Source organism: Falco peregrinus, chromosome 5, assembly GCF_023634155.1.
Source record: "Falco peregrinus isolate bFalPer1 chromosome 5, bFalPer1.pri, whole genome shotgun sequence".
In the NCBI taxonomy this organism is placed as follows: domain Eukaryota; kingdom Metazoa; phylum Chordata; class Aves; order Falconiformes; family Falconidae; genus Falco; species Falco peregrinus.
The window spans coordinates 27,791,069-27,935,247 of NC_073725.1; the positions used below are offsets into that span (position 1 = coordinate 27,791,069).

The 144,179-nt window shown below is 41.4% G+C and overlaps 2 protein-coding genes across 3 annotated transcripts in view; both read right to left on the minus strand.

Annotated features, from left to right (window-relative positions):
• Positions 1–681: 681 nt before the first annotated feature.
• Positions 682–55,493, minus strand: CUL1 (cullin 1). Its single transcript, XM_055804922.1, has 22 exons — positions 55,382–55,493; positions 38,428–38,720; positions 27,212–27,386; positions 26,048–26,215; positions 24,968–25,018; positions 23,842–23,932; positions 22,982–23,145; positions 18,767–18,929; positions 15,258–15,388; positions 12,206–12,313; positions 12,009–12,115; positions 10,799–10,847; positions 10,131–10,262; positions 9,476–9,593; positions 8,402–8,478; positions 7,512–7,643; positions 6,034–6,126; positions 4,700–4,747; positions 4,531–4,613; positions 2,999–3,104; positions 2,122–2,235; positions 682–1,233 (listed from the first exon to the last, which is right to left on the minus strand). The coding sequence occupies exons 2-22, from the start codon at positions 38,565–38,567 to the stop codon at positions 1,153–1,155; spliced, it is 2,331 nt and encodes a 776-aa protein (XP_055660897.1). The 5' UTR covers positions 38,568–38,720; positions 55,382–55,493; the 3' UTR covers positions 682–1,152.
• A 37,865-nt stretch (positions 55,494–93,358) lies between these two features.
• The window catches only part of CNTNAP2 (contactin associated protein 2), a 1,162,992-nt gene continuing 1,112,171 nt past the window's right edge, over positions 93,359–144,179 (minus strand). For both annotated transcript variants that reach the window (XM_055806132.1, XM_055806133.1), the window contains 3 exons: positions 121,156–121,386; positions 106,011–106,082; positions 93,359–104,256 (listed from right to left, as the gene is read on the minus strand). In XM_055806132.1, coding sequence (XP_055662107.1) covers positions 104,057–104,256; positions 106,011–106,082; positions 121,156–121,386 — 503 coding nt within the window. In that variant the 3' untranslated portion in view covers positions 93,359–104,056. The remainder of the gene's footprint in view (positions 104,257–106,010; positions 106,083–121,155; positions 121,387–144,179) is intronic.

Sequence of the window (144,179 nt, forward strand, 5' to 3'; positions counted from 1 at the left end):
AAAAAGGGTTTGGCTGCAGAAATTAAGTTCTTTTCACCATCAAGAATAGAAAAAATAAATTACCAAATCTCAGACCTGTAGGGACAGTAGCGTTTTGCTTGTAGCACGTGGAAAGCTCATAGTCATCACATGTATATAACGAACACAAAACATTGTGAGAAGAATGGAATGAAGCCTGGTTGATCAATATACATGTAGGAGCACTCCAAAATATTTTAATTCCCAGCACAGGTTGCATTTAAAGGGAATTAATCTTTAGGAACACACTCAATTTTCTGTTCCAGTCAAAGAAACGGGCAGCCTAAACCTTATTTATTCAGGGCAGCATTCAGGCAAGCGTGATGCATTTTGCAGCACACCAAACAGTATCAGAAAGTGCTAAGACTTAGATGACCAAGCATTGCCACATCCATTCTAAGTAGTTTCTGTCCTGCGTATCTTGTGAAATCATCACAACTTTTCAAAGCACAGACATTTCCTCTTAAAAAAAGAAGTAACGTGCACATTTAATGATAGAGGACAATTCATTTCTTCAGAGAACAAAATGTGCTTAAATCACCAGAAAACAGGGAAAAGGAGGAAAAGCAAAACGAATTTCTATAGCTTTCATAACCATTATACCTTTTATTTACATTTAGAAAGATAAGTCATGAAACTTAAAACAATAAAACCAAATGCAACTTGTACAGAAATCTTTTAATTTTTTTTTTATTTATCACACATTAAAAAATGAAACACACTATACAAATGGTTTTTCATAGCAGATTACACATGGGTCCATTCAGACTCGCTCTCAAAGTGCTGCCAACATTTATAAGTGCTGCCTGTGACAGCAGCTGTTTATCATATAGCCAATGTATTGATTTAAATGCAGTAGCATGCAACCCTTAAAGGAGAAGGGTTTGATTCCTTTCTGTTCTTAAATTAGGTTAAATGGCATTGGTGTCCATATTTACATACTTGAAATGTATCAATCCTGAGCAGTTCTGATGTAAATCTGAGACTGGCTGATGGGAGTCCTGGTCTCAGTTATTAAAAAGGGAGGTCCAAATGGCAGCAGGGTGGCTGCTATGAAGTTCCGTTGCTTTCATTCTTTCCATCACATACCTATTTGCTGAGTGTCACACAGTCAAGTAATTGCTAATAAAAATGTTAAGCCAAGTAACTGTAGGTGTCCTTCTCACCATCCACGCGTTCCAAGTACTCTTTCTCAATCAGAATGTCGATGCATTTCTGTGGGGGAAACAAACAGAAGCGGTGGGACGCTGGCAGAAAAGCCCTCTCTGCTTGCTACAAGATTTGCACAATTTTGGCCACCGCGTTTCCTGCCAAGCAGAGCACAGGAGTAGGCGATGGGCACAAACCACGGCACTTTGCTCTCCCGTTTCTGACCACATCCCAAGCAGATGACGTTGCTGAGTCACTACGGGGAATTACTTGGTGCCATTCCAGGGTAGCGACTGGGAGAGCTGAGTGACTGCAGAGTCAGGCAGCAAGTAAAGAGTTGAGCTAAGATGCAGAGTGCTTACTGTCATGTTACTAACACTAGCAGCCGCAGTAACTTGCTCCCCGTTTCATGGCCTACCTGCCCCTCCCCCCACCCCCCCCCCCACCCCCCCAGCCAGCACTGGTCAGTACTGCAGCTGCTCTCCGCTGCCTGGTTTTTGCCATGCCTGTCCCCCTTGGTTGTGGATTAAGAAGTATCCGTGGGACACCACACAACTGATAAGGAAACCATAATTAAATGCAATGCCCCCCTCCCCACTGTCTTTATTTTAGAAGAGATCCGGCAATTGTCACATTAAGCTGTGGCGCTCCCACAGCTGGCAGAGCAGGAACAAGAGGTAAGCCTGGAGCAAAGAGTGCCATAAGCCAGTACTGATGTGAAAAGATGCAATCAAGCTACTATTTTACCACTGCCAACAACCTGAAACATGCACATTACCATAAAAGAAATAAAGTATTTCTTGTTAGAATGCGTCCTTCTTATTTACAACTCCAAAAACCTATCCTTACCCACCCCATCTCCTTAGCTTTCCTTTCTAATTAAGCGTGTATTGTGCCTGTACATATCTTCCCCACCTCCTGGAATACAGGTTCAGAGACTTGGTTCTCACATACCTTAATTACTGGAACTCGTGGCTTAAACCTTGAAGACAGCTGTGTTAGCACTTCTCCAAGCAGTTGCTGGTGTTTTAGAACCTTCCTCATTTTCATGATTCTCACGATAGCAGCCTGCACAGCAAAGTCGGAAAGGTGTCCTTAGGAGCAAACTACTTGTCCTTCTGGATAAACCAATTTACTTCCCTAGCAGATCGCGGCTGCTAGCGCGGAAGCACCATCACAGCAAACTCGAGTACCAGATGAGGAGAAGCATGCCTACAAATGTCAGCCACTCACTCAGGCTTCCGAGAACCCAAGATTCTGCACAGCCTACAGCCATCAGAAGTGGGTTTGACACACGGATCTTAAGAACCGCTCTGCTTACAGTAAGTCAAAGTGATCGTACCAACTGGTACCAAGAACACCACAAAACTACTTCTGTAACAGAAGAACGCCTTTATGTATTTAACCCCACTGTGCTGCTCTCTCATTAATACATCTGTATTTCCTTCCCCTGCCCCTTTGCTTCTCAAGTGGATTCCAAACAAACTGACAGAAAACCACTCCGAAGTTGCTATTTCCTAGGTGTCACTAGTGTTCACCCAGGACAGAGGTCTGGCGAGTGTGTGCGTCCATGGAACCCAAACACAAATCAACGTAATGTTAGAACAAACGTGAAGAACAGAGTCCTGACATGCCCTCCTACATTTTCTATTACAGGCTCCAGTTGCCTTTAAGAGTATTGTAAACACATTTTTAGCTCCACCACAGTGCACCACAATGGCATGTTGTCGTTTAATAAAAATTAAGAAACCCCCACAGTGAGCTTCAATAAAGGATTACAAAGCTGTAAATCTAAGTTCATAGCACGGCAGCATTCCGCAATACAAGTCACCTGAATCAATAGTTTCCTATCTTCTTCTATATTTTTGTGTGTAGTCTCTTGCTCCTGCTTCTGTTCAGTCTTCATTGGCACATTGATGTTAACCCTTAATTTTTTGCTGTAAAGAAAACCAGAAGTTAAAAACCACCAATTCCCCTGTCTAAAAACCAAATCAAACAAGCAAAAACCCCCCTTGAACAAAACCCAGATCCAAAATAAAAGCCACACCACCACAACGACCTTACAACAAAAGGGGACTTTGGCACTTCTGAAAATCTTAAGGCAATCTTGTTCAAGCTTAAAAATAAATACAAAACGCAACCAACCAAAAAAACAAAATACCTTTTTGGTGGTTGTTCGTAAATCCAACCTAGGGATCTGTTAGGTCAAGTCAGTGCTGTACAATTAACACTGTGCTTGAAACATTCGTATGTTTAGTAAAAAGCATCCAGTCAGTGAAGGGGACAAAGCAGGTGGAAATGGAATGACCTTTCTGATTTACAGATCTGTTTCTGACCCTAATGTGCAGGAATCAAGTCTGTAGAAATGAATCCTGCCCTTGGTGCGCTCCCCAGCACCCACGGTTGCGACTGCTCTCAAGATAAGGTGCTGTGTCACAAGCAGGGAGCAAGCCTCGGCACTGGGGAGCACGGGGAGTGCTCAGCCTGGCAGCTGCACTGGAGAGAGCATCTATTGGTTATTTAGCGTAGTCTCGCGCATCGTCAATCGGGAACCACTGAGCCGCACAATGGCTGTTTCCATCACTGCATTAATGTAACTGATGATGAATTAAACCTTTAATTATTGGTCAAAGAGGGAAGAAAGCAGATAAAGAGTGAGGTACAGGGAAAGATTTTTAAATGTTTCCTTCACTTGAGATCTTATCTTCAGGAAGTACTGAACTCCCAACTGAATTTATGTGGGTTTACATCTATGCTCTGGTAAGCGTGAGAAAAAGTCCCTGCAGTACTGCGAACAGCTTAAAATACAGAAACGTTGAAAGCAACAGTGGTTAAAGTAGGTAATAAAAACTACTGAAAATCACGTTGATTAAGCGTTCAAATCACTGTACACTCTGAAGTTCTAAAATGAACCTGCTGATCTTCTCATGTTCTCTCTAGTCAGCTATTTCAGACTCTGACCTACACTAGTGACTGCACACTACTGTAACCTTACAGAATATAACGTATTTTACTGAGCACGTACAAGTCATGCACCTCAGTACAAAAGAGCTCAATTTCTTACCAGAAATACATCATGAAAGAATTCCACAAGACTCAAGAAACAAAGAAAGGACTTGTGAAAGGCTGTCCAGGCCTTGACAAGACTTTATGACCAAGTCAAAGTCAGCTGGAATTTACCCATCCCCTCTACTTGCCAGCCCTCTCCTTTAAAGCTGTTACACATTGGATCTATATTTGAATTGGCACTGGAACCCTGGAGCTTTCATCCCAGGTATATTAGGTTTTACCCAGATTTTGAAAGTGGAGGAGGATGCTACCCATTATACACAAGTGATGTATGCTCCTGAAGTTTTTCCTTACTTTTTATAACCGAGATACAGTTTTATTAAGGTATCTGGTTTTAACTCCACCTCATCAACATTTGCATTTTCATCTTCCAAAACCTGCAAGAAATAAATAAAATAAATAAATATTCATTAATACATTTTGCTGAATGTTAAGCAGGTCATAAAAAACCAAGAGTACTTACAAGCAATTTCGATTTCAACAGTATCTGTAGAACTTGTGCCAAGATATCCTACAAAATTACAGAAAATATTATCAGTGCAGAGAGATAGCACCTTTCTCCAACTTAAAACACTTCAACAAGAACACACATATTTAGACTAAGAAGTAGTGAGTGCAGAACACTGCCAAGTGGGTAAAAAGAACAGTAAAAATTTAAGTTTGCCAAAATAAAATGTAATAAGGTCCTTTTGGGGCATTAGGACATACTCTCCTTGTGGTCAGTCAAAAAACATCTAATTCTTTAGAAAGACTAATTCCAAACAACAGATCTTTCCATTTACTGTTTTAGTAGATTTGTAAGTGTAAGAAATATTTTTTCCCAAACCATGCCAATACAGATACCGTGGCAAGCTTAAACCTCAGAAAGCAAGCACCCTTTGCTTCCTGATCAACATGTTTTTCTGTCCTTGCTCACACCATGGATCTGTCTTGGTTACTCTCGCTGGTCGGTCACCCAGTGGCTACATTACTCTCAGTGTCCGTGCAGGCTTGCAAAGCTGCTGTTTCACCACAGTGGAAATCACCTGGGTTTCATGCCCTTAGTTTTCCGCTGTCTGAAGGGTTTTATTCTGGTCCACTCATAATTTGGGCCAAATATTTATTTTGCATAAATAAATGAATATCTGAAATAAGTACTTATGATAAATGGCAACCCAGTAAGACTTCTGAGTTTGCTGCAAACCATCATAATCAGTAACTTGCTAGATACGCATTTTGAAAAGTAAATATTTCATTGACTAGGAATTGCCTAACTTTCCAGAAGTCGCTGCAGACTCTATTCAAACCTCCTAGTAAAGGGCACAGATGCCAAAAACTGTGGGCTGTAAAGTGTACTTGCAAAGAGAAGAAGGGAACCCCTTCCACAGAAGGAGCAAGCCAATGGAACTACAGATTTCACTATGTTTGTGCTTTGAGATGTAAAGAAGAATGGGTGCATAGATCAATTGTTTAGGGAAAACACTTTTTCCTAGAATGTTGTCTTTTAATATTAAAATGTACATAGCGAAACACTGAAAACTTACTACCAGAGCTGAGCAGGAAGCTAGACAATTCACTCCAGTCATGGACAGGAGTACCTACACACCAAGATTCATCAGACAACTAGGCAGTTAGGGTTACAGGGCAGTAAACCAGGAAAGTAATTTGACCAAGAACAGAGCACATCTGTCTCCTTCAGGACAGAAACTGACTCTGACTTCAACCATGTCTAATCCCCATTTCTTACGACAGCAGGAAGAGCCCTGGAGACCGACAGACTTGTTCACAAAAGTGTGGTAAAATGTGCAAAGTCACTACCATTTTTATTTGGGTACTGTCTGTCAGCTGCTGCACGGTATAGGCATCTTCTGTGTTGTACTGCAGTAAAATCGCCATCTGGAATGTGGATGCCTAACGGATCCAAAAAAAAAAAAAAAAGAAAATGAAGGGGAGAAGGGGGGGGGGCAGGGAAATCAGAAAATGGAAACGAACAAACACACTTTCTGAATTTGAACAGCCTCAGATTCACTAGTTAAACACGTACATTGGAATATACGGACAACAGAGAATAGCCAACTAGTGCTCATTACACAATCCAGAAAAATGTTACTTATACATCCAGAACTCCACCTTCCAGCATTATCTAAAGATAAACCCTAAGATTACAACCATTTAACTGGCTGTGGACACTTCATCAAATCCCCTATTATGGTGTCAAAGCCTCTTCCTTCTCCTAGCTAATATAATTTTAAATTATTTTCCTCTGTCACTCCCTGACTCTTACCCATTTAATCTTCATTAAAACCTACAGAGACTACTGAATTCACTCTCACAGCCCTCCCACCTCCAGCAGAATAATGAAACCAAATTTATAAACAAGGCAGCTATCAGTGGCTTATTCGGCTCTGTCACCACAGGGTTAACATATGTTGATGACAACTTCAAAGTCTGAGATTATCTTGTTTCTTCTCACGGTCATGAACTCCCCTCCTCTGTCTACTTTTTGAGAGAAAGCAGACAGGAACGTGTAAGAAGCATGAGATCTTGCACAAAGAGGTTGCAGTTGTCTTACATAACGCAGTTCAACACCTGTTTAAACCACAAGTAACATATTCCCTTTTCTAAGTCAATTTTCTTGCAAACACAGACCTTAAGAATCAGTACAGTAAATAAACCAAATATATAATAAAGGTCCTATTAATCTTAACACCAACACCATCTGGGGAAGGGTAACATTTATGTTCGCTTCAGTAATACAAAGATCTGTAGCCATCAGGTCTTGCATCTGTGCTTTGCTTTATTTAAAGACAGTAGCGTTATTCACAAGGGATAAAGCTAATGAATGCACGTGAGCGTCAGAAATAGTAGCTAAGCATGTATGTGTGTACATACATATGAACATACACACCCCACCACCAATTAAGGAACTGAATGATTTAAAATACTTAACTGTGAGACATCATTACATACTGTTAATGAGTATTTTGACATACAAATAAACTACCGCTCAATTCACGGTATGACCTATGAAAAGTAGTTTGTGTGCAGGCACAGGCATTCACATGAGCTCCACTACTTCAACATCTACACACCTCACCATTTTAAAACTCATTCATCTGCACAACGGGAAAAGTAATTATCTCCAAATGAGGAGTAAAGAGGCTGAGCTGCTCATCCAGCTAACGCAGGAGCAGCGGAGCAGAGCCTGAACGCATGGCTTTGAAATGACCAGTGGCACCCAGCCCTCCGAAGGCAATCTGCAGCGAGGGTTTCTACTGGGGCGACATTATCCTTACCTGTAACGTGTATCTGTTCTTGAAACAGTTGGTAACCAGTTCCCCTTTGGACAGCTGATACAACCATGTTAATTTTCTTCCACTATGACGACTGGCATAAAATGCAGTAAATCTCTGATAGCTCCGTTCTAACTGTAAAAAACCAACGACAATAAATGAAGAAGATTATTTACCTTCATTTACCATTACTAGAACACGCTCTGGAAACAACAAAGAAAAATCAAATCCTATCACCTTTGACTGCCATGTTATTGAATAAGACAAACAGAAATCAAATGTATTCAAATTCTTCAGACTGGATAAAAGTTCCCTTTGCTATGGGTTCCCCCTTTGAAGTGTCATTAACAATACAAACCTAAACAAGCATTTAAGTTCCACTCTTCCTTCTATGACACATTAAGCAAGCCTAGAAAGGTAATTTTTTGACCACCTTCACCCTCCAGGTAACAGCAGTTAAAACTTACTTCTCACGTTAAGTATCTGTGTCTCGTCTATTCAGGGTAACCACTCAACAGAAAACCCATGATTATAATACTTCCAAGATTTTACTGGCCAGAGCCAAAACAATGGCAAGAAAGTTTTTAAAATAAAAGTATACATAGAAAAGTACACCGACAAAGCTTTGCCTCAGTTGCTGTTGAACGTTTTGAAGAAAGATTCGTTAACCTGGGCCTTTTCACAGGAGCCAACACTTGGGTATCTCACACAGTTCCCTCCCACGACCTTTCTCAATTAACTTGTTCCAAAACACCCTCCAGCTGCACAGGCAAAGATCAGACACTTCCAGTCCTCCCCGACACACAACAAAACAGGAAGAGACACCAGCTTTGTAAACCAAATTTCTCCCATGAGTGTTCCACGTTCGGATGAGCCAAGTGCAAGCGCCTCACCTCAGACGGCAGAGCAAACGTGCAGGACTGCTGGAACGGCCACGATCCAGAGCTCAGCACCTGGATGCTGAAATCCACTGGAAGAGAGGGGAAGAGGCTGAGCTGTATCATCCTACCCCCTCTTCAAACACACTGTCCCAGTTCTTCCACAAACAAGAAATGGTTCTGCCTTTTGCTCAAACTAACATGATGAAAAAAATCATTCAGCAATATATATATATATATATATATATATATATATTATGCAGACCATAAACCAAAGGAATTCATGTAAGATCTCACTGCAATCGGAGAGCTTTACATTTACTGAGACACTCACTCAATTTTCTCTCATTTGTAGAAGTTATTACCCTGTTTCTATCCCCACAACATACTTCCCTTCTAACACACAAGTGTAAAAATTGTAAGCGTTCATTTTTATGTGTAACAAACTCATCACTCCACAGTACACAACTGCAAGAATAAACATTTCACGTTTATACTTGTAAGGCATTTTGGGCAAGTCACTAAGAATAATACAAAAACTAAGTAAAATTTAAGCCTGACAAGATACAACTCTAAATGTAATCCAACAAATAATTATCAAATCTTTAAAGAATTTGTTTCAACGTGCCTTAATGAAAAAAATATAAATTCTTTAGTGATAGGGCTCTCTAACAACCTAAAATACATCACTTTTTCCTTAATACTTTTACACAAGTATGAACTTAAGCCATGTTGTGCTCAAAATCAGAACTGTTTAAAGAAAAGCATCTTTCAAATTAAAAAAAAGGGGAAAAAAAAAAAAAAGAAAGAAAAGACAGGATTCAACTTAATTTAGTTACATACCTAAACATGAGCTGCAAAATCAGGAGGAGGCTACCCATAACAGAAAATATAAAGTGCTATTAGAAGACAAAGTACAGACCTAAAAAGACTAATTTAAAAATCGTAGCTACCTTGGTCAAAATAATATTAACTCTGATTTCTGGGGGTATGACGTCTAAATCAAATATGACCCTCATACAGTTAGCTCTGTAGAAGTAAGAGGAAGCTAAACTACTCAACAGTAACTTAAGTAAATGTATTACTTACAATCTAACGGTTCTGAATTGGTCAGGTGCTTTTTAAATTGCTCATTCAAGTCCTTGCTTACACCAATATCTTGGAACATCCGCTGCAGCTTGGAGGTATACTCAAAACCACAAGCTTGCTGTATTTTAAAAGCACAGATATGTCAGCAGACACATTTTTGACATCGGAGAATGAGAAGAACAAAGTATCTGAGCCTATTTTCTTACAAGAAGATGTACAAAGTTCAGTATTTCTGTTACCCAAAGTACTGATTCCAACCAGACATGCTCTGTCATCAAAAGCTAAAGAATTTTTTTTTTTTTAAATGAAGCAAAATACAAAATGAAACAGACTGCTACACGATTATTAGATCTTATTTTGTTTGACCCTGAATGAGCAAAGGTTAATGAAATTAAGCAACTTTTCAGCAGTCATTCCCTTGGATAATTATATCCACGTCATTCATTTGGCTAAGAATAATTAAGCTTAACTACATCAGGGAGACATACACTGTGAGGTCCTAGGAGGTTTAAAAAAACAAAAGCGGGGGGGGGGGGGGGGGGGGGGGGAGCCGCGGGGAAAGACCTAGGTTGTGTATTTTTCTATTGTACGTAAAATAATGGCAGCCTGAAGACCTGCAACACAGTGGATCATGGGACAGTCATGGAATACTCACTTTCAGTTTAGAGATCATGCTGGCCTCAGCATCATCACTAGCGCTGTTCTGATGTACAAGTCTTTTTGCCAGCATTTTGGCATAGAATTTTTGAAACACATCTTTGTCTTCAATGTACTTGAAGACAACCATCTGGAAAAGCCAAGATAATGCGTAAGGAAAAAAACCCATATTAAAGCATTTGTCTTGAAAAAAGCTGTAGCAGTAGCTACTTCATTTCCAGTTAAATTTTTAAGGTCAGGGGGTTTTGTTCAGGTTTTTTGGGCAGTTGTTTGTTTCTTTTAAACACAGTAACTATATATTTCACACGTACGGCCTTCTATATTAATATGTAGTGAGTATATGTAATTATATAAAAATATACTGTAGATATTATATAAAATATATTGTAGATATTACATATTAGATGTGTATATAAACATGAAGCAAAAGCATAAATTCCATTTAGCCAATTTAAATCTGCTGCAAAGGGCTTCTTTTTTTTAATGAATAAAAATACAACCAACATGCCACACAGGGCTGAAGATTATTAGTGAAAAGCTGAAATATTAAGTAATTAAATCAAAGTATACAAATAAAAGGTTTTCTCTCATCTGATTTGTGACAACTGCGTATTACTAATTTGTCAGTGCTTACACTGAAGAGAACTGTATTTACAGACATCTTACCACTTGATTGAGTGTATCTTCCAATTCTGCTTCTTCGGGATTCTTTGAGCTGCAGTTGAAGAAGTAAATTTTTATTGAGTCCCAAAAATGCTGATTTAAACCAACATATGGATATATATGGAAATTTCATAAAGGAACAGATTGAGTAGTTCTGGGATCAAAAACTCTTTAGAGAGGAAAGAGCGTAAGGAACACTTCTCTTCAGTACTCCACACATAAGCAATTCTGAAGTACACAGTTTTTAAACAGCAGGTTGAAGTCCTGGACCACGGGTTGCTCAGGACTTCCTGACAGCCTGATACTTCTCAGGATTTATGGGCTTAAACTTCCTGCATTTTTCTGCTGCCAAGTTCTATTTTCATTTCTTATCTTACACAGTACAGTGAAAAAAAAACAGCCGAGAGTGCAGAGTCCTGGCTGGGGGAGAGCTCAGGTGGCACAGTGTTGTTTTCCTCCATATCATGCTTCTCCATCAGGCATATCCCAAACCTACCCTGCAGAAAGCTAGTATTTATAAAAGGGGAAATAAATCCTTTGCTGAAGGAAGGAGGGGATGGGGAAAACTAAACAAGTTGTTCTGGTTTTTGTACTGTTTGGTAGTGGGTTTTTTCCTCCCCCAAAACAGCCAGAAAAGTTGCCAGTGACAAAATTGACACCAAACCAGTATGAACTGAACCAATATCAACTCCACGTATGAGCTGCTGAATCATTTAAAGCCAAATACCTTAATTAAATTATGAACCATGACAGGCTAGAAAGCAGGTTTTATCCCCCTCAATTTCTGCCCAGATGGAAGAAGATATAAGAGAAAACAACAGGAGGAAAACAATGGTTTTAATGGAAAAAGGGAACGTGCGTCTTCTTTACAACATACAATACAACTTAAATTTTTTTGGGGAAGAAAACCAACTTAAAAAACTCCTGTTTCATTAAAAAAAAAACCAACAAAAATTAGTTTCCTATAAGGAAATAAAAGATCTAAGACCTTTCTTTCCCTTTCATTTCCACCCTCTTCTTTAAAAAAGAAAAGTAAATTCCATGTAATCTTTAGGAAAGGTCCTATTGACATTTTTGTATTCAGAATTTGATATAATTAATTTTTCTTGAAGCGTTAAGTTCTGTTTCTGAAGACACAATATAAAATTTTGTATGTTAAAACCTTTTAAAACAAAAGCCAACCTGAAATAATGATTTGTCTTTGAAGACGTACCTTTTCTTTAGTAAAGAGTCACAGTATCGTGCCAGTAGCTCTGGTGATTTACTGGATGATTGAGCCATTTTTGTCACTGCATTATTATTTATAAATCGACCACAAGCCTGTAAATCACAAAAGACAGTGAAATTTTGAGAGAGAAAACACTGAATAGGAAAAAACCCCCATCACCATATGCCACTATGTATACATACTTTGTCTAGCGCAGCCACAAAGCCAGCATCATTGTTGAATGCAGACATGACTAAAGCGTTGTACTTCTTATGGACATCCAACACTGTCTGTACATACATTTTGGGATCCTGCAATAAAGAGATTGGGTTTTTCAACCTGTTGACTTTCTGCTTTCCACTTTTTCCAAAATGGAGCTACTCACTGGCCTAAGCAAATTTTTATGTGAAGGTCTACAGAGTATTAGAAATATTTTATAGCTTAAATAGTATCCAGACTAGTTTAGGTCCTATGTCCCCGACTGACTTACATTAGCACAAGCTCTCATTTACGGCAACCAGAGTGCAGTGTGCTACATTATACAGTACAAAAGACAACAAAACCACCTACTCGATCACTGCAAAAAATTTCAAGAAGGACATTTTCAAAGATAGCAGCTTAATTCGAATTATACCTGAGAAAGATGGACAACCATAAAATGGCAGTTCTATAGAAGAAACCCTTGAAATAAATCTCTGTAGTAAGAACATTAACAGGTATTCCCCAAAGGTACAATTCAGCACAGAGACCTCAGTCATTGTTGACAGTTCTTAAAAACTATAGCCGCTTACCCCTCGGTGGCAGCCAAATGCCAATAAGCATCAGGTTTACAGCACCCACAGACCGAGTCCTGTGTGCAACTCCTGATCCTGCATCTCAGTACAGACGGAGTCAGAGCAGGAACAGTGAACGGCAACTAAACCAGCAGGCAGGCAGCGTAGCTACTAGACAACAGACTAAAAAGGCTGGAAGTCTTCAAGTTGGAGATCAGAGATTTGAAAGGGCGTAAGAGACCAAGGTTTACAAAATCAGGAGGACGACTGAGAAGTTGAACAATCATGAAAAGCCACGTTTTATAACTAGGGGGCACTTGATGAAAGGGATAGGAAACAAGTTATTAAGACAGATAAAGAACATCTTTACACACAACCTAGCGGACTTCTGGAACTTGCTGCCACCAGAGGTTGCTGGAACCAGATAAGATCAGCAGGTTCAAGAATGGAATAGACAAACCCACAGATAACAGCAGACAACAGGTTCATAAATAAAAACCGAACAGACTGGGCATGGGGGCACTCCTGTAGCATCCCTATCATAGGAATTCTGGATGCTGGCAACAAATGGTAGAAGATTGGCAGGGTTGTATCAAGATCCCAAAAACCATTTCCTGTTGCCACTGAAGACAGACAATAGACTACAAGGACCACTGACCTAATGCCATGCTGGAGATAAAGAACTGGGATTACTGAGAACCTCCCAGACAAGAAATTCAAGTAAAGGACATTCAGGAAGGCATATCTACTGATTACAAAGACTCCAAAATAAAATAAGCAAAGGCACAAAATGCAGTAATCTTCTGACTGAAGAGCAGTCACATTAATATAGTTAATGGAGTCTACAGCACAACTCACTCTGCACTAAAGACTTAAAATAGGTCAGATGAGTCAAGCTGGTGTGACTATTTCTCTCCACTGACTACAGAGTAACTGAAAAGCATTTGCTCAGCTGATTATCTGTTTAGACACAGTACAGATCTATGAAATTAGGCAGAATCAAGCCTACTCAAGTGTGATAGAGAGCTAACAAGGCAATAACAATATACAGTGGTGTGAAAGATATTGAAAGAAGAGGCAAGATGGCTCCCAAGGCAAACAGCCAGAGATACTGTTATGAAAACAAAGAACAAATGTGGAAAAAAAAGAAAAGGAACAAAAGAGAAAGATGAAGAAACAAGAAAGAGTATCATGATCAGGAAGAGTTTTGTAAAACAGAGTCAAAAGAACTAATACATACAAACCTCAGGCTTCCCCTCTCTCAGTGATGAACTAATTCCTGGAGAAAGCAGAATTTCCCATTTTTCTGGGAAATTTTTCAACACTTAAGTACAAAGAAGCATCCCCCAGTGATCTCCACACTTGAGCGTCAACCACGGAGCACATGGGATTCCAACCCCCAGGGTGGCATTTAAAATGCAGCTACAGACTCCTGAACTTCATGATTCGTAAAAGATCAACACTGTCAAAGTGCTACACTACACACTTAAAACTACAGAAGTGAACAAGACACTACACACACGTAAAACAAATTTATCTGTGCTAGAACCTGAAGTTTTTACTGTCTCCATGCAGTCATTACAAGTTACTGCTTTACTGATTGCTAGTATACAGCTATTTCAAGAATATCTGAGGCCAGTAACAGGTTAAAATGAACTCTATCAAAAATCAACGTTAAATCCCATTTTAAATAAAATTTACCAGAATCTATATTCTATTCTAATTTTGCTTTGTGCAATGTTTCATTCTATTTTTTTCCAAGAAAAGTCATATTGCCTACAGACAAAAAGGTTAGCAAAGGGTTTAAACAACTTCATGGTGCTGAGACTCAACCCTCATCAATACAAAATTAAGTCTGAAATTACAATTATGGGAAAAAATCAAGAAAGCCAATTATATGGCTAAACACAGTGTTGCAGAAGACCCGACCTGCTCCTTATATTGTGACCTCTCTAAACATTTCAGTTACATCTTCCTCTTAAATTTCTCATGCTTCTCCAAACAGAATAAAGCCATTCACCAAAAAACTAACACCAACAGAAACGTTCTTCATACAGTCCCATCCAAGTCAGAAGTCTGTACGATGACGAAACATAATACAGTCCACTGGAGATAATGCTTCTTGGAACAGTGGACTTTCAGGTGTACTTGGAAGTGTAGGATGTTGCCAGCTTTCCAAGCAGCATGACATCCTGACAAAGAGCAAAAACTCAGAAGGAAAAAACCCCAAACAAAAACCCAGCAACAACAACAACGAAACCCCACCACCAGAAAACCCCCAACCAAAGCTCAAGGAGCAGTAACACAGTGATGTGACTGCTGTTTTAAGCCTACTATCAACATCTGAGAATTGCCTAGTCCTCACTAATTATATCAGAGGGAAAACACACGCAAACTGGAAATTCTATCAGGAAGCATTCACGCTCCTGTAATGTAAAACTGGCAGCAACCACACACAGACTTATTTTGATGGGATACTTGCATTTAGAGCAGCTTCTCCACATTTCTCAATTGCAGCTAGACCCTGATTATGAATGTGGGTTTCCAAAAGTTTTTTCAGCTCTCCAAGGCCATCCTGGATTCGAGATACGAGGTTATACATGCGTCCCAAGTCTGGGGAAAAAAAAAAAAAAAGAAAAAAAAAGAATTAATTAATTAAATTACATAAATATATTTACTTCTGAGTTCTAGTTTTTATAAATGTAAAGAGGTGCAATGATTTAAAAAATGGAGTTAAAACCCTCTTGTCCAGATTAAGTTTTGAAGTGTTACCATGAATTAGGACTGTGGTTAGTGTAACTGCTGGCCATGCTAAGAGCACAACACTCTCCGGTTGACCACTGTCTGTTAAATCTTATTCTGAACAGGACAGTTCTCAGAGATCTAACAGCCCCCTGCAGCCTTTTGTATATTAACACTTCTACTTGTGGCAGCATCAGCAGCAATGGTTGGAAATTTAAGACAAAATTTTATGTTATTGATACAACCTTAGCAGATAAAAAAACATTATAAATGAAATTTCCTCCAATAAAGCAGTCAATAAAGCCATCTCTTAAAGAAAAAACCCACAACATTTAAGTAACCAATTCCCAGTAGAAATAATTGTATCTCAAGGGAACAAAAGGTTCTGAAAATCATTACCATGGAACAAAACTAAGAAAGGTAAAAACAAATCGGACATAATTTCATGTATGTTAAAGCTTCATATTAACACCTTACCAGTTTTCAGCCAAGACTTTCAAAAATCAATTAGTCTAATATTGAAGAGGGTTTTGGTTTTATTATTCATTTTCAACAGGGCAGGTACCTTCTGAAGTAAAAACTTGAATATGGCCATAAATCAGGTACACAAACCCACTAATCACCTCTTGTAATCTTGCCCTCACTGAACAGGCACTCAAGTGAAACAGTAAACAATCACATTAGTTACTGTAAACTAAAGAGGATATTTCACCTTATTGAATCCATCTTAAGGCTGTCACCTGCATCTAGCTCTTCTAAAGTGTAACGACTTCTCTGAAGGGCTTATGGGCAATTTATTACCACCTGAGGATTATCAGATTAATTAGAACAGCACAATCAAGCAGCTGTATCACTACCTAACTCTGAAATACATCACACAGAGCCTGATGCCTTTAATATCAAAGCAATGACATGTCTACTCAGACCCATTTCCATATAATGCCTTCCATTCACTTAGAACATTGGGAAGCTTAAACTTCTGGATTTGGAAAGCAAACATTTTTTCTCTCTGCAAGCCACAATTTGCCACCTGATGTTAAACTGTAATAGCAATATACAAATGCTGGAGTTTGTACCTAAAGAAAATTTCAAATAAGTTAGGAGAATAGTGCCATGCATAGAGATAATAAGCTGCTACTAGACCTACCCAAAAATAAAGGTGGCACAGGTTGGTCTATCAGGATGCCAGTATTTGATGAAATATGGAAGAGATGCTACAAAGCCTCAAGGAAGATTTACATGGTAACTCCACCTAAATCATTACAGCCTGCTTCTAATAAACATAATTATTTTCTACAGGTATCATACTGACGTGAATAGGTAACACATGACATATGTGCCCCACAACCTTTATAACTAGTTGCACAATGCAATTAAAGAGTTACAGAACACCACCAGGAGTGGCTGTAATGTGATACGGGTAACATACCTCACATGGGAGGACCTCAGACCCAGTGTACTTTCCAGAGCAAAGCAATAAAGATTTTAATAGACAGCAAGATTTTATTCTAAGTTTAGGATAGCCTAATACAGGCTATTTTAGTACATTACAAATTTGAGAGTGAACTGACTCAAGTGATTAAAGAATAAATTATTGGAAAGTCTTTAAAAGAAAAAAAATATGTTTCTAACCTTGAGTCTTCACGAAACTTAAAAAGGGCCAGGGAGCTACTGTAATTTGCACAAGTGAAGCCCAATAAGAGAAAAGCAAATATTTTGGAAAAGAAAAAAAAATATCAGGCATTTTAAAATGCCTAATTAATCTCAGAAATAACCAAATGAAAGTAAAACCAAAGACATACAACAAGATTGTACCCAAGGCAGAAGTGGTACTTTCCCTTTTTTACCCCAGCAAACTTCTGGAGTTGCATCGCTACGGTAAGTGACTGTATTAAAGACTCACATAACCCATGAGCTTGATAAAGTAAGGGGAAAAAAAGAAAAGCCTAGCAAGGCCTCCTGAGTCCAGAAGAATTTTGTTTCCATTACTACCATTTCTATTGTCAGAAGGCTTTTATATAGCCATTTCACTAGTCAACACTCACCTGTATCAAACTTCCTTCCAATTACAGAGTAAATACATTTATTTACAAACATAAACAACATCTGACTTAAAAACCAGTATAGGATAAAAATCTTAAATTTGAAATGGGTAACTTCTGACCTACTAATCATGTTGAATTGTCCTTTTCCATTTGAAGCATCTCTTAGTTATGAAGATCATGATTATTGTAATTACTCATAGTTGCTCTTTTAAGGCTGATATATAAATAGTCATAGTTGCAATTCACCATTCTCAAATGAACAGTATCATCAATAGTCACTTAATCATAGTATCTCTTAAATTCTGACACTTTCTTAAATGCAGTACTTCAGCTACAGAGCCTTACCTTGAGTTCCTATATAGATTTAATTAATTCCCTAACTGGAAAAATAAAAAATACCATTCATCCTTATCTTCGGCACGATGCACAAGAATTATTTGGCCCTAGTTCTGACTGTTATTTTGTGCTAAGCATTAACTCCTGAAGAAACTCATAAAAAACAATGCAATTGACAACTCCTTAAAGATACCTAAAGTCTTTAATAATCTTTACTTATTTTAGAGGAACCGCTGAAGAAGTCATTATCCATGTGTTCACTAAGAAGGTACAAACTTGATCCTAGTACAAACTAGTGGCACTTAGGATTCATTTTTCACAGCTAAAATTATCTCATCAATTCATAATGTCCACTCTTTCCTTGTGCTCTGTATGCAGTTTTATGTATTTTATACACTGTATTTTAGAAGCTCCTTATTTGCTTCTATCCCTCTTTTAACATTTCCTATACATACTTCTAGATAACTCGGGTTTTAAAATTCTCACTGTGGACTCGGAAAGATCCATGTATTAAACTGAAACAGCTGGTAAGTGTACTGGGCTGGTTTTTGTCTCGCAACTCTCATGCAAGCTTCAGCTCCTGCTGGAAGGATGGCTCAAGCACTCTCAAAACTCTTCCAGCCAGGTTAAAGAGGAATCAAAATTATGCTGTTTTGCCTTAATATTTGGTATTGGAATAGGCTTCTTGAGGCAATATCCTCAGCCATCCCAATTTAATCAAAAGCTGCTTGTCAGTCAATTTAATGTCTATATTCTCTTTTAATCTAATTCCTGAAGAAACTGCATTGAGCTATCACCAGAATTCACATTATTCACAAATCATCAGGGAGGAGCTACAAGCCTAAACCCAATGTTTGAATCTCCTTACCTTCATTTTTGTCAGCATCCAACAAATTCTGAAATTCTGTATGAAATATCTCCAGGTGTTTTTCAATAAGTACTTGCTCACATTTTCGTGCTAACTCATCTTGTGTGCTCTCATGGAGATATACCTGAACTCTGCGCTGTTCCTCCAGAAGGCGAGCTTCAGCCTACAGAACAGAGAGATAAATATGAAACCTATATGGAAGGCAGAACAGAAATCCAACAACAGAAGTCAGATGGCTACTTAGTAAATCCATCTAGAAAACAACAATGACAACAAAGTTCAAGACTCTTACTAACGTGGTGCTATGGTTCACCTACTTAAGCAGTTATTTTCCTGGGAAATATAATACACACATGGAATGGATGTTAATGTTGATGCTAATATTATATACTGTTTCAATGGGGGGGGAGAATCACAGCAAGATTGTTCTCCCGTTACTTCTGAATAAGAAGTTTACTGATGGAACTCTGCTGTCAAAAAAAGAGAAAGCTGCTGACGTGAGGTGCTGGCAGTTCTAGCATCAGCAAGCTTTCCAGCTACAGAGGTAGTTTTAAGACAAACATGAATGTATCTCATGCTTCCACAAAACTAAAGGGCAGAAAACTACAATTTAACAGTATCCCCATGACAAATTTATTTTAATGTTCTCATCTACATTCTTACACAGAAAAACTTCCCAGTAATATACAATCATTTAAATTATACTAGCATTTAATTTGGCATATGAAATGCTACATATGCGTATCTTCCCAGCAAACCAAAATTCTAAATGTCACTCCAGGAACAGTACTTAAGCCAAAATGTAAAACTGAAGCTGTTTACATAACAATTACCTCTATTTTGTTTGCAAAAGTGTTAAAAGATTCACTTTACAAGCCATCTGTAATTGCAGTACGTTATTACGGATAAAGTGCGTATGTCCTCTTTTCAGTCCAAAGTATTTAAATTAATGTCACCAAGAGAAGGAAATTAAGTTAATGCATTTTCCTAGTATTTCAGAATACTGGCTAAGCATGAAAGATCATATTATGGACAACACCACCACCACCTCCCAACCCAACCCAATTTCACTGCAAGTGCACTGTATCATACACAGATGGCTTTAAATAATCTCTGCCGCTGTTAGCATCACTGATTTCTGTAATAATTCTGCACTCAGCTCTTTTGAAATGGTCGTGGATTACGGTCTCCTACAGTTAAACCACTACAGGGTCACAATATGGGAAACAAAATCAACAGTTTGGGAATGTATATATGTTCATGCTTCAGAGTACTGTCCGATTTCTTACCAGTAAGGAATAACAACTGACTGCCTTAATGACAGCAAACGGCAGCAAATCTTCCTGATGAATGCTGGAAACTGGGATCAGACCAGTAAGATTCCTTATCTCTCATTTAACCAGTTCTGTATTTCTGTAGCCCAGGAAATTCTGCCACTTCTAATGCTGCGTCTTAAAATATCCTTAGACCTTCACTTTTAATGTTAGCAGTTAGCTCTCACTTTGAGCTCCTTTATGAAAAAAACCATCAACTCTGACTTCAAATTTGTTTAGATTCTCCCATTTTTTGTGTTCTTATAATGCCGTTCTCCTTTTACAGGCACATTTCAGAAACAAGGGAAGAATAACTGGTTCACACAACAGTATCTTTGGCTGTTTTAACTATAAAGATCAAAAGTTCAATTTGAGACTTTATTTCAAGGGACAGTCTTAAGAAATACTGACCTTTTTCCCTACAGCACATCAGGCCATGCCAGCTTTACTCATGCGTTCTGGCCTGAGAAGAAAAATTCACAATCCTTCTAAACTCAGTACATCTGCCTGTAGAACTACATACACATATCGTAATTCTAACTCAGATTTCATAGAGTATTCCACATGAAACAAATACAATTTTACTACGCCACAGTAATGCTGATGTCATGCTGGTGCACACTAAGGTACTCCAACATTTTTTTTTGTTTTAATTTGCAATGCTGTTTATCCCCAATTAGAATTCAGCGCTTCAGTGAGAAAGTCAAGTAAGCGTACTAACAGCAGATTACTTAGTTCATAGTTCATACTTCTAAAAGATGACTTTTAAGACCTTCTTACTGCTAGTATGCCATGTGACTGCTGGACAGCTGGCAGCTTTTCAAATTGGTCTCATTTAAGGTGTTTCATACCAGAAAAGAACCCTAATTCTAGCAATATGTGAGCAATAATTATGGGGAGATGCCTGCCCATTTCCAGGCATTTCAGTAGCATGCAAGATTACAATACCCAAACTGAAAAAAATAATTAAGTTTACAAAACTGCCTTGTCGTGTTTAAGTAAAAAATGTTAAGAATTCCTTGTGTATAACAAAGTAAGATAAAACTGAAGGACAAACCTTTCTCAATTTTAATTAACAGTTCTGAAAACTTGCACGACCTCTCTTGACCTCTCCAGCAGAGCATGCAGTCTAGAGATCAATTTATCCCAGCAAACTGTCTTGTAGCTTCAGTTCATGTTTCCCCTTTCTGTTAAGTCATATCCCTTAATTTGTATCATTTTGCAAGCTTTGATCATATTTACTGTAGAGTCTAACACACATCCTTTACAGTTTCATCAGTTAAATCCCAGGAAATGTGTAGTAAAAACAAATGTCTTGTTCAGTTTGATTTCAGTGTATGCACATTATCTGTAAGGAGATGCCAAGCCAGCCCGAATAGCTTGTATACATCTCTAGTGTATTAATTTGAGCAGAGACTTAAGGCTGCACACTTTCTTGCTGAAAATTTTCCCTGCCTTATGCTAGCTTTATATGTGTTTTCAGCTTCAACACCAGTTTCAAGCAAAGTGAGTTGCTCTTTTGTGGATTTTTGAAACCTTGGAGATTGTTTGGGATACTAATAAGTTCTTTCTACTTGCCACTAATCTCTAGTTCTTGAAATAGCAATGACCTTCAGAGAGCTCTTTACTGACCTGTACCGAGAAAGGCTAGATCAGGCAGTCATTCAAGTTATGAATGACTAAAATTCCCTTATTCTGTTTTTATATATATATATTAGGGTGAAAGTAAAGAAAAGAAATTGGAAGGGAAGTAGCAAAAATCATGAATTCAACAACAGAAAAGTAAACATAGAACGGTGTGGGAACTGCTGGGCTATCCCAATGCACTAAAAGCAGGATTTGTTTTACTCTGTTATTTCTAGGACTTACACACACACACACTTTCTGGGGTGGGGGGTGGAGGTGGAGGGTAAATCATTGACTTTAATGCCAAGACTCAGACAGGAGGTGTTCTGTGGCAAAACTGTGTTTATTTTACTGCAAAAATCTTTACCGGACATCCAGGGAGGTGGGATGCTATTTATGGGCTCTGATAGGGGATATACATTTATTTTTGAGAGAGTAACAAAACCTTAAACAAATCTCATTTACCATAAGGTTGTACAACTCCACTGATTAGTTACACAAAAGAAACACAAAGATACTGCAGGGAGGGATGTATATCTGCATATCACATACTCAAAAAGCAATTTAAAAAAAAAAAAAAAAAAAAAGAAACTGAAAATGAAAAAACAACCAGCAATTCAGGAACAGTCAGGAAATGTGCTGAGAAAAATATACAAAGCAGCACTTGTCCAAGATGGAAGATGACCTATCTATTTCACATTCAGTAAGACTGACCCAATAACTAGGCTAGAAATAGTCAATGTTTATCCAGCTTGCTCTTAATTGCCCTTTCTGGAATCCCCCAAACCAGAGACTATTTAAGAATTTAAATCTTGCCTCTGCCGATCTGAAGTATTGTGTAGGGTTCTTTACATTAAAATATTCTGAGAGAATTAAAGCTAATTAATGATCTACTTCCTTGGCCAGGAAGGTATTTCAGTAAATGTGTCAACACACAATTCCTTGTATAGGAACAACAAACCTGTAGGTCTAAAGCAGAATGACTATTTTGGTGTCTTGAAGTAAAAAAAAAAAATTATCTGAATTTTATTTCTCCTCCATTTTGCCCATTAAGAAAGTTCCAAACTTTCACTGTACTTACTGATATACATGAAAGAGACAAACTTCAGATCAGATAAACATAAAAGTACATTACCACAGGGAAAAAGAGCTAACTGTTTCTGTAAAATTCTCAGCAATTTAAGTAATTGATAACAAAACCCAAGAATTTGTATTACTTTACCGCTACAAAAATCTGTATCCAGAAAATACTCACAAAGCTTGTTAAATAACTTACCTTCTTCATGTACTCCGTGACTGGGTTCTGTTGCAAAAATTCAGTACTTTCTCGTGTATAAAATCTCTCTGTGTCAGCAAGAAACTGAGATTCAAAGGATTCTTTATAGACAGTTAGTGTAGGTCCTTTTGCAAATGCATCATCTTCATTCAGCCCCAGCTCCACTACAAAAAAAAGAGCAAGTAATGACAAAATTGTCTTTTATGAAGTGGTCACTTGCAAATGAACAGGTACCCTTCATAGTCTTAACTTACATGAAGTTAATCAATTGGGACAGTATCGGCACCGCTTTTTAAAAGTTTTTAAAAGTATACATTTACTTTGCATTTAAAAAATAAGCAGCATAAGACATTACTCACGTAAACTGCACTTTCTGATACTTCACTAAATGGGTGACAGGATTCAGAAAACTTCACTATTCCAAAGGCTAGTTTAAATTCCCCTTCTATCTTTTGCTCTTAAGAGTTCCAAAATACATGCAATTACCTTTTTATTAATGACACTGGTCATTAATCTGCATGACAAAACTCTCAATTTCATGCAAATAGGAAAAAACAATCCCCCTACACTTTGTCAACTCCTATGCTTCCCCCTTCCAGATTTGCTCCTAAATAACTGATTTGTAAACAATAAACACTTGTCTATCAGTTGCTCTTTCAAGCTTTACAAAGATGATATAATCAACTGTAATTGTGTCCAGTGTCTCTACAAATATGAAGTTAAACAATATATAACTATTTATTTTACTGTAAAAATCTTTACTGGACATCCAAGGAGGTGGGATGCTACCTCTGGGCTCTGATAGGGGATATATATTTATTTTTAAGAGAGTAATAAAACCTTAAACAAATCTCATTTACCATAAGATTGTACAACTCCACTGATCAGCCTTGTATTGATAGTTTCACCATTTCTTTCCTTTTCAATCAACTTCAACACAGCATTTGTTACCTTAGGAAACAGGGATTAAAAGTCAAGCACAGAGAAAACGGTAGCTCAAGCACAGTATTTAATCAGAAATATATTCTTATGTTCCAGACAAGTCAAGCCCCTTGAGAACAAAACTTAAGGACACCTCAACATATAAAATTCCTACAGACATCACAGACTATGCTACACCTTGAAGTTCTACAACGTAATTACAGTCTGCTTACTGGTGAGCTGTAAAAAGGTATGAAAGTGCTTGGTTGTTTGGGATTTTTTTGTTTTGTTTTTGATTTTAAATTCAAAAAGCACCTTCTAAACCAAGTTTCTGTTTGTTTTATAACTGAAATACAAGAAAACTGTGCAGTAAGAGCTGAACTAACTGCCTGTACTTTACACAAACAAAGCTATCAGCTTATGCTGATAAATAATGTGTTGCAACTATTGTCCCTCTAAACTGAAATCTAGCTAGTATTTTCATAATATGATACAGTCTTTTCATCATGAAGTACTGGTAAGTAAGAGTTAAATCCACATACATAAATATAATTTTGTCTTGTGATGGAACGTCTTGTTTTTCATCATGTTGATTCACTAATTAAAAGTATTTGGTTGACGTGAATCTCCCAGGCGTTGGTGTAAATGTAACAACTCACAGTAATGCTACAAGAGACCAAACCCCAGGCCTGTGACTACCTGTGCTCACCCAACCTGACTCTGAAACCTGCGGACCTGGCTGTTGGCCTGTACTCCTGCCTAGCCTGCGAACAGCTGAAGTTGTTACTTGTTTTAAGATGAGCCCCCTTAGCTTTTTTTTTTAAAAAAAAGAGCCACGGGTCCTCTCAGCAAAGAGGTAACAGAGCAGTCTTGGTATCAAGGTTCAACCACACCCAGAGACAAAGTACTTATCTTTTCACATCACAAAGGAGAAGCCGAAGGCTCCCTTTTATTTTCTGGGTCTGTCCCTGCCCCCATCCTCCAAATTCTCCTTGGAACAGTTACTAACAATATAGAAAATCAACCTTATAAAATAACACTATAGTTTAACATATATATATATACCTGCTTATTTAATGGCCTGAATAAGCAGTCTCTCCAGGTCACCAAGGCAAGCTAGAAGCAAAGGAAGGGAAATAAAAGACGGAATAAAGAAAAGATATACATATATACACACACACACACACACACACATGCAGGATAACCCCTTCAGGAAAGCTGATAAAAGTATACTAAATAGCCAGATTTTTTTAAATTACTGTATTTTGGCAGACACATTTCTCATGCAACAAGACTGTTTCACAGTAAAATTACCATTTGCTTTACTGCTATCTCTGCCCCTTCCTGACAGTGATCCACAGCCAACTCTGAAAACTGACAAACTCTGCAACTTTGACAACACACAACCTTTTTAGTGATTTTCAGGCTGACACAATCCCTTAGGATTAGGCTAGTGAAGTTAAGCAGGAGGGAAGTAAGGATACCAACTGCTTTTCTACCATATGCAAAGTTATTTTAATGAAGCAGTAAAATAACACACCACAGCCAGGACAATGATCATCCTTTAAAAAAGAAGTGCTTTTAGTTATCTGAGATACAGATCTTCTGCTATGTTCTTCCCTTGTTTACATAATTTCACATTACAAAAAAATTATCAAGATCACATATCAATCTTCCAGAACGGTACCAAAATAACTTCTATTACAAACCAAATGTTGACTGAATCTTAGCAGCTTGGATGCTAAAAAAATTGTAGAGCTGTATTGAAGTCAACAGAAAAAAAATGCAATTTACTGCTCCATTCTGTATTTGAAATGACTGAATTCTAAGTGAAACAACAAGGCCACCCTGATGCACACAGATAACGGTATAAGCAGCAAATATTCAGAACCAGCCAACCCCTGACAATCTAATACCGGTAGTCCCAGTATGTACAAGGCAGACTGAACATCTCACAGGTTCAGACCCGTGGAATTTTTACAAATATACTGGGATGGGAGTGGGGAAAGAGGGTAGCTTTCCACTTTGCCCATTTCTTCAAAACTTCTGTGAACTTCCTACAAGTTTCAAGGAGCAATCTGCAGGATGATAATGCAAATGTGACAGATGGAACGGATAAATCACTCACTTCAAAAAGCTACTTACTGAATAAATTTCATATATTCCTTTACGACCTTCATCGCACTCACGACGAACCCAATGTCGATTGAGGTAGGCACATATCCCATTCAATACTTTGCTTGAAAACCTATAATCTTCCCACTGTTGAGTGTAGAATTTCAGCACACTCTCATCCATCAAATCCTCACCATCCTGAAATAATAAGTTTGTCAGTACTGTTGGGTAATTTTAAGGTACCACCAAGATACGTAAGGTTGTACAAATAGTGTAATAAATCTATACTATGAATATATATATAGGAAACATAGGGCTAAGACATTTCCTTCTGCATTAATGAAGTCCAAGGCCAGTATGAGATTTAGAAATTAAGACACTGGTAAAAAAAGTGCATAGCACAGACAAAGCTCCAGAAGACATTCTGGTCCCTCCTGCGGGAGGGAGCAAGATGGCACCACATTAGAAACACCGACACTGAAAAGCACGCTAGGTGAAACATACCAGTACAATAGTAAAGCATTCAAAGTGACAAATCTTTCCAAACTGGAACACTACAGCCTGAATGGACGAGGGAATAAAAACAGGCATGCATTCCAGGTAAGACCTCAGCTACTTCTAAGCAGCTTCAGAAATTAATTACACAATAGACTTGGAAAGACACCAAAAATTCTTTTATTATTGCTCAGAACTAAAATCCCAAAAGCTCCCAGCATGATTCCTTTCAAAAAATAACTAGGAGCCACTCTCCTACAAAGCAGCCCAACATCAAGCTGTAGTAGTAGTTTATTTATTAAATTAAATTAACGGCTGCCGCCACCAGGCATTTTCAACATTACCAGCGACCATTTTATTTTCAGCATTACTAATACGCTGGCCAATGGGTTAGAAATTTCAGCTGTTCTTGTTCAAGATACAGAACAGCTTAAGATGGCATATAACATTACTGCTATAAAACACAGGACTGCCATTTTGCCTTGAAGAGGAAAAGCAGCTCACAGGTACACTTAGCACCTGACCGATGCCCAAGGTAAAGCCTACAACACATTTTAATGGCTAATAGAGACCAAAGCAAATTTTAGCGTCATTCAGTTTACTTCCAGTGGCTGCATACACCTCTAGGTTTGCTGATACAAGCTCTTCTCAACCCACATTACTGCTACAAATGCAGACTGATCTGATGTGCCATCTTACCTTAAGGAGATTTGTCAAGTAGTTCTTCAGAAATTCTTTTAGCCGTTTGTACAATTCCAAGCCAACAAACTGAGCACCTCCGGGTGTCTGGCCCTTTTTCGATTTAGAAGGAGGTACTCCAGCTCCCCGTGCTTGATTAGACTGGTGTACACTAGTACAGTAGTTATAAACATGACTGACGGGAAAGTTAAGGAATACGTATGTGCCAGCATGAGACGTTAAAAAATACAATGAAAACCAATGTTAATTTCAATAAGCTCTTTTTATATGACTGTAAATTACTTAAACATAATACATTACAAGATGCATTAGCCCACATAAAATCAAACCAAAGCTCAGAAAATTAAGTAATTTTCAGCAGAATTATCTGCAACAGAAATGCATCTGACTGCTGAGTGCACTGCAAATACTGAGACCAACATTTACTTAACACAACGACCAAGAAAACAAAGCAATGGAACTTGCTAATAAATGTTTTTTTCAAGGTTTAAATGTTATTTATTTGTTGTATTATATTGGCCTTCTGCAAATACATAAGCTTTCATTCAAACAGGAAGAAATTTCAACACTAGCCTCAAGCAACGTTCAGTAGTTGAAAACACAGAGGATAACATTTTTGCATTCTTTTGAAGACAATCCTTTGTAAAGATCTGGCCATTTAACACTGGCAGATGGGACAAACCTAGAAAGCAGTAACGGCGAGAGACACACACACACACACTCAAACGCACACTGTAAGATGAGATTCACCAAAACCCAGTTTTCAGCTATAAGTACAAACCCAACATTTAAGCATGTCGTAGTAATGATTTTTCCTCTCATACTAATACAGCCTGGAAGACTTGCTGCAACTGTTAACATTTCAAGAAAACATTCTGTCTTCTGATCTAAAACATTCATATATATTCAGAATTCTTCCAAACTAATAAGTGGAAGTCACATTGCTCAAAACACTTCAAATAAGAAAGCATCCTGAAAGAAACTGCACTCCACAAACAAAGAAAAACTAGCTTGGCAGCACTCAAATTCAACTTGATGAGGACTCAGATTGACAACAAAAATTACCCTAATTACACAACAAATGATCAGCCAACAAGAGTGAAGCTTCTGAGCACTCACCTTTCTACTGATAGTAGAGGGCAAGCTTTTCAGTCACATCCCTTGTTAGAGAACATCACATTAAGCAATCCAGAAGGTCTAATTTGGTTTTAACTAATAGGCAAAGCTTTAACTACTAGACAGGCTTCCTCCACAGTATGCCATGTATTAGGAAATTAATATGTTGCTGAGATTTGCCTTTTATCTTTCCCTTCAGAAAGGCCAGCACAATATAATGGAAGACATCAGCACAATTAAATACCAAGGGAATTATAAACCCCAAATGTATGATGCATTACAGTCGTCATGAACAGACTTGCTTCTAGTATTTAAACATTACAGCTCAAGCAGAAAAATCTCTTAAAATATCCAGTTAACTCCCTTGCAATTACTTTAAAAAGATCTTCACAGACAAATCATATCCTTAAACCCAGTTTAAGGGCCAGAGCATCTTGCAAGCCACCAGGAACAAAACTCGGATCTTTGCATCAAACTGAAAGGAAAGCCTGCTTACGGTCTGTACTCTTGTACTTCTTCAGAAAGTCACTGTGTTCAGTCCAAGAGAGTCATACTCGTTGCCTGAGATTAACCCTTTTTGAAAACATAGAGCACATGTTTATTTCTTACTTGTTACCTCATCCAGGTGCCAAATAACTGGATTTCCCATGGTATCAACCAATAACATAAAACCTTCATTTGAGCTTAGCAACTGACCTTCTATCAGCCTCTTATCTCTATCAGCCACTTATTTCCTGGACATTAATGATTTCTTCCAGCTCCTAGTCAATTGTTTGTTCAACTTTCCTGGCACTGTTGCTACTTCTACCATCTATGCTTTGATTTCAGAATTCCCTGTTCAAGTGAGGAATGCCACACAGCATTAACACTTTTTCTCTAGATATGCAACTTACTTCCCTTTCACATACAAGAAAGGCAGGGTTTATGTCACTGTTTAACTTTACAATAGTTAATATAAGGTCCTCTGAATTGTGTATGGGAAGTCTCTCCATCACGATTCAAGGACTTTAGGGCTGATTCAGAAATACCCAGTTGACAGTCTTGCCTCCTTCCCCTAACTCCTATCCCAAGTGGCTTTAAGCAAGCCTAAAAATACAAGGACTGCCCAGATGATGGGTAATTCTTGCAGTTTTTGTGAATACTGCTTGATGAAAATATTCTTTCTGTTCTTCTCCAAGAATAATCACAACAGCCTTCAGAAAAATAGAAGACCAAGGTTAGAAGACACAAGCCTTTTTCTAACCCCATACATTTTACTATTAAACCCAGAATTCCTTGTAAAGTAAACACTGAAAGAAACAGAGACCTTTTGCCCCTGCCTGACAGCAGTCAGCTCAGAGCTGGAAGAAAAATATACCAGTAATACCCATATAACTGTTACTTTGGCTGGAGTCTTGCTAGCCAAAGTGTGTAAGACAGCATTTTTTAAAGGCTCTAGTTTAGTTGTTCTATGCAAAACAAGTTTGCCTATGCAGAAGGCAGCTTGCAAGTGCAAATAACTCTTTGACATATTATACATGAAAGAATGCTCTCTCACACTTTGTTTACAATCTGTGTCCCCATCTGCTAAAGCCAACCACTGACAGAAAGACTGACATATTCAAAACAAAATCAGTCTCATGCTGCTTGCAACGAACTACATGACAGTCCATCTCAGAATCACAAGGGGAACGCTATGAAAAGAATTCTTGGTTGCAGAAAGCAAACAAATCCTCTCCACTGCTTTGTATGCTGGAAGTCATATACATATCCAAACAGCTATTAGGGAACGTTTCTGTGGGTGTTTGCACAATTGTGCATAGCAATTCGCATACTATAACAAGCAGTGAAGTTAATTCCTCAATAGAATAGTTTGCACTGCAGTGAAGCTGTGCTGCTCCCCAAGCTTCTGGCTGCTGAACTTCAGATTTAGCCCAGCGAACAGACAAGCCATCTACAGGAGGCACATATCAACATCAATCTCCTCTAACTTCTACACCTTCCTTACCGTAAAGGAGAAATTACATTTACGTATTCAAATTAAAATTTGAGGTATAAAGCTTATATATTGATTCAGCATTGTGCTGTTTAAGATGAATTAAAAAAAAAAAATCTTTCTTGAAACTTTATTCTCTGAAACTCTTCAAAAAGGGATACAAGAAGCAGCCGAAGACTAATTACTTTGACCACCTTTGTCTTCAACATAATTTACACTATGTGACAACCTTGACTCAGTTTCTACAGTGCAAAGGGAAAAAAACAGTAATTCCCATTTTGCCACACCGTAATGAATCCATGGCCTTGGAGGAGATCCTGACACACAACTGGTTTTCCAGTATAATGGGAGTTCATGCAGGCAACTGGTGATGTGACTAGGGAAGTGACGGCCACCACAACTAAGTGTTGTCACTGTTCCCAGGTCCTTTGCTAAGGATATCTGAATTTCTCTGTCCACAAGGCAGAAGTGAAACAGGCTTTCAGAGTGCTGCATATACTTTTTCAGCAAGTACGCCCTCAAAATACAAGCTTGAGCACACCAGTCACCTCTAATCTACTCTCCACCCCAGAAAGTACCAAAATACTCCATACAGCATTTTTTTTCCCCTCCAAAAGCAACTGCAAACAGAAATTAAGCGAGACAAGTATCAGTTCTGCAATTCAACACACAACAGGAAAACACTCAGATTTTACACTGACGGGTACAAATTACTCAGTTTCACATGAGTCTCCTGATCTTAAATTTTTTAATAAAGAAAACAGTTCTGCTGAGGTATTAACTGATTCCCCTTTCAGCAGCACAGCTAGGTGCCCACAGTTTTTCCATTTTGCTACAAAAAATTAACATACTACACCAAGTCTGTATGAGGAACAGGTATGTAAAATTAAAAGGAACTGAAAGAGAAGCAGAATTTAATACAATGTAGCACAAAACCATAGGGCAGAGAGAAATGACAACAAAACTTTTGAGAAGCAGGAAGCACATCAAAACAGCTGAACAACTCCCTAACCAGATCTTTTCTCTCATTACTTCTAGTCTCTTTATAATAAAGATCCGTTTTAGGCATAAATTTGCTATTGCAGATCTTACTCAGTAATTAACTCTCTCTTAAGTGCTCTGTCACTTCAACAGCTGGCCTACAGGAACAAAGTGAGATTAGTTCCACTTTTGTCAAAAATCTGTATTTCCTAGATTACACCAAAGCATGCAAGAACAACATATAGAAATTTACTGAAAATACTGACAGGAAAACTGCTAGGAAGGATCATGGAAGTTTTGTACTCTTGTAAAACCACTTCTAATACAAACAATACAGCCTTACCATATTTACTAAAGAACAGCTTTACATATTTTCTTCAAAATTATTAAAAACACTTCAACTCCTGTTGAAATTCAGAAGATTAGGCTGTGCAAACCTCACAAAACCTCAGGCACGCCGCTATAGAAGTGGACATGCCTATGTGACTTTAACATTTCATAAGCTAAACAGATGAAGGAATTTTGCACAAGTTTTTGAAATTATAAGGTTGCCAAAGAGAAGTAACAAGTGGTTTAAACACCCACTTCAGCTTTGCTAGGAGCAGCAGTAAAACAAAAACCCCTGAACCCTTCACTCCTTTCAGGGAGGTATCAGCAAGAGCCTATTTTAAGTATATTCAGTTTGTCATCCAGTAAGGAAGGGTTACCTCGACAAAGCAATTCAGAGAAAATGAAAAACCCAAAATTAAGACCTTGTCCCCAGCCCCACACACTCTCCATTTGTCTTTCAATACACTTTATCCTAAGATCAATTACACATGTAAGTCTTTAGATTAGATAAAATTGCATGGTTAACCCATCACCATTTTAGTGGGGGAAGGACTGAGGCAGAGACTGAAGGAGCTATTGCAGCAGCAGCCACACAGCTGCTATGAAAATCCAGCCATAACTGAGCTCAGACACGTTTCTACAAGTCTGAGATGGGAGAAACTTCCAGCAAAAGCTATCTGAAGACCAACAGGTAACTTCTTGTTTTCCTCTTCCTAGCATAAACTCCAAAGAACCACAGAGAAGCACTGAGTTACAAGGAAAAAAACAAATTTTCAAAGCCAAACACATATACACAGCATACAGTCTTTATGCTGGGAAGTATAAGAACTACTATAACTAAGGTTGCTTTAAAGTTTAAATTTCTTTGCATTGACAGAGGTTGGTTTTGTATAGAATACTCTTGGTTACTATAAAAAGCAAGTAGAACAGCAAGCAATCACGGTGGCAAAGAACATTAAAAAAGGAACCAATCATACTAATATAAACATTCTGCACTTCTTTCAAACGGAAGCAATGATTTTTATAAATATACACCAAACCATACAATTATATCTACCTTTCCACACAAGGAAAAGTGTATTACGTACCCTTCGAAGACGTAAACAAATACATTTACTTCTACCTTTGCACTCCACACAAACACTACATGGCACATGGGAAACACTATGAAATACATTGAATATAAGCAGGATTAATACTAGCAGACAGCGGAGGCTACTTTCATGTGTTCAGAGCAACCTTAAACAACTGGACTTGAAAGTGAAAGATGGCTTAGAGTGACAGAACCTCAAGAGAAAGTGGAACAGTTTCTGAGGTTTAAAAAATGCATGCCCTAACACCCCATTATCTTTTCTGTACAGGAAAAGCATAATAATCTGTTCGGGGGCTGTGTGTGTAAAAAGACCAAAAAGCCAAAAAAACCACACCATGCTGCCTAGTAACAACAGATTCATGGGATTGGAAAATAGAAGATTCTCAGAGTTTTAATATACATCTGCTAAGCTAAAATCCTACTAAAAAACAGGAATTCCAGTGAAAGCCACTAGGACAAGGACTGCAGTAGAAGCAACTTTTACAACTACAGAAGACCGTGGCAAATGGATGCCAAGAGAAAGGCTTCATGGTTTCCCTTGAGTAACATATACTACTGGTGCTGAATCTACCCACGGGCAGAAAAATGTTCAATGTATTTATACATTCTATTTTATGAACAGAAAAATTATCCCGAGTCATCTGGTATTTTTAAATGTAAGCATACTACTCTTAATTATTTAATGTTTAACACAGTCTTTCCTTTACCACTTGCTAATACCTGAGGAAAAAAAATCCCAGATTATAAAACTGATTACAGTAACCTTTTGTGATTTATACTTACTTATATTTATCAATGGATAATCAGTAATTATCACTTCATTAAAATCAGTTAACAAAATTTAATCACAATAAGAAAATTCAAAAACAAAGGAAAGATTTTTCATAAAACAATGAAATGTGACAGAACAACCTAACCTTACTTTAAAATACTTTAAACAATTGAAAATAATTACTGTGGCTAATAAGGGAACAATAATATAAGAAACATTTGCAGAATCCAATTTACAGGTGTAAGATGAACAAATTTTAAGTCATAGCAAATTCGGTCATTTGACTTCAAAGTTTCACATAATAGCTATAGAATAGCTAATGTCAAACACAACTACTGAAATGTACTCTAGGAACTGTTGACATTTATGTACACAACATTAGAAAGATTTCGAAAGCCAATCTGGACGTTGCAGATGCACTTTTTAGTAAAACCACCACAACTTCCATAGTACTGTATAATCTTTTTATCAATTAAAAGATCTTCATGTAGATAAAAACCTTATTTGTTATAAATTAACGGTACTTGGAACCTTTAAACAGTCTTATTTTTCCCAATTTAATTTTCATTAAATATCAGAACTGTACAAAAAGGTTCCTCTGTTCAGTATGAGCACAAGAGAACTACGCTGTCTAAAAAAATTCCTTAAGAATGCTTCTCATATTATGTTTTGTAAATCAAGACAGTGAAAGCCTGAGATTATGCTGTAAAAAAGTCATTTTGACATTTCAAATAAAAAAGTACACACGTATGAAATAAAAGTCCACCACTAAGCCTTCCACTGACCCATCATATCTGGAAACTGAGAAGTTGATGTGTGCTTGGAGGAAGAGTAACAATTTCAGAAATTAATTCAGCTTTTTGTGTAAGCCACTATTATGCTAGTTTAATATAGCGCAGGGAAGTTTACCTGTAGTCTAGTAGCTGATCTGAGAACCTGCTTAAGATACATAAAACAAGAGTAACAAAATCCTTTAATTCTTTCCACTGCAGAGTTTAAATCCAAATGTATGTAAATCCCAATTCAACCTCTCACACCACGAGGCCTGAGGAAAATAAACTGCAGACTCACCATACAATTACTCTGAAAACCAGGCATCACCTTCTGCCAAAACCAGAAAACCAGCACAAGATGCACAAATATTTTATCATTGCCAAATGGAGTGTAAGTAGAGGTGGCCGTAAAGACAAGTGACTTACAGCAATATGAATATGTTGAGTAAAAATAATTCTAGTAAAGGAAGTTATAGATCTTCCACCAACAATTCAAAACAGAAGCCCACAACTTCAGTTTAATGGAAGCACAGTTCTCTCAGACAGATTAACTAGCAGTTTCCTTCAAGCAGACTAAATGCCACATAGAGATATTTTGCATACATTGATACTACAATTTCATTAGTCCTTGACTAATTGCAACCAACAGGGTTCCTTTTTTGTTGCTGCAGAACAGTGGCTTGAACTTTTTTCCCTTTGCATAAAGCAGAAAGAATTACTTCTGAGTGACCCCCCCCTCAGATGCAATGTACCCAAACTTGCTGTGGTCCTCCCGAGTTCCAGGAGTGACTCTTGGGTGACTTTATCACTGCTGTAACGCTGACTTTTACAACCTAGTCCTGTGGCTAACAGTCTCCAAACTAATTGCTATCAAAGGAAAAACAGAGTAAAAAGGCCTTTGCCTCACGATATTAGTAATGCTGTTAGGTCTGCTGTTCCTAAAAATCTAGTTAATCTTACCATTTCTCTTTTCTGCATGAGGTCAATTCTTGGCATGTAATTCTATGCTAACTTGCAATACGGCCTGTCACAAGATGTTAGTTACTATTGCAGGAGCTACTAAGCTCTCTCCAGTACTATAAATTACTTAATATCTGGGTAAGGGACAGAAAAGCATCCAGATTTCATTTTCAATAATCTCACACGTGGGAAAAACAAAACCAAACAAAAACCCACCAAACCACACAACAACACCAAAACAGTGTCACCATCCACAACAAACAACTAAAGCAATTCTGTTTCTACATGGAAGTTGTAAATTCTCAACAGGAAGCACAAAGAACATACCTCAGAAAGCAATTAAATTACATTAGTACAGCGATCTTCATAATCATGCAAGGAGTGGTAAATAAAAGTAACAACTTCCATAAAGACTGCTTTTTTTGGTTAGGTGCTTTGGCATATCTGGCAGGCAAAAGGAATCACAAAAGTATATGCAGTACTGAAAAACACCTGGTGATCATCTGATCTGACAGAAAAATATACCCTGCAATCAGAAGCACAATTGAATCTAAAATAGAAAAAGCAGGGATAAGAATCTTGATAACCACCTTTAAGAAACAAGATTTCTTGGTTCATATCTTCAGTATTCTAAGATCTACAAAGCCCCTGGTATAATCAACCTCCTTCTCCTGCTGGAATGAAGGAAAATAAATAAATAAATAAATAAATCACTTAAGTACAAGCTCTGGCCTGTACTCAGAGACTGCATCTAGTGTCTCACAAAGACAGACACTAAACAAAGAAAATGAGTGGAGGCAGGATGGAGATCCAAACTGTCTGAATTGCATAACTCCTCCAATTCTTTCCCAGATTCCCTTGAAAAATGCACAACAAAAACCTCCACATCTCCAATCGACTTTGACTGAGATACAGAACTAAAAGTAGGTTTGCTTCTATGCATGGTTCTCCTCCTCTTACAAATTACAGGGATGAAATGGAATCCATTTTAGGAGCAACACCCTGACAAAAACAAAAAAGGATGGGGCAGGTGTGGGTGTGTGTGTGACAGGACATGGGACAAAAGAGGATGAGGAAATGCCTAAACTGTCCACTGTGCAAGATTCCCAAACGGCTATCACATCCAGCATCCTTGTAAGTAGGGCTGATCTTCAGGCCACTTACAGCTGCAGCTGAAACTCATTTGCATGTTTGGCTTTCCAAGCCAAGCTGTTTGATAGGCAGAGCTTCCAGAAATAAAAGTCCATCCATTTACTAGTTATTGTATGCAAAGACTGAGCAAAGGTGTTACAGATACTGAAAGGGGAGTAATCTTTTAAGCCTAACTGCTGAACGTGTGCACTTAGTATAGGATGCAAAGTGCGCTGTTTTCTTCATAGTAGATTAAAAACTCTTAGCCTAACCAGTGCCAAATATTCTGAGTTATCAGACTATTAAATTAATCCACAAATAAGTCACCCACTAAAACTATCCACTAAATCAATTCACTTGTAAAAGTAACAAAAACCACCCTTAGTTTCAGATCAAACAACTCTGTGAAGCAGCAACAAGAAGCAAATGAGCAGTTAATAGACAATATATCCCTTTACAGCTTCATTCCAAGAATATTTGAGAACATCAGGAAAAGAAAAAAAGTGTTTTAACATTACCATTACAAGTGGTACTTAGTCCTCAGCTGCCCTGCTTGACAGATCTCACAAACCTGAATATTTTAAAGGCACTCAAGGAAAAAGTCTCCCAAAGGTTCTACTACATGTTAGATTTCTAGCAGACATTCAACATTTGCAGACTGTTTCATTTAGTCAAGAACAATGCTGAACCTAGTGCTGCAAGAAATCAGTCATTTTAAGAAAAGTTAGGACCCTCAACCAAATGTTATTTCATTTTCCCATCACTATTAAAGAAGTAACCCAGAAACACTCAGCAGACTGCCCAGGGTTTTTCCCAGCCCCACCAGAAGCATGGATTCTGCAGGCACAGATAAGGTTACACATTGACTGAGATTACATGTACAGAAAACAATCTTTTCCATCTCCTTAGAAAGTACAGAGAGCTACAGAATTAACTGCTTTATAGCCTTCAAGCTCCTCTTTCTGTTATAAAAGCTCTGCCCTTTCAAAAACATTAACACAGACTAAAATTTGATACGCAATTCCAAATCAGTGCCAACAACAGCTTTAGATGTTAACTTATGTATCAGAACAAAAAAACCTCTAAAATTTGATAAAGAAAACAGCAGAACTACTTAGTCAGATAGGAAATGTATTCAGTCATCATCTCTTCTACCATATGTCTACAAACTTCGCTGTACCACCATCTTCTTAAGCAGTGCTTACTCTACTGAGCAATACAAGGTTACGAGAGTGAACACAGAACAACAGATGCAAAACAGAGGTGGCTCCTCACCAAATCCATTTATGTGCAACTTTACAGGTGGAACATAACAGAAGGATTTCTCACTTTCCAAACAAACTCTTGAAGTCAAACACTGAAGCTATAATACAGCAAGAGGCACATTCCTCCTTCAAATTAGTTATAGAAGATCCTTACGCACTACCTGATAAAAACAAGCTTCCTACAATCTTGCAAACAGTACTTCAGTACACACATACAAGGATGAACACAACTCCCTTTCAGCATCTTATAACAACTCCCAGAATGGGGAGATGCTGGATGCTGGGAAATTTCAATAGCTCTCTGATGCAAGCTAGGAATTCAAGAGAAATCCACTGGGTGCATTCTCACTCCAGCTGGAAAATTATAAAAACAACTCAAGAGTAAAGTCCTACTCTGAGATTGACAAGAGAAAATTTTTCCAGATAACTGGCCATTATGACCAAGTAAGACCTGCAGCATAATGCCAGACTAACATATGAAGGAAAAAGAACTTCAGTTTTCTTTTGGTGTACTGTGGACTCAAAATTAGACCTATTAATGAAATCACTTTAAACATCTGCTCTGTCAAAGATAACAGTAATCAAACCTGAAATTCAGAAGTAGCCATAATTATGAAGACAATTTTCCAGACAACAGAATGTTCCTGCTTATTCGCCAGGAAGATTAAATAGAAAAGGCTAATCTTCAAAATAAAAATATATTCTTAAAAGCCACTAAGTCAAATTTGCACTTATGAAGCCATTTTGAATTTAGAAAAGTAAAAAGCTATCTCTAATCTACTAACAGTGCAAGTATTAACTGGCTTAGGCATTAGGATACGTGTAGAGTTCCATGTATCTGGATTTTGCCATACTTTGTCTGGTATAAACCTGTTGAATTCCAGCTCTTAGGTCATCCCATATCTGGTCAAGACCAATCTGTTTAAGTCCATGTGGGTTCTGACTCCTATTTGATGACATTTTGTATTTCCTGTAAAGTCTTCCAGTGCAGCAGCCTGAGATCTGCTTATTCCTCCATCAGAATCACAAGTCAAGTAACATTCTAAACTCAGTTGCAGCAACTCGGTGAGATATTCTTTACATACAAAGAGTGATGTTTCCCAGGAGGACAATCTGCAAAAGGAAAAGAAAACATGCACGTTACATGACAGTCCAAACTCATTTACATTGGAGAAAAAGATACAAAATTAATTATTTCACTGAAACATCTTCATTTACACAGATAAGAAATCCATGATGAGATCTGAAATACCAGAACCAAGGAAAATAATTCTGCAATTCAGCAATCAACTACAAAATGTGACTGTCAGTGCCCAGATCAGTCCAAAGCCTGTAGGCACTTAGGCCTGTGCTGCTGACAACAAAACCCTAACGCCAATAAGAAAACCTAACAGTAAAAATCTTTCCAAGCAGCAGACACCTTGTGCAAAAAGCCTCCCTACACAACAGTAAAACTCCAGTATTTCCAAACAACTCGGGGTTCTGTGGTAACTCGTTGTTTAACATGCATCCTGATAGATATCCAAGATTAACAAGATACTAAACCCAACCATTTTTCTTCAATTATCAATAATTCTTCCAGACTTGAGATTCTATTACAGGTAACCTGAAAATCCAAGATATTTTGGAAGCAGGGAATTCTTCTGTCTGGTAAATGCATGCTTACATAATTTTTTTTTGCTAAGTAAATGAACACTACTTCCTTCAATGTCATCCTACCAGCAAGAAAATATGCAGCCAATAATGGTGGGAAGAACGAACAGCTAATAGAGTGCACAAAATAAAGACTGCATGAATTGTGAATAAAAGAATAAGATACTAAGAAAATGCAGAACTCCCATGAGTGCTTAAGCGTGTCTTTGTGTGACAAACACAAGGTTTGGGAGGTAGTGAAAGGACAGTTATCAATTCATCAGCCACGTGAAATGACAGGGTAGGAAAACAGTCACCTGGAAAGGATTACTGAGAATATCAAGCAGCCAAGAGCCTTTTTTAAACAAGTCCTTAAAAATATTTTTCGATTTTAATGTGTCTCATCCACCATAACAACAAAATTAGACAACACCCAAAAACAACAAAGGTAACAGGATTTAAAAAACTAACCCACAAGTAACAGTTGTAGCGAGTCAGGATCAACTTACTCTTACTGCAGCCTTTCTATATATAAAGGGGGCTTACAAGAAAGATGGAGAAACACTTTACCAGCAACTGTAGTGACAGGACAAGGGTCAATGGTTTTAAATTGAAAGAGGGTAGATTTAGATTAGATATAAGAAAGTGTTTTATACAATGAGGGTGGTGAGGCACTGGCACAGGTTGCCCAGAAAAGCTGTGGATGCCCCATCCCTGGGAGGGCTCAAGGTCAGGTTGATGGGGCTTGGAGCAGCCTGGGTTGGTGGAAGGTGTCTGTGCCCGTGGCAGGGGGGTGGAACTAGCTGATCTTGAAAGGTCCTTTCCAACCCAAACCATCCTGTGATTCTGTACCCTACAGCCCATTCACTGAAATACTCAAAACACAGTGAAACATGATGACGGTTTTGCTATGCTTCTGTAGACAAGAATACAGCTTTATGCTAAACCTGTAATGGAGCCTGCTGGCCAAGACATGTATGAACCCTTCCATAATTTCAAGGGTAGTATAGGCTGAGACCTGATAAATCCTATTATTTGGTTTTGACCTTTCAGGAGCCGAAAATAAAGATATTCCTTCAGGATCTACAGTATGTGATAGGTGCTTTGTCACAGCCACTTCTAGTCTATTGTATATTCTACTCCAGTTTCACAGATTAAGTATTCTGTTATACCCTCCCTGATATCTGCCCAATTATTTGTAGGACTTCTTTTCTGCGTTTTCTCCCTGACCCTAAAAAGACCAGATAAGATTGAGACAGTTCTTCAGGATTCTTAGTCAATGACTGCCTTACTGCAGTAACACCTAAGTTACCACTCTTCATAGTCCTTTACTATACATCACCCATAAGGACTTAAATCTCACGCTCTTAAGTAAAATCACTGAGAACTATTTTCATTATGTCAATCTGAGCAACAAGTACTGTCTCGTTTCAATCAAACATAAACTGCTTCTGTAGATAATTTTTCTTTTTACATGAGCAATGATTACATAAAAGATTAGGTGGAAAACCAAGAATTCAATTAATATATATCTTATAAAACATACACTTAAAATCCAACCTTGCCATTCTGTTTCTAAAATTACAGCAAACTGGTTGTTAAAGACACGTCGGAATAATGCTGCATCATGCTTTAGTGTAATACAGATCATACCTTGTTTGTATTGAACTTCTTTAATTTCTGGAAATCGAACCTGCTGCAGTACTAATAACGACAGACTTTCACAACCAAGCAATGAAAGCCAGAAAGAACAAAGGTCCACAAGTGGCCACTTGCCTCTACTGCAGGAAATGCTCTGTGCATGTTACACACCCACAGTCTTGGACTATGACCCTAAGTCAGCATCGCAATACAAAGCAAGAAAATTCAATGTCTACCATCCAGGAGAGAAGAAACTTTTCAGTTCCTGAAATTGGGTACTATTTGAACTCTCCACAGAAGCAAGAGAAGACACGGTTACAAATCTACTTATGACTACAGTATGTGTAAAAAGTAACTGACCGTTATTGTCTTACTAATCTGCAAAAAGCAAGCAGCCTAGAATGAGAGTGCATTATAGTAAAAATACTTCGGCATACCAAGGCAAAATCCTTCACTGCTGTCTAAAAGTTCACAACAAAAAGCTAACCCCTTGCTAGCTAGCAGAAATTGTAACAGGTAAAACAGCTCATAACTGAGCCCAGGTCCCTCCCCAGGCAGCCTGCAGAGAGAAGCTACAGCCAGGGCTCTTACTCAGACATCTCTCCGAGTGCCTGTCAGAGGCAGCCACCCTTCCATTGCAAGCCTGCCTGTCACTCAGCAGATGTGGATCTTCCCCCTCTATAACAATGGAAATAAACTTTCTTCCCCAACTAAGCATCTCCTAGTTTTTATGTACCCTGGTGCATCTACAAATCCTATCTTTTCCCAGAATCTTTTAAACTCAAGGTATTCACACTGTACTAATTTTCCCTCCCCTCCCCTGAAAGTAACCCTTGGTATTTAAATCAAGATGTAGCCATTAAAAAACAAAACAAAACAAAACATTAAAAACAATGTCATGAGAAAGAAGTTAACTTTGATTATTATTTTCTCATGTAGTCCACTACATAGACATACTCTTTATAAGCAATAAATTCACTGCATTTGACATCACCTTGCTATCCCTCGGCTGGCTTCCAATTTGAATTCTGCAATTAAAGACACAAATACACAATGACAGCATCACATCACTAACTTCCTAGACTCAAATAATTTACTGCTTCCAGTCACTAACTAGTTAACACAGTTGGGAAATAAAGCAATAGAGGAACAATGCTACAAACTACTAGTTTTTTTGCAGATTTAGTCATGTGCAGAAAAACAGAAAGGTAATTATTAATATAATATCTTAATAGGAGTAAAGTTTCACTACATAAGAATACTTTAACTACTATAGCATATTTATGAAGCAACCATTTAAACTTGGTGGCTAAACTAAGCTATGGTCTTACATGTACAGAAAAAGGAGGGGTAAAACAAGGCTTTGTTACTCAGTACAGTTGTTACTATACACAAACACAGTAAAAATGTGATCTAAAATATGAAGTCTATTTCATGTGAAAAATCTAAGTGTAGTTTTCAAAGGTATTTATGGGATTCACGCACAGAAAAACTCTCCTAAGCAAAAAGTTCTGGAAGGTCAAATCTGGCCCACAGTACGGACAGTTATCTCTTTACCCAACATCCCATTTGCTAAACCTACAAAGAGGGAGAAAAGAGAGGTTAGAAGTCTATGACTTCCCAGTGCCCAGGCTGTCAGCAACTGCCAAGAGCAAGGCGCCCCCCCACCCAAGAACCATGCATTGCTACAGGTGAATTAAAACATTCACATTGTCATAACTTTGTATCAGTGAGATCTCTCACTTTCCTGTGGGCTGTACTGTTGGCAGGACTACACGCACATCAGGCTTGAACCGTACTTGTCACCATACTTTCTTGCCCAAACAGCTCAAACTCGCTGGTGACCTGCTTTGTGGACAGGATCACTTGCCTGACTTGCAACATCCACTCTGTAGCTCCAGACCAGAGAACACAGACTTCATCATATCTTCAGGACCAGCTATTATTACATGGAAAAAAACCCCATCCCTGTAGTTTCCAGCTGATAGATACACAATTTGAAGCTGAAGTATGACAGTGCTCAGCGCCACCCCGTCTTTCAACCCTGCATTCAACTGTAATTAAAACACTGTCAAACAAAACTGTAATTTCTGCCCATGCTAATCATCAAAAGGAGGTAATATTTCTGCCAAAACTTCAGAACAGCCTTGAACGACAGCAGGAAACATTAAACCCTCCTTTTCATTACTGGGGGACACAAAGCATGGCACACCTCATATGCAAGGAAACACATCACATTTTGTTTGACCGATCATCGAGTAACAAACAGTATTTTTTTGTAGATATCCCACCTGAGTAAAATTATGTGTATGCCAAATGAGGCCTACAGGGAAATCTGAAAGCTAACCCTACTTTTATCCAAAAATCCTAATAAAAAGAACTAGATGTACAGCATCTCAAGCCATCTTCTGGAATGACTACCTCATTTTTACTTCCTAATACAACATAACTTTCAGCTTCACGGCTCCAAGACTTATGCATGACCTGTTGTCCTCCCACAACCATTTATTTTAGATAGCTAGCTTCAGTAATTACAGATAGAATTTGAAGCTGTCAGCTTCTAAGCCTAGTAAAAACTTAGAGGTCCAGAGCAATGTTTTCCAGCTAACACGAGAGCCCGGATAGCATTTTTTTAATGACATAGTAGAGGCACAGGACCTAGACTTAGTCATTTCCAAGTATTTAATCCCTTGTCTAATTTCAAACACGAGGAGAACATTCTTGTCACGCCTAATAGCATGAGCTGGGTGACCAGATTTAATCATACTAAAACCAAACACATTAGGGAAGAGAAGTAAGTTTCACTAATAAGCTATGGTGGAATGAATGCCATTAAAAGTAAGCTTAAAGACCTTCAGTGTTATGAGGTTTCCAAAGTTTACAAGTGTGTATTAAAAGTCAGAATCTCACCTTTGCCTCAGATCCATTTTCTAAAACGGAACGCAATTTTCCCAGCAACAAAAATACAGTACAAGTTCATTTGGACACTGGCTGTCGTTTAACGACTTTTGTAAAAAGTGGTGCAGTGACCATGTTCACCTGAATGGCTACAATACCCCTCTGATAAATGTTTAATCTTTGGCTTCAAAACACAAGAAAAAGGAGTAAGTTTAATATAGCCACACACTTAATGCAACATGAAGCTCCTCTTGCCAAACTCTTTCCTCCTCATTTTTCCAGCTTGATTCCTCTAACTTTATCCTGCTCTCCTGTTGCTGTATTTCAGCAAGTCCGATCCAGAAATTCAACAGATGCTCTTGTATTCAGCAAAACAGCAACACTCAATAAGGTTCCCAACCAGTTTTATTCCCTCAAAGTCTCTGCTACTGCCACACTGTGCCAAGGCAACTATTAAGGTTTTTCACCAAAGATACACAGTACCGACTGAACCAACACCCCACAACACAAGCACACTAAAGTATTTTTGAAAAACTGTAAGAGAAGCACACTGAACACTGCCTTTGTTCTAACACAAGCTGTTTGTGTATTCTTAAACTATTCTAAAACCAACTTAAGATATTGGATGCTGGTGTATACCCTAGCTCACATAAATTTCAAAATTGCTATAGTTGAAGTGACCCTAAAGTATTACGGTATTAAAATTTTTGACGAGTTTTTGCCTTACAGTAAGCATCCAAAGGCACCTCTGATTGTTTTCAGTGTTAGGCTTGATACAAAACATACCAAAAAATAAACCAAACCCCTCTCATAACCAAAGTGGTCAATTTATTATTTATATATCCTCTCTTACCAAACACGGACACTTTCACAGATAGGACACTGCAAATGATTCATCCTACAAACCAGTCATAAGATTCTTCTTGAAGTCATGCAAACACACACTTTGAAAAGGTGTGTATATGCAAAGTACAGAGCTGAGAATAATATAGCTCCCTCCACTTCTAGTTAGCCTGTAAGATACAATCTACATGATTAATCAGATAAAAGCACTGGGGCAGGGTGGGGTGACATTTAAAATTTCTCTTTGCTTTCACCTTTTACTTCTTTACGTTTACAATCTATGAGCTATTTCTTGGAATTTTTTTCCCAGGTTAAAAATAATCTCTTGAATCCTAGAGAATGCAGCCTCCATTCTAGCACACATTTATGTCTGATGGAGTGGAAAGAGACAAGACAAATAATTCTGTTTTGTCCCTATAATCACCTGTACTCACAATTTATGATTTCACAGTCACTTTTTATATCCATGTACCTGCAAATGTAATTATTTTGTGTTTACTTGACTTCAGTTGAGGTGAGCATTATGAGCTCAAAACTATAGTGTAACATGGTCCTGCATGCCACATTTTACAGCACTAACATTTCTGTCCAGAAGTATTTTAGGTCACTAAATATACAGACTGTAAACTAGGGAGACAGTTTATGCACGTAAAGTGACCCAATCCTTAAAGCATGACTAGGAGCATGCATAATGACTTTAGCACTTTACATGCTACAAATGTGTAATTAACCAACATGTGGAGAATCTGTCTACAGAAGACATTTCCACTGTGCCCCCCAAAAATGAAATCACAACTACTGTAAAAAATGGTTATGCTAGAGATCATATTAGTACCAGAAGAGAAATATTAGAATCTTTTCTCCCTTTTCAATATCAAAGATATTTAAGACACAAATTGTGCAAATTACAATGCTCAGTTCCTCTGTATTATTATGAAATACTGAGTTATATGCAGTGTGAAAAGCTTTAGCTCATCTTTATTTTCAAGAGAGTTAAATTCAGTTCACCCTCATTAAAAAGACAGATCTATACATGCATACACCTCCCCCTTCCAAAAGTTGTCTTTGGGTGGTAAAAGCATTCTGCACAGCATTTTTTTCTTTTTTAAGTAATTTAGAGTAGAAGCAAGTATGCTTAATTTGCCAGTAGTTTAATAACAGGTTGTTTAAATTTGGTGTAAAGTTTGAGCAGTTGCTACTTTACCTCACTGACAATGCCTTCATTCAGGGCTTCAGTGTTCTTCCCACACCCCCTGCTCTGTGTGTCACAGCTCTGATCAATGATACCTAAAGCGCTATAAGGAAAGGATACACCCCTACGTTACTTCATATGCCAATGATACAGCTGCCAGCTGAAAATATAAATCAAAAGCCTGGATGTCTTCTTCACAACTAGAAAGACATTTAAGTTCACCTTTCTTTCCACATTTAAACAGAACACCAGGCAGGTTTGCCACTTTTTCATTTATTCTTGCCTATTCTTTCACTAGTTCTTTAACATTCTTCTCTTATTTCAGCTTTAACCATGTCTTCCTTGAGCAAACAGTCCTGCAAACTTTGACAGAGACCTCACTACAGCAATGCAATAGCTAAAACAAAACACCACACCACATATGTGCCACCTAACAGACAGAGCCTAGATCTGGACTAGACCAGGTTTGCTGATGCACCGAGCAGACTGTCCCTTCCGCACTTGCAGCTGAAGTAACCTTTGGTCCGTATTAACAACTGTGCCAACAAGGAAAGTTTCACGGTAGCCTTACTGCATTGCCATCAACTTTGCGAATTATGGCAGCGATTACGTCCTTAACACTACTATACAGGTATATTTTTTCAGGTTTTATTTGGCCATCTTTAAGGGAGTTCGCTTTTTTGCTGTTCAAGTAATCCTTATGCACAAAGTTTGTAGACTACTCCTAAACTGAAATGCTCTTTCCAACCTGAGGTCTTGGGTTTTCCTGTGCCACAAATAGGATGCAGACCTTACTGTGTTTTTAACTGAGCCTGCAGCAATAAGCTCCATAGCTTCTTAAAACACTGATTACGCTCAGCTCCTGCACCTTGGAAAAAGGAAGGCTGCAGACTAGGAAAGGAGCAACAGTGTGCAAAGTCAAAATATCAGCGCACTGAAGAGGAGGAAGAAGGGTTTACACAAGACAAAGGGCCTTGAATGTTCCCACTCACTCTGGCTTAAATCATATATAGATACAATCTGTGCTAAACAACAACAAACCCAACCCCAACCAAAAAAAAACCAACAAAAAAACCAAAACTAAAAACCAACAAAACCCAAATACACATAAACCTTGAAGGACAACTCACATGGAGACCCATTTCTTGAATCATCCAGGAAGATGCAGAAAATGAAAATGAGGGAAGACAAGCCATGAAAACATGATGTTAGGTGAAGGAGAGGAGAAAAGGAAGGAGAAAAGGAAGGAGAAAAGGAAGGAGAAAAGGAAGGAGAAAAGGAAGGAGAAAAGGAAGGAGAAAAGGAAGGAGAAAAGGAAGGAGAAAAGGAAGGAGAAAAGGAAGGAGAAAAGGAAGGAGAAAAGGAAGGAGAAAAGGAAGGAGAAAAGGAAGGAGAAAAGGAAGGAGAAAAGGAAGGAGAAAAGGAAGGAGAAAAGGAAGGAGAAAAGGAAGGAGAAAAGGAAGGAGAAAAGGAAGGAGAAAAGGAAGGAGAAAAGGAAGGAGAAAAGGAAGGAGAAAAGGAAGGAGAAAAGGAAGGAGAAAAGGAAGGAGAAAAGGAAGGAGAAAAGGAAGGAGAAAAGGAAGGAGAAAAGGAAGGAGAAAAGGAAGGAGAAAAGGAAGGAGAAAAGGAAGGAGAAAAGGAAGGAGAAAAGGAAGGAGAAAAGGAAGGAGAAAAGGAAGGAGAAAAGGAAGGAGAAAAGGAAGGAGAAAAGGAAGGAGAAAAGGAAGGAGAAAAGGAAGGAGAAAAGGAAGGAGAAAAGGAAGGAGAAAAGGAAGGAGAAAAGGAAGGAGAAAAGGAAGGAGAAAAGGAAGGAGAAAAGGAAGGAGAAAAGGAAGGAGAAAAGGAAGGAGAAAAGGAAGGAGAAAAGGAAGGAGAAAAGGAAGGAGAAAAGGAAGGAGAAAAGGAAGGAGAAAAGGAAGGAGAAAAGGAAGGAGAAAAGGAAGGAGAAAAGGAAGGAGAAAAGGAAGGAGAAAAGGAAGGAGAAAAGGAAGGAGAAAAGGAAGGAGAAAAGGAAGGAGAAAAGGAAGGAGAAAAGGAAGGAGAAAAGGAAGGAGAAAAGGAAGGAGAAAAGGAAGGAGAAAAGGAAGGAGAAAAGGAAGGAGAAAAGGAAGGAGAAAAGGAAGGAGAAAAGGAAGGAGAAAAGGAAGGAGAAACTCTGGAAACTCACAAATACCTTGGGCCAGTTTAGAGACCTTAATGAACCTGCAAGGACAATTCTTACACATAACTGCTTTCCTGAAAGCTCTTACCAGCCATCAAGACTTTAACTAAATCCAACTCAATAAGCTAAACACTGATCCTACTGATTTCCACAAAGAAAATCCTGGTATGGTCTTACAGTGTACTTCAGACACAGTATGATCTCTGCCAGAACCCACAGGGCAAACCTCTGAACCCCGGGACAAATCCCCCTCCATTATAACAGCACTTAGTGCACCACAACAGGTACTTTCATACTGACCTGTTAGACACAAACAGGGATTTTCACCTGTAACAATGTCTACATACAAAGTTCTCCCATGCTCTTGGAAGGTGGTGGTTCTTATCAGTAATTTTAAAAAGTACTAATGTTAATGGGCATAAAGCAATTCTGGCTGGAGTCTCTTCCCAACAACTTGCTAATTTTATAGCATCTTCCATCTTGTTACTTTTGTAAGAGCTCAGCTGATTAAGGCAATGCGGTTTGCCACCTCAGTTTATAAATAAAGATCACGATCACACCGATTCGTCTTGCAAACAGTCTGACATTTTCAGATGTTCAAACATACCACAAGAGTATGGCTTAAATACTGAAGAGCTTCCTCCTATATTCACCATCATGCTAACGTCTCCCTCAGAAGTGACAAGGATTGCAATTATCATATAGTAGAAACAATCTACAAATCAAGGACTACTGCAGGTACTCACATTTTGTGCATCTGACAAAGTTGCTACCCTGTGAAAGCTGCCCCCTCTATCTTTTTTTTTTTTAAATCAGGTCTACATTAAGTGCACAGATACATCTACTCCCGATCTAGATTCCTACTGTGGTATAATGCTGCAAACACTGTTAGCTATGAACAGTACAACTTTTACGTATCTCATTGCAGATGCCTAAATACTGACAAGGCACACTTACTTCCACAACCAGCAAGAAAAAGAATGAGAACTTTCTTGTTAAAGCCTAGAAAGGGATTCATACATGATTTTTTCTGATTCAACCACAAAAACTGAACTGGAACTGAATTAACTCCCAGCGAAGAAATTGTATCTCACAAAAAAATAAATTCAGTATAATTTTCAACAAATTTTTAATCAGTTTTGACCTCTAATGACTGCAAAAGGTGTGCCTGCTACAGAAATGAACCAGTTTAACTTAATTTTGTAAAAGTTAAAATCGATGCACATCCTTCACAGCCACACTTAAATCCCGCTTCTTGTCGATTTAGCTTGCACCATTAAGTTTTAAAGCTAAACCTGCATTAAAACCTAACAAAAGCCATTACTTAAGCATATATCTTTTTATATGATACTACTCCTATTCCTTATGGCACTCTAGCAAATGCACACTTTCAGAGACAACAAAACTTTTCCAAAGTTATCTCTGAAAAAAGCACAGTAAGAGAACAGTATGTTTTCTTAAGAAAAGGCAGAAATTTTTAAAAAGCATTTTCAATTGTACAGTGAAAAGCTTCTCCTTTGGCTATCCATAAGCAAGCAAAATGTTTGCCCATGACATTATTATGATGAAAAGCAAGACGGAAAGGCTAGCAGCTATGAAAATAAGAACTATTTCCTATAACCCTCTTTTCCCCCCTCAATTCAGTCCTCCAAGCTTTACATAAAGCTTCCAGATGACAGTCTCCACTGCTGTGAGACTAGAGGAGCTGTTAAATTTACATAAGGAATTAAGTTTAAAATTACAGAGCAAAACAGGGTGAACTAAGGTCACACCAGCAGCCTTACTTCTGAACTCTAATCCCCGTTAAGATATTGTCCAACCAACACAACAACACACAGAGCGACAAAAAGCCAAGTCACATCAGATGCAAATTAAAATTACAAACAAGAAGTTTCAGAGTTAGCTACGGCTGAAATCGCATTCCTAACAAGCCAAATTCTTGTTGCTCCCCGCTTTAAATTAAAAAAAAAACACCCAACTTTTGTCTACCTTGTATATTAATGAATCTAATACATGGGTCCCAGTAGCAAGACCACCAGTATCTCCATGAAAGCAGGAAAAGAGAAGCATATGCATATCTTCAAAAGATCAGTACATTACCAAAGCAGAGTGAGAAGCTCCTACACTGTAAAAACTTTTGATCATGATCCTCACCATTCTACGTGTGAATACAATATTTCCATTTCTTCTTCATAGTAACACCAAGTTTGATACATACAGCAACATAAACTAGAGCAAATCTAATGAAATCCAAAGACAAGGAACATTTTGTATCACCTTTATGTACTTCTAATTTAAAAAAAAGCAGAACCCAATAGCATTTGAACTGATAAATCTAGTACATCTAAGACCTCTGAGAAAAGTTATTTGACCCTTTATTCTTCGTACTGATGTCAAACAGTGCCTCGTACCTGCTAGACCAAGCTACGACAGTGATCCATATGACTCCAAAACCAGAACAATCAAAGGGGGAAGAAAAGTAGATAACATTATTTTTTTCCTGAGATTTTGGAAGAACATCACATCATAGTTATCTTGTTTATTCAATAATTATAGAATGGTTTGGGTTGGAAGAGACCTTTCAAGATCAGCTAGTTCCACCCCCCTGCCCTGGGCAGGGACACCTCCCACCAGCCCAGGCTGCTCCCAGCCCCGTCCAGCCTGGCCTTGGGCACTGCCAGGGATGGGGCATCCACAGCTGCTCTGGGCAGCCTGTGCCAGCGCCTCACCACCCTCACAGGAAAGAATTTATTCCTTTATCTAACTTAAATCTATTCTTCTCCACTTTAAAACTGTTGCCCCTTGTACTCTCACCACATGCCCTGGTAGAAAGTCTCTCACCATTTTTCCTGTAAGCCCCCTTCAGATACTGAAAGGCCACAATAAGGTCTTCCTGAAGCCTTCTCTTCTGCAGGCTGAACCCCACCACCCCAGCTCTCTCTGTCTGTCTTCACAGGAGAGGTGTCCCATCCCTCTGACCACTTCCATGGCCTCCTCTGGACCCACTCTGACAGGTCCATGTCTGTCTTCTGCTGGGGGCCCCAGAGCTGGATGCAGTGCTCCAGGTGGGGTCTCACGACAGCAGAACAGAGTGTGAGAATCACTTCCCTCGACCTGCCGGTTATGCTTCTTTTTACAAGTCCAGGATACAACTGGCAAAGAAGGTAGGGCAACCTTGAGGATAAAGTGCAAGAGACTGCAACTCTGGCAAAAACCTACATATGACTGTATACCAGTTTCCTGAAGTGCAAAATGGAATTAGTATTTTCCTATTTTCACAGTAGCCTTCCTTCATTTTTTCCTGAGGTTCATAGATGAAAAGGGATTTGAAAAATGTTACATTAAAGTGGAATGTAATAAATGTTTGGCTTATTTAAAAAATATGTATTTGATTTTGACCTGCATCATTTATAAGAAGAGGTGAGGTAGCAACATGAAGCAGTTCACTGTTGTAGCATCAGAGGCTGGGTAAAAAGAAAACTGTCAGAAAATTACCCATTGGGGTACATAATATTTCCTAAGCCAGTGCTTTTCCCAGCAGTTTAGTGCAATTATTCCATGATTTGGCCTCATGTAACTACTCCTGCTGGATAACACAACAAGTGTTTAAATTTGACAACGTTCCACCTCTGTAGTTAAGGGCTACAAGTTACAGCACTACAGCACGGCACATCAGCTCAAGACAATTTTATTACCAAATCATGTCTGTAACATGTCTGAACAGCAGTGTTGTAGAAACATCAATATTCAATCTGTAGTAGTTCTTCCATCAAAAAAGCTACAACTCTTAAAATAAAATCGGAAGTTTATTATATAGACAAGCTCAACAGCTCTCTAATTTTCCAACCATTACATTTTCTTGCCTTTTCCTTACTGAAAACTCTCCCTTTAACCAGTAAGGGAAACACAAGTGTCTCAGTGACTATTTAAAAAAAAAAAATAGTTTAAGTTTGCATGCTGTATAGGTTACAACTTTTACCTAGGCCTCCAAACGTTGGTTCCAACAACTTCTTTACATGGAGATTTATCTTGAAAAATACAGTATTTATTAGTTTATACAATATTTATCAGTTTACCCTTGCAAAAAAAATAATAAAATGCTAGCACCTAAAGTAGTCCATCTAACGCAAGTTCATGCATTCCTAAAGCACATGCAGAACTTCCAAGACCAAATTTTTCCACATTCTTCTTTCATCCAGCTCTGTCCAGCAAGAAGACTGTCAAGCTGCAGGCTGCTGGCACTGCCTGTGCACATCCTCCTGGCATGTCCATCCAACTGGGACACCTACCCCATTTTCTTCCTCATGCACACAGACAGACCCTGTTGGACAGCATGGGAAGTACAAAAGCACAGCACTGATCCAGCCACCTTACACTTTAATTTGATTCTGTCCTTGGTGAGTTGGAAAATCCTGGTTGAAAAGTGCAGCGATATTGGTATCCACCTGTAACACACTGACAACCTCTTACTGGGACAAACCCACTCACTTCACATTCAGGATACAAATTTTTGATGTTGATAGTGGTATTAAAGCCAGTGGGACATCTTTAAAGCTGTTTCATCCACTATAAAATAAAAAATAATAATAATAAAAAATCACAAAAAAACCCAAACTGCAATGCCAAGAGAGAAGACTCCAGGCATATCCAATTCACACAACCACTGACGCCCAAGATGTGACTCATCATTAAGCTGGGCCCTACTGAAATAATTGTGACTACACAAAACTAGGCACTACCTGAGAAATGCAACAGGTGAAAAGCGGTATTCTGAGATCTTAACACACAAGTTGTCAGAAAACACTTTTTAAGCTGAACATCTGAGGTAACTTTCTCAAAGGACTCAGTATTGCTTTAACAATACAGCTAGAATGTAAGAGCTTGCACCAAGACTAAGAATAAGCTAAATTAAAAAAAAAAAGCCACCCCCAAATCAGTATCCAAATAAAAGTGAGAAACAATTTAGCTTAAATTAAATTATTTGAATTACAGCAATACACTTTTCTCATGCCAGCAGTCTAACAGGCCCAAGTTATAAGACAAGTTCAAACCAGTGTAAAAAGGACTAAGGTGGAAGAAGAATTGTTTAGTTAAATTTCAGCCAAGGAACAGGGTGCATATGCCTAATTTAGGCACCTGAACTAAGGAACTGTTCTCCACACAATCCCTGTATAGGCAATGGAAAGTTTCCTCCAGAGGGGTAATTCAGATCAGAAGCCTAGTTTAGTTGCTCTGAGCTGCTGTTGAGTTACTAGGATCTGTGTGTACCCAGCTTAAGAAATAAGCCGTTAACACTAGGCACCGAACCTGGATTCTAGTTAGGTGTATAAATTACTCCTCCATGGGACAGCTACATCCAGTGTTTCAACTGCACCTCAAATACCTGGTGATGATGCGACTGTGAAATGTAACCAATCTTAAGAACCAAAACAACTAAGAAAGACATAAAATAAGAAGTTGGGCAACAAATACTGAGACACAAGAAAAGCCACAAAGTAGAGGGAAAAAGACTTCTTTCTAGCAGAGTGGGCAGCAGAGACACAAAGTGTCAGTGCAACACAAGACACCTAACTATCCATACACAACATTACAGCAGTTCACCACAAGCACCTCTGGAGTAAAAACTATGCACCATGGTACCTATGAAGTATCTTATGAATTCCCCAAAGAGGATGCATCCCGAACACACTCCGTATCAGCTATGTACCAATCCACAAGATATTATTACAAACAATACTTGGCCTAATTTAAGTTACACAGTCACTAGGTATTTCTGATACTCATGGACCATCCCTCCTCCTAGTCCTGCCAAAAGGATTTCCAAGACAGACTCATTTTTTCCGCAGACTAGCATCAGGGTATGTGTATGTATTAGGGGGGAGGTGTATGATTACATATGAACACATATGCTGGGGGAAAGGTGGTTGAGGAACTCAGTAACAAAACAAAAGGAAACAAAATAGGGTAAAACAAGTAAATAAACTATATCCTCTTAGCGCTGACAAGTATACAGATAACACAGCATTAAATTCCTTTCTTCTCAAAGGCACAGCTGGAGGGTTTAAATACAAAGTGGGGGAGACAGCACGTGAGCCTACAAAGGAAAAGGAGTATGTGGAAAGTATGAGGCAAGATGACAACGAAGGTCTTAATGACAGAATAAGATCAGAAGGCAAAAAACATGGGGAAGAAAACAGTTACTGGGAGCGAAAACCTGAATGGGGAAAGGTAGTAGGGGGATAATGATGGTGATACAACGTGACTCAAAGAGGGAACAAGAGGGAAAAAGATCCCAGTAAGGACAGAATTAGCTTTCAGTGGCAAAGCTATCGGGAAACAAGGTGATTATTTGCAATGACAGAAACCAGCAGGACTAGTGGATGGAGGCAAGAAATACGGAAAACAGACACAGAAAAGGTTACAGGGGGCACCTTCTCTGGTGAGGCCACAGCAGTGGGTGGCAACAAGGGCAAGAGCCTGGTGCACAGTCCTTGGCAATGACAGAAACCTGGAGAAGGTGACGAGGAGGAGCTGCGAGGAGCATCCCCCAGCTGACACGACGGTACTGGGGACACAGAGAGATCCCTCTGTGCACAACCCAGCAGCTCCTGGACAGACCCGAGTGCCACTCGGGCTCTGGGGATGGCTGGGATACAAAAAGGGGAACGGAGGCGGCACAGAGAAGGCCGTGGAGGACAGGAGGCAAGCGCGGAGCCGAAAACAGAGCTGAAGAGGTGACGGAGGAAAGCTCACAGAGAGCGAGCAGAGGCTTGGGACGAGCAGGCCCGGGGCGGCGAGGGCGGGCAGGCCGGGGACGGGGGCAGGGCGCGGGGCCGCGGCGGGACGGGCCCGGGGGCTCCGAGCCCGCGGGGCGGGAGCGAAGGCAAGCGCAGGCACCGAGGCGGCCCCGGCCGTACGGGGCCCAGGGTCCCGGGGGAAGGCGGGCAGGCGGAAGGGAGGGCCGGGCGGGCACGGCGGGGGGAAGGCGGCAGGGGCGCGCAGGCCGGCCGGCGGGCAGAGCCGGCGGGGCAGCGCGGCGGCCGGCGGGGCAGCGGGGCGGCCGGCGGGGCGGGCTCCCGCCCCCACGGGGGCGATGCGTGCCGAGTGCGCAGTTAGCGGCCTCCCCGGCCCGGCCCGCGGCTCCTGGCGCCGCACCGGGGAGCGGGCGGCAAACAGATCCCGCCGCCCGCCGCGCTCCGCGGCCAGGTGCGCGCCCGGGAGAAGAAAGGCGGGCGGGCGGCCGGGCCGGGCCCGGCCTCCCCTTCTCCCGCGCCCCGTGCCAGGACTCGGTGCCGGGTCCCGCTCCGCCGAGGCCCGCGCGGCCTCAGTCCAGCGGGGCCGCTTCCTCCCGGGCTGGGCCCGGGCCGGCCTCGCTGCGACACAACGCCGCGGCCTCCCCGCACTCACCAGCATCGCGCGTCCCGCAGAGTCAGGCCGCGTCCGCCCGCCCCTTCCGCCTCCGCCAGGCCCGGATCTGCCGCCGCCGCCGCCTCCCCCCAGCGCGGCCCGGCAAGCGCGGAGGCACCGCCCCTCGCCGCCCGCTCCGCCCCGGCCGCCGGCTCTCGGCTCCCGGCCCCTGGCGCGGCCAGGCCCCGCGGAGAGGCGCGGGGGGTCCGGGGCTGCGGCTGCCCGCGCCGGGGGGGGTCCGCCCGCCCGCTGCCCTCCCTTCCCTTGCGGACGGGCGAGGGGCGCTGCGGCGCGTGCTGGGGGGGGACCCGAGCCCGGCCGCCTCCGTCGTCCTTCAGGAGAGGAGCGGGGCAGGTCGGGGCCCGGCCGGCAAGGGGGCGGCCGCCATCTCCCCTCGGCCGCCAGGCCCCTGCCCTGCCCCAGGGGTCGTGGCTGTGACCCTCCGGCGTTAGCCCAGTGCCAGAACTGCTGTGGGGTGGGTCAGGTCAACACCATGAGACACGATAAGACTGCCCTGCGTCTTGGGTGTTCCGTGGGAAGCGGGGCTCTGCGGCCTGCCCCGCAGCCTCGGCAGGCGGCGCGGCACGGCGCCGGCGGCTTGTCCCCGCCGAGCGAGCGGCAAACCGGCTGCAGGGCCGTAGGGACTGTCCGGTGAACGTCGCGCTGGAAACTTGGCGGTGATGAAAGTGCAGCTGTCCCAAGAGCGCTGCTGGAAATCTCTCTGTGATGGTGAATTTCGGATTCATAAGAAAATGTGAAAAGCGACGCTGCAGAGAGATCAGGGTAGGGATTGGAAAGGGAGTTGTGTTGTTCCGCTGGGAGCCGGTTGGAAGATAGGTGGTTGTGAAGGTATTGGGTCCAGCTGATTTAAGGAGAAGCAGTTACATGAACCTGTTTGCCGTCTGCGGACAAATCTAAGCAAAAATACCTAGTGTAGGTCACTTCAATTTATGATGATAAAATACAAAGGTCCAGCATATTTGCATCACTTTTATGTGATTGAAAGTGGGCCAGTTATTTTTTCTTTGCAACGGTATGAAATCAATGAAACAAAATCATACCACAGTTAAGATAGGTTTCAGAGAAGTAATGTCTTGCAGTCAGTCCTGTCTTATTTATTCCTGAGGACTGTGGAATTACATTGCTGGAGCTGTGCTGCAAAGGAAAAGACATATGGTCGTGTATCCTTTGGTATTGTGCTGTGTCGAGGTTCTCTGCACAGTACTCACAAACCCTGCCACAATGAATTCGGATTCTGATCTGAATTATACCAGAATACATTTAAAGCAACTCAAATAAGGTCATGAAAAGTTCTTATCCTTTAGATTAGTATAAAGAGTTCAACCCAGAAAATGCAGTAGCTTCATAGGAAAGAGAAACAGGGAAGCAACAGGAAGAAATGCTTCACCTGCATCCTGGCTACACCAACTGCACACCATTTTTTAAAATTGGCCTTCTCAAAGCTAATGGCCCTTAGTCACCTAAGTGCTTGAAAAATTATTTCCCTGTATAATAATGCCTTACTACAGCACAGCCTACTGAAGTGGACACAAGCAAAGTCATTGACACAGCCCTTCTAATGAAGCAATGCTGGCTAAGCACTTGAGAAGCACAGTCTGAGGAACAGGTTTAATGTGTAGCAGGGACAGCGTTTCAGTTGGCCGGGTGGCATCACAATGCGTATATTAATTTTGCCCATGTAGACATATTTTGCAAATACCAGTCCTAGGCATGACAAAATTTCTGGCTTGCTCACATATGTGAGCTGTGCTAGAGGAGAGTTTGTGTTTGTCATGCTGGATGCTGCATCAGCATGGCCAGTTCTGCACGGTGTGTTAAAGACTGGGGAGAGTGAGGGCAAACAAAATGATCTGTGGGAGATGGGAACCAAATCCAAAGGAGGGTGTACTGACCATAAAAAAATATGGGCTGATTTTTCAGACTTGAAAGATAGGTTTTAATACCATGTTTTACCGAAGTTCTATTTACACAGAGGTAAAGCCATCACTGTTTTAAAATCCTAATACAGGGGACAACAGAGCCATGGATAAGCAAGGAAAGTGGAAATGACAGGAAGGGAAGAAAATACAGGAAGAGGGAAGTTCTGAATTAACACCATCTTGCACTAGACTGGGTTTTTTGCTTTTGTGATTAACTGCAGTACAAGCTTGAGATCTGACAGCTTGGAGTGTTGGAAGTTTGTTTCTTTTTTCTCCCTAAGGTTACATCATGGTTTGCATACACTTTTAAAGAGGCAAGTCACAGTTCTCTGGTTGATTGTACTCATGATGGTGGTAGCTTGGTTGGCACTCTGAAAAGGTAGGCCCTGAAAAAATTCTCGTGAGACGATTTAGACATGGCACATAACATGGCTCATTCATACACCAATTGAAAGAATTCCAGTATCAGGATAAGTGGTCACAGAGAGAAAAGGGAATTGAACACCAAAATAAATATTACAAAATTACTCATAGCAGGATGGCTATTGCATTTTAAATTATCAAATGGAATTGATGTACTTTACATCAAAGGAGAGCAGCTTTCCCTAGAGACTGAGGCAGCCAAAATTTCAAGGACAGACTTGATGAGAGAAAGCCACTCTGTTTTTACTGAAGTGAGTTCGTTTGCAGTGCTGCTGAGAGGGGCCTGTTTTGAAAGTAACTTGCAGGTTTCGGACTTGTTGCAACGGCAATGAATCAGCAAGCAAGGAAATTACCATCAGAATGTTTGCTGTCAATGCAAGTAGGAAGCTTCGCTGGCAAAGAGGAAAAGCCTGAGTCATTCGAAGACACAGAGGTGCAGTGGCTGTTAGTTTATTACTACCGTCAGAGGCTGGACAGATGGGGAGGAATACTTCCCCTGCTAGTTATATCTACAGTGATAGTCTGAAAATGGTAACTCTGTCATCCCTTCAATATGTCCAGGAGGACAGACTAAGGATAGATGGTAACCGGATTTTTTGCCACATTCTTATCAATTATGCGTTCGGTTGTGCTGCTAGTACACCAGTGACTCAGGCTGGCAAAACAAAAAAGCAAAAAATCCCAGAGAGAGAGAGAGATCATATAGCCAAAGTGTTTAACTGAACAACATGAGAAATCTGCTTTTTGGAATTTACTCTCTAAGATATGCAAAACCAGTGAATGCAATCAAACACACCACATGGTGACATCATATATAAACCACAGCCAGCTTGAATATAAACAAATATTTATTTGATTATGATACTGACCCAAAAGAGAAAAAAACCAACCAAAAAACCAACATGATACTGTATTAGACTTCAGCTTGTAAATTATAATTTTGAAGTTCTAGATAAAGGAAACTCCTGTATGACAGTAGCTAGCCTGGATGTAAAGTTCTCAGAGATGCCAGAGTGCTCACAGAGTTGCTGTTATTTGTCTTCTGATCACGTAGAGACTTGTATCTGTCCTAAAAGTTAGTGTAAAGACTATCCTACAGAGATGCCCGAGTGTATTCATGCTTCTTAATCAGAGGTAATGTATTTCGTATTTTGAATTCCTTCAGTTACGCTCAGTGGGCTCGCAAAATGAAAATGACTCTTCCAAAACAATTCTAGATAATAAAACTCTGCACTACAACTTCCATTAAAATACAGGAGTTATACACACCCCAACCGATGTGCTTTTCACTAACAAATACATTCATCTAGTGAATTGTGGCAGTTTTAGAGTTACGTTACAAACTGTAACTAAATGTAACTACCAAATGTTCTCAGTGCTCCATGTGTTTTAACAAATTTTTATATCAAGTAGAACTCTGATTTGTGCATCTGACTTTTCTTAAAGGTATAAGAACATTAACTAGTATTATTTTCATTTAGTTTACTTAGTCCAATGCTTATTTATAAGTATGCAACCAGTCAGTGAAAGCGATGAGGGGAGACCGCTACTTAATTCCTGCCAAGAAAATTCTTCAGGTGCTATGGGGACTAAGAAAATGCTAATATGATTTGCTTGGGGCAATAATACAATAGAGCTGCAAAGTAAGTTATTGATGGATATATTGGCCTTCAGTATACATCTAGATACAGAAAATCACCAAATATGTACAGCTTTAACTTCTAATCTTGCACTTTAAAAAATCTGGAAAAATGGTACTCTGAGGGGAAGGCTTGTGAAACTAAAATGAATTTGTTAAATGGGATCTGCTAAAATTGGAAGAGGCTATCAGGCTATACAAGCTAGGTGGAGAAGGGAAGGAGGGGATTTAGTAAACTACTGGTCTGAAAAAGTCACTTGAGAGTAGACTTAGTGCTGAGCTGATGGCACAGACTTTGCTGTGCAGGCAAGTTGGAGGTGTGCAACCAGAGCATTCCCTTTGCTTTTGGCAGTGCTAATATGTAGGGGACTGCAACTGTCTTCCCTAGCCTGATAAATCTCCTGGTAAACATGCAAAGAACTTGGAGTGGTGTTTCCTAAACTCAGTTAGAGGGTTTATTTTGTTTTGGTTTTCTGCAACAATGTGCTGGATAGATAGAGCCTGATGGAGTTAGGGATTTGGTGACGTGAAGGTGGGCCTGCTAGCATCTGCTTTTAAGCCTATGCGTTTTCATTAAATTTGATGCCAGCATGTTACAATAGTTTCCTTCTTTATGGAAAGGAACTCCCTGAGCACCAGGGAGTAGTGTAATTGAAATACTCAGACCTCTGGGTGTAAAGAATTCCTGTAGTCCAAAAGCAATTTTAGTTCTGTGCAGAGGCAGGCAGCACCAACATCTCTGAATCACGCACTCAAATCTGCCACGAGGAAGGGTGGATGTCTGGAAGCCTGTTTTGTACTTGTTGCCAGCTGTTAATGTTGAACACAGCACACTTTCTTCACTCTTGAGAACATATCAAGGTTCCTGAGAAATTTAATAGAGCCAAATGCTATTAGACTTACTCTCAAATCCATTTTTTGGAGCCTGAAAGCCAAAATTTCACAGGTAATATAGCTGAGAGGTGCCCTCAGGTCTGGATTTTTTTGTATTGGGAAGAAAGCTGTATATGAATATGATGGATTTAAACTGAAGTGACTGTATATATATTGAGCACCTCTCACACACATAAAAATCTATCCCAAAGCATAAGTGAGAATGCCTGAGTGAAAATAATGAGGTTCAGCAAAAGGTGATCAGTCAAACTTCTGTGGAGGTTGTGTATGCTTGAGTAAAGAACTTTCTTGCTACAAGTCAGAATGTGTTTGAAATTTATCTTGCAACCTGCTAAAGAGGCTCAGAGTTTTCAGGATACTCTGCATTTACACAGTGGGTAAAGACCCCTTAATGCATGGGTTTTTTCATCTTCCTTCATAGAATACTGGGTACTCAGTCATACATCCTCAAGTCTCAATGGCATCTGATTCAATAACATTTCCAAATATCTGGGAGAATCAGAGGCCAACTTTCAGTCTTTTTATGTATTGAGAGCATGTACCAGAAGAGATTTTCTGTACATCTCATACATTCTCATAAACTGGATTATCACAATGATGTTCTTCTACCTCCAGGAAGCATCTTAAAATGTTTTCCTACTGTTTTTGTCCTTAAAAAGATGTTTCAAAGCTTTCTTTTGTATCTGGTGTCACCAAACTTACCACTAGAAGCCAATGAAAACTATTCTCTATTCACTGTGAAATGAGACAAAGTTTTGCCCATTACCTAACCTAACTGCCTTCATAGAAGCCTTATTCTCTCTAGGCCCTCAAAGGGTTTTGTATTTGAATCTGGCATTAACCAAGTCAAGGCAGAATGCTTTGAATTACTTTTTAGATGGAATTCTTACTAGTAATTTTGTGTTTTAGAAGAAGGTCTGTCTGTGTGGATAATTGTTTTGAAAAATTATTACAGATCATGGCAGATGCAATTTTTCAATTTTTTTCCAGCTGAAAAAGCTCTGTATGTTGTTCTTTCCTTTCCTTTTCTGTCCCACTTCCCCTCCTCAATCTTCAGTTTGTTTGACACAAAGCATTTCATTTGACCTGAAAGTTTGTCTACGAGCACTAGAAACTGAGTTCTATTTTCTTTTCTATCAGAGTGAGAGCATTGTGCTCATTTTTTTCTTTCTTTAAGGGGGATCTATAAGTTTGCCTCGTTTAGCAGGAGAATGCTCTTCCCATGTAGCAGTAGGCTTTGATTGTGGTAGCATGAGCCTTACTGTGCTTTACAGAAGTGGAAAATAGTGGGAAGCTATTATGCCGTTCAGCTGGGAGGTGGGACCTCCTGCATATAGTTTCAACTTTGCTAATAGTTTAAGATTACTAAACTACAGCTGCTGCCTTTTTTTTTTTCTTTCTCCGCCCCCCCCCCCCCCCCTTCCCCCCCCCGCTAATACATTTGCCAAAACCAGCAAGGATTGTTGTAAGTGCTAAGAGAAAGCAATGTTATGAAGGCTGACTTAAGGAATACACGCTGGCTGTAATCTTCATTATTCATATGCATTACCTCTCCAAAACACCCAAATATCCTCCTCTTGGGTCTTTCAATTTCCATGCCTAATGTCAGATGGAGAGTCTCAAAACGAAACAAAAGTGAGATTACGTGCTTAAGGCGTATCAGCTATGTCTGTGCTGGTTTGTTGGTCTTAATGAGTAGCAATGTAGCAATCAGCTCTGCCAATTATTGGTCACTTTGACAGCATAGACTTGAGGAAGTAATACAATCACTGCTAGTAATGCCTAGCTGTTTCTGTATGATGCTGTACTGCAGTATTAATACTTGTATTTGGTGAAGGTTGCATGGCTGTATTGAACATCTCTTACTTTTTCTGGCAGATCTGTTTTGGTCAAGAATGTTTGGCTTGGCTCTTAAGTGATGGTTGCCCGTTTTAAAGCTTTATTCCTGCTTTTCAGCTGAGCACAGTTTACTCCCTCGCTCTGAGAACCTCTGTTGCTTGACCTAGCGAGAGGCAGCAGGCATGGTTTTGCCTTGGGGGGCTTGCAAGCTAAGATACAGGAAATATAAAACAAAGTGTTTGGGAAAGGGATATATGGTTGTGTACAGTATTTGAACGTAGTGTGAAGAGGCTACCAATTTCTACAGCTTTTCTGTCGAGTAGAATATTTGAGTTTCGGGATTGTCCATTGTTGCTAGTAAATCAGTCTTGGGCTCACTTTCTGTTATGAATGTTTGTATAAACTGAGAAGAGAGATTACCTATGCTTCCAGATTCAAAGGTGTCCAAAAGAATCAAACAGTGGCAGATGGTATCCAGTGCTCTACTGCTTCTTGTGCTGCGAACGTTTGCCAGAAGTAAAAAACATTTTGCAGAGATCACATTTTTCTTCACACAGAAGACCAGTCTCCACATTTGGCAGACAAGTGCTGCCAGATGTATATATTTAATAAAAAGGCAGTCTAAGAATGCTGCACAAATATGGTAACTTTTGGTTAATCTGCTGCTTCTTTTATAGCCACAGGCCAACGTTACTACTGTCAAACTCTCTTGGCTGGCTGTATCACCAAGAAAAGCACAGGACAGTAGCTGTCCTTGACTTCTGATTTTGCTCTTCTCTGCCAGGTATCTTTCACCTGAATGACTGATTGCTTCAGAGGTTTGCGCAGAGTGAATTCCAGCACTAGAATAGAATAGTTGAGTTAAAGGGACCTACAACCATCATCTAGTCCAACTGCCTGACCACTTATAATAGTTCTAATCTCAAGGATAGTGCAGAGACTTCATGCAATTTAGCATCACAAGACTGTAAGTGGAGCACCATTGCCCATCCAGAGGAAAGACAAATTAGGTCTCTTTGGATGGAAGGTGGGCAAATCTCCACCTCGTTCCCAACTTTAAGGTATTTCAAATTGCAGAAGTAAGAATAAATGTTCACACATCTAAAGGCACATGTCTGCTTTGGGAATTCATAATGAAAAGAAGATAGTGGTAATTTTTTTTCTCTTCTTAATCATTTCTAGATTAAAAGCTTTTGATCATAAATGGTCTCTTTCTGCTAATGCCTCTGCTGTGTACTGTGGCAAATCACTCACTGAGCCACTGCCTGTTCATTTTCCATCATCGTCTTCATTGGGCTGAAGGTTTCTCTTGGGCCTGAGATCCCAGACTCTGAATTGGTGTAACTTGTTAGAACATTTTCTTTGTAGGAATTTTTACAGACTGAAACACAACCTTGGTTGTGCTTCTCTCTCTCTCTCTCTTTTTTTTTTTTGAGTATCAGCTAACCTGCTTTTTATGTTACAGTGATGTTACATTGAGGCTTAGTAAAAGATTTATTCCTTTAGTTTGTTTTCTGCAGTGGTTTGATATTTTGTGATGTATGTAAAGGCAGCTGTTCACAGACACAATGTATATTGAAGCAAAGTGATCGTTTGCATGAACATTTTTCATACTGGAACACTGCTTTTTGGGCTTAACTTGTGAAATTGTTTCTCACAATATTCCTACCTGAGGGGAGGAGAACAAGGAAGAGAAATCTCAGAGAGGCACACTGCTCCTGCAAGTCACAGCTCAGCGTCTCACTCTCAGCAGATTTCACATGAGTTTGACCTTCCTGCATGCTTGCTGAGGCTGAAACTTCAGACCTCCCAAGGCTCACTTTCCTTGATTTGATCCCTTTTAGATGCTTCACAGCACACATGCTCTTGTAGGAGAGTTAGTTTCTCCCTGACCAGTATTGGGTTTAGCCACTGTTCACAGAATTCCTCCAAGCAGGAAGGTTTCTAGCGGGGAGCATCGTAGGAGATTGCTCATAAGATACTTAGGTGCTGACAAGCTTGTGACTTCCCTTCAGTGCTGTGATACTTCAGAGTTTATAACACTTAAAGCTTATGGTTTAGGTCTTGCTGTGGAGTTTTTTGGTGGAAGAATATAGGTAGAGGAAATACTTCTATACCAACTTCTCACCAGCTTGACAGGTTAAAAAAAGAGCGTTACAAAAATGACAAAGGGGATGATTTGTAGTAATTTTAACATATTATCTTCATATACCAGTGCATGGCATCAGTGTAACACAGAGGCTGGCAGGAATGGTGAAAAGAGGGGTGGTTTGCATGGTCGGGAAAGCAGATGATACCTGAAAAGCTCTCTGAAATGTAGCCTATGCCACAGAAACTTGTGCAAGTCCCTGCTTTTGATGTCTGTGGTGTGAGTGCATGGGTGACCAGGACAGTGACCGGAGCTCTAGCAGCTGCTGGGGTGTTACAGGCTGTGTCGACTGCTCTTTCTGTAAAGAGACTGTTGGTAGGGGGCTGACATCGAGGCCCATGAATGGACATGCCAGCCAGTGCCAAAGGTCCTTCTCCTGGCTAGGGAGGTCACTGTTTCTTGTTGCTTTACTTCTAGAGCCCACCCTTCCCTTTTGGTACAAGTCTGAGAAAACCTAATGAATTTTTATAGCTAGGAGACCTATTCTGTTGGCTAATAAAACTGCCTTCACGCCACTGCAAGGAAAGAGTGGTAAACTTACACTCAGTAGAGCGATTAACCAGTTTTACCCTAATTCTCTGGTGTTTTTTCATAGCCAAGTACTAAACCCAGATAGTAACAGATGATGTACATCGTTTTTTTTTTAGAAAAGGAAGCTAATTTACAAGTCAATTATGCAGGAATTAAAATTGCTGTTGCTAAAATAAATGAAGTACATTGTGTTATTTGTGACTGATGCTTTTAGATATTTGTCATTATGTTTGATTTTTTTGTTCAGCAATTTACAGTGGGTCTCCCACATATCATTGCAAAATAGCCTGCTTTGCTGGATAATAAATACTTTTATCTCTTCACTAAACAAAAGACTGCATAAAATGAATAATAGTAGTATTAGTATGTGAAAAACCTGGTGCTCCTGAAAGCCATTATAAGTACACTTGAACAATAATTACAGGCAACAATGCCTCCACTCATTGAAATTTGTCATAGAAATTGTGATAGCTCTGAACTTGACTAAAATGTGGGACAGTTGAGAAAGCCATCTACTTAACAACATTGCCAAACCATGTCTGCCCCCTTTCGAAATAAACACACAAAGACACCCGCAAAAGCTGCAAACGTGTGCATTTTCCTTTGTTTTCATATATTGGGTTCTGGAGACAAGGTATTTCCACTTAACTGGTATTATTATTCCTAGCGCACCTGTCTGTCTGAACCACGTGGACTCCATTTGTAAAATAGTAAGACAACAAAACTAAATGATTTGTCATGAGCTGCACATTGTGTTGGGGCCCAGATGCCATCTCCAGGGTAAGTGCTATGCCACTGAACGTGCCCCTTGGCACTGTCTGGATCAGATTTGAGTTCCTGATGTCTTTATTTTTTTTCTGCTGAAGATACAAGATAGCATCAATGTTGATTCTTTGACACAGGCTTGGCTGTATGCTGGGGAAGGATTACTTATGTTTATTACCATGGCAATTTTGTTAAATCAGAGTATCAGACTGATGGTCAAAAAGTACACTACCCCCACCTCTGCACCATTTAAGGCTATCTGGCAAGATCATGCTATGCCAGCAGGGAAAATAATGTTAAATAATACAAGCGATTCCCAAGGCAACTAATCCCTAAGAAACAACATATGAAAACATTTGAAAATAATTCTAGTGGCATTCAGGTCAGTGAATCACACGGATGCATTGTCCACCCTCCCAGTACACACCGTGAATGGCTAATTCACAACCTGAAAAGTTGTAGGCTGAACACAGACCAGGTACTAGAGTGGAGAAATCTTATTTTTCATCTGTTCTAACCACCAAATCTGATGCTGATTGTTCCTTTTGTTTCCATGGTGTGTAAGACGACATGATAAAACTGGGAGTAATGATTACCAGGATGGTCTACACAATGCTGGTCTTACTGCTCAGGCTTTTGTTTTTGCCCTTGTGTCCTGATTTCAGCTGGGGTAGGCTTAATTTTCTTCTCAGTAGCTGGTGCAGTGCTGTGTTTTGGATCTGGTGTGAGAACAGTATTGATAGCACTGATGTTTTCAGTTGTTGCTGGGTGATGTTTATGCTATAAGTCAAAGACCTTTCAGTTTCTCAGGCCCTGCCAGGGAGAGGGCTGGAGGGGCACAAGGAATGGGAGGGGACACAGCCAGGGCAGCTGACCCCAGCTAGCCAAAGGGCTATTCCATACCACAGAACCCAGTATACAGCTCAGTATATAAACTGATATATGTATACATAGTATATCAGTGTGTATAGCATATATAGTACATATACTATATATATAGTATACATAGTGTGTATATATATAGTATATTTAGTGTGTATATATAGTATATATAGCTCAGTATATAAACTGAGGGGAGTTCTGTGGAAGGGGCAGGTCGCTGCTCAGGCTTTGCCTGGGCATTGCTCAGCTGGGGGTGAGCAATGTGTTGTGCATCACTTGGTTTCTTTTCTCCCTTCCCTTTGGATTTTGTTCCTCTTCCCTTCTCCTTTCTTTTAATGATAATTGGTGTTATTATTGTTGTTGCTGTTGTTATTTTATTTCAATTATTACATTTCTCTTATCTCAGCCCTCGAGTTTTACATTCCTTCCCAATTTTTCTCCCCATCCCTCTTCGTGGCGGGGAGGGGAGTGAACAAGCAGCTGTTACCAGCTGGCGTTAAACTACAACACCTTGCCATGTCCAAGAAAGCATTTGAAATAAAGCAGATGAAAGCCCATGTCCAATGGATTATCTAAACTGGAAGATCTTCCACACTTTAGAACATGTAAGTGAATAAAATGCTAAATGCAACTTAGCTTCCCATGTGGGCCATCTTAGTTTCGCCTAATATTTAACATCAGCCTTGTTGGTCAGTGCCTGACAATAAGTCAAATATCACTGCAGCCAAGCTCCACCACAAAAGAGGTTCTGCGTACACAAGCTGGTGGAAACATGCTTGCTCGAGATGCTAAATAATGTTTCTTTTTGGCATAACCATGCAAAACTTCCTATCTGATTTAAAACATCCTAAATACCATTATTTAATATTGGAAAGGCAACGAAAATTTATTTTCAGTAGCAAAAGACAACTGTTCTTTGCTTATCAGTACAGTACACCCTACTCCAGAAATTTCCAGAAGAACTATTGTCCTAATGAAGAAAGTACACCCAGAGGTATTTTTAGGTTGTGAACCTATGTTCTTGCACCTCATTTTTCTGACGTATGGTTCTGTATTGCTCTGAGTTTCAAAATGAAACCATTTTTAGTCAGAAACTAACATTGTGAGGAGGAACTACAAGTTCTCCTCCAAATATTTATTAAACTGATCTCTAATGAGCCAGAATTTTTCATTTGCTCTTTAAGTGACTCAGTCAACTAGCAATCATTAAAGCCCCCATTAGTTCAGAACAGTAATCTGTTCTCAGTTTACTTTAAATAAACAGTAAAAATATCCTAACCCCTAACAGAGTGATTAATATATCAGTTTTTAAATTCATTTTCAAAGCAATACCTTCCTTATAAAGGTCATGTAAAGTCAAGTGATTCCCATTTTGTAATGGCCTCTAAATTTTTATGGATTTAAGGAGCTCTGGGAAAGTAATTATTATTACTGTAACTGTCCCATCTTAGCCTCATTCCTTCTTGTTAAGGCTTTGAGAATTGAATTAAAAGTAGGGGTTAAAGACCCTTATGATTTTCCCCTATGCAATTTGGACCGTCGTTTTTGCAAAGAGTTACAAGTAAAGTGAATTAGAGATGCTAGTGCCTTGGCTGCTTTGTGTTGGGGAGGCTGGTCAGAAGGTTTGTGTGATCTCCTTCAAGGACGTGTAGTGGCTGTCATTTTTTTTTGCTGTCCTTGACATTTCTGCCTTCCAAAATTCTAGGCACCAGCAATGAGTGTCATTAAATTCTTGCTAAAGAAAAGCTGTGCTGTAAACGCAGCAGTGCTGGAACGGGAGGAGGTGATGAGTAGGTGCTGAGCGCTGGCTGCACAAGTAGCGTAGCCCACACGTGCCATTAGGCTGTGAGTGATGTGCATGGACAGTGGGGGGGCATGAGGGAGAACTGGGGCTCCTGCCCTCTCTGTCGCTCCTATAAGCTGGTTGTCAGGCTATTTTAATTGAAGTGGTCATCAATGCACTGATGTTGCTCCATTGGTAGTCAGTGGTGCCCACAATGGATGGTGTCTGTCCTTCCAAAGAGAGTGGATTGGTTGAGGAGGAGGAAGAGGAAAGGAATTTTTCAATAATCGGCTCTTAACAAGCGTAGTTTCTATTTCAGTATATTTCAGTATAGCTGGAGGGTTTTGAAATGGCCTGCTTCTAACCTGGAAACATATTCTCTCTCACACAGCACAACCTTTCAGGGCTGGGTTAGGCATATCACTCGGCATTTGTGCAGCCAAATTACAGGTAGACTGAATTTTAGAGATCCTGAGAAAATCTAAGTTCCCATGTGTGCTGTAGGTGTTCAGTACTGAAGGTGCTTTACTGAAGTGCCTAGGATTTATGGCTCCAGGTTTGAAAATGTGATGCTTTTGAAAAAAGCACGGAAGCTTTGTAAGATTATTCTTCTGTGACTTTATGACGAGCATAGTCTTTGGCTGCAGTGTGCTCCTTACAGCTGTTGCCTTTTCTCTGCAGCTTTGAGAGTTGCTAGTAGAAAGTTCAGACTTTATAAAGCAAATTGTTCCAGCAGCTCATGATGGATTGAAAAGACTTGACTCAGGGGTGTGTGCCAGAGAAAAACTGATCAATGAAGGAGTCAAATGCATAGTGCCTGTAGCAGGTGTGATATTAATTTCTATAAAGTATAAAATTTGCTCTTTACAAAAATGGTGTCTCAACGAAAAGCAATCAGCTGGTTAGTTTAAAGCCACCAATGTACCAAACCAGACCAACAGCAGGAACACCCCACCAGTTACAACTAACTAGGCATGTGAGCACTTCTGTGTATTGTATAAGATCTTCACAAGAGAGAACCCAAGAATCTTTTGGTGATAATTTTGTGCAAGTGCATCCATGTTGCAGGGAGGTGGGTTTTTTTGTAAGTGAAACTGCAAGGGACCCCGAAAGCCTAAATATCCTATTTTTTGTATCTAAGGTAAAGGGAAGTATACGGAGAGATTTCCCAAAGCACATAGGTTCCTACCTCCTCTTGCTTAAAAGAGAAGTTAGGTACAGACCTGCTGTTAAAAATGCTACCCAATTTTTGATTTGCAAGTTGAAATAGATAAATTCCTTTTCAAAAACCTGCACGAGCCGATTCCCTCCTTCTCTGTCATTTCCTCACCAGTTCTATAAGATTTGCTCTGGGAAAAAAAAGTAAAAAACCAGAGAAACCTTCAGTACTGAAAGCGTTTGGAAAAATATGGTGAGTCAGAGGAGAAATGTATTACAGTCATTAATGAGCGATGTGCTGGTAGATGGAGGCAGCGCAGAGAACGTACATGTTGATGTAACACCTAATTGTCTCCTCGCCTGAACCGTAGCACGCTTCCAGGGCAGGGACCTGGTATTTAAAATCACAGGCCTTTTAATACCGAATATAGCAGAAGGATCTGCTCACTATGTTTAAAGAAAACAGTGACATCTGCACAGCTGTTAAATATGCCTAGGGAAGGAATTTTGTTTGAAACAGAAGCAGCTGAAAAATTGTAACCTTACCACAGAAAATACTATGATTCTGCATTACCATTATTTTAAATATTAATATTATAAATAGATACTATTATTATTCTTTTAAAATATTAATTTATGTTTCTGCATTTTAGAAGACATGGGGAAAAATTGCTTGATTATTGCTACACAGTAATCACAGGTTCTGCTGCAATTACTTTCTAATATTGTGATCTTCAGAGGTATTGAGTAGTGAGGATTTTAGTGATGAAAACCTGAGGAGTTCAGAAACCATTACAGCTAAGTTGTGTAGTAAACATGTCCTTTTAAATAAGTGCTGATGTCTTTCCTGGTAACTTCCTCAGCAAAAAAAATAATAAAAAAACGCAACAGTCTAAAAAGCAATGAAAGTTGCTGTGTATATTTTATTTTTCCCTTCCCTCCATTTTCTTCTGTCTTTCTTTAATAATCTTTCTTTTTCATATCCTCCAATGTTGTTTTTTTATCACAATTTTTTAGTCCTAAAATTTTTCTAAGGCTGAAAAACATTTCCTATTAAAACAGACAAACAAATGAACAAACAAGAAAACAGAACTGTTGCTGGACATTTCTAATTGATTTTCTGGATATTTTTCATTCCCACACATTTCCTCTCTGATATTTTCTTTCTCTTATGGAATTTAGTATTATTCTTTTGCAATTTAACTCACTTGTATTTCTCTTTCCCAGTTACCAGTGTTTTTCTTATTACTGCCCCTTATCCTCCCAAACTTCCTTTATCTCTGTCTCCTGTCTGTTTTATCCCATGAGCTTTAACTTTGCGAATTGTGAATGACACCACTCAGGACATGACAGAAAATGTTCAGGTTAACTTCAAAGACTGAAAGACAATCCTTGGAACATGAAAAAGAGAAAATATCACTGGCATGTATGAAGGCTAGGCTCAGGGGATAGTTTCAATTGATCAAAAATTCTTTCATCTTGGAGAACCTCAAACAGAAGATAAGCGTTATATGAAATGTAACGGACACACTTATTGATGCCTTTGTTGAATCAGGTTAATACCCATGGCTGCATTTTACAGTTAAAACACACACACAAAAATCCTGTTCCTGGACTTAGACTTGATATTCATTTAGGCTCTATATGCTTACGTAAGATTTCTCACAGCATGCAAATTTCATTGAAACATACAGAGAACAAGGTTCACAAAGCTGAATTTCTGACTGTACTCAGCTATATCTCAATTTAGTAACCAAAAAGAAAAACAGCAGGCTGATTTTCAGAGATAGTGTGAACCCACAGTCTTTGCACAGCTTAAATGCAGGAAGGAAAATCAGCGGCTCTGGCAAACACCCAACTTTATTAGAGTAGCTAAAGTTAGGTCAGTTTTGAGATATTCATCTGCAAAAGCTTGCTACAAGTTGCGTAGAAAAACTGGGAGAGCAGTCATCCAAAACTGGGATTTCCAGACTTCAACTCTGTTCATTAACCACAGGTCAGTCTTGGGTTTTTTAATCCCATTTAGTGCAGTGGCACTATGGACAGCTTTACAAAATCCAAACAGGCAAATCATTTTGAGTGTGGCGTGCCCAAATTTTCATAGGGTGTCTTTGTTGTAAGCTCTGTTTCAGCTTGCATTCCTGCAGAGGTATGATTACAGAAGCTAAAGTGACGTGGCAGAGGCCAGCAAGGATGTGGCTGGGCCTGTTTTCAGTTTAGCTCCGTATCACCTGAAAGCTAGATTAAATCTATGATTAAAACTATGCGTATGCCATGACTTCTTTTGGCATTGCCTAGAACCGGCACAAATAACTCCTCCAAATTCCTTCTCAGATCTTAAAAATATGGTGAAAAGGCTACGTCTATCCATGACTGGCAGGAGCAAGGTCCGGAGAAGCAGGGTGGTTGGCTTGGGCTGTAGGAGAAGCAGATGCTGAATCTTTTTGCCCTTCAGCTAGCTGCTGCGCTGCTCTTTGGGCCACCGGTGCCCGGTGTGAGCAGGATGGTGCCTGGGTAAGGGGGAGAACCCTACAGGAGCAGCAAGGCTCCTTGGGGACTCTCCTACCATCAATGCTGCAGCCTCAGGTGAAGAGGTGCTGCCTTTCCAGGGCTCAGCAGGGACTTTTGTGAAGCCTACCCAAAGAGGAGGAGGAGGAGGAGGAGGAGGAGGAGAGGGAGAGGCAGGGGGGTTCACCTCCAGGGTGGCATGTAATCTGGCTGCTCGGTGATGGCGTGTTCATCAGGCAGCAGCAGCGGTGGAGTGGGCAGCAGGAGCAGGTACTGCCTGGGCTGGTTAAGTGTTCTGGAGGAGTGGGATTACGAGAGGTGAGGGTGAAAAAAAGACTGACACGTCAGAACCCCCCCTCTTAATTTGAACCATCTTTCTAGTCAGCCTCACCGTAAAGCAGGAAGAATAAATTTATTGCTTGGGTTTAATCTAAGTCAATTCAAGTAATGCTTAGAAAACACTACAAAGAAACTGAATTGGCCTGGTTTTCTCTTTTGCAGCCATCGCTGCATTTGCTGTGTTTGAGAAATGGAAAATTACTGGAGTAAGCTAGATGTGATCATCAGCTATGAGGATAAACCTGATACCTGTTCTGAGGCACTTGTTTTTTCTGGCGGGACTATTTTGTAATGACCCAAGTATTCCAAGCAGGGTAGATCCCAGGGATGCTGTCACACCTAGGCAACATGGGGCAGGCTGTGACTGCTGGCCTCACACTGCCGTGATAAATACGGTGTTGGCAAGGGATAAATCAAACCTGAACTCCTCCGGACGGCGCTCAGCTCCAGCAGAGGACACGACAGCAGGACCAGCTCGGGGAAGAGCGATCTGATTGCTGCCCTAAGCCTTGGCAGGATTTAATCCGTGTGTTACATGTCATGGGTTTGGATTTGCTCCCTCTCTTTGGAATGTTACAAACAGGAATAAAAGTAATGTTAACAAGTTAATGCAGAAATACCAAGAGCCCCAAGATTTTACGTATACGTGTGCATGTTTCATACAATTTTTCATCAGCATTTTTGACCCCTGAAGATGTGCCACAGCTCACTGGGAAGGCCACAGCTGGCTTCTTCAAGACACAAGCCCAGACTGATCCATTTGTGTCTGTTTCCACATAGATGTTAACATTTCCATGAGCTCATGTTTTGAAGGTTTGCAGACAAACCTTTTCCCTCCCCTCCTCTGCCCCCCCCGCCCATCTGCTGCTTTCCCTTCACACCAGTCGTGATGCTATATCCCCAGTTGCTAATGGGAAGGCAAATCACCATTTTTAATGAGGTGGAACAACCCACAGGCATTAACCCAGACTGTCTCCACACTTCTGTGCCCCACAGCAGTACTTGAGACATCAGCAGAGCCTGAAGTCCGGCTACATGTTGGCGTTTTCAGATGCATGGTGGTTCTAGCGAAGTCTGGCTAAGCAGAAGAGGTGGCAACGTCATCTGTGGTGAGTGGCGATCGGTTATGGGCAACAGCCCTGCAGACATATCTGTTCTGTTATATCTGGAATGCTTCTCAACTGAAAGAGCCCAGGGAGAGAGAAGATATTCCAGTTTTTTTTGCAAAATGATCCTCATGCTTGAGTGGTCCGAGATCTAACACTGGCCTTTCCAGTTCCCCAGTTCTAATGGTGTATGTTATAACTAGCTATGAAGCCTATCCTAAAGGAGAAAAAAAAACAGAAAAAAAAGAAAACACAGTCAGAGCAGAGAACAAATTAATGTTTAAACATTTCAAATAAATGCCAGGTTAAATAAGCAATTTCAGCTACCATTTTCATGGAAATGTTCTTTTAAAAATTCAATAAAACTATCATGTTATCTCACCCAGCAATAATTCAGTTCAGTTCTTCTAAGTATCGAAAATGTTTTGGATACAAGTATGTCTCCCCACACTTCTAAAATAAACAAATAAATAAATGAATAATTATTCCACCACCACCATCACTCCATCCTACAACACCCCCAAGCTCTCCAATAAAAAAATAGAAATTTTTATCTTTACTACACAAAGACTTTGAAATATTTGCCTAGCAAATAATATCACTTATCCATCCAGTCTGTGACACAAGTCAGGGAGGTCCAGCCCTTGGTACGCTGAGGGCAACAGAAAGTGCTAGAAGAAATGAGCGTGTCCCAGTTTGAGTACAACAAAAGCTCTTGCTGATCATGGTGTGTATCGCAGAGCCTTCGGTTCCTTAAGTTTCTTTCCAAGTGCTGTAGAAATTGCTATGCTTATATTTCAGTTGGATTTGGGAACAGAAAACAAACCTATTAATTTTAATGATTGCAGTTAATTTGTTCCAGAACCACTGCTCCTTAAGTTTATACAACAAGAGCGCCTGCATTGTTGTTAATTAAAAAAGAAAAATCTATTAAAAACCTTTTTATATAACAATTTTACTGTCAGCAAAATATTTTGGAATGTAAAATTTTGACATCTTTTAAAACAAAACCAAACCTGTCATCCTCAGTATTATTATTTTAAAGAATGCATCCGTTCAGCCTGTTGGCTTCAACACCTTAAACCAGGTGGAGATCCTCTGTGGTGCAAAACTGGGTACCAGCAACCCACCTCCTAGACACCGATGAAGGAAGGTAAGCAACTGGAAATGTTCTGGTGAAAATAATAGACTAGACTAAAAGTCTTCCTGTTGGCATGGCAATAGGAGTGATTCAAAGTCACTACACTTTAAATACTGTCAAACAGTATACCTTGTCAAAAAAATCATGAGCCAGTGCTCCATTAAAGCAGCACGGTTTGGGGAGGAAAAATTCCCGGTCTCCGTACTTCATGTTTGCTCGTAATTTCATTTCAGTTCTACTTTAAAATACCACACTAGGAAATGGGAGTGGTTAGTTTGGGTATGTGTCCAGCCAGCCTATGGATGAAGAAGGTACCGGTGGCTTGGGTGGAATATTCTGTTCTGGAAGTTGCTGGCTGGAGCAGGACCAGCCCCACAAGTATCCATTCCCCATCTCCTCCTGAAGTCCATTCTGCCTGGGGACCTGTCCCCCACAACTGTAGGCAGCTGTAAAAGGTCTCTTCTCCCCTTCCCCCCGCCCCCCACCAAGTTCATGTTCCTTTCTATCTGGAAAAACCTGCCTTTGATTTTATGCAAACTAAGATGCAGGCTTTGTTTCCTGAGCATCCAGGATGATAAATTCTCAACAATAGGTCCAAGTAAAGTTGGTGGGGGTGGGGGTCGGGAAAAGAAAAGCAACTTTCAGTAGCACTCCTGACACAAGAATTGCTTCTTAGGATTCTGTGTAAAATAAAACCAAATTATTAGTAATTGTTACAAAATAAAGGTAGAAGTTACATCTAGGACAATTCTTTTCCGATCTAGATGTAGGACAAGGCTGTGGTATTTTTCACAGAGACATGGATGTGTGCATATGTATATTTATCCATTACAAATTTGTCGAAAATATTTTTAGTCGATATGTAACAAAAGAATAGAAGACAAATAGAAAGACAATTGGCAGTGAAAGGCAAACATGGGCAGACTTCCAGCTCTTTCTTCTAATAGCAAGCTGTCAATCAGATGCAAGTAATGTATCTGTATTTTGCAATAGCACTTCCACAGAGGCAAGTAGGAGCCGTCGTGGTTTAACTCCCTCAGAGCATAATCTCCATGTAGATCTACTCAGTGTACCTAAATCCACCTCAGGTAAGTACAGAGTTTTTCATTTTATCAAAGTTTATTTTATCACAGGGGGATATTCTGAAAGTATCTTATGAAATTTCTGTCTGTGATAAAAGGAATAATAAAGTCTTTCCTCTCCTTAGGTTAATTCATTGGTCTGGCAACAGGCACCAAGAGCTTTGCTCACCCTGCAAGTACCTTGCATAGCAAATATCTGCTTTCAGAATGAAGCAGCACCAGTGCCAGCTGCTTCCAGTCCATCCTGCGCTGCCAGGGACAAGCAAAAACTCCATGGGCCACTCCACAACCATCTTCCACCTTTCCTATCTTCACTGACGTGAGCTACAGGCTTTCCAATACTCCCTGTCCACAAAATACACGGCGATCTCTTTTTGGTTACGGTTGTCTGGAAGAAATGAACAGTTTTCCCAGACCTGCAGGAAGCTCCTCTGGGAGGAATCCAGGGCTGGGTGAGCCATCACAAGTGTTTTGCTGGTGTCTCTTACATGTGTTGGCAACTCATTCTCACTTTGTCATGCCACGCTGTGCTTAACTGTAGTTTATAGACGCATACAGAGCAACGATCCCTACAACTACCTTACTACAGGACGGTGCTATGTGTGCGGCTGGCTGCATAATGAGAAACAGATTGGATCAGCAGCAGCGTAAGTGTAGTCTGGTTTAAAGGAAGCAATAGGACTGATGCAAAGTACTTGTTTAAGGTATTCCTAGCAAGTTTAAAAACAAAACTCGGCTGTGCTAAGAAAACAAAAAGCCTGTGTGTAATCTTTTTAAGCTGGGCAAGACTTGCCTGCCTTGTAACTTCTGTCAGGGCAGAAGCTGGGTTTGGTGGTCTGTAGTGGGAGTATTGCAGTCTCTAGAACGGTGCCCCACAAAGTGAGTTTTGCATTGCTGGCAAAGGTGGTACATCACTTTTGGTTAGGAGATCAGCTGCTTGCAAGTAATTGGCTGAAATGACCCGTTCTTTGTCCAGACTTTGTATACATACAGGTTTATTGATGCATGTGCACACACACCTGTGTTCACCCACGTGTATACACACACGTGTATGCTTTATGTATATGTGTGTATATATATATATATATGTATGCAGACAAGCACACTATCTATACATACATAAGCATTTACAGGGAGAGATCATTTTAGTTTTAGCCAAAATATTGAATCCATTTTACGGAATGGAAATAGAAATAGAAATCCTCTGCTTTGGTCAAATGCCAGAGTTACGGTGACTTTTTCTTTGTGATCTCTAGTGCCATCTCCACCCACCACACACGCTGCCCTCTTCAGCTTTCTGTAGTTAGGTCATCAGCTAGCAAGAGAGTGTTTTGCCGGGCTTCCCAGCGTGACAGATGAACTAGGGAATATACATGCAGTGCAATGCCTCTCTCAGTTGCACTGTTCTGGCGGGGTTTGGTGTGGCTTGGCAAGCCTAGCGTATCTAGCCCTGCAAGCAGCACGCACAGCCCTCTGCCTTCCGATGGGACTGCGGCCCAAATACGCTGCTGAGCAACTTCATGGTGTGACAGTGTAAGTGGCTGTGTGATTTGGGAGAAGCCAAAGTGATGAGAGAGCCTCATGGGTTGCAGCTTGGGCATTGATGGAGCTCAGGCATGCTGCAGGTGAGCTCGAGGCCATCCAAGTGCCAGGCGTGCCTCCTGTGCAAACTGGCAACCCGTCTGTAAAAATGCTGCACAACTGCTTGTTTGCTTCCAGTAGCTCTTTATCATCAAGCGTGGGCTAATGTGACTTATTAAGCCTGCCACACACCAGACAGCCGTCGGATCATGACTTAAATACTGTGGTATTTTCCCAGGGGGTTGTCTCATGCATCATATATGAAGTTCAAGGGGATGTGGCAGAGAGGATGCACGTTGTTCACCACCTGAATTTTCTTTCTGAAATTTCTTTGAATTGTTTGAACGGTAGCAAGAGCCCGATTCCTTCTGCACCAGCCCATCTCTTCAGCCCCAAAGGAACAACTTACGTGGAAGTTACCTTTACAGAACAGACTGGAGAAGAAGCCCTCCAAGCCAGTTGGTACAATCGAGACACAATATCCTTGCAATTCCTGAAAGGCAGAAAGCAAGTTGCTTTTGTGTTTTAGATCTCGTCTTCCAATGTTTCATTCCCTTTTGCCCACAACCCGTTCCCACAGTAAAGCACTGAGGGGATGAGCCTCACAAAGGCTCCCAGGGAGCCGGCCGTGACAGTGTGGGTGGTTCCTTACCTCACCTGAAGCTGGGTCAGCCAGAACAGAGCAGCAATGGAATTCTCAGGAAGAGTGGCCCAGTAAAAGAAAAAAGTAGATTCCATAAATTTCTGAACGTTTCTAATATAGGCAACTCTTAAGGAAATATTAAAAGACATTAAATAGATCTATAAGTAACATAATCTCTGTAGTATGCTATATATGTATATATACATATAATACATTAAATGATATATTACAATGATTATATAATAACAACATACAATAGATAATACTGTAATATATGGAATCCTTTAAGCTGGAAAATACCTTTAGGATCATCAAGTTCAACCATGAACCCAGCACTGCCAAATCCACCACTAAACTGTGTCCCTGAGTGCCACATCTGTATGTTTTTTAAACACCTCCAGCGATGGTGACTCCACCACCTATCTGGGCAGCCTGTTCCAGTGCTTGACAAGCCTTTCAGTGAAGAAGTATTTCCTAATATCCAACCTAAACTTCCCCCGATGTAATTTGAATATATGGTATGTAATATAATGCTATATATGATATAATATATATATAAAATATATATAATACTATATATTTTTATTTCTCTCTGTAGAAACATTTTAAATTACAAAATTGGTCCTGATTTACCCAGTGGATGTGTCACTCCTGTCCAAGTCTGCATTTTCCCAGCAATGCTTCTAAGTTTCTGTAGTGACTACTCAAAGCTTTTGGAGCAATAAGCAGGAATTCAGCTGTGCATTAGTAATGAACAACAGCTGGAAATCTTCTGTTACTAACACTTTCAGTAATTAATAAAAAATACTTCTAATTAAACTTTGATGCTAATCTCACATGTCTGCATTAGCAGTGCAACTGGAAAAAGAAAACCCACCCCAAAGACAATTAAAAGTATTTGGGGACGATCAGGTACATATGTGAAAGCTAAAACAGGTATCTTCTCTTGAGCTTATTAGCTGTTCATCTGTAGTTTATGCTACTTGCTTTTAATGTTTGTAATGCTTTTTTTTATCCTCAGCTAGCACTTAACCTCCATCCTGTAAATTCTCTTAGTTCTTCCAGGGCAGAGGGGAAGTCACCTGAATGCAAGAGAAGCACGGCACCTTTAAAAGCCATTCATAGTTCAAAGCTGCCGGGGAAATAATTGAATTTAACAGGAGCTACCGTTCCTAAATTATTGTGTGGTAAATCACAAAAGGGTCATCCACCCATGAGAACTGCTCAATAATTCATTCTTTGACTACATCCACACAGCACAGCAAAATATTTAGTTCATGAGATGGCAAAGGTATCTCACAAGCTTTGCACAAGCATAGTTTAAACTTGAATAATTTGAAATAATTCACAGACTTTGGCAGTTTGGTATTGCAGAATAACTATGTTACAGATTAAAAAACCCAAAATGTATCAGTTCAGATGCAGCCTTTGAGTTTAATCTCAAATCCCTCCCACTTCTCTGTATGTTCCCCTGAGTCCCAGCTCAGCTAACCATGGTGATGTTACCTGTAAAGCAACCTGTAAGTTCAGGATGACTGTAAAGCTTTGATACACTATAAAATCATCAAATTATCATAGTTATTAAATGATTACAATGCTTTTATGGAGGCTGAGGTGTATTTACCTTTCACCATGTGTAAGGATGTGTTTTTATTAGCTCTCTAGCCAAGGACGCTGAACTCATGACTGCATTCTTGTCATGCTTTTTGTTGTTAATAGTCATGCTCCAGACCAAAGGAAGCCCTTGGCTACACCCAGACACCTTCGCTCTCTGTGCTGGGTTTGCACACACCTTGGCTGAACCTGCATTTGGCCTATCACTTGCAATTTCTCTGAGGAACCGCAGGAGAAAGTTGCCACCTAGCTTAGCTTTGCCATTAAAAGCAGCAGATGTGCTTGAACACCCTTTAGGAGCAGAACAGTTACTGAAAAGGCAGTCATGTTACGTGGTCTAAGTCAGGATAAATCCACACTTTCAGATAAATTTTTAGCATTACCATAATCAGTTCTCACCCCTCTGCTTATGTAAAGCTGCCATTTCAACCAGTTCGACCAGTCCCTTGAGAAATCCCATTTCACGCGGAAGCGAGGAGCTGTTGTTAAATATCATCACTTAGTTAAATAATGCTCTGGTTGGTCTCGCAAGTCACCTGCCGTGGCTCTCACCTACCATGGCTGCTTCACTCTGTGACCTTGCTGAGGTAAACCAGTTCATTTAAATAAGCAAAGTTCATTTGAAATTGAACTGAGACTGCAGCTCAGTGGCGCTGTGAAGCCAAGCACCTAAAACACAGCCTCCCCTTCCTGTAGCCATCAGATTATTTGGGGATTTGCTTGCTTGGTGTTTAATTTTGCCCAAGTTTCTCCGATTACTGGAGAAAAAAAGATAATAAGCATATTGTGTGTTTGGTGACCTTCTGGGTGAGCTGGATTTGAAACTCAGACTTCCCTGTGCTGGGGGTGGGAGTAGGGTGGGATGGAGCCTGGTGCAGCACTGCAAATACTTGGTACCATTCCTTTCTGCAAGGGGAGGTGATGGCTGGGGAGGATAAGCCAGACTTGGTGTTTCTTTAAAACTTGGTAATATAGCACTGGTTTAGAAGGGGACGAATACAAGAGGGGGGGTGGAAAAAAAAAAAGCAAAGGAGCGGAGCTTGGGCACATGCTGGACCTGACTGTGGGTGATGCTTTGGACACAAAGCCTCAGTGGCTCAGGCACCAGCGGTTTGTACAAGCACACTCCAGATTGCAAATATTTTGTGTCATGCTGGGGGCATCCCCCAGGCTGGGGATGGCCGGTGTGGGCACAGCTCAGGAGTTTAGGCTGGGGGATTTCATAACTCCCTACAAAATCCCTGCGTGTCCCTACGTGACATGGATGTGCCCTGTGAGTTGACTGCCACTGTCAGCCAGTTTATCTGTGTTAACGGCCAGGTTAGCTCTGTCTGCACGTGCTGCCCTCGGGGCACAAAGAGAAAGGAAGGACAGGGGGAGGAAGAGGAAGAGGAGAGCTGGAAGTAGCAGAAAATCAACTGAGAAGAGGTGGGTTTTGTGGATTTATGCTTTCAGAAACCATTGATGATACGAGAGAGAGAATATTTCTCATCGTGCTGTTGCTCCTGCTCACTTGCTGGGAGCATTTTTGTTCCCCATAGGCCCCCAGAAGGCTTGAATCTGCAGATTCTGCTTGCACTATTTTATATCAACTGCCTTGGACATTTTTACTTTTGATATACTTTTCATCTAGCTTTCAAGAGCAACAGAAGTCATCCTCTTAAAGCTTAGCAGAACCTAACTCCCTGATCTCTCAGAAAAATCTAAACTGACAATTGGCAGGAAAACATTATATAAAAGCAACTCAGATTGGGTTATGTCCCTTTTTATGTTTTACCCAACGGAAGAAGTTCAGACTGATGGGTGTACTATTCAACAGAAGTATTTTGCAACTATAAAGAGCCTCTTGGTCGAATGAAAAAAATTAAGGTGGTTATACATTGTTTATAGATACAAATAACCTAGTCTTGCAGGCAACTGAGGTACATTAAACATTAATAATATAATAAAAGAAAGTCCACCAGCTTCTCCTAAAACTCATATGCATGTTGTGACCATCCTGTAGTCTCCACCCCTGAATACCTGCCTTCTCAACTCCAACATGCCTTGAGATCCCCTGTCTCTGGTGACAGACCTGCTGTTTGCTTGCCAGTCTATGCTGCTCCCGCGAAGGTTGCTACCCCTTGCACCATCCATCCCTCTTTTATCCAGGCCTTCTCTTCCATCCTAATGCCTCCCCTCCTTCCCAGTTTGGAGTACTACAAGATTTTCCTGTGGCAGCCTATAGAGAAATTATAGAGGAATTGAAGGCAGGTTAATGAACATTGATAATATACAGCTGTGGGCTGGCTTCAGGGGCGGTGGGTTGGCTGAAGTGGATAATGTGCAGCTGTGGCTGGTTCCTGCTAAGCAGTTAAATAGCTCTAAGGGGTATGGAGGAGGAGCACTGGATGAAGAGGGACCTAGAAGAAGCAGAGGGAGGAGAGGGAGTGCCCTGGATGGAGAAAAGACAAGGAGAAGGATGCAGCAGAGGCAAGAAGCAGGGTGGACCGGCCTGAAGAGGATGAAGGCACAGCACGGACATTAGATGAACTGTTGAAACCTTGTGGGGGGTTGGTGGCTGTGCTGGGGCAAGGCGTGGGAACTACTTATTGAAGTTAACCTGGTATGGGTTAGTAAAAGCCTTGTTGCAGCTTGATGGTTTTGATTGTGCTGTGACAGTGGCCCAACACAAAAGCATAGCAGAGGTAAGAACTAGGGCTCTCCTATGGCTGTCTGACATGCCCTGGCTGCCGTGCCGTAGTCTGCTCCTAGCTGTGTCAGGGAGAACCAGTCTGGTGGAGTCAGGCCAAGCAGCCGTAGTGATGATGAGGATTCCTGTGTATTTGTAAGAGTGCACAGGATAGTTTTAGATCAGTGATGCTATTTTCAGTGGATCAGAGCATTTCTAAAGACACCTAATCTGTGTATTCACCTCTGTGGCCCATTAGGGCAAGTCAGGAGAGAGTCAGATAGACAATTGGTTAGCTCCAGATTATGAGTCATCTGAAGTCAGAGACAACAGCCCCTACAATGAGCAGAGAGGAAGGACATCTTTCAGAGCCAAAGCAAGTAAGTAGAGCTTTCATTCCCTCAGGATGGCTGAAAGCAGTCACAAGGTGCATGTTGTGATGAGCATCCAGCAGCTCCATCGATGTGTGTGCAGGAGAGTGGTCGAGGGCTCATCTGTCATTTGTAGATGGTTCAGAGGACAGCTCACTTCCTTATGAGGTCCCTGCTCTGCTTCCTCACCGTTGCAGGCTTCCATCTGTGACTCAGCCACCAAATGGCTTTGGGACTGAGAGATAACACGGTGGTAACTTCATCCATAAATGTTGGTGGCCGCTGGCCTGCTGTGTGCTGCTGCAAACCATATATACAGAATGCCAAATGGTCCCCTCGGAAGGCGCTGCTGGAGGGGCACAGGACTTGTCTCCCAATCTAGTCTGGTTTTCCTCCTGTTGAAGCTGGCTCCTACCAGCTGTAGGACTTGGGAGTTCAGCCTGTAGAGAATTTGCTGCCCAAACTGCCTCTTGCTTTCCCACCCCTGTGTGCCAACATACCACGGATGAGAAAGCAACGCTCGGAGCTGCAGGGGTTAATCGCTGGAGTGAATCATCATCATCGGGGAGTCCTGGGGGAACTGTTTTTGCTTTTCCAAGTTGTGGCTACAAACAGAACAAAACTCCAACCCCCAAACAACCCACCATCACAAGCTTCAACATACTTCTGTGTGTGGGGATACCGGGTTTTTGCAATCAGCTTCCCCAAAAGCTCTCATTGCTTTGTGATGAACACGAATTGTCTGTCTTCAGGGGACCTCCTCAGGCAGCTTTAACGAGGAAGGGGAAAAAAGACCTTCTCCTTGCTAGAAAAGTCTGAAATTCCCCCAGAGCTGAGAGTTCAGTCTAGTTTGCAGTCAGTTATTGCACCTTATCGCAGGTGCTGGTGCAAGGTTGCCTTTCCCACCAGCGGCACAGCATCCCACTGCTGCCAGCTCCCGGCTTTGTCCCAGCAGGGCTGCAGGTGTCACAGGAGCAGGGCAAGCTGGGGGGGACAAGCTGTGATGGTGCTTCCATGTGCTTCTAGCAGAAGAGCAGCTTGCCCAATGCCAACAGCTGGCCTGCCACACCACATGCATGGTGGCAAGGGCCTCTGGAAACTGGGTTGGGGGCATTTGGCTAAAAAAGTGGGTCCTTCACCATCCTTCCCTGTAAACAAGGCATCTGTGCATACAACCACACTGTCGGATGTCCCATTCTCCCGGTGATGCTCCTGTTTTACCAAGCTTTACATCACCACTCACTTCAGCTTGTAGCTGTATGGAAAGAGCCGCCTTAACATCTCATTTTTTGGTTATACAGTGCCACCTAGTCCTGACCAAACAGGCTGGAGAGGGATCCTGAAATGCTGAAGTGTTCTGTTTTACAGGAAAAGCAGCAGGAACAGTTTGTCTTTAGGCCAATACTCAAATCTCACTGCTCTTTCCTCCTGTCCTTACCTACAACCCATCATCTGCTGGCTTGACTACTACTTCTTGCAGGTGGCTATTTGCAGAGGACTAAGGGTCTTTTATCTATTTAGCTGGCATGTCACTTCAGTTAGTGGCAACCATTTGACCAAAAGCAGCCATCCTACCTGCTTGGATACCCCTTCCTACCTGATGTTACAGTTACTTCTTTTTGTCCTCCTCCCAGCACTGTTACTAGTTTACTGCGGAGGACAAGCTGGTGTGCTCTGGTGGCTGGCCAGCCAGCAGCTGTGATAAGAAAGCAACTTGAAGACCATTACATCACTCAAAAAATATAGATCATGTCTTCTTGGCATACAGAGGATAATCAGGGTGATGACCTGTGACCTTGTCATGGTGTGGAGCTGAACATATGTGCCGGGAAGTGAAGCAAGAAACCAAGAAGGAAGGTAAAGGAGGATCTTGCAACCTGTTGTCACCACTCCTACACCTTCCTCCAGTAGCCCAGGAGATCCCACCACTCAGCAGAGATGCTCATGTTTCCCATGTGGTCTCTGTGCCCATCTTGGGGCCTTCCCCCCTGCTCTGCTGGAGTCCTAGGGTTGGGGAAGCTCCGCTTCCTGAGCACCTGCAGAAGTTTTCACTAGCATGATGCTGAACCTGGGGAGGTTTTGTATTCCTGTGCAGATGACTGTGAACTTTGTTAGTTTTCCTCCAGGGACTTTTGGTGACAAAAGCTCAAAATATTTATTGGAAACAGAGGCTTCTCCAGGAAATGCTGTTTTGAATGAAGGCTGTTTACTTGGAAAATGTTTTGAATGCCAGATGCCCTCTTAACTCTGAAAAGGTTTCATTTCTGCCATTCTTTGATAAGGACTCTAGTTAGCATCAGTACCTGAAACACTATTAATGCCTGAATTAACATCTCTTAGGGTGGATGGGGTGGTTCACATCTCTCATCTGTTTTATTCAGGGTCGGTGAAAAAATCAGGCTGGCTCTAGCTGCTAGCTAATGGTGCTGGTGAGTACTAGTGCTGGTTGTAGGTCCACTGAGGTACCACTTCTCATGCTCCTTCTGGCTATCCAGCCAGATACTCCTTGCAAAAAAGCAGCTTTGGAGAAGACAGCTACACACAAGAGGCTGTGGGTGAGATGTGATGTCTCATTTATTCCTCAAGTCAATACAATTTTATATGGATTCTCACTAGGTTTTTCTAGGGGTCGTTATGGGTGAGAGTAGCAGAGAGGCTGATGTGTTTCCAGAACAGAGCAGCCATTGCACACACACAGTATTCAGGCCTGAACTGACCAGTTATCCACCAGGAAGGAGTGTACCATCACGGTACCTTGTCCTTTAGGCTGGCAGGACTGAAATAAGGTGGTTAGTTCTCTTCTACAAGATCATGGAAAGGCAGGTGACCACTGAGTATCGGTGTTTCAGCAATGATATTTCAGGAACCCTAAGGTAATTAAGTTGGAGTCATAACGATTCAATAACACCATGTGACATTTCCAATATGACAATTTAGTTTTCAACAGTTGTTAATCTAAGAGCAACTACGCGATGTCTGTTTTGCCCACAGGAAGCCATTCCATCAAATGGAGGACACGTGCTAATTCAGCATGCAGCGATCCAAGCTTTCCAGTAAGGGGGACATGGAACATTTTAAGATCCCCCTTTGGGGTATTTTCCTCAGGTGGCACACAAAGATTTTTCTTCTCTTTGCTGGAGGTGTATGACAGCAACTCCCTACATGTATGTGGATGTAGAGTGCATCACAGGTGTAGCTCATGATCTTGTACCGCTGTAGTTGCAACAGGAGATGTCTAACAAGGTATCCCAGGGCCAGCTGAAAAATCAGTGCCCAGCTGGAATTATTCTGTAAAAAGCCCAGCCCACAGAGAGCCAGTCTGTGGTGCTTTAACACATGAACTGGTATTATACAAGATGCAATTGGTTACTTGCAGACAGGGAGCACCAGCTTCACTGAAACACCCTCAAAACACCAGTAGCTGTTTTCTCAACCAAGAGAGTTTGAGCAGAGATGTAACAGTTCTGTGACAAGCTTCAGAGCTGTGCGTGACCACAGAAGAATAATGGGGGCCAGAGAGGCAATTTATAGTCTTTTTGCTTGGCTACAGCCTACTATTTGAGCAGCATTCCAAACAGCAAAACTGAAGTCTTCCCTTCCTATCCATGCTTTCAGATGGCCAAGGTGTTGGTCATACAAGATGTATCTGTGCCATTTTAAGCTTGTCTTGAGATGATAAAGTCAGAACTAAGCCAGGAACGAAAAAAAAATAATCCTTTTCATTCTTCTTGAGAGGAGAGCTGTGGCACTGCTGGGACTGCGGCCCTGGTAGCCAGTCTCCCAACTTTGGGTTAGTCCCCAGAAGGAAGTAAAATCGTCTGAGATGCCCGAAGTCCTCATATAAACCCAGCATCACGCAGGGAGCCACACCAAGCATCCAGCTTACGCATGTGACTTTATCTCATGAGCAGCAGATGGCACTCTTTAGATTATCTTGCTCTAAGTGATTTTTGTATTAATAGAACAAGGCACATTACACACACACAGACGCAGACACACACACACACTTGGTTCTCAGCAAAATGTGTAAACTAGAAAAATCTGTTTATCTAAAATTTCACTTCAGGCAGTACTTAAAAAAAAAAACCTAAGAAACAGAGGGTGATGACAAAGTCTAATCTAGAGTTTCCAGGATTTTGTGATTGCGCTGCGCTATTGCTAATGTTCCCATTCCTTTTTTTAACTCTGGTGTACATAGCTGTCTGCTCTCTCCACCTTTCCCTGCAACAGCACCTTTCAAGACTGCTAAATGATTTCCACAGACCAACACCCAGTGCCAGTGCAAGAACCAGCCTTTCTCTCAGCCTCTCCCCAACATGTTCCCAATAAAATAGTGGGATGGGATGATAAATTGTCTCCTATCCTTTTTTAAAGTGGGAAAGCACAAACTCACACAAGGACTGCCTGAACCAAGCTTGCCCTTCTGCTTGGTCTCTGCTTTCACCCCCCCATCTCCTGTTTTATCTTCCTCCTCTGGCCTCTCTGGTGAGCTCCCTGCTGGTGTGCTTTGTTCTGCTCAGGTCCAGGGGAACTCCAAAATTCAGTCCTTGCTGTCAGCACTCATACAGGAGCCCTGTGTTTGTTCCAATTCACACTGCAGCTTGAAAAGTAAACCATGTGCTGCTTTTGCTTGGCTTTACTGGGTTTCATTGTGTTAGGGTTTTTTGTTTGGTTGTTTTTTTTAAATTATTACTATTTTTTAATTTTCATTTGTGAAATTCTCTTTCAAGGAGCTTTTCTGGATTCACAGCAAGCTGGAAGGACTGTCTTCTCCACCTGTGGGACTTTGTGCCTTCTGACTGCTGCGGTCCTTGCCATGCCAAGATGCTTAGCCAACGCTCTGCGACAGCTACTAGTAAACCCAAAGAGCAGATCCCGGCCCGGTTAGTTTTCTGTAGCTGAAGCTGTGGAACTGCTCTACAAACTGCTGCACAGTAATACAGCAACTGAATGTTTGTGTGACAGGGTTCAAGAAAGCCAGTGGCTTGTTCAGGCCATAATATGACACTACAGCAAGTTCTTTACGCGCATCAGCTCACGTCGGTGCTAGTGGGATGCTAGCCGCACCGTGCCTTTGCAGGGGAGGCAGAGACTGTCACCCCAGTTCACGGAATAACTAACTCTGTGTTTTGCCTCACTCCCACCTGCAGCAGGGACTTAACAGTCACAAACTCCCAGAATTGGGTGCCCTGCTGTCGAGCAGGAAATATTCAGGAAGAAAATTATTCACGGTGCTTGTTTAGAAGCAAAGAATATGCTTCAAGGCTCTGCTGGCAGTTTTAATTCTTTTTTGGCTTTTAGTTTTGTGGTGTGGATTTAGAGAGAGGTAAAACAACTGAAAACAGAAGTTGGCCAGTATGTTTTGTACACCAGGATTTCCCTCTTCCCCCCTTACCAGCTCTTGCAGGAGGTGGAAGAGGACTTTGCCCCAGATTGTAGTCAGTCATTGCACAAAAGACAACAGTTGCTGTTAGCATATTCGTTCCTGACGCTTATTTTGATTCCTGGAAGCTTTTAAAATTTATTTTCAATTTGTTTTTTTTTAAAGCAGGTTTAATTAGTTATTTTTATCCCCAAATTTAGCTTCAGCTTCCAGTAAGTAAATGCAATTCCTGACCAAAGTCCAAAATGCCATTGCTGTACAGCCACAAATCCCAAGGGCATCCTCTGCAGAAAATGGAGGTGTTAATGGAAGGAGTGAGATGGAGGGAGTGAGCTGGTAATATTTTTTGAGCCTGAGTTGCTAGTGACAATATCTATCATTAGCACTGGAAATGCTACCGTTTGGAGGGTACATGGTGTCTAGTGGTGCCCAAAAGCTCCTAAACTGACTCCAGAAATCTTGGCATTGCTGTTTTATCCTCCTTGTCCTTTTCCAACCTTTCTTATTGCTTGTTGTATTGCACTGCGTGCTCCTCCTGACACTGGGTAATACTTTACACTGCCATCCACAGCGACCTCTTCCAATGGGAAAAATATTCCCATTACCTTCTCCCATCCTCGCCATCCTTAAAAACATGATGGCGCTTGCACCTTCAGCAGCACATGGGCTCACCTGGCCTTCCAGCCCTGCCTTGCCTCTGTGCATGAGCTGCTGGTGCCGCTCTTCCGTCCTCTGTGCTGCCTGCCCTTCTCTCCCCTGCCTTGGCCTGCCCGCCGCTGTTCATCACATGCATGACAGGCCACCATCACATCACGGGGTCTTCCCCCATTCTTTTAACTCAAATTCCTGCCCATGGCTCCTCGGTGTGCCCAGGACTGAGTGGCCCTGAAAGCTGTTCAGGTCTGTTGGAAGAAGGAAGCTGTAATGGTCCTTCACAGAATCCTCTCCAAGGGTGAGGGACAAACCCATACAAAATTACAGACAAATATAAGCATTTAATAATTTCAAAAGATTGGACTGAAAGTGTGAAAGACACTGGGCTTGGAATGCCCCTGTGACCAAAGCCAAATGGCGTGACCTGATTTATGGTTCCCAGGTGAGACTGGCTCTTACCTGATGCAGCCCTGATGACAGAAAAATGATGGGTGCTCCTGATGTGCAATCAAATAATTTGTAATTTTTCACCCAGCCTTTTTCCCTTAGGTAATTCGGTCCCTGCTGTGACACTGTGAGTGAATTGTGATTGCATGCTTGGTCCTGAAATCAATTGTACGAGAAGCAGAAGGTGGTATGTGTCGGGGAGGGGGGAAGTCAATGCAATTTATTGCAACTTACTGCAGTGCATCAGAGTCATTCCTCTTTCTGCCAGCATGAAAGAGTCCTTGTGGACTGTACCAATGGGAGAACACTGGGGACGTGGCAGGAGAGCAGTCTAGAAATTTCTCCCATTCTCCAAGGCATACCTGCAATGTGGAGAGGCAGCCCTGGGGAGCTGGCAGCCTCACCGGGCCTGAGTTAAAGTCAGCATCGCCTGGACGAGGAAGCATGTCTGTGTGCAGGTCCTGAGTGCACCAGCTCACGCTCCTTTGGCTCATCACCATCATCACTGTGCGTCTGCCAACTGTCCTCCTGGGCAGCAGCAGGTGTCTACAAGGTTTTGACCTATTTGCTTCTGTTTGGTTGCCCACCTGCAGAGACAGCCCCACTTAAAGTTGCCACAGTGCTCCTGCCATGGTGTGAACTCTGAGTTTGTGCCTGATGGTAATGCTCAGGGCACCTCACACCCCACGGCCAGGTTCCTATGTCCAGGTTCACCTTTTTCCTAGCTCCCTGCACACAGGGGGATGACCGCAGAGCAGCTTTCACACAGCACATCGCTTGTATGAAGGTTGGTGGCTGGGAGAGGGTTGATAGCCAACCACGGCACTGCAGGAACTTTCCTACAGCTGGGCTTGGTGGAACTCCAGAATAATTAGCAACAAACCAGGAGTGTGCCTTAACCTGAGAAGTGCTTGCCTGGGGAAGAAAGCTGGCAGCCACACCAGGGCACGTAAGGTGGCTTCCAGGAACCATTTTCGCTCCTGCTCCTTCCTCTCTCGACCGTCTAAGGGGCTGCTTTCTCCCTCTCATAAAAGAATAATTAACTCTAACTTAATAAATAAGCCTTATGGTTTGAATCCTTGTCCTTTAAGCCTTCTTTACAAAGGGTAGAAAGTATCCTCCCACAAATCCCTTCCACACAAAAATAGCACTTTCACTTCATTTCTTATCCAGCTAAATAAACATGCGCCAGCATCTGGAAACGGAGAAAAGCCAGCAACGGTAACGTGCCTACTGCATCCCGCCATGAAGGATTTGGAGATTAACAGGCTTACGCGGCGCAGCTCTGCAAAGGGAGATCCTGGCTCATTGCCTTCTGAGGCGTAGAGTTTGATAGGATTTAAAATGCATCTTTACCATAGCCCCTATAGATCAAGCCGAGCAGCTCCAGGGGTCCTCAAACTACGGCCCGTGGGCCAGATATGGCCCCCCAGGGTCCTCAATCCGGCCCCCGGTATTTACAGAACCCCCCTCGCTGGGGGTTGGGGGGGGAAACCAAGCAGCCGCAGATGACTGCCTGCCACTTCATCCGCGTGCCGGCCCCTGTTTAAAAAGTTTGAGGACCCCTGAGCTAAACCCTCACCTCCACCCTTCCCTTCACCGTGTCACGCTGAGGCACCAAGCAATTCAAAACTGCTGGGTTTAATCAGATCTTTGCCTCAGCTTAATGACCATCAGTAGCCAGAGGGTGCAGGAACCCTTTTCCCAGCTAGTGAAGGTTCCCTCCTAACACCCCTGGGCAAAAGGTGTCAGAAAGAGCCGGCCTCCTTCTACAAGCAGGCATGGTGGCCGTGCGCTTTCCCCATCGATGACCTTCACACCTGTTGGAAGAGGGAGGAGTAGCTGAAACTCGTCAGGACCTTCAGGGTTTTCAGCTGTGTCCCCTGACGATGGAAGCTGAGGTGTGTTTGCCACGGCTCATGGACAACCGGTGTTACACCTGCTGTGTGCTCAAGGATCCTAACAAAATGGAGATGTACAAAACAGACGTGCTGAAGCCACGCCAGCTGCTGGCTTCTGCTTTCCTCCGGTGGCGTGTGAGCTACGGGCAGAGCAGCTCTGCCAGCCCCTCTGGGTACTGCCACGCTCCTGGGATTCAGACCGGTCATCAAGGTGAGGTCAAACCCTCCCCAGGGAAGAGATTTCTGCAGGAATACATCATGAAACACCACAGGGGTAACAAGGTAAATGGGAATGGAGAGGTGTGGAGAGGACAGGCATCTCTGGTTGGTCTTGCTCTGCGTGGGATGGGGACCCAGCGTACGCCAGGGCTCAGGGCAGTGCTGCCTGTAGCACTTCCTTGGTGTGAATGTACCGAAGGTGCTTTGCAACCACACAGTTAGGTTTCATTTAAAACCAAACTAGCACAGGGGAACTTCTGAAAACAAAGCAAAGCAAGCCAAAACCTCCCAGCTTTGACGGGCAATCCAGCAGAGAAACAAAGCAGACTTTTTCCTTGCCTGCACTGTCTTCCCAGGCCAGCCCTTTTCTTTCATCCTTGCCCTCAGTTCAATAACTTTCCAGACCCTCCTGGGCTGCAGCAAACTTAATAAAGTCTCTTTCAGAGCCTTAGGAAAAAACTTTGTGCCCACCCCGCACCCCAGGAGGTCCCCTGGGCAGCACCCAGCTCCCAGCATCTGGGCAGGGGAAACCTGCCCCTCTGCCCCAAAAGCTGTAGCTGCTCCGGTTGAAGCTGGCAGGACAAGGTGTTCCCTCCAGTGCTGCTGGGGTCCTGCCTTTAAACAGGGGATAACCAGCAAAGCATCTGCCTGTCTCTCACACAAGAAACATGACTATCCATGGACACTGGTAGATGAGAAAGTCTCAGATTTCTGTAGTACGCATGCAACGTGGGATCGAGCTACATTTGACGTAGGGATGGGTCACGATGGGCTACGATAATGATGGGAACCATCAGTCAGAAGTCAATTCACACAGGGTTGTGGATTTATTTGGGTATCGTGGCTACGCAGTTTGCCTTCAGTGTGTCATTGTGAAATGTGGTGGGCTTTAGGGGCATGTGCATGGATGTAATTGGAACTGTGCAGAGAAATTAGATTTGAAAAATTTCTTGTGCATCTCTGCTTGAAGACAGGGTGAGGTTGTTTCATTAGCAAGCAGAGATAAAGGAAAGACTCCCCTTGCTCAGCTGCTAGTTTTGTTTTTTTTTTTAATTAAATAGCACAGCAATTCACTGTTTTGAAATGACTGGTGGTGTGACGAGATCCCACTTGTTCTGCACCAGCACATGGTGAATAGGGATAAAAGAGATGACTAAATACATGAAAACACCTCTGGCCCACAAAGTCCTTAAACTGCACATGGCTGGCAGCCAAGAGGCTCTTCTGAGGAAGTGTCACAAGCACTTTGTGCTACGTCCTTGCTTCGTTATCATCATCCCGAGGCATCTGCTTTTGGACACGACAAACCTAGGCTACAGCATGAGGCGCACCTTTGGTCTGACCTACCCCGAGCTGCATCGCTCCAAGGCTGAAGGCAGCTCCTGAGGTTCAATTAACAAACCCAAGGGCTGTCAGAGATGAGATCCCCTTTCTCCTCACATCCCCATGCAGATTTTTTCCCCCTTCTGGCTGTGTTGCAGGGCAGGGCTCACACAGTGACATGGAGGAGGCAGAGCTGCCTGTGACAAGGAGCCAGCTGAGCTCTTGCACCAGAAAAACCAACCCCCTTGCACAAAGAGGCAGCCGGCCACCACGGCGGCACATGCACCCAGCGCTTCCTGGGCACGGAAGCATGGTTTTCTGTCCTGCAGGAAGCACTGGCGTCTCTTCAGCACCCACTGGTGTCAGTGGAAGGTTTGCTGGCAGGAGAAGCAGGAGTCCCAGCCCACAAAGCTGTTGCTGGTCTGCATGGGGGCCAGGCAAGGGGATGCCCACAGGAAAAGCAGCCTTCAGGGTGGCTGTTCCCCTAATGAGTAGCTCCATGAGCAATACTAATCATTATCCAAATGCACGCGGTATGTCTTGAGCAGGCATCCAAGCGGGGGAGATATGTGCGGAGTGTGGGGCAAGAGCCGCCTGGCTGCAGCCTGTGCACACCAGCCCTTGCTCTGGAGGGGCCTGAAGCTTCTCCCATTAAATCAACACCAGCTGGATGTGCAGTGGCAGCATTAGTCTGAATTCTTACTATTAATTAGTTTTATCAGATCCTCTCCTATTAATCTCCAGCTAGCCCAGCACTCCCAGCCGCTTCTGTTTCCAAACAAGCTGGATGCAAACTATTCAGAAAACCAGATTCACCTGCCCCCCTCCCCGGAGCCGCTGGACACAGAGATCTGAAGAGCACTCTGCACATCGTCTCAGGCTTTTACACACACAGCCTGCAGAGCTTTATGGTTTGGTTTTTTTGTTAAATGAAGATTTCAAATATTCAAAAGCAACCATACATGCACACGCACAAAAATCTAGTCCTCATCTGGCAAGGCTCTTTTAATGTACTTTTACCAAACCACAGTACATACTTCAAATAAGGCCTAACAGATTATACTCTTTATAAATTTACAAACAGTTTATTCTCCTTAAAGAGATCATATTACTTTTATCAGTCTTGTGTATTTCAATGAATTATATGTTTATTCAAGCATAACATAGCAAATGTAGCCATAAACCTGTAGACTAAATGTCTATAACAGAGCAATCTCAGATACACTCTACTTTCAGATTAAGATTTTTTTTTAAATATACACATTTTTGTTTAAATAGGGTAACCGCCATATCCTGGTTATGCTTCCCATGGTGGGAAAATTGTGCTGAAGAAAGAAACCTGTGGACTAGAATAACTGCTAACAGACAAGGCCTTGGTTCACCCGCCAGGGAATTGAGTCAGCTCTGCAGGCACGTAACCCTGGGCTTGGAGAGAAGGAGTGAGAGGCTTGTTTTGCTTCCTAAAGGCTAATGGCCCTGGTCCTTTCCCAGGCACAGACCACTCCACAGCAGCAGGAATGAGATGGATGAGAAAGCACAGCAACGTTTCTACCTCGCACCCAGAGCCCCAGTTACTGGGAGGTGGCCAGCCAGTAGAGATGCATTACTCAGATGTGGCATACAAACAAAGTATTGGGAGTGGAAGGAGTAAAGGGAAGGAGTAAAAGAAAAGAGGAAGTTAAATGATCTGCCTCAGTAGCAATTTTGACAGTCTTTTGCTACTGCTATGTTTATGAATCTACTTCTGAACCCTGAACATGTCCTAGTCTCTGCTGAACCCTGAACATATCCTAGTCCCTGCTGACCCCTGTTCTTCCTCACGAGGCTATCTACACCCGTGGCCCAGCTGCTGCTAGCTTGCTAGTGTGCCAAGCCAAGCTAGAGAAACAGGAGGCCCTCACTAAACTACGAAAACCCCAATAGCTTGCTAAAGAAACTGTTTTGGGGCCCTCACACAGATCAATGCCACGGGCTGTGCAAGGCAAGTGTTTCTGGAGTGTCGTATGGCAGTGATGGCTTCAAACCATCTCTCAAAGACTTGAGAAGCAAGTTCCTGCTTGAGCCCAATATATCCCTGCCAGAGAACCAACAAAGAAAGGAAAAAAAAAAAAAAAGAAGACAAAAAAAGACACTGAGACAAAACCCAAATCCAAACCATGCAAGTTATAGCTGAATAATAAAAAATCAAAATCCAAGCCCATACCCCAAGTCCCTGTTGCCACAGAGACAGCTGGCTGCTTTCTAAACTGCAGAACCAGCCACTCTGCAGCTCCTAAATAACAAGAGTTTGTCAATAATTACCATGCACAAAGTAAAGGCCACTTATAAAACATCTCCATAAAAATATCTATTTATCTCTATATCTCTATTTATATGTCAGTAAGAAGCTTCAGACTGAGCACATCCTAAACACTCCATAGTGTGTGTGTGTGGGGAACCTATTTAATCCCCACAAAATTAAGTGCCCTTGGAGTTGGCATCCACATGTAGGATTAAGTCAGTACAGATCGTTTCCAGGAGGCCTCAGTTAGCACTAGTCAAATAGGGTAGCAGGTTGTCGAGGAGCTGAAGCTTTTCAGGAATATTGTGCCAAATCATGCGGTTGCATCAGAGGAACTCCTGGGCTTGGGCTGCTCAACACATGGTTCAGTTCACTAGGACCGAAGATATTTTACGCGACAGCTGCCCAGCTTGGTGGGGCTTGATCCACTGAAGAGTAGAGCAAAAGAAAAGATCCTGCTTACCCGTGTTACAAGCGAGATCAACCATGCAAAGCAGGTTTGTGGAAAGCCAGTTCCCTGTGCTTCAGAGAGTTAATGGGAATCAAGTGATGCCTTAGTCCTCCTTATTCAAGTGACTCTGATCCCTTATCTTAAGCTGCTGGAGCTCCAAAAGATCAGACACAACGCAGGAGTTGCAACAGGACAAGTATAGTACCACAGGTACTCCAAATGCAGAATCATTTTTTATTCCTCTCTGAGATGTTGATCCAATGAAAATAATCTAATTCCTTGATGAGAATTTTCTTGGATGTGCTAATAAGTGAAATCTGTAGGAGAGCTGCCTTTTTGCCCCTGTTGAGATGGACCTTTAAAACTCCAAGAAACTCAAACCACTAGAGGCTTCTACCATGTCACTCCTTTTGTGCCCTCCTTTAGAGGCTGGCTGCCAGTGGTCTTGTGTAGGCTGAGGGTGGATTCTGACATCTTGTGACCCTAAGGAAAATAGAAACTGGCTTTTGCTAGACATTTGAGTGATGGTATCTCTTGGGAAAATGTGAACCAAGCAAAAGAGAGTGAGTACGCTTGCTGGAACGAGGGGCATCTGCCTTGTTTTCAGACTTTCTTTGCCAGACAGCGCTGTGATTTTTGGAACAAATACAAACAAGCTATAAAATAACGCTGCAGATGGCAGAAACCAAACTTTTCCTTTCAGTCACCAAGTACTATAAACAGACAAAACCCAGCTGCAAATATAATAGATGACAGGACTTTAGGCACACAACTCTCCCACTACAACGGTCACATTTTAGGAAGGTGAGAGGCTCTACCTTGGTCAAAGCAGCAAGTGCTGCTGGGGAGGAGTTCAGAGATGATGGTGAAGGGTGATGAATGGATCAGTGAGAGGGAACGCTTTTAAAGTGAGGGGAAAAAACCCAGAACTGTCAGCCAGTTTCTCTCCATGCTGGCCTTGGAGTGGTGGGTAGGGGGTTTGGAGAGAAGGAGACATGAGATGTGTACAGAGATCTCAGCCCTGTACCAGCAGATGTGTAACAAAAGGGACTTACATTGCGTTTCAGGGTGTACTGCGAAGGGAATTTCTCTTTGCTACCTCGCCCTGCTGCTGTAGTCTGTGTTTCAGGGATAAATGTCTCCTTAGTGCAAGTCACACAAGAAAACTCTACGGACAGACCTTGATTTTGTAACAGAAATAAAACACAACCAGCTGCTAATACTGCATCCAGTGCTTTATAATGGCAAAACATAGACTCATTTTTAAATATTTACCCAAAACGGATTTTTAAGACAAAGCAGCACAGGGCTGTTGGGCCAGCTTGTGAATGATTTATTGACTGTGCCATGGTCAGGCTCCTTCAGCAACACACGAACCATAAGCCAGAGGACACGCAGTTTAGAGAATAAACATTAGTATACAGGGGATGGCTACCTTGTCTTTATTCAGCCAAGTTTATTTATCTCACATACCTCCATATGGGTTTAAAAAAACACACATAGATTTGGCTGGTTGCTGCATCACTAAACAAAGCCATGACCAAATGTAGGAGAGCTGATAGGCTGGAAATTTTCCAAATAAAGCCTACTTCCACATGACATGAGTCATTTAAAGTTATTGCTTTCTGGCTGATTCAAGAGTTTGTTGACTTGCTCCAGTGACTCTTTCAGTCCATCTTAGACAAGAGCCTGCTGATAGCCTACTGTCCTGAAAAAGGAGTCAGTGGGGAAAAATACACAACGGGACGGGATGCTAGGTGATCTCATCTCAGCTGCCTTTCCCACGGAAAGCTGGACCAGAAGGTCTTTTGAAGTCCCTTCGAACCTGGGCTGTTCTGCCGTTCTGTATGATGGGGAACAGGGGACGACAGACAGGGACAGGCAGCAGCACATCTGAAGATTATCTTCCAAGCAAGGCCAGACCAGCAGGTGGAAGAGTTTGGGACCTATGACTCTCTGCTCCCACAGCAGCCTAGAGCAGCTTGCTTAAGTTTCACATCTTCAGCTGTATTCTTGAAACAGCCTGTTTTAAAGCATGTGAAAGGCGGGAGAAGCTCAAATATTCTGGCCAAATAGGCAATGCACACATGGTGATGCACGACTAGCTGCAGCGCTGTAGCTACCCCAAATCTCCAACTGGAAAGCAAGGAGAAACTCTTTCTGGTATAGTTTATTGTTCAGCATGCTAAACATTTCCTCAAATAGTTTCTGCTCTAGTGTCATCCCAGCAACTTACTTTTCTTACTTGTCAGAAAATACCATCTATGCGCCTTGACATGGGTTTCCAATAAGTAAGAATTTCTTAGAACAGCTCTTTGCTAGAATGCAGAATGTCAGTTGTTCAGTATTATCAGTACAAATACCTCTAAGTTTTAATAATTAATACACTGATAGTACCTCTCTGACCCTTGCAGACAGCAGAATTTTAATGCTATGAAATCTGAGGAAATAACCATGTGCTATTCCCTATTACCCTATCACACACCAAGCAAGAACATCGAACTATGGCAACACAAAGGGTATGCACTCTTCTCTCATGTTTGTTTAATCCAGATGTTTAACCATTAAGGAAAAAATAGCAGTGGGAGTATAAGCAGGCATTATTGGAAGCTGCTGTATCACAGAAGGAATAACAATTTAGATGCACTAAATTTGTTACTTGCCTCCATGTATATTTGCAGAGTATATCTTACCCCCTTTTCACAGAAGCAGTTCTCGTTGTGCTTTGCATCACGTGGAATAATTGCTTAACTTTTCTCACAAGATGTTTTGAAAATAGAAAACCAGTCAAAAGAAACACTCCTCTGTGAAAGAGCCCATTAATACCAAACTTTTCTTTTTTACATGAAGTGACTTTTTTTAAAAAAAACCCTTCTTTTATAAAGAAACAACAAATCCGCCACTTTTCTTCCCAGTTCTGAAGTTGTTGGCACAATCAGTTTTGAGCATAGTGCTTCAAGAATTCTGCTTGTCTGTGAAAGTTAGAGTTAAGTAGGATGTTATAAGAACTGTGTTACAGATTGTTAGATAAATGCTTTTTGGAAACCACGTCCAAGTCTGTTCTCATTTGAGGCACCATATGTGCTTACTACTGTAGAGCAAAGTCTGAGTTTACCTCCAAAATTGTATTTAATTTCAAGAGCAAGTGATTTTGCCAGCACTGCAGACTCATGGATTTGAAGCAAGTTTGGTATCTTACCCACCCACATTATGGCAATAAATACCCAAGAGCTGTAGATATCGCATCCTTAAGAGCCTTAGGTTTCAGGGGTGCATGTGCACACCCACACACTTCGGGCTGCCCTGAGATACATGTGGTGACGGCAAGCAAAGACTCTTCTTTGTGTCACAGCGTACAAGTATCAGAAGGGCTTTAAACTCAAAACTTCACTCCCATCTCTTTGTTCTAGAGCTTTCCTATAGAAATGAAAAATTTTCCTGTAGAAAGTGTGACTCCCCTTCTAGGGGTCACAACAGTCAGTACAAATGAACCATCAAAACATGGTCGCAAGGCATCACGACAGGACTGTGCCGCTACTATATTCCACAAAGTAGGTTAAGCTCTTGGACAGGGACAGGGCCTTGGGTCACTGGTTAAGGCAATTCACACTGCAGACAGAGCAACGGGGTGGGAGAAGCACAGTCCTTCTGACTTGGGTGCCTGCTGCACTGATGCTTCTTTGCCTAGATTTCACGCTTTCCCATTGAAGTACACTTAACATCGTTCTTTTATAAAATGCTTCACACCATAAAAACTCTTTAAAGCCTGATAAGGTAGTCTGTGAAAAGGGACAGAAACAGATCTGTTGAGCTGGGCATGCATTTTTCTTGCCGACTTCCACAGAAGGCTCACATTCATAAGCAAAGGACAGAGCTACGGTAGGAGAGGCAGGCAAACCGCCCACGCTCAGCCATTCGCAGTGTGTAACTCCTGTGAAGCTGGCAGTGCCACACAGCCTGCAGTAACAAACGTGAGCAAACCTGACGGCAGACAGCTTGCTGCTATCTGCAAAAAGGCAGGAAAAACCCCAGAAAAGCGGTCACTTCTACCAAAACTCTACTCAGACCCTCAGCCCACCTCAAAAAGCACAGATTCACACTGCCTGAGATCCTCCTCCACGACAGCTCATCAGGGCTGCCTGATGCAGCAGGAACATACTTGCACTTCAGTTTCTTCCCTGGTTTCAGCACCCTCTCTTACATACAACTATGTTCTGAAGTCCCTTTTTTAATGTACTGTGGGTCTTTTCTTAAGAGGTCTTTCCAACTTCTGTCCTTTCCAAATTGATTTCCTGGTACTAGAGAAGGAAAAAATATAGACAATGAACAGAATATACAAAGCATGAGGAGACAGCTGTTAATGAAATTAAAACTGTTTCAAACTTCCTTTTTTTTTTCTTTTTTCTTTTCTCTTCTTTTCTTTTTAAATTTTTTTTATTATTATTATTTACCAATCTGCTTTTCTTAAGAACTTTACTTAAAAGGAAAGACATTCACAGAAGATATTAGGCATACATATCTGTTGTCCTTCTTTCATTCTACTTTACATGCTGTTGCTTTTAGAAGGCAAGGTTTCTGTTTCATTTCTCTAGGATGAATAAAGAAATCTGAATAACAGAATTCAGGTTCTGCTTTTCAAAAATGACACCTTTTCAGGATCACCATGCTTGCTGGGATGTAAAATTGTTCAAGGGAGAAACCACATTAAAATCTATTGCTTGTCAAACTAACATAGCTTCACATTTCAACAGATAACCTTGGAAATCAGATGCATCTGCCATTAAAGGACACTGTTTTAATGAAAATGTAATTATTTACCAGACTCTTAAAACTGAATTCTTATCACTACGGTAAACTTGTACACATACACCACTGCTTTGTCAGTCTTACTAAAATATTTATGATGACCATCCTTTCACGGACATCACGTTGCCTAGAGCATGACGCTGAAATGCTGCCATACCTTTGAAGTGGTAACTGCTAGAAGAGATATAAAAGGTATACGTGATGTTTAAGACAAGAAAAATACAAAGCAGAAATGCTCCAGTACCAATTAAAGACACATATTCCTATTTAATATATCTGAGTTTTCTATCAGTAAATATGGAATAAGCAGTGTGTGAAAGACTTGATTCAAAACTGCCAGATTGGACCGTGGATTTCCCCTCGAGGCTGGGTTGACATCAAAATTAGTTTTTCACCATCTTGGCTCTTTGGAGCTCCACGACTCATTTCCTGGTGGTCTGTGTGTGTTGTGAACGAAGATCCAAAATATTGCTTATATGATTTCACCAACACTGAGAGCGTTAGTCTCCAGCCCAGTCTTGCTCCCTGCTGGCAGCAGTATTGCCATCAATTCCCATGGGATTACAAATGTACCTTTTAGAAACACAACTGGGACACTTCGGTTCCTCCACCAATACCAGAAGCTACATTTTTCTGCACAGTTCAAACAGGTGAAGCAGCTAAAAAGCTGATAAAAGACTGATTATCTTAATATTCTTTGGGGAAAGTAGAGAGTTTTATAAAAGCAGGATCCACTCTCTCCTCCAATAGATTTTCCCAGTACAGGTATATGGATAGTACCTGTCAACATGGATTTTTGGCACAAGAGTGGGTGTAACTATAGGTGGTGTAACCTTCAATAATAGGCATGCAGGGGAAGAAATCCTCAGAATACATATAACGCTAGGAAAACACACAAGCTACTTCTGTGAGCTGGCTTCTGCTTCACTCACTGCTGGGCTGCCAAATGACCGCTGCCTATAATTAAACATATGCCATTCGAAAAAATGAAATGCAAAGCAGACAGGCAGGAATTCACCTACAGTCACCAAATGCCTGTACAGAGACCAGCTGCTAGTCTACAATATCATGTCTAAGGTCCAGTTTAAGAAGAAACAAGAATTCTAGTAATTAAAAAAGAGTTTCTAGAGTTACAAAAGTGACTGTATCATGAAAATAATGTAAAGACTGAAGATTATCAACATTTTAACACAGCACTAATGAACTTCACATAAAGAGGTCCATGGCGCTCAGTCAAGGGAGAGATGCAGATGCTTGCCACTTCACAAATTTTAAATCTGTTTTTCAAATTTAATAGATGCAGATGCTTGCCACTTCACAAATTTAAAATCTGTTTTCAAATTTAAGACACTAATTTACAACTAATGCTTGTGTAACCGTCAAAGGTTATTTTCCAGAAATTCTTGCTTACAGGGGTATGGGAGATTAGCTGGTAGAATTAGAAAATCAGTGAACAGATGTCAGGGGCCTCACTACCATAACCCAGACAACTGCCCCCAGCTTCACCAAGGACTCGGTTGGGCACAGAGATGGAGCCATCCTTCCCCTCTAGTGCCATGCTGAGGCATGTGGCAAATTTGCATTGCGGCTGCTAAGTCTGTTTCTCCTACACAAAGCAGCAGAGGACTCCAGTCTCTCAGGATCTGTGCGTCTGATCCTCCTCCCAGGCATTAAATTCAGATTAGTAAGTAACTTTTTGCTGCAAACCAAATCCCAATCTGTGCAAACAATGCTATAGTCACTTCTTTGGTAACTTGAAGTTGCAGGCAAGGATGTTTTCGTGAGTAGACTAAAATACCATTAAAAGCAAATCAAACTAAAATAATATAGAAAAGAGAATGCCTTTTCAACCCTACAAAGACTCTGTGATTGCCATGTATTTTGCTGAATAGTTAGTGGTGCAGGCTAGATCCAGCACATGCTGATACTCTCCAAGGAGTGGAGACATCTTACACCCATGATTAAACAAGAATAAGGACTCATCTGTTCAATTAAACACAAGAGAGGGAAAGGTTAATACTGGAGGCAAGGCAAAAGGCTGCAGAGCACAAGTGACAGAGGTGATTCTTATGCCTACCCTGAACCCCTCTGCCACACAATATTACCTGAGAAACTCATTTTTTTTTAAACTGGCAACTTTTTCATATGCTAATTCTGAATCCATAAACGGAAGAAATCAATGGGCTTCATTTGCTCTTTTATCTATGTTCAGTGAATCCAGAAGAGGACTTTAGGCTACTGCCCTTAAAACCCAAACTATCTGACCTTGTCCGTCTGACAAATTGTGCTTATCAATTTCTTGTCTGGTAAGGCTCCAATATTTTCTTCCCCCTCCAAGATACTTTTTTCTTCATTTTAAAGGACTGAATAGAATAATGAAAGATACAAGCAAAAAGATAAGGAAATTATCTGTGTAGTAGACTGCAGATTCAGGTGAAAAATGAATCTTGTACAGAAAAATTGATTACATCTGTGCATACTAAACCCAGCAACATTAAAGACAAAGCAAATCTGAATGTCATGAGCATAAATATTTTTAAAGGGAAATTCTTGGTATTGTTTCCTTTCTTTTAGGAAACAGCAAATGCCCTGCAATACATCCATTCCTTCATTCTGTTCCACTGCCAAAACTGCCCATTAAGGTCTTAAACTCCTACCAAATCAGACCCCTGTAGAACCACGCTCCTCTACAGAGGGCAAGGGAAAGCCATGTTACTGCCATCAAGATATGAGGTCTGCAGGCTGCCCCTCTGCCTCTCCTACAGACCGCCTGCCTGCTTCTCAGGTGACACCTACAACTTGCCTGGTCCAAAAGGGGACGTGGGGTGCGATGGTGCACTTGGCATTGGCCTTGCTGTTCTTAATAATACCTTACAAAGACAGCAAAATAGTTCAGGTACATCTCTGTAGTGAAAAGTAACTCTCCACTGGGCGCTGCGTGTTTCTCACGTGCTTTCTGGACAGTTTCCAAGCCTCCTTTGCCTCATCTTCCTCCCTGTGCAAACACTGCCAGCAGAGGCTTTCCTTGCAGAGGGACCAGAACAAAGGATTTAATGAATAAATTGCTATGCTACAGTTGGAAAAAAAAGTATTATGTGAAGCCCACAGGTTCAAATGCATTGACTAGAGCTTTACTAATATTTCTGCAACAGCCTATAAAGAAGAAACAGAAGCCAAGTCTGGCTCTAATTCCCTACTACAATGCTTACACCTAAGTACAGGGTATGCCAATATGCCACAGGCAGAGCTGAGTTTAAACTGGCATGTGCCTCAGGTCACCAGTGCCATAGCCAAAGACACAGGAACAGACTAGGTCTACAGACTCACACAGCACCATCCTCCCTCGAGACCAACAAAATAATAATAATAATGATAATAAAAAAAAACCCCAAAGCTTCCTGTGCTTTATGATCGTCCTCTCTGATAGTAGTAGTAGTCATAATAGCAGTATTTTTACATTGCTGATGAGAACTGTATGCAATCAACAGCATGCCTGGGTCAAGAATATGTATCCTGCCAGGGTTGGCACGCGTTGATGACACATTGAAAAATTGGTGAGTCAGATTGGCATTAATCGTCACCCCCCCCGTCCCACCCCCAGCCCTGAACCCCCAGTTCGATCCCACCAAAATGAACGGTGATATGGCCAAGATGCAGGGCTGAGGGCAGCCCAGGGGGAAGTGGCCGGCCATGAAGGAACACAAGGCCAGGAAGAAAGGTCTGCCACTTGTCAGGACAGACCTACCCATGTTTCAAACAGCTTTTAAAAAATGTAAAAAAACCAGCCCCATTTCTCATTGCGGGTATCTAGAACACCTCTAAACACACAGAGAAATAGACAGGTATTACTGAAAATTTTAACCAATGCTGAAGCTGCAAAACTGGTCTTTGTTGTAGTTGTTTGGATACAGAAGGGGCAATTTGCTGTAAATAATATTAAAAAGTATTTTTTCTTAAATGCTTGAGATATTCTTTTTTTTCCTCCAGTCTCAGTGGTATTTTCCTGTCACTTGCTCCTCCAGTTGTGCTGATCTTTTTACCGTACATGTGCTCAAGCGTCCGACACAGAGTGTTCTCTCCCCACTGCAAGAGTCATCCCAGTCCCGCCCTGGCCCAGCTTGTATCCCACCCCAGGCCCCATCCCCGTGGGCTTAGATAAGCCATTCCTTCTTGCTCTCGTCGATGGTCTCCGTGAAGTTGGGGTCATTGTTCATGATGGCGGCGTCGGCGCTCTCAGCTGACTCTGCCCCTTTGGCCTCGTTGGTGTGGTAGGTTCCCTTGTGGCGAAACATGTAGCGGATCAGGAACACTAAGGTGCAGAGGATGGTGAAGATCACCACTGCAATGACACCTACATAGAGGAAGAAAGAAAAGACACAGCTAGTGAGAACACCACCTACAGATTTTGACACAAAGAAAGGATCCCACAGCTCCTCTGAGCCGAACCGAAGCTACATGGGCAGTTAAACAGCACCACAATTCCTTGGTTTCCACTGCTCGAATATTTGTATGTATTTTTTGCTATAGACAAAATGTCAGTGAGTGGAGTCTGCTAGTGACTTTCATCCCGTAGGTAAACTTCAACATTAACACCTCCTTACAGAGGTGAGCTTTGCTGAGCTCCAGATGGAGGCTTCTGAGTGCTCCCCAAACACGGGGCTGAAATGTCACGGCCTGGGCAGCTCTTTGAGTCACGGATGTATGTCTTCCAGTCAATGGCCATATAGATCCATCATAGCCCCTCAACACATCCTTGAAAATTGGCTTGGCTCACTGTTGGCCTACTCCACCCACTAGGCACTGGCTTCACATAATTACAGATGTAACTGCTTTATCATCATTTATCCTTAATTGCTACCCCTGCGATGTTTTATTTGGAGTTCAGCCCTGTTATGGAGAAGACTCATATATCTTTACCCTCTTAGGCACAGGTAACTATGTGCTAAAACAGCACTGGTTTTGGCCCTTCTCTACAGGCATGAGGATCTTCTAGGATGAAGAGATTATACAATACTCAGGTCAAAACCACCTTGTCATCAGCCTGAATTATGTTATGCCACTTTTGTTAACCGGTGAGTTGGACAGCCAGGTTGTTCAGGTGTGGCCTGAATTTTTCTGAGGAATGCAATCTATCCTTCTAGTATTGTAAGGTTTCAATGTCTTATGGAAAAGTTTTGAGTAGTAATAAAAATATAAATTAAAAAGGAAAAATAACATAGCAAATCAAAACTAAAGCAACTGATATAAACCTGGATATGGAAACATGGGCTCTTGAGGGGGCGAGGGAAAAAACCCAAGACATTCCATTGCAGTGTGTGTAATACTATACTCAGTGTTGCTTCACATGACAAAAAACACCACCAGAATGTCATTTTATATGCATTTAGAACTGTCTAAAAACTATTAGGCTGATCTTTACAATTTCTTTTTTTTTACATGCCTTCAGAATTTGATGCAGTGGCAAAGTTCTCCCAGGACAGTTATGGTGCAATGCTTCCATACTGCGGGACAGGGCAGGGAAAATTGCATGTGTGCATAAAATTAATCAGGACCCTTATTTCTGGAGGCAGCCGGTCAAACGGAATGCTAGTTCAGAGATCAAATTCTGGTATTACTTAACTTTCCCTATCACAATGAATGGGACTCTCCGGCACATAAGTTATAGCAGAATTTGGTCCCTAAAAACCAAGGCAGAATCATGAGGGATTTTTGTCAAGGGTGGGGCAAATAATGTTTGAATAGATTCCTGTTGAATCTGCTATAATTGGAAAAATGTCCTTGTCATTTTATGTAAATTAATTACTCTGTTAACATAAGTAACTACTGCAAAGTAGCTCCCCACACTGATGCTTAATATGTGATTATGAATATCAGTATTTTGATATGGTAAAAACTGAATCTGAAGGGACAAACTAAGCGAGAACAAATAATTTCACTAGGACAATGTGCCTGAACGGATTTACACAAATTTCTATTTCATTTTGTTCAGATGCAGTTTTCCCACATAGCCTGCTCTTAGCAAATAGCTTGAATATGCTTCCAACTGCAATTCAGCTGTCACAATCATACTGTGAAGTACCTTAGAAAAGTAGACACTTTTCCTACCTCCAATAATGGCAGAGTTTCTGTTAACTCCATCTCCTATAGCTTGACCGTTGTATGGGAAATCGGCACTGGCTGTAAATAGGGAATTAAAGATACACGTTGTAATAGCAGTGAAATTTCACATAGTAGTTCAGAAATACATCCAACATCCTCAGATACAATTGAAAGAAAACTGTGATTCCTAAATATTTAACGAAAGAAGCAGAAAAGTAGAAAATCTTTCAGTATTATCTAATCCCTCAGAACTTCTTGCTTCCTCCTTTTAGTAAAAATAAAATAAAAATAAAGGAGGTACTCTCAGTAAGCATAACTGTTAGCACAGGATGTCATTTTGTTACTCTACTAACATAAATTCAGCAAGTTTCTTTAGCACAAAACCAAACAGAAACCGTTCTTTCAAAAACATGTGATCATACACACCGAGATTTTTGCCTTTGTCACTGTCATCCATAGAAGGCTTCAGAAGCTTCCAGGATTTTGTGACTGCCATTGCATACAACTGCAGGCTCTCGGAATGAAAGAACTGCCATCCCTTTTGCTGCTGCACAGCCCAAGGTAAGCGAGGGGTTGCCTTTTCTGCTGGATGAAGCCACAGAGCTGCTGCCCAAAGAAGCACGTGCCAGCACCTCTGCTACTCTAGGAGGAAGCCCAGCGTGCCAGCTTAGCCACTGCTGGTGGTGCTTTGGTGCTGAGATGCAGCGCTGCGAGTTGGAGGAGCTGAGGCACGGCAGGCAGGACAGCCTGTGGGAGAAGAGAACCTCCAGCAGACAGATGAGGAGAAGAAACACAGTCAGATGTACCAGCATTCATCTGCCAGTGACCTGAAAAGGAGAGACTCCTTGCAGCAGAGCTGGATGAAGGAATTAGTCCAGATTTAAAGTAGAATTTGGATGGTAGCCTTGGTGTTAACTCCAGGACACATCACAGATGCTTTCCAATGGCAATCTCATCAATTAAACCTATCCTCAGCATTTTCTTTTATAGTCAGCCACAGTGACTAGACACTGCGGTGACTAAGCAAGCCCAGGGAGCAGGTGAGTAGTTGCAATTGTTCCCTTCTTTGCCACTGGTTTATGGCATTGATTTCAAAACAGAGAAAATGGTTGTTAAAAGTAGTTAACTGGAGACAGGTAAAATAATGAAGGATACGAATTACTTCTTGGGTCAGTATTTAAAACCTAGCTGTATTTTCCTTGTTTGATGGACTAGGTGATATTGTATTAATCAGTTGCCTTTACAGGCCAGTGATGAGTTCACTATGCCCCAAAACCGGCTAAGGGAGTGCAACTGGCTTTCTATACGCATGGAGTAAAATCCAGAATAAAGTTCCTTTTGTGTCATGAAGCAGCTGCACAAAAGAATGAATGGCTTCAGCTCGCCATGTGGCCTGCAAAGAGATTTGGGGCTAGAGTAGCCTTCTGTGTGCCTACTCTGGGGGAGAGTCGGACCAGCTGTGTGTTCAGCAGCTAGTTTTTGGCCGGTCGCCTGCAGGACAGACAAGAGAGTTTCTCAGGGCTCAGTGGAGGGGGCCTGGCCAGCAGTTTTTGCCAGTAGCACTTGTGCCTTTGACATTTGTTGGTGCTCTGGCTTCAGGAAACAGCATTTCTACACCTCTCTGAAACAAACCAGGCTAGAAAATGTAACAGATAAATAAATACCTGATTCTGTATCAGTGGATTTTGCTCCAAAGAAGAACCTTACTGTGCAGGACCGTGAATGTTTCCTACAGAGACATTTTGGCACAGGGTCCATAATATTATCCTTGCAGTGCTGAAAGGGGAAGGGATGGCAGTGGGAAAATAAACCGTAACTTTAAACCTGCCCTGCCTGCACCTCAAGGAAAATCCTAAAGCCAAGTAACACTACGCAGAACAGCACAGATTTGCCAAATCGCAAGGAATTGCTCTCCACCATCCATACGGAGGCCCCTCGCCACAGGAGCAGCACCACAGGCAGTTACCAAGTCCTACCACTTGCCACTTGGTTTGGAGTTGCTCTCCTGTGTCCCCACATAAGAAATCTTAAAATCAGCTATGGTCACAGCTCCTCCTTCCCTTACAACCAAATATCATATTTTATCTTGTCTTACAAGGTTGTTTCAAGGCCCACGGCACTAGTGAAGTGCGAAGGAAGAGGAAAGCTGCTGTTATGGTAGCACGATCCCTCCTGAACTGCCACATTGCAACGGCTATGCTACAAGGCATTCCTGGCAGATGGAAGACCACGGCTTATGACGTTCAATAGCCACTGAAGTACATGGCAGGATAATGAAGAACATGACGCATGATGTGAAGCTACATCCTTGATCGTGTCTGAGAGCTGCTGCTAGGACCGGACCCGATGCCTCTGTTCAAAGGTGCTTTCCATTGCATCTAGTCATCATGCACACTCAGATGTCCATGGGGTTAACAAGCAGGTATGATGCACCCTGAGACTCTCACCTCTGACAAAGAGGAAACAGGAACATGTGTTTGGGGGCAGGGGACAACCTACTTCAACAAGAGTTCACCATCAGATTGGGTAAGTTGTGCTCTGCTGCAACTGCTGGAGAACCAGGAGTGCTGTAGTGAAAAAAATGAATGTAGGTGTCCATTAATCTCTTTTTAAAGCACCTATGGCAGTGCTGGCAGATACTATTGCCATAATTCATGAATTCCTGTTCCATTACCCTTGTGTCAGCAGGAGACCTGCTTTTACATTCTGGGTGGTTTCTGACTGAAAAATTCTACCTCAAATCTCAGCCAAATGTGGGGTTATAGAATACTTTTCGCTGCAGAAGAGACTATACAAGTTTTTTACTGGAAGTATTACTACAGATGGATAGTGGAGGAACAAAAGAACTCGTTGCTTTCTTTTTTAGGTTAAAGTTGCCTTGAAATTCTTCTGGGCAGCAGCAGCTTCTCAAATGATCAGAAATAGCTACAGATCAGAGGTCTAAGAACTACAAAAGGGTAATTTCTGCCACAGCAATTAGGCAGAAAATAACGTATAAGGGTACATTCCTTGACCCTTCAAGGTGAGCTTAACAAGAGTACTGTCACCAACAGGCACCAAGCGCAGGTGTTTCAGATAACAGTCATTCAAACACATGGTGATTTGTCTCTGACCATACTATAGTCACATTCTTTGGCAATATTAAGCAACTTTGTCAAGAAGACAACTAATAAGATTATTTTTTCCATCACTGGTAGATTTCAGGAACCAAGTGAGGGAAGAACACATTAGAGCAGGCTGACAAAGGGGCAATGGTAATACTGAGGCTCTGGTGAAAGCACAAAGACTATAGATTGTCATTCACAGGTTGCAAAGAGAAACTCCTAAAATGTTTTAAAATGACTGGTCAGACAAAATTGATATTGCTACTAGTGACTCTCATGTTTCATGGGAATCTAAAACCCAGTACAATAACTAGTTCTCATGGCTACAATATGCAGATGAAGTGCAGGATGAGTTGCTCATGGAAAGTGTGTGCCTTCATTTCTCTGCCAGAGCTGGGAACACCTCTTCCCTGTTCAGATTCTTCCATTATCACTGTGACATTAATTCTAACTATATTTCTCAGCAAGCCCTTTTGCACTGCCTGACACTCGTACCTTGACAGCTTCAAATCACGACTTGCCCACAGCAAACAGGTGCTACAGAGCTGCAGTTACTCTTTGCAGTTAGCCTGCAAAGTCCCTCTGGGCAGCAAGTGGGGTGGTGAATGTAATATAAGGTGGGTGTGGGGAGGAATACTGCAGGAGTTTTGGTCTATGTACTGTGCTACCTAATTGTTAGCTGAGGCCATGAATATGGAAAAAATCCAGTTTTCCTTTAAGACTTGGTCTACAGAGGTTGCTTTCAAACACCTGGTTCCCATCTGGTTTAGGGACTGCACTGGAAAGGTTTCCTTATTGTAGAAGCTTTTTCTGACTCTCCCCTAGGTTTCTCTGAGCAGCCAGGGTCTCATTTATGTGAATCAAAACATGAAGAACAGAGCAAAGAGCTTTTTAATCTCCCCTGGATTACATATTGGGCCAAGAGATGTGCTGCCAGTTCCCCGAAATCCTCTGCTCACAGAGCTGTGCCAGAGAGCCATTGGTTTGGTGTCAGGACACACCAAAGACCTGCAAAACCTACAGCTAGCCTAGGGATGGATGGAATTGTACCAGGAAATACTAAACTCATCTGTGGCTTATGGACATCACTTTGTCTGGTTCCCTTCCAGAATCCAAGCTGGGCGATGCTGTTCTTTGCACCCTGCCTTCCCACAGCAGGCCATAGGGTTTGCTTCAAACACCATCATCCTGAAGCTAACTGAATGTAAAAGGACACAACATACTTTCCCTTCTCTTTTTTTTCATGGGCTGCTGTTTGCAAGGACATAGTTTCAATAACCACAGAGTAAATCTATGGAGTTTGAACTTACATTTTGCACTTTTCAACTTTCTGTTATTAGTCTCAGGGTAAACGAGGTTAAAGGAACTTTGCAGCACCTAAAAGCTTGATTAAAGACTGCAGCCAAAACCCGTGTTTTGGCCATCAATTTAATGACATTTGAAATTTTAGATGACCACAAAAATGCAGTAGGAGACCTACCATCATCCAGCACACTCAGCGTGGTTAGTGCCACAGCCAGATGCAATACAGAATCACTCACTGAATGGAAAGGGGAGATGGGACTGGATAAACAAACCATAATTAGGATTAGATGTTAAAGATGACAGATGTGGTTGATTTAACAGAGTGAATGGTAATTTTGCTTCATTATAGTAGGTGTGATTTTGCATCTGCCATTTACAGGGAACAGCTTTTACAATGGATCTCACATAAAAGCCTTGTGCAAATTCAAAAATTGAAATGCAGAATGACCCCGTTAAAGCAGAAAAGTGGTCCAGAAAGTGGGTGTGGGCAGAGAAATGAGCAAAAGGCTATTCAGGAAAGGCAAGGCGTAAACCAAAACCAAACGGGGAGACTTTTCAGCTAGAAAGCAGCACTGAGAAGTACAAAGTAAAAGGCTAATACCATTCTGACATACACTACCAGGGGTGTCATACACAAGCTGTTGGAAGCAATTTTTTTTAAGTGAACTTTTTCACTGAGTGGGCTAGTCTTAGTTAAAGCACACCCCACTACAAAGGAAGATACAGTGTAGATTTACTCCAAAAAATGAAGGGTGGGAGTGATCACTGGTCTAACACAAACAATGGGTGAAAGCTGTGAAATGCTGGAAATTGAGTTCGTTCAGCCTAGAGCTAACACGTGTTGCAAGGCTGCTCTGACTTTCCGCTCTACAGATGTCCACAATTTTGAGAGGTATTCTCCCATTACTAAGACCAGTTGGGTTTTGATGTAAATATGAACTAGGGAAGCAACCAGAACAACTGGATCTGGTGATCACAAGGTATATAAAACTCCCAGCAATCAGGACACTGATTAAAGGTAGCACAGTGAGAGAACAAAATGACAGCAAAGATGTGAAATTGAACTCCTTCCTCATTCTCTTCTGCAGCCAGGCATCCAAGAAGTGAGCTTGCAAAGAGAGCAAACACTCACTGATACCTTAGGATTCTGACATTAGACCTATTCACTAACCTACTTCTCCACAGGACCATAACAGAGAGGAAAAAAAAAAAAAAGCAAGCTCTCTGGCTCTGTTTTGTTAAATTATGCCAACTCTGCTGGTTAGGTGAGACTGTACTGCTACGGTTTGAAATTACAGAGCACTCCTTATTACAGGCTGCAAGTACAGAAACTAATTGCTCAACTCTTGATAGTAGAAACTAATGGGCATTCACAGTTGCATTCCCCTTCCTGAAGGGACTAGATTACAAGAGAAACTAAACACATGCACAAGAAATGATGGAGCAGGAGTAAACAACTCCATTACACAGCCCTACTTCAAAGGCGAACATCACAGCCCACAGACTCCAGTTGCCCTTTCTTGCTCATCCCACTGCCCGTGCCCATCCCAGCCACTGCTCTCCACCTCAGGGTAGCTCTGGGAGGAGTTCCCATGACAAGTAAACTACAGCAATTCAGAAAAAGAAGAAAAAAAAATTCTGAAGCAGTATTAAAAATGCAGTGTATTTTTATACTGCCAAGGCAAATTTTGTATTGAAAGTTCCTATGGTTTTTTTCTTGTAAATAATACATTATATTTTTTTTCAATCTTCTCCAAGCTGAAAACACAAGCCAAAAGAAGGAAAACTACTCCTGCTGCTGGTTTTCTATGCATTTGAGAGCAGATTTGGAGGGAGGACTGTTTAACATGAAGCTCTGTTAACAGTTTACTTAAAGACCCACTGACATCAGCTAAAGTCTGTCAGACTTAACTGAGAATTTGGCTGAAGTTATTTTTAATATTAAACACTTTCACGTTAAAAAAACCCAACACACCAAACCACACCACAAAATATTTAAAAGATATTAGTAACCATATTGTTTGCAAAAGGTCATTTTTTTCCTAGCATGGTATATGAGGTCAGTGATTACTCCCTGAATTTTCAGTGATGCCTCAACTGTAGTGTCAGAGAGTTACAAGTACATCCCTAATACGAACCATTTTTCTGTCTTTATGGAAATAGAAGCCTTCGCAGTCATAGACTTAATATTTTTTTTGGTGAGAGTTACAGGATATTGGAAAAAGCACACCCACATAGCAATTCTGAAACTACCAGAACAGATGTGCAGCTTAGAGGAAAAATTAGGGCTTCTCACTTTAAAAAATGTCATCTTCTTCTCTCTGTCGCCAATAATGCAAATTATTTGGACCGTGTCTGAACACTGGATCAAAATCCACTCATTTCCTCAATCCTTTGCAACTTTGTTGGCCGGCAGGGATAGGGAGGAAACAAAACCAGAAAAAAACCCCTTCACAAATAACAAAAACGTCCTCCAACATGTTAGTGCTATTTCGATCAATTATTTAAACTAAGTTTTGCTTGTATGGGATGTTCCGTTAGATCAAAAAATTTTTTGAAGGGTTGCAATTTTTTTTCTAAGAAATTTTCACTGAAATGCAAGTGTTTTTATTGACAGCTACTGGTGATTTCTGCTGAGAGACAGTGAGACATGCGCAGAGATGATGGAAAACACAAACCCTGTGGTTTTGCATTACTGGCATGAAGGCTCTCCAATCGTGTCTTTTTATTTCCATTTGAAATGAGTATAAATGAAAAAAAATCTTTTGAAATGATGGCTTAATAGAAACACTGTCCTCTGAACAGCCCTTCTGTACCCAAATGCCTGGGACAGTGTGGGAAAGTAAGTGGGGATTATAGAAGAAAGAGTTGTTGGATGTTTCTGTTCAAAAAAGCATGAATTTTGGAGTGAACAATGGAAATGCCGACAATGAACAATGGCAGCATTGGGGGAAAATTCACTGAACGCTCCATGGTCAATGAATCGGCACCACGCAAATTCTCAACGCTGGACACCAGAGCTGACAACCCAGTCAGTCAGGACAGTTCTGGATTGCCTGTGTTATTACTCCTTTCATTTCCTTCTGCAGGTGGACTTTGCTGTCCATACTCTTACGGAGGAGAGGAACCGCGGGTTTTATGAATGGTTTGCTCCGAGAGAGCAGTGCAATATTCCTTCTTTCAGTTTTAAAAAGCAATCTTCCTACCAACGGGACAGAAAAACTTGTGCTTTATTAGACGACCCATCCCTGCAGCTTAAACTCCCCCACACCAGTCCAGGATGAAATAAGAAACAGGGAAAACATTCCTGCAATGTCTGTTGGGATGGGTTAGGTGATTCTCCCCCGCTTGCCGCTTTGCATGGTCATTTCTCAATAGTAAGTTTTACACTTTCTTTTGCAAACAAGCAAGCAATTGTACGAAGTAGTGGGAAGCAAGACCAAAACACTTGTTAAATTCAGTAACTGGTACTTGTATACTACAGAATTTTAACCCTTGTTTTAAAGGGAGAGCAGATGTTTAGAATCACTTTTGGATCGTACAGCTTGAACTTCAGCAAGTTCTGTCTCTGCCAGATTTCCAGTTGATCTGCAGCACATTAGAGCACCCCCATCCATCAAAGACCTGAACTCATCTCACTTTTAATTCCTGGTCGTAATGTCTGTCCAGCACTGGGTCTCACTATGACTCCAGACAAGAACTGCTAGTGTATTAGTCATGCTGGCCTAAGCTATCACTTTCATGAAAATTTTATGAGCAGCGCTTACATTTCACCCGTTAAGGAAGACAAACAAATACTTCCTTTTATAATTAATGTAGAATATGAAACACTTTGGTGCTGTCAAAGGAACAGTAAAGTTAAGTGCTGGTCAAAGCCTAGCCATATATAGTTAATCTCTGATAATGGACCCACAGGGAATACTTGAAAGAAAGAAAGAAAATAATAAAAAAATCAAACTCAGTGAACAAGAATACCAAACAAGCCTGTAAGCTTACGACAGCTATAAAAAAGCAGAAAAAAAATATGATGGACTCTATTGAGGTCATTGGAAGAAAGGGCTTCACACAGCCAGGATATGAACAAGATCAGGTTCTGCACTCTTAGAGTTCATACACTTATGAAAAAAGAAAAGTCTGGACTGGGGATGAGGAACAGGTCAGATGGGAGAGTTTAAATCTAAAATAAACTTCAATAGCTGTAATGACCTGAGTGTAATCTAGAATAACCTCTTACACAGGAAGTGAAGTGCTTTTCAGCTTAAGGAAAGGAAAAAGAAGGCAATGACATGAAGTGCTCAGGCATTTAAATGCTTCCTTCTCCACTCCATTTTTTCCCTAATTTATGCCATCTCTGTGTTCATAGACAGTTAGTACTTGTGGAAAAAATACAGTCTTTGCAGAGGATGGAAAACACTCTTTTTAATATTACTACCTTCTTGTCTTGATGTCAGGTAGCAGCATTAACATTCAAATCACTGCTTATGAAATAGCTACAATGCCAGTCTCTCAATGAATGCCAAAAGAATTTACAAGCTTGGCAGTCTGTCAGCTGTCTGATACACTAGACAGTGTCAGCAATTTCACACTGAAATTGTATATTCTTAAAGATAAGAGAAAGCTATGCCTAATTGTGTGAAGGAACTAGATGAGACTGAGGGAGGAATTTTTATTTCAAATCAAAAGAGAGATTTAGTAATTCAAGCACCATAATTAAGCCCTTTAAGGATGAAGCCCTGATTGTGCCAAATTTCAGGCAGATGCTCTTTCTAGTTAGCTGCTCGATGGGGAGGAGAAAAATAGAACTGTTGCATCTCAATGTTTACCACTTACCTTCTTGCCTGCAAGAAGCACTTCGTGCTTAGAAACTGAGCTGTGAGTATCTGCTAGACTCAATCCCTGACTGTCTGAAAATAATGCCACCTTCCTGTTTGAAAACAACTGGGTCAAAGTCACAGACTTCTGAGATAATATCTGTATCAGGAGAATCGGGGATAAATGCTGTCACTGTCAGCAGAGGAAATATGATCACAGAAATGCACACAAATCTGGCTGTGGAAGAATCTGTTGGCCTGCCCGGCAGGCTGCATGTGCATCTTCCACCTCTTTTATAAGGAGTATAAATATTAAACTAGCTTACTTGCAGACAAAGGGTCTCCCAATGTTTACACGCTATGTTAATTTAAAAAACCCAACCACCTCGAGTGATCAGTAACTTCAATGAGAGAATCTGGTGTCATTCTCCAACTGCAGCAGAGGTAGCCAATCCTGTTTGCTATGCCTGTAAAGGAGGAGCATCATTTTATTGTAGCAACTGCCTGCACATCCGTTTCTAATACTGCTAACACCTAGGAGATCAAATGTACATGTGGTAGGCTGTCTCATGATGCACCTCTTCCATCCCACTTGCCCCTCACGCAGGCAGCCTGGAAAAGTGAACCTGCTCCCCCCACCCCTTAGAGGAGCCAATGAGTGCTGTGTCACACATTACCATTGACTTTAATCCTTCTGCTGTTGGATTCACTGATGCGTACAGGACTCTCTCAGTGTCTCTGGCCAGGAGAAGACCATTTGGTTTGTGTGTTTGTAACATAAGACCATTTTGAGGGCTGAATTGCTGCCCTCCAGCAAGTCATGCCTTTGATCCTTCCTTCCCACTGAGTTGTTTGCAACCAGCCATTGACAAGGGTAAGAGCCCTTTCCCGTCTCTGTAGCCACATCCGTGCCACTGTGCATCTGACACAGCTTCTCCCCACGTGCTGCTGCTCTGCCCCCTGAGATGTGGGTACCAGTGGTCAGAGGGTGGAATAGCAACCCACCTGACAGCGTCTGAATGCGGAAGGTGACCTCCAGCACTGTCACCAGTTACACACGAATGACACTTGCTCTTAGTCCAGAAATGGACTGCTATCTTTCACTTGACAAAGGTAATTGTTACATCAATTAGGTGAGCAGGGATCATACGTGCAGTATTCAGCCCTCCCACTCTCTTCTCCTGCCATCACCTGTTAAAGGAAGAGGGATGAATTTGTACCAAAAAGGGAGTTAAACCTGCAGGCAGCCATTTTAAACTTGATGACAGCGGTGCACGTCTTCATACAATGTTTTTGCCAGACATGCTCAACATAGGTTTCAAAATAAGCTGTTGACATTTAAAGGCAAGACCTTTCACCTTCTAAAAAAATAAAGAGCTTTTAGGGTTTAAATACATACAGTCAGAAAAAAGTCACACCACTTGGAAGAACATTGCAGATGTAACATTTAATCCTGCTCCATTTAATTCTTAGTATGTGGAAGCTAATATGGGTTTAGCTAAATCCTGCATCAAATAGCCTGGATGATGTTCTGTTCATACTCAGGATAAACATATCTTGCAGCTGTGTAGTGCCATGGCAGCTTACAGGTGCTAAAGCACGGTTTGTCAACTGTTGTGTATACCTTGCTTTTACTGGTATCTCTTGCTTTTACTAAATTCAAGATTGGGTAGCTTGGTAAGCTGGAGTACATTTCACCTAAAATGGAGAGGTACATATATATAGTAGGTCTCTTCTACCCTTTCTATATAAATAAGAAAAGTTTGGAAGCGAAACTTCATTAGTAAACTGCAGAACCTTTGTCTTAGGTAAAAACACCCACAAACTGAACAACCCCACCCCAATAATACACATCTTCTGATTTTAAGTATAAGGCATCTTAGGTGTGGGAATTTATTTACTACAGGATCATCATCTGTTTGAGCTTTTGTTTGCTTCTCTACAATGAGCAAGGTAGATGTCAGTTATCAGTGACATACATCTTAGCTACTTTGAAGCGATATTAAAAACTCTTGATTAGTGTTTTTTTTTAAACATATGCCACAGTAATAGGTATTAAAATGCACGCTAATATAGTTAAAGGCATGCAATTACAACTTTTGTTTCGAAATGTATGCCAGACAGGTAATTTTCTGGGTTTAGACAACATATTAAGGTAAGGCATGTCATTTTTTAAATAATATGGTCATTGATCGGGCTCTTTTTTGCCTCCTTTGTACACTCCTTTTGATGTAAATAGCCCAGATGCCATTCTACACTCCTTTTGAGATCACCAAGGCAAATTGGATTGTCTGACATGAACTAATAGAGATGGGATGCAAACATGGGATGAGAACTATATTGATGATCTGCTTGGGTTTAATTGACATTTTTTTTGTAAATCACCAGGAAGTCACATTCTAGAAAAGAATGACTTGTTGAATTCCTGTGCTTCATCACCACCAAGAAAGGATCACCATAGCAACAGGAAAAGACTATGAATTGCAAGAATACTCACAAGCCAAATAAAAGATTAAGATAATGTCCCAGTAGCATGGCAAAACACTAGCCATGGGTTCGGAGGGAGGGAAGTGGCATTTTCACAATGACAAATTTAGAAAGAACTAACATTGTAAATGTGAAATATGTATGAAGTCAAGGCTAATAGAAAGTGCAAGACAATGAATGCGGAAGCTGTATGGCCCATTTATCTGGGGAGCAAATCAACAAGGTTTCTTACTGATAAATCCCTGAACTTGTCTGTAAGGGTCAGTCTTTATTATTTCCCTCTTAGCCTCTCTGTTAGGGCATCCAAAATATTTTGCAGCTAGCAGGAGGTGTCCATGCTGTAACTACAGAGAAGAGTTTAAGACAAAACATTTAATGTAGGTCATCTGTCAGGCAGAACCTGCTTAATATCCAGTAATTATTCATAAGGTCTGATCCAGCACTGCAGTTTAGAGGTGAAAAGATCATTACGTTTGCCGTCTGGTGTATCTGTCCTATTTAGACATTTATCTTTGATCCCCTCCTACAACATTTTTCAATCTTAAACATCTAATTCCACAGTATTTGAGAAGCAAAGCTACAAATCTACACTTAAAGTGTGAATCTGGATTAGTGCAGAGCATGTCACTGAATGAGATTTAAACTCTATGATACTTGCCACAAAATTTTCTTCTTTTCTTCTTTCCACTACAAACCACCTGTCCTCAATTCTCATATTCTGTTAAGATCTAGGTGACATAACAATAAAAAATATAGACTAAAACCTGTTTCAATTGAGAAACCCTGTACATAGTAACTGCTGCTTTCAAAGCCATGTTCTTTGCAACCATTTCTTTGTGGCAGAGTGTGTGTGGCTTTTGCTTTAGCACCACTACAAGTGTTTCTCTGAATTTCAAAAGAGTGTCTTCGTCCCTTCAGCCAGTTTAGTAAAGGAGTAAATTCACGCTGAGAGTACTGAGACTATTCCAGTTCTGGAGTCAATAGGAAATATCACTTATATCTCTGATTTTTCCATTTTCTTTTTCAACACAATGTGTGAGAAAATCTTCTAGCTGGGTTTGGGAAACATAAAAAAAATCCTCAGTGACAACTGCCTATTTGCTAATGCGAAGTGACACTAAATCCAAGCATTTTCACTTACCAGTCATCAAGATCATCTGTGTGCAAGGTCACACAGTCTACAGTAGATGTTTTTCCCGAGCCTGAAACAGAGCTAGCTGTGTCACACCACCAGAGATACCTTCACATAGACTGAGTTATTCTTACCTGACACCAATAAATCAGTTGCTGCGATACCTCCTCTTTGTATCATGGAAATGTCACCCAGAGTGAAAGTCAGGAATTGTTTACCCACACCTGAATGCCCTTTCACTTCCACCCCAGAGAAACAACACTCCCTTGCTGTGAAATGTCTTTCTATCATAACTCACCTGACACTGTTGCTCCCTTCAGTGTACAGCAGTCCCTCGCTAACAGCCTTTAAAGCAATATGATCTCTTCCCTCTACTGCTGCGGAGCACTGGGGAGGACAAGAGGAGGGGTCCCTAGCTCCCAGCCTTACAAAAGTTAATCACTGCCAAAAATGAAGGTGGGCCATTTGCAGTCTGTCTGCCCATGACTTCAAACAGCCAAGTGAAATTCAGCTATGGAAATTAGATATTTTTTGGTCGGCAGAAGTTAACAGACATCTTGAGCCAACCTAATTGCATGCCGTATGTCTCCTGATATCCTTTATGATGGCTCCATGACTATTACAATTAATCCAGAAGAAAATGTGTTAGTTTATAATCTGTCAGGTCACCAACATTGAATCAACGCAGCAAAAATTGTCAAGATGAGTCTGAACCAACACAAGGACATGCATAGCAGCACATGGCAACGACAAGCAGGACCTCCATTTTTTTAACATCAGGAGCTATTAGGAGCAGTTCAAATATTTTGAGTAAATCCCACCATAGTCTTTTACTACCTTGCAGTTATATTCAGTGTAGGAAAAAGAAACCAACCAAAATTAACAACCAAAACCCATTATCTGCACAAGATTCACAGCAGCAGTGCATCCTCAGGATGTTTATGGCACTTTTTAAAAGACATGAGTCAGTAAGGTATCCTTCAGGAAATGTGCTTTTATAGAAAGAGGAGCACAGAACATAACCTTCAGGTAAAACCTGACCTAATAATCACCGAGAAGAAAGGGACTACTAATTTTTGGTGAAAAAAATTCAAGCAAGGAGATTGCATGTTATAAACAGGGACGTGATGTACTGAAATCTTACAATGGCATGGCAGCAAGGAAGGAATGACAGGTTTTAGATTGTTAGCATCAATATTTGGGACTCTCAGCCCTGGAATATCTCTCCCCTTACAAACATCTGCCCTATTTCTCTATTGAAAAAGAGCTGAAAGGAAACGCTGCAAGGAGTTCCTTGATATTGCAAGGGAAAAAAAAACCAAAACACATCCAAACCCCAAAGGTATGGTCTTGGGACCTACTTATAAGAAAGACATACATACCTGTCCCCTCACATATGAAAACTGGCAGATGGATGCATCCCCAAACACAACAGGCAAAGGCTAATGGGTATCAAAATCATTATGGACTCATTTTCTCTACTAGCATTTTAATTTTATATCACAGTAAACGCATAAACTTTGCCAGGACGGGTTCTAATTTACACTACTACAAGTGAAATCAGAATGAGGACAAAATATAAGAGAGGTGTCAATGGACACATGACCCTATAAATCTAAAGGGAACAGATTTTTTTTTTTTTTAAGTATTTACCTGACACTCAAGAAGGAAAGAGAAAGAAACCCTCTAAAGTTACGCACAATGTATACTTTCAAAGACTGTCATGAGCCTGCCGGGATCAGCAAATCGTTTTGGCTTTCCAGCATTTTCAGCACGAGATGAATGCCATCATGACTAATGGGATCTCCCATTAAACACGGCCTAAGGAAAGCAGACCTTTCAGAAAACAAATCAGCACTTTATATAAACATATTTAAGCCTAAAATTAGATTCACTTTTTTTGTATGAAGCTGACTACAATATACTCACTGATTAGGAATACAGCCTAAGAAATGCCATGATACTTTATTTATCTGTACTTACAAACCTTTTGCTGACTATGTACCCAATACTACAGAGAAATTGCTATCACAGCAGCCAGGTCCAAACTCAACATTCAAACACTCTAAGACTTATGGAAAAGAAAAATAACGCAGAATATTAAAAAAAGGCAAATCAAATATCTTGTAACTGCATTTAGAAGTGGTGGCATATCTCTGTCATTCTAGCTTTGTATTTCCTACCGTGATTATAGTCCTACAGTCATCCACCAACCACATTCACTCGGTATTGTTGTTCCTTACAGAGAAAGGCAGATGTATTTCTTCCCTGAAATGCTCCACCAAGCTAACATGGCATGAACCCCGGCTTACCTGAGTCTAAGTGCCACGGGTCAGTAGCGGCCGACATTGGTGGGATGGTGAGTGGAGATGCTCCGCAGTTGGATTCCACCAGTTCTCCTTGGATGTGGACGTGAGAGGAGGCGTTGGTAGGTCTCAGAGCTGCTTTGAGTGGAGCAATCTGGTTGAACTGTACTCTCGATAGGCAGCCAGTGAATCCTGGAGTGTTGTATTTATATATATCTTGGTCAATCTTCCCAATTTCTATGGGAAATTAAGCAGGGGGGAAAACAAGAGATTAAACAAAACAATTCATTGTATTGGAAAGCACGGTTGGTCTGAACACTCAATTCCCAGAGCTCAGTTCCCAAGTCCCTTTCTCAGGAGGCTGAGAACGTGTCAGACCCTGCCAAGTTTCTGTACACTTCATTACAGGTTAAAGCTGGAACCCTTCAGGCTTTGATGTGACTCAGTTTCACTGCTATGCTATCATTAAAATGAAAGGCTGGCGTGAAGGAGTCATCAGAGAACAAAAGACCAGGGAAAAAATCTTTTCCCCAAGAAGAGGCGGCAAAAGAGAAGGTAGAAAAGCAGTCATCGCCAGGGTCTCTCCTCGCAGCTGAAGCTTCTGCTGTGAGAGATGCCCCTGCGTTCACCCTGTCCTGTTGCTCTCTAGCCCCTCTCGGTGGGCTGGGACCACTCCCCTTCACTCCTGTCTCCTCACCAGGAAACCAAGCATCTCTTCATGGGGAAACCTAGCATCCCTTCACCAGGAGACCCAAGTGTCCCTTTGCCAGGAGACCATGCGTCTCTTTACCAGGGGACCAAGTGTCCCTTTGCCAGGAGAGCAAGTCTCTCTTTGCCAGGGGAACAAGTGTCCCTTTGCCAGGAGAGCAAGTCTCTCTTTGCCAGGGGAACAAGTTCCCCTTTGCCACAAGACCAAGTTCCCCCTCGCTAGGAGACCCAAGTGTCCCTTTGCCAGAAGAACAAGTGTCCCCTCAGCAGAAGAGCAAGTGTCCCTTCACCAGGAGACCCGAGTGTCCCTTTGCCAGAAGACCAAGTGTCCTCTCACCAGGAGACCCGAGTGTCCCTTTGCCAGAAGACCAAGTGTCCCCTCGCCAGGAGACCCAAGCACCCCTTTGTCAGGAGACCAAGCGCCCCCTCACCAGGAGACCACACATCCCTTCAGCCTGATGTGGCAAAGGGCCGCTCTCCAGCCTCCTTCCTTTCCGGCAGCAGCGAGAGGTGGCGGCAGCCCGCTCAGTGCCGCTGCAGGCTCAGGAGCCACACGTGCTCCCCTGCTTCCCACCTGCCTCCCACCGCTGCTGGGCCTCCACCGCCTGAGCGCCTGCTGCCAGTTGGCCATTTTACACCTCACCGCTGCGGGCTGGCACCAAGCTGCCTGCTGGCACCCGTGAGCACAGCACGGTGCTCTGCCAGTGCTCTCTGAACAACTGTCCTCCCTCAAAGTCACCTGACAAGTAGCTTTAAACACCAGTTAAACAGATCCCAAAATGGTAGCTGTGAAATGCAGCACATGCTCTTCCTACCCAGGAATCTGTAGTCCACGCACAACTTTTTAATTCTGCCAGGACTTGTTGCAACAACCTGAATCACAAGTGAAACAAACCCAGCACTCTGTCAGCTGCCTGTGTTTAGAGGGGGTATTAACATTTCAAAGCCTCACCGCAGTGTCTAATATAATATTTACATGGCAATGAGGAATTTGGCTTCCTTTCTTCTACGATAGCGTGGAGTGAATGGAAGGGACACATGGTAGCACCGGGTCTGTGCTGTGTCAGGGACTATTTCTCCAGAGGCACTGAGATGCTTCAAACTGCCTTTCCCTGCATCCGCAGGGACAGGAGTTAACACGGCTGATTCTTGAAGCCGTACTGAGCTGAGCAAAGCAAGATGGTATCCCAGGGGCAGAGACAGGGAGCAGCCCCAGGTTGTTCAAAGGCAACCTTTTCAGATAGGAACAGTAGTAAGGGTTTGAAAAAGGGTGTTTCTGGGAAAAAAAAAAAAAGTCTGTAAATCACAAGATGGTGTCATAAAAAGGAAAGTAAGGAAAACAGAGGTGGGACAGTGTGCTCCCAAGAAGTATGAGGAGAAAGTTAGGAGGAGTTTTATTGTAAGAGTTTGGGGAAGAGCTGGGAACCAAAGCACATCTGGGTTTGAGTTTTGCTACTAATAAAGACACAAAAAAATCAAATTGGAATTATTAGAAAATGCATTACTAACCTTTCAGACAAGTCTGTGTTCAGTTCTAACCAAACCAGGACCAATTATATGAGGGTTGAGCTGCTTACTGGGCTCCCTAAAAACTTCCATGATACATGTATCCGTGCTATTACTAAGAGTACTGAGGGGTCTGCACCAGGGATACATACAAGGAGTTTCAAGGCTATAAACCAGACAGAACATTTCAATTATGCTTTATTTTGGGGGTTCACACGTGAAACATGAAGTGGGGGAAAACTGGGGGAAACTGGACAAATCTTGAGCACAATTAAAACGACATCTTGGTTTTCACACAGAGCTAAGCTGTACCTTTTCTGTCTTTGCAACCCCTATTAGAACGATAAACGTACAACATTTAAGTCCCCCTGACACCTAGCAAAAGGACACAAAAGGAAGATGCATAATTTGAAAATTACTTGCACTAGATCGTTATGTGATCCACTGTACAAGAACAGATTTTCTGTTTCTCCATTTTCCCTTTTCCTTCTCATTTGAGAATTTTCTTTCTCTGCTAGTACTTATCCAGCCTGTATCAATATTATATTTTACAAGCTGGCAGTTAGCAGTGACTGTCACCTGTGACAAAGTGGAAATGTGCTCAGGACTCAGCTAGAGACTAGCTTAAATGCATTAAAATAATTGTATTAGCTATGTGGGTCTTTCAACCAGCTCTCCTTTAAAAAAGTAGCTTGACCAAACAAGCCTCCTCTTCACATATTTGATAGAAAGTAAAAAACCTCACACGTGCCTGCCCACTTACTATAGTTAGTAGAAAAGCTGTACAAAAGCCAGAGTTCATGCATATGAATGCTACTTGTACATTGCATCAGTCAGACAAGGTTCCTATCTGACCACAATATTCACTGTCTCTTACTTCAATAAAATGTTCGTGGTATATTCAGTGAATAGCTGCAATTTTGAGTAGTCTTTATAATCTAAGGAACAATTAGAAGACCGTATTTCTCTTTAAACATTGTAAACACTGTCAATAACAGTTCAGTAACAGTTCAGTAATCACCTTTTATTCATATTTTTATATATTCTGTGGAACTTCATGCAGCAATGCTAATAGCCTCCCACTCACAATCCTGAGTGACAAGAACAAAACCCCATGAATATGGTTGTGCTACTTAAGCAGCTACAGCACCATTCTTCTCTAACTCCATGAATAACAAGTGATGGAGACTAGATCCTGAAAGAATTAAAAAGAAAAAACCCCAAACCCCTAACAAGGCACCTTGCTGAAGATCTGCATTTTGGTTTAAAACATTCCACAAATGGTGGTTGTCAAAGTCACCTCACACAAATTTACCACGAGCTCACATCACATCAGCGCTGAACCAAGACGGATCGACTTCTATGGCTGTGAACATGTTCCTTCCCGTGTGCATTCCGTGGGGCTCAGCACACCGATGCTCTCTGATGTTAGGCCATTACACTTTGCCTCCTTGTGTATCTAAGCTTGCTATAAACCCATCCCTGGAGACTGTAACGATTATGTAATGAAATATGCCCTTGTTGTCATGACTAAAATTCAATTTTCTCCCTATAACCAAGATGGTAGAAAAAGAGAAGAAGATGACAATCACATTATTTAAAAAAGGGAAATGTACAAAGCAACTGCTTTGCATTTTCCTGACTTTCAGCATGTAAGCTAGTGCAAAGTCATATAAATATTACATAGTATTATCATTACCTAATAGCAACATCAGTATTATTGCTTTCAGATCTGATGCAGCAATCTGCTGGTACCCTACCCACAAGCATATCTGTAATGAAAGACTTCCAAAAATACCACTTATAATAAGGCCTTTTTTAAACTTCAGATAGCTTTGAACATTTGTTTCCTTGACCACATAACCTGCTGACTTGAGATGAAGACCATGATTACAAGACAGAGACCATTAAGGCAAACTCGTTCTAGCATGGACACACTGCAGTATACAAATCTTTAACACTAAACATTCACACAGGAACTATGCACCTGCCCACCCAGATTGCTTAAACATTTTAAGAATGTCTATAAGTAGTACACAGTACACTATGAACCTCAAAGATGCTGCCCCGTGTCTTGTGCATTATCATTCACTGAAGATATACATAACATTGATTATTTGTTATTTATGTTTTGTTAGCTGTTTAACAGTAAAAAAAGATACAGGAATTTAATCCTGTTACTAGTTTTGATTTCAGGGTCTATTTCCCATAGCTGTGGCAGAAACATGCCATATAGTGATGAAAAATATATTGTTTCTCTATTGAATATTATGTGCTATTACTGAAGAAGCTCTTTTCCATCTAGCTGAAAAGATGTAAAGAAGGTCGGTTTTCAGGGATGCCATTAATGAGTACTCAACAAGTTGAAATTAATTATTCTATAAATCTAGAAGAAAACAAGGAAAACCAACTCATACGGAAGAAGAGAATTGCAGCTGGACCTGTGCATAAGTGGCACATAGTAATACTAACCAGTGTGATTAGGTTATCTGCTTTGTAAGCCTTTTTGCCCTTACTACATTACCTGTAGACGCAGTTAGGGCTCCTGCCTAGGCACTATTGCAAGACAGTTTGGTTCACACTATTACTAAAGTTGACCTAGTTAGCATGCCTCTGATGAGCTACTTGTAGAAACACATTGCCAAATAATAGTTTTTATCTACCCTCTCTCTCCCCCTTCTCTGTGTTCCATATCCACCAGTAAAAGATTTAGCTCAAAGGGCCACAGTGATTCTATAAGCACAAAAAGCTATCACACTGCTGGAGAGGTCCAGCTCCGCTTAATTCTACCATTTACTTTTTACACATTCTTGTAGCATCACTTAGCAAGACTAGAGAAAAATGACAGCCTGATTTAGCAGAGAAAAAAATTACATGTTTGGTCCCACAGCCCTGAGCAGGTTTTTGAGAGATGGAACAGAAATGCTTTCTATTTATGTAAAGTTCTCCATGTGAGAATCCTAGAATGATTCCCACACACACAAAGCTCTGCAGCACAAAGCTACACCATCCAGCACAGCACTGTGCCATACCAGTACAGTCATGCCACAGGTGGTAAGACAGCCTTGGGCTGTGCTACACATGGACCTGAGAAAGAGGGAGAGGAGAGACAGTCAGCTGTGAGGGAAGAGGGAAACACTCTCACGGCAAACCTACAAAATGTACAAAACCTGTTTTTATTAAATGTACATGCTGAGTATCTTTGCTAAATATCTTTTTTTATTCTAGCTGATCTGTGCATTTTTTTTTTCATTATAGGACTGAAACGCGTATCAATACAGACAGTTACAATAAATCCTGAACTTTGCACGGTGTTCAATACATACAGAGAAAATCAAGGCATCTATTTATTGTGAATTATGTTCCATTAGGAAGGAAATGTAACAGAACTTGAAATACACTTTGTGGGTATGCACAACAATGTATATAATAAATCTCCTGTTATGAATCACCTTGGAGTTTTCCAGTGATGCCCTTCAAAGTAGAAATAAGGCATAACTAAGGATACCTAGCACAGCAAGGCTCTTGGTAAATGCTATAGACATCTAGCTCCTCTTTCTTCTTTGATAGTGGGAAAGCTCTGCCCAAAGTAGCACATAGCGGGGCAGGGAGAAGAAAACCACTATATACTGGAGTGATTTTGTTGTCACAGAGGATGCCTTTTAAACAAAGGAAAGTCTCAGCAGCACAACCAAAACCCTTTCAGTTCCATTTACTAAAGACTATTTCTTACATAATTCACACAAGACATTTGAATTTTGCTTTGAAATTGGTGAAAAATCCAGCTGTTTGGATTTAGGACAATGATCTATTTATATGTGCTTGCCCATTTATGCTGTGAAATACAACAGCTTAATGATTCTGGAAAGACAGTAGCCGTATCAGTAGTGGGAGAAGTCCATCTTTGCCACAGGATGGTATTTCTGGCTGAACTACCATGATGCTCTGCTATTTCACTTAAGATTAAGCATCCACTCAGTGGGTAGGTAGAAGGTAATTCATTATAAAGCTTTAGAACCCTTCAGCTAGCTATACTAAATGGAGCCTAAATTATCTTCATATAATATTTTAATAGACTGCACAGGTGAACTCACCAATTCAATTAAATGAACCACTAACCACTTCTGGGTCAACCTTAGCAATAGATTTTCTCTTCAAAATAAAGCACCATGTGCTCTCTTGTGCCCTGTGCTCAGATATCTTGTTACATTACCGCTGCTCAAAGATCAGCCCAATCAGCATCTTAAGCATCTCTGTTATTGTGTCAGGCTCCACATAACAGAAAGCAGTTTAAACTCCCCTGAAAGGGAGCTATTGATTTCAAGAAGTCACAGTCCCCTGAGATTACTAAAGCACTTTCTCCTATTTGATACCTGGATGAGCAGTTCAATGCAACATCAAACCCTGGCACATGCCAGTCCTTGAGGATTGGCGTGGTGTGAAAAATGCTGAGAGAATAAATAAATTAGTTTGAATCACACACAGCACACAGTCATAGGGATAACCGATCTGGGGTGGTGTACACCTGCTAGACCACAGCCACAGGGCTAAGTCCATGTCAGGAGCAACTACTATACACCCAAAAGGGGAATAACACCAGACAAAGGGAAAATTACATTCTGACACACTGCCTGGCTCTTCTGATGAACATCTTCCAGTATGAAGATCAAGCACCTGTTTGCTTACTGGCTCTTTGTATCTTCTCTGCCCTAAGATCAGCAATTTCTTTAAAAAAGCATACTAATACCACTTAACTGTGTAGACACCAGGTGTGGTATCAGATACGGCAAACACCCACAGCACAAAGCAAAAAAGCTAAACTCCCAGGATGACATTTAATGAGCTGTAGTTAATGTAAAACCGCAAGGCACATATGGGCACTGAGCTAAGCTACCGTAAAGACTTGCCACAGCCCTCAAACTTCCCTGGCTTTTAATTTCAGTCTCTGAATTAGAATTCAGTAAGTGGTACAAACCGAGTATAAAACAACAAGAACTTAATTTTGTCCATTAGTCAAAAAACCAAGCTCCTGCATACAGCTCTCTGGACACTTCTACTGGTGGAACAAAATGCCCACTTATGGAGAACTCATTACAGGGGTGCTGAGGGCAGCAAAGGGGCTGGCAGCTCCCGAGAAGGGGGACCTGAGCTTCACAGGACCCAAGTGCTAATGACTACTGACTGCTCTTTATGCAAAAAATCAAATCCCACGTGGCAGACACACTTTTTTCGGTCCACGGGTCTGCAAGGGCCACGTGGTACCCGGGCGCCTCCCCATTCATCCCTTTCCCATCATGCTAATTCATTCACGCTGCCTAGGGGCCTGCAGGGATGGAGTAAATGTGGTGAGAAGCTGCAGGGTGGTCTCCAGCCTCCATGGGGCTGGGACAGTGTCCTGCTTTCAGCTGGGTTAGAGTTAATGCTCTTCCTAGTAGCTGGTGCAGTGGTGTTTTGGATTTAGTATAAGAATAATGTTGATAACACACTGATGTTTTAGTTGTGGCTACATAGTGCTTATAATAAGTCAAGGACTTTTCAGTTTCCCATGCCAGTGAGGAGGTACACAAGCAGCCAGGAGGAAGCAGAGCCAGAACAGCTGACCCACACTAGCCAAAGGGATATTCCATACCATAGAACATCATGCTCACTACATAAACAGGGGGGAGTTGGCCAGGAAGGGCCAATCACTGCTCAGGGACTGGCTGGGCATCAGTCAGCAGGGGGTGAGCAATGGCATTGTACATCACTTGGTTTTTCTTGGGCTTTATTCCTCTCTCTCTCTTTGTTATTTCCCCTTACATTACTATTAATTTTATGTCAATTGTTAAACTGTTCTTACCTCAACCCACAGGTTTTACCTTTTCCTGACTCTCCTCCCCATCCCAGTAGGGGGAGAGGGTGGGAGTGAGCCTGTGGCTACCTGGTACTTTGTTGCCAGCTGGGATTAAACCACGACAGTTAGCCATCCTGTCACTCCCTCTTCTGACTCATGCCATAAGGGACTAACTGTCCCCTTCACCCTGGACCCTTGCTCAGAAGTCAGATGCCTTCAGACATGCCTACAGCTGATTGCTCTCCAGAGCCTTTGAGTACTGCCCACAGTACGGCCCTATTGTGTGACCTGGTCCTTTTCTGGCTGTTTTAACTTTTTCTTTGTAACTTTATCTTACTTACTTATTGTAACTTTCCTGATTTTCTTTTATGAGAAATTATAGCTTGTATGGAATAATTTTGTTTAGACAGTTTATGTCTGGACTAACAAACTGACTGACCACTCACGGAAACATGAAGATACTGTTTGTGGTGTACGAAGCACTGTGCCAGGAACCAAAGGAATTAACATTAACCCAACAGTGCCAACCGACAGTGCTGCACAGCAAACACAAGGTGCTTTCATTTGCTGTCAGACACGTAAGAAATGGCCTTATCCACAGTGCAAGCAAGAGAAAAATTCCTTACGAAGCCTGTAACAGCTCAGTGCATGTTTCAGTTGCAGCAGCAGCTTTACCAGTGTTGCTGAAACAAAGGCCATTACTTTATGAAACGTTCTCAGTACTTTCTGCACAAGCTGGAAATGATTGAACCAGGTGAAAAATACACAGGATTAGAGAACCTGAGCTGTCCTGGAAGCTGTGCCACAGCCCTGGAGCACTTCCAAACCCCAGTCCCTGGCGGAAGAGTTATGGCTTTCGTGTCACACTGTAATGGAGACAGTAAATCACCAATGTGAAATGCACTCCTATCAGAGTCCCATTATGGCAGAAATAATAAAGGCTAGTGCTGGACTGCAGCCCCTCAGTCAAAACAGGCATGTGAGGAATGCTGTGGAATGGAGATGTTATTTGACAGCAGCCTGGTTTCACACTGCCACAAATGAAGAGGGTTTGAGCATGACAAGTTGGATTTTTTTTCTGCTCTTCTGTACTGATGGTATAGTTTCTGAATGTTTCAAGATTTCATACTGGATGTATGATTTCCTGGCATTTTCCATTTTAAAATTTCGTGTGTAGCCAACAACAGTTATCATTCAGGAATTTACATGGCCTTTTAACAAAAAGGAAATTAGCTGACACTGCACGATTCTTAGTAATTGCATTGTAAAACCTGCAAAACTAAGGGCAACACCTTAAAAGTGGTCATCACTTTTTCAAGGAAACAAATTATTTTCTTCATGTTTTGCTACTGACTTGCTGTATAACCTTGAGCAAGTCACTTCAGATACTCACTTCAAACTCTTCCCCTCCCTCTTAGTAGGACATAGGGAATTCCCCCTATCCTCCAGCTGGGATCTGTCTCACTTGAGATGTTTTAAGATCCAAGTAAAAAAGATATGGGCATTGCCTTCCAATATAGAAAAAAAAACCCAAACAACACACCAGTTTTTTTTAAACACCCCACAAACTTCTCATGACTCTGTAAAGGTCACTAACAGAGGCACAGATTGTATGGTACATTTCCATTGATAAAGAAGAAAGCTCTCCCAAGGGTAATGGAACAATGCAAAATCAGGGAAAAAAAGAAGAAATACCAAGTTTGTAGAGACCCTTCATTGCCATGGAATGATACCCAGCATGCAATCATGAACTGGAAGTCTTGATTTTGGCAGAAGTTTTCAAATGTTCCCACTCAAGAGCAGCCCCCGAGAAGTGTTCAGCTGGGGCAGAACTTCAATGAGAGTGAACAGTCAGCTCTGTGCCAGAGGGGCCAAAACTCCCAAGGGTTCTGGGGAAAGAGAGACCTCTCCATGCGTTACCCTTTATAATCATCTGTGAGTGGTAATACAGTCATTTCATAAATTTATATATAACTTTATTACTCCTCTAGACAACTAATTGTTCTCCCTGGGTACCAGAAGCAAAAAGCTCAGCCTGTTGTTTAAAGCAGGAATCCCAAATGTAGGAAGAGCCAAAAAGAAAGGTCATCCACCTAGACAATAGCCTGAGCTGACTGGACACCAATATTGTTCAGTCAGGCTGTACCACATACCTTGACCGCAAATCCTTCTGAGGGCTACTGATAATCTTTTGCTTGAGAAGCAAAATGCTCAGCACACGCTGATGCAACCCACTCTGCAGAAATAAGCAGTTCTCAAGGCAAAACTGCCTAAGAAGTACCTGACAGTTAGCTTCCAGAACACGTTTTTTTTGTATCCCATCCTCTATCCTCTTCATGTGATGCAAGAGCAAAGGGATCATGTGTTGAGGGCAGCAGAAGCAGAGCCACCACCAGGTGTTTGATCTGAACAAAGAATTATATGTTTCATCTGCTTTTTGTCTGTAGGCAGGCTCTAAACACAGTGAGAGGAAGCAGTTGAAGGGAGAGGAGAAGAAATTATGTAGCTGAAATGTCTCTAAAACCACCCCAAACCACAAATCTAAATGACTGACAAAATAACTGAGTGATTTTGTTATCATAGATATCACTATGAAAAAATAAAAGTTATTATCACAGACAAAGCATCCTCAGAATTAGCTAGGACACTGTATTTCAGCAGGATTTATAAGCTCATTCTCATTTATGCTCATGATAAATAACCATGGCAGCATCTTTCATAAACCTTAGAGAAGGCTGTAAAACACATAGGTAGAGGTAGCATTACTATGCCAAAAAAATACGCAGTTTCATTCATATCATTTGCCTAAATGTGCTTTTACATCTTATGGAAGCTGGCTGCAGCATTAACTGAGCAAATGCTTTTCAGGCCAGAAAATAAATAAATAAATAAACGAATGAATGCATAAATTAAACAAACAAATAAGACTTTTCCAGCCTGTAGTCAACTGTAATGTATCTTGGCCAAACTTCAATGCATTTAGTTATATTGTGCTTTTGTTAAAACTATATTAAAATAATATACTTTCAGTCTGATTATTACTCTTCTATCACTACCTGCGAATGTCCTCATACTACGTTTTGCATTCTGGATCACCAGCTTCAAATATCTTAATAAAACTGCAGTCTCATCAAAGAGTGTGTAGGCTGCAATTCCCTCTCTTACCTCCCTCCTTTGCTGATCTTACTTTCACTCGGAGATGGTGAAAAAGCTAAAACAACAATTTGAAGAAGATTCATGGTATGCAACCAAGACTGGAAAATTATTTTTCAGTAAAATATTATTTTTATTCATATACCATGTATGCCTTATATTAACCTTCTCTATTCTTAAAAGGTTTGGTTGTGGTTGTGGCGTTTTTTGGGGGGGTATTTTTTATTATTTTTTATTAAATTAAAAAGGTAAAGATCTGCAATCTGTTAAGAAACAACTTTTAAGGATGTTAGTATCACAAATATAAAACTTTATCAGTCTCACATGATTTTACTTATTTATGAAATCTGAAAGAAAACCATGGCTACCGCAACTACAATGTTGGTTTTTAATGCAATGTAATATATAAAGAAAAGGGAAAAGGGTTTTGGGAACTGAAATTTTTCAGAAGATAAGCACACTGCCACATTAAGAACAAACAACGACCTTTCTAAGTAGTGGCAACTTTAATTCAGTTATCAAAAGCCTGAAAATAGCAAGCAAATGAAAAGCAGAATGCCAGCAAGGATGAGAATACTATAACTTGGTAGGTCATTTTACTTCCAGCATTTTCATTCTGTTTGCTTTACTGCTTCATTTGGAATTTATTTTTTCTCAGATGAAAACCTCCACTTTCTTTACAGACAATACCAACCTGGCTGTACTATGGAAAAACACCGTTTATTTTAACAATTGGAGAAATATTGCAGGACAGCACAGAAAAGAAAAAGAATCAATTTCATTTCTCAGAAGCAATTTCTTTTATGCTTTTTTTTCCCAGTATTGTATGCATCACAATGTGAATCTGACCAGTCTCTATTACATCTCAGAGTCAATGATGGGGTTGATCCAAGAAAGGCCAAAGGCTTTTGCTTCTTTTCTTTTGTTACAAGTATACATATGTGTAACACTCTTGTATTTCCTCTGCTGGAACATGCTTATGTACAATAAATTCACTGCTGAAAAGTATTGCTATTCAATGCACAATGTCAAATTATCATAAAAAATTAACAGCCACATTAGATAGATCAATAACCTATCTAGTTCATTTTTCTCCCTTCAAAAAAAAAAACCCCACAAGGTGACTGATAGTAGATGGATGATTCACCAGTAGTATAACAGCATGCAGCATGTAAACCCATCCTTTTCCAGAATACCTTCTCAGCTTCTCTTAAACATGGGCTTTAAACCTTTCTAAGATGCAGGCTGCATCCTGACTTTCATATTTAGCTACGGGTAGATCCGACTCCCACGAATGTGTCCGATCTTTTCGGAAGCAATTAATGCTTCTGGCCCCCACAACATCTCACGCCCCTAAGTTCCAGTGCTGAACTGCTCACTCCAGGACAAACGACCTCCTGCCACTCATTTTAAGGCTGCAGCCTGGCAAGGTAATCGAGGGTCTCAGCTTCTTGTGCTCCGGAAAGCACTGCACACCCAAACCATTACAGCATACTGTATCAAAATTCGGGTAGACCAACAAAATCACCTAAAAAGAGAGCTCTCAGTCTTTGGTTTAAAAGAAGCCTTCATGCACTTTAGTTAGTGGCAAAGCCCTGCAAAAGACCCTATAGACAGTGGAAATCATGATTTCATAAAGAACGAAATGTAAAAGCATTACACCACGATCTGGAAACCAAACCCACTCCCTTGTTCAACAAACACACTGGAGATGAAAGGCATAGGTGTGGTTTCATGCCAGCTAACAAATTTCCTTCCATGAGGAACAGTAAGGAAGCACACTTTCTTTTCCAGTCCCGTCAATCTCAGGTATAATACTCACAGCTTCACTGGACCTCTGCTGCTTTTCAGACCAGACGCAGAATATTACGTGTCAGACATCCTCACTGTGCGTATTTTTGTAGGTTCTATGATTTGTCCATCCACAGCCTTAGCCAGTAGGTAATGATAATAGACCTTTCCCCAAAAAGACACCGAGCTGAGTGTGTGGAGGAATGATGGAAGGACAGGACCAGAAAACACGCAAGAACTAACTCAGTGACTACCTCTGCATCTCATCAGATGGTGTAAACCGGACACTTCCAGCTGGCCTAAATCAAACTGAGCACTACCAACTTGCATTATTATTATTATTATAGTTATTTAATCATTATTATTAATTATTATCATTATTAAATCCATGCATGGAACGATATTCCAGAGTAGTGCCGGCAGGCACAGTGCCATTTCCAGTGTAATAGCTTTGTTAACAAGCTGTAGCAAGTGCTCCCACCCAAATACTGAGACAGCTTTGGGTGTATTCTTCTCTCAAACCTAATGGATGGCTTTGGAGGGACAGGGAAACCTCTGAGCAAGCTGCAATAAAAATAAATCTATATATATATATAAAAAAACCAACCAGAACGATAGCATCTTGTTAAGCATGCTCTAGCACAGAAATACATTAAAACAGTATGGTTAGTTCTAAGATTCTATACCGACAAGAAATACTGTCATTTGCTTGTTTTCTTAAATCTTGTACTAGCCGAAACAGCGTCACCCCGGCGGGATCATGAAGCAGACATGTCGCACAGCACACTCCCTTGCTGCTTTTACAGCCAGTTCGTTATAAAAAGATGCAAAAACTTACAGGTGGCTGGCAGCGTCGCGCCAGGTGACCGACACCGGGCTGCCCCCCTCCTGTCCCCCGAGCCCCCCGGTGGAACGGAACCCCACGCAGAGATCCAGGTGGGAGACCCCCGAGCCGGGACGCCTCAGACCCTTTGTCCCGGCAGGATCACCCAGCGCTCGGCCCCCTCCCTCGGGCGAGCTGCGGGGCGCCCTCATCCCCCCCCCGCCGCCTCCCTCTCCAGGCTGAGAACCGGCGGCAGCTCATCACACCAGTGCCCAGCCCCGCCCGGGGGGTGGCCCGGCAGCAGCAGCCTCGCGTGGTGCCGTGCCCCCCAACAACACCCCCCCCCGCCCCCAGTGCTACCTCCGTCCTCCCGGCGCTGCCCTGTGGCGGCCCGGCCGGCAGCCGCGGGGCAGCGGCGGCCCGCACGGCTGGGCTGCGGTGGCGAAGCGGGCGGAAAGCGCGGAGCGGAGCGCGGTGGAGCGGCGGCGGGGGGCGGGGCGGCGGCAACACCCGGGATGGATCTGGCGGCGGAACGGCTGGGGGGGGTGGGGGTGCGGGCACGGTTCTGCCACCACACTGGCGTTTCTCTCACCAGCACCATTTGGATGTATTGTTATTATTTGTTTTGTGGGTTTGGGTTGTTTTTTTGTTTGGTGTTGGTTTTTTTTGTCGTTGTTGAGGTGTCTTGGTTAGGGTTATTGTTGGTTTTAGTTATTGTTGGTTTTTCTTGTTTTGTTCTTTTTTGTGGGTTTTTTTTGTTTGTTTGTTTGGGGTTTTTTTGTTTGGTTGGTTTTTTCCAGTGAAGGGGCATTAAAGCTTTGCAGTCATACTTCTCCAAGACGTAGTAGCCCAGCAGCAAGAGGCAGCACCGTTAAACAGCCACTCCCTAGAAAAGGGGAGCTGAAGGTCGTTCTGGCGGTTGATGAGCTTGCAAGGGACAGTTCGAATACTTCTAATTGACCCGAATACCAGGGCAAGGAAGGCCCAACAAAAACCTGCACAGAAGGGTTTGAAAAAGTTAAAGTTACCAAGATGTCATCACTTGCTGGGTTTTAAGGTGAAGGAAGGGAGGCTCAGCAGCCTGCTTACCGGGCATTGGAAAAAGGAGGGGTTAAAATAGCTAATTACCGACACAACATCCATCTTTTAACAGAGACTAGAGACCAACTCTTCCTCCTCAGAACCCCCCTCTCTCCTCCTCGACCAGCTGCACCATCACCTTCATCCCCTCATCCCAGCTCTGTCACCCACACTGCCGAATGGCGAGAGGGTCCCTTGTGCTGAAGAGGAGAGGAGGAAGGCTTCTGTCTGCAGTTTGGGCGTTGACATGACCCCTGGAGAGTCAACACTAACTAGGCTACAGCTCAGGCGGGACGGTGGGGCTTGGCCCTTGCTGCCTGCCTCTCATCTCGCTGCTGGTGGCACTTGTGGTGGCACCACCATGGATGCAGATGCCATGTGGCTTGAGGCTGCCAGCCCCAACTGAGAGCAGAAGTGTCAATGCAGCCAACCACAAGCACGGGTTAGGGGACAGACCGTCCCATGGGCCCTCTTGCTCCAGCGAGGAAAGCCAAAAGTTTTAGTGCTTTACCAGAAGCGTGCCATAATAGGAATAACTGGTCTTAGAGGAACCAGGATGGAGGAAATGAGGGACCAGAGTCTCAGATCACAACACCTGTAAGTTGCTACTCCGAAAGTCAAACAAAAGATAACAGAACTCTTCAGCAGGACCTCATCTAAGGTCTTCACCCAGCTAGCACGGTACTGTATTTAGCTACATCAATACAACTCACAATTGCAGTGAGTCCCCATCCCAGATGTTTCTATATTGTCCGGAACAGCAAAACTTCCACAAGGTCACTGCTGAATCAGTCTGCTCTTACTGCTAGAGAAACAGCCACAGCTATTGTCTCTGCAACTGCTGATACAGAATATTTTTTAGATATATTCCAGCAGAAAAGCAGTAGTTTCTCCTCCCCATATTTCCAGAGATACCATACTGCTTCCATATTCTGAGGGATTTTTTTGTGTTCAAAGGGGATCACGCATTGGAAACGGTTCCAAGTGTGAATTATTAAATATTTTTTTTCTAGCACAGCAAGCATTTGCACTTTTTAAAAGGTGCCTCTTTCATTTGATCTATTCACCTCCTCTCTTATTTGTGCCCTGTCAGTAAGGGTGTATCTTGAGGAGTGTTTGCCATAGCATTTCATTAACACCACCGCATGCACCAGCAGGTACTTTCCTCACTGAACGACCATAAAATGATAATATATTTACAATCCTGTGATGCTCACTTCTTGGCTGGAAACTCATCGTGGCTGGTCTTTTCTCAGAAAAAATAGCAGCGACAGTAAACTTTACTAAAGGGCTTTTTCCCATTTGGATTTATGAAGCAAGAATATAAAATAGAGGAAATTATGGAACAAAGCTGACCTTGAAAATGCGTAAAATCTATCTGTTTCTGAGGAGGCTGCAATCTGAGACCTGTAAACCAGCTGCCATCATAATTTTACTGAGGTCTATTATCTTTTGTTGTTCCAAACCAAGTCAGCTTTGATGTAAGAAAATTGGGTCCTTTTCTGCACAGGCACACAATGTTCTGCTCTGTTTGAATATTTGACGTAGAAAACTCAGAGAGCTTCTTCCTCAGTCCCCACAAGTAATGCACGAACCTGCTCATTTGTATAATGAAAAAAAATCATCAGCAAAGGAGGAATCTCTAACCAGTGAATGGTTGGTTGTAATAAATCTAGCAGAGACAATACGCAATTTGTGTGAGCAGTAGTTCAATCACAGGTAGGCAAAGGCACTCAGAGTTTAGCAGAGAGCTGAAAGGTCTCTTAGCATGGCAATCTGCAATTCAGAGATATTCAGACTACATTTAAATGAGTTGGCCCAAGTACTGGAAGCGGTTTAGCTGCAGAGGAACCTTCTGTGCATGGTACTTATTCCACCTCTTAGAAGTATAAAATAATTTAGTAGAAAAAGACCCTGCCAGAACCAATTTTTAATTGTCTGTATTCATACGCTCTGAATATGAGATATAAACAAAGGGAATGGAAAATTCTCACTTATAATTACATTCTTGAAAGACAATTTGCTTGACATGAATGTTAATTTCTGACTACAGAATGCTGAGGACAGATTTGGATAGATGGTAGGGAAGAAGCACATCACTGGTGGATTTTTGTTGCTGAATAACTCAAACCAGCATGATCTTAAATGTAGATGTTCCAACACATATGCTAATAAAGATCATGAAAAGGGGATGATAGGCATGTCTGCTGTGTGTGGAAAAAAATCCGCTCATTCTCCTTTCCTAGAGACTTCAATTTGGGGGGCTTATGCTGGGATCCCGTGCAGTCAATAGTAAAGCATCATTAGATTACTGAAAAATAATTCCCCCCCCCCCCCCCCAAAAAAAAAAAAAAAAAGAAAAAAGATGTTACTGACTATGACATAAGGTAATTAGTTTGGACTTCATTATGATGAATAAAGATGACAATCACTGGACAGGAAGATGGTGGTTGCCTAGGGACCAACAATCATAACCTGATTATGTTCAATATGTGATGTATATGCTTTAAAAAGCCTAACTGCCCAAAGCTGAGGCACATAATAGATGGCAGCGAGAGGGAGGAGAGACAGGAAGAAATCCTTGAGTGGAAGTGGATGTTTAAGAATAGCTTGTATCTCAAAAAGCAAGATTCCACACTTCTAAAACTTTATGCTTGTATCATATGAGGATGTGACAGTTCCTTTTAGTGAGAAGAAAACACCCAATAATATCTAACCCGTACATGCTGATTGGGATCTATGTGTCAGCATTCTCTAAGAACTCCTGGGTGTACACTGGAGACATTACTGTTCCTACAGCGTTCGACAGACCTTTAAGCACTGGAGTAGTTACAGAAGACTGGAAGAGTCCGTAGGTCCTCTCAAAAAAATTGAAAATTGTTGAAAAATATGTTAAAAAATGAGATGATTAACTATCGAACAACTAGCCTGATACCACTTTTCATAAAAACAGTGGAAGAAACATTGTAGAATTCTGTAAGTAACAAATACATGAAAAAATGAGTAAGTAAATAAATGAAAACTTCAAATAAATTAATAATTTTTTTTTTCCTTAAACAAATTTCAAATTTCACACTTCCAGTACAGGTTTGGTCAAGCTATATAACTGGATAGATGGATTACATTTCAGAAAGGCATGTGCCTTCATGGCATGTTGGATTAATGAAATTAGTATCCATGATATTAATAAAGCACATACTCAGTGGAAGTAAATCACGGATCACAAGCTTAGAGGCTGAGAAGCTGCACGAGAAGCTACAAATGGAGAGAGCTCTTTAACCAAGTCAAGCATGGCATAGCAAGGGTCAGTGTCTGTCAGCAAAAGCCAGACACATCATGGAAATAAACTCTGCAATTTTTACAGGTGTACCAGGCTAACTGTTGAAAGAAGCTACCCAAGGAGGGCATGACCTCAAAGACAAAATGGGTGCCCTTTCTGGAAGATGTGTTTTGCACAAGGAAGTTTTTGGAAGCAACACAAAGGTTTCACAAGCTGAAAATTCCCCCAGATTTAAGAGTCCTTTCCGGCCATAGGAGGTCCGGATCTGCTACTGAAACAAAACAAGTTTCTGCTCTAAACTTTTCCTCTCTCTCCTGACATTTATAAAATAGGGAAGGATGTGAGGAGGAAAGGTACTCTCCAAATGGAGGAACTACTGTACTTCTTCCTTTCTTCCTAAGGGAATGGAAGTTATATGTATGGAGATTGGTTATGGTTACGGCAAGGTACAAGTATTGGGAACAAAAATGAATGAATATGCCAAACCTTCTGTTTATTCTGTGATACTGAATACCCTCCATGTAATAAATGAATAGTGTCTTCTAATGTCTTAAATCCTACAGCTACAGGCAATGGAACCTTTCTATTCAGTATATCCAGCAGAGAAGGCAGAACTTGCATTTAGCTCTTATTTCTGCTCAAGAAGGGTGAGAGGCTGAAGAATACAGACATGATTAAGTACACATCTTCTGTCTATAACTGTGATTATTTCTTATTTTGCTTTTAGTCATCATATTGGGACTATTCTCTTAAAGCAAACGCAGCCCATCACAGTGAAGTTGCTGTCTGAGATGGGGATTAGGAACAAATTGCGTGTGCTACAGCAGCCATTCTCCATCACTGTTCAGGCTGCAGGCCAGTCCTGCGTATTGCCATTTTATCATCTGAAGGACCCTGTGAATAATAACTACAGAATGATCTGGACAGATATGCAATTTACCTTACAGTGCATTTGCTCTCCCAGTAAACCACTTCCTTAAAAAACCCATCCTGCAGAGCACTGTTTGGAGAGAGGAAATTCTGCTTTAATCAGCCCTTTTCTATTTTTTTAAAGGAGGTAAGCGTGATTCTACTGAAGTGAACAAACAACTTATTTTAAAAGATCCAGACCTTGGATGACATGGTATTATTTTATGCTTCTTGCTCCAGTTTGCATGGCTCTGTTGTGCTTCAGCACAAGCGTTAGAATTTTGTGATCCTATCTAGCCAGGTTCCCTCTCACTCCCCCTGAAACCTATACTTAAACTGATGGCTGCTCTAATTGAAGGGAGTGGAATTATTTTTAGGACTCATCACAAATGCTTATTCATTTTGCTAAATACTCCTGTAATTATTAACTGATGAGTACCCTGTTATCACCTGATGTTGTTTTTCAGTTCCAGAAGCATGTTCAGCTTTTCCACCAAGTATTTGAATGTGAGCAATACAGCCTTGCTTTCTGTATTATTTTTGGCACCTCTTTCATGTTACTGCAACATCAGTGCCTGTCTCTAGCTAGCTCGTTACACCAGCCTCTACTGCTCACCTGGTCGGAGTTGAAGAAAATGTGTGCAAAGGTTCTACTGTTCCACCTGTCATGCGTGAGTTGAGATCTCCCAACTATTTATGAAACTATTTACAAAAACATGATTGGAAAACATCAGCAGAGGAATGCTTGAAGTAATACACCCCCCCGTCCCCGCCCCCCCCCTCCCCTCGCTTCCACAAAAGCTCTGCAAACACATCCTTTTAGACACAGAGAACCCGGACACAAGTTCAACTAACACCAAAGAACAAATTTGAAGCCCCACAGACTTCACTTCTAAGGGTACACCACTTCAGATCCCTCCAGACTGCTGCTCTGGCTCCATGCGGTACCCAACGCAGGCAGTGCCATCTGTCTCCTAGAGCTGGAACTGCTTTTTGCCACTGCCAAATGAGCAATGCAAGACAAGTCACTTTGAATTAGTCACCTGTAAACGGGAATAAGAATATTCACTTACAATTTGCTATTATTTAATAAGATAAAAATAGTGCCTGACACTCCGAGAATATTGCCATTATTTTTTGCTGTTATGAGTACAGAAAGTTAGAAAAAATAAGCAGATCTGTTAAAACTGACAACAGGAAACCTACACAATGAGCCCAATTAATTTGTGTTAACACAGCAATACCAGTAGCTGAGACTTAAGCCTAAGCCATTCTCTGTTGTGAGAAGGAAAAAGACAGAAACATTATCTTTCATTCCACTGAGTGAAAAGAGACAGTGATGCTTTACCTCGGCTCATTAAGTTAAAACACTAAGTTATAACATAGGAAGCAGAGCTGAAAGTCTCAGCCAGTCTTTGGCTGAGAAATTAGGATGAATCTCAGGATATTTAAGAAATACCTTTGCCATATTTACTACTGTGCTACCTGATTGCAGGAAGTTCTTTCCAGTAGTGTAACAAGGCTTATTCAAAGTTTATCGCAACCTGGGTGAAGTTGTCCCCAAATGGCAATCATACAGCTGGGGTGACTTGTGTTCCTGTGCTTTAGGCTTCCCTGGGAAGCATATTTCCTGAGACCTGCAGTCCCATGGACAATTAATCATTTTTACTCTAGGGCCATGTGGTAACTGAGTAACACCATATTTCTTTTTGCTATGTGAGGGGATTGTCTGGGGATGAGGAAAAGAGACACAAAAGACATTGGAAGACTTCCTTTAAGGAAAACATATTCTTGCATCACATGTTGCATGTGCTTCCAGTAATTGTACCATACATGAAAAAAAGAAAACTCATCAATCGTTTTAAGCACTGGTACTGGTTCAGCAATAAATCCTCTTAGCAAGTAGTATGGCAATTGAGTTGATGTTAAGGGAGCCAATCCTAAATAATAGACTCACATTCAAAGAAGTTCCTTTTGGAAGCCACCTGGGAAATGGCTAGGCTCTTGTGGAAATCTTGAGCAAAGTGACTGATTTTTATATTTTTTTTTTGACAATGAAGACTAATTATGTGGATGGGGGGGTGTAAGAACACTGGTGCACATGGCCAAACGATGTTGCTCTTGGCATGCTGAGGACAGCTTTGGTAGTAAACTAATGTACTTGACAGCAGGGAAAAAACCACAAAAAAACCTTGCTGACCTAAAACTGTGTAGGCATTCTAAAGAATATATAATAGGATGGCGATTTAGCTAAAACATTTTAACTGGTAGGTTTCCAGTGCTTTGTTTCAGATCTTCAAAGAACTTCATCAGTGAAATATGGAAGTGGCTTAGGAGGAAGAGCATGTTACCATTTCTTCAAGCCTGCTTTCAAACCTGACTCTAAATTTTAGGGATTATGGTAGGTATCAACATTTAAGATGCAGACTCAAGTGAGTGTTTGAGGTGTGTGTCAATCACTGAATTTAAATTGTAACTTAAATTTCAGCAAACGGGGAAATTACCAGTCTCCTTTTCCTGCTTCAAGAGCAAACACCTGGACAAAAGGGTTGGCATAATGATGACAGTACTGGCTCTTTAGTTTGGGAACCCTACTTACAAGTCTCTACACTTGACCCAAATGGCTTTTGGCCTCAGTTTTCCATTCATAAAATGAGGTGAAGGGTATTTCCTAACTTCTTAGTTTGATCTTGAGGGTAAATATATCTGGAGGTACTTTGATATGAGGAAAAAGGTGTGGAGAAGAGGCATATCACTCTAATGACAGCCACCACCAAAAGGTCTGCACAAAAGGTCCAGAGGCTGTGACAAATCAGTGGGTTGATAAGACTGCAAGGGGGAGCAGGGCGTGCTTCCATTTCTTCATGTCAACTAGAAATGTAAGGTCGTTCGATTCTCTATTAAGTAAAGGCAAATAGTTATGGAATAGTTGTGCATCACTCTTGCTGACACACCTGCTCTCCCTCTGTGTGGTAGAAGGCAAGACTATATGAAAAAGAACACTACAAGCATAAGAGCACTTGTGTTGTTCAAGGACAAGGCCATAACTTTAGGAGGTTGACTCTTTCATCCTCCAGAAAAGAGGGCTTAGACCTGGAAGCCCTTTTGTGTATCTTTCACCTCACACATCTCAGGGCATTCATTCTACATAGTTAATCCTGCTAAAGTTTCAATTCTTTCTCTCTTTTTTGGGGGACTGCCAGCCTGGTAGTCACTCTGCTGGTGACACCTTTGTTGCAGGTCACCCTCCCAAAGAAGCGCAGCCCCAGCACAGCTGCTTGAGCTTCCGTGTAGCTCAGGAGCAAAATTATCCCTAGTTTCCCCAAAAAGCAGACTGCCACAAGACTTAATTCTTGACTGCAAAGATGATGAATAGAAACCCTAAAATCAGGTTTTACACGTGTTACTTAAATGACACCTTCAACTAATGGTCTTTTGGTTGGTTGGAGCAAGCTGTGTACTCATGTGGCTCTTCCAGAGTTCACACTTCAACTTAGGAAATAAATATGATTTCCCTGGCCAGCAAAATTTCCTGGCACTACCTAAATGTCAAAAATAACTTGTTCCTTTACAAATAAAGTAACCCAATTACATATTACTATTATTTTGTTGTATAGCTTCTAAATTTTCTGGCTCCTTGCTAGACCTGTAGGCTTTACAGTCCAGGTCCAACTGACTTCCAATATATACAAATACAAGACCTAAGTTTGAGGTTTTCATGCAGTTATCAGGCCTCTAAAACTGAATTACTGTCATGGCTGAAAGCTGACGTGTTATTTATTAATCAGCTACAATTGAAAATAACAATTATTACTTGAATCAAATACAACTACTTCATGAGGTTTAGGGTATATTTGGCCTAGATAACATCAGTAGTCACTGATAGCACGCTGCAAATACCAAAGACAGATCCAATTGAGAAGGAAATGCACATCTTAATTACTGAG

Excerpts from the sequence above, each read along its gene's own strand:
- CUL1 (XM_055804922.1), bottom strand. The coding sequence starts at position 38,567 with ATGTCATCAAATAGGAGTCAGAACCCACATGGACTTAAACAGATTGGT. Across the intron at positions 10,848-12,008 it reads GACTCTTTACTAAAGAAAAG|CTCAAAGAATCCCGAAGAAG; the intron begins GTACGTCTTCAA and ends CTTCAACTGCAG. Across the intron at positions 9,594-10,130 it reads GCATGATCTCTAAACTGAAA|CAAGCTTGTGGTTTTGAGTA; the intron begins GTGAGTATTCCA and ends TTTAAAATACAG.